Source organism: Cydia amplana, chromosome 17, assembly GCF_948474715.1.
Source record: "Cydia amplana chromosome 17, ilCydAmpl1.1, whole genome shotgun sequence".
NCBI classification, from domain to species: Eukaryota; Metazoa; Arthropoda; class Insecta; order Lepidoptera; family Tortricidae; genus Cydia; species Cydia amplana.
Genome location: NC_086085.1, coordinates 11,148,484 through 11,292,662, shown reverse-complemented (window position 1 = coordinate 11,292,662; position 144,179 = coordinate 11,148,484). Strand labels below are relative to the sequence as shown.

General features: G+C 39.5%; 6 protein-coding genes across 7 annotated transcripts; 3 read left to right on the top strand and 3 right to left on the bottom strand.

Moving 5' to 3' along the window:
- The first annotated feature begins 24,498 nt into the window (after positions 1 to 24,498).
- On the top strand, positions 24,499 to 36,214 carry LOC134656142 (senecionine N-oxygenase-like). The gene is made up of 8 exons (XM_063511663.1): positions 24,499 to 24,636; positions 26,943 to 27,145; positions 31,665 to 31,803; positions 33,337 to 33,508; positions 33,903 to 34,181; positions 34,638 to 34,801; positions 35,334 to 35,477; positions 35,975 to 36,214. Exons 1-8 carry the CDS (start codon positions 24,571 to 24,573, stop codon positions 36,176 to 36,178), a joined length of 1,371 nt encoding a protein of 456 aa, XP_063367733.1. The 5' UTR covers positions 24,499 to 24,570; the 3' UTR covers positions 36,179 to 36,214.
- Positions 36,215 to 44,195: 7,981 nt separating this feature from the next.
- Positions 44,196 to 61,388, bottom strand: LOC134655969 (senecionine N-oxygenase-like). Its single transcript, XM_063511484.1, is given in 8 exon segments — positions 44,196 to 44,450; positions 45,037 to 45,180; positions 45,365 to 45,525; positions 46,063 to 46,335; positions 47,169 to 47,340; positions 48,557 to 48,695; positions 52,209 to 52,396; positions 61,253 to 61,388. Coding segments are annotated over 8 exon segments (1,356 nt in total). The 5' UTR covers positions 61,331 to 61,388; the 3' UTR covers positions 44,196 to 44,249.
- A 2,327-nt stretch (positions 61,389 to 63,715) lies between these two features.
- LOC134655964 (superkiller complex protein 2) lies at positions 63,716 to 86,150 on the top strand. The gene is made up of 22 exons (XM_063511478.1): positions 63,716 to 63,829; positions 63,909 to 64,082; positions 64,180 to 64,435; positions 64,983 to 65,162; positions 65,880 to 66,172; positions 67,315 to 67,427; positions 68,227 to 68,458; positions 73,644 to 73,827; positions 74,533 to 74,670; positions 75,575 to 75,689; positions 76,621 to 76,747; positions 77,894 to 77,998; positions 78,716 to 78,872; positions 79,549 to 79,693; positions 80,178 to 80,500; positions 80,740 to 80,868; positions 81,383 to 81,515; positions 82,264 to 82,438; positions 83,073 to 83,289; positions 84,430 to 84,656; positions 85,370 to 85,522; positions 85,961 to 86,150. Exons 1-22 carry the CDS (start codon positions 63,791 to 63,793, stop codon positions 86,099 to 86,101), a joined length of 3,756 nt encoding a protein of 1,251 aa, XP_063367548.1. The 5' UTR covers positions 63,716 to 63,790; the 3' UTR covers positions 86,102 to 86,150.
- A 4,620-nt stretch (positions 86,151 to 90,770) lies between these two features.
- LOC134655655 (proteasome activator complex subunit 4B-like) lies at positions 90,771 to 129,182 on the top strand. The gene is made up of 30 exons (XM_063511093.1): positions 90,771 to 91,232; positions 93,342 to 93,482; positions 94,361 to 94,477; positions 96,124 to 96,243; positions 97,496 to 97,540; positions 98,105 to 98,315; positions 99,467 to 99,620; positions 100,406 to 100,583; positions 100,768 to 102,039; positions 102,512 to 102,664; positions 103,634 to 103,808; positions 104,526 to 104,668; positions 105,290 to 105,422; positions 105,715 to 105,850; positions 106,994 to 107,120; positions 107,404 to 107,649; positions 108,806 to 109,050; positions 110,294 to 110,424; positions 111,093 to 111,281; positions 113,782 to 113,977; positions 114,484 to 114,680; positions 118,619 to 118,737; positions 119,717 to 119,838; positions 120,847 to 120,989; positions 121,337 to 121,505; positions 122,123 to 122,351; positions 123,343 to 123,484; positions 125,819 to 125,988; positions 127,290 to 127,440; positions 129,019 to 129,182. The coding sequence occupies exons 1-30, from the start codon at positions 91,003 to 91,005 to the stop codon at positions 129,070 to 129,072; spliced, it is 5,838 nt and encodes a 1,945-aa protein (XP_063367163.1). The 5' UTR covers positions 90,771 to 91,002; the 3' UTR covers positions 129,073 to 129,182.
- Positions 129,183 to 132,011: 2,829 nt separating this feature from the next.
- On the bottom strand, positions 132,012 to 133,587 carry LOC134655679 (transcription initiation factor IIA subunit 2-like). The gene is made up of 4 exons (XM_063511120.1): positions 133,448 to 133,587; positions 133,239 to 133,366; positions 133,013 to 133,119; positions 132,012 to 132,200 (listed from the first exon to the last, which is right to left on the bottom strand). The coding sequence occupies exons 1-4, from the start codon at positions 133,517 to 133,519 to the stop codon at positions 132,181 to 132,183; spliced, it is 327 nt and encodes a 108-aa protein (XP_063367190.1). The 5' UTR covers positions 133,520 to 133,587; the 3' UTR covers positions 132,012 to 132,180.
- A 1,391-nt stretch (positions 133,588 to 134,978) lies between these two features.
- On the bottom strand, positions 134,979 to 136,320 carry LOC134655676 (transcription initiation factor IIA subunit 2). 2 transcript variants are annotated; one of them, XM_063511117.1, is made up of 4 exons: positions 136,175 to 136,320; positions 135,951 to 136,078; positions 135,693 to 135,799; positions 134,979 to 135,055 (listed from the first exon to the last, which is right to left on the bottom strand). In XM_063511117.1, exons 1-4 carry the CDS (start codon positions 136,244 to 136,246, stop codon positions 135,036 to 135,038), a joined length of 327 nt encoding a protein of 108 aa, XP_063367187.1. In that variant the 5' UTR covers positions 136,247 to 136,320; the 3' UTR covers positions 134,979 to 135,035. The 2 variants fall into 2 exon arrangements, with proteins under 2 accessions (XP_063367187.1, XP_063367188.1); XM_063511118.1 differs by having other exon boundaries at positions 134,996 to 135,042; positions 135,677 to 135,799.
- Positions 136,321 to 144,179: the final 7,859 nt, after the last annotated feature.

The window sequence follows — 144,179 nt, the reverse complement described above, 5'->3', positions numbered from 1 at the left end:
ACGCGAGTCCAACTCGTACTTGGCCGTTATCTTACACCCCTGCAGGGAAATTTGATGGTAGAGGATCACTTTTCTCTGCAAACTGTACACGGATATTTTTAAGTAGCGCATGCAGTGCAGGGTCGCAATTATCGTACTTATTATTTAACAAAGTTTTCTGACGTCAAAATAGAGAGACCTGTTCATCGTATTTTCCTATTCCGTTAGCTCTAACTACAATGATTTTAATTTTAGTTGTGAATTGCCAATTATTTACTAGTTGTGAATTGGCTTAGATTTCTGTATGATACTAACATTACTAACAGCAACATTTACTAATATTTATCTCACATTTCCCTGTACTACCTACATAAATGATGATATTCCTATACGTCGTCGGTAGGTATTTATTTTGTTTTTTGACAAAAATAAAATAATACAATAATATGATAACACCAAATACCACTTAGTTCGCTGTCGAAAACCTTAACAATACGATTTATACTTACCTATTTTTTTCATATTATGTTATACTCAAAACATAACATTGACCTTCCACTGCAAAATCCATTAGGTTCCTATTCACCGGTCAAACGATTCTACCAAATCAAATTCAATAAGTACCTACAGTCAGCAGCAATAGTTGCTAAGCGGGCGAGGTGTTCAAAATATCTTGACGCAACTTTATTGATAAGAGAATAAGAGCGCGTCAAGGTAATTTTGAACACCTCACCCGCTTAGCAACTTCTGCTGCTGGCTGTACCTACGTCTACGCCCACACAAAAAATGCATGTCCGAAACTCGCCTGCACTCACGATCAAAGGTCCCATTCTTTAAATAAAGATCATCAAAGCACTAAGATAAAACGACATGTCAACAGCAACAAATGGATTTTAAGCTTTGCAAATTTAAGAAAGCCTTTTTTTCAGTGCAAAACATTGCTTAATCCTCAGTCATAAGAGATATATGAAATGTAGAAATTGTTGTAAATCTGAGAGGCGGGATGACCGGCCAAGGAAACTATTAAAGTATAGAGTCCCTTGAGGATTCGATGGTGACTAAGATTTATTTTCAAGAACACTGTTTCTGCTCGCTTATGAAAACTTAAAACGGTTCTTACCAACACGGCTCAGACGCAGGTACGATTGAGGTAATTGCAGTAAAAGAGGTTTATAACTCGGTTGCTTATAGAGTACGTACCTATAGAGAATTACCTAAAAAATTCTGTTTATTGCAGGCATTCTTATTAGGTGTTTTTATTATATTACCATATTCGTATTACTAAACTGTTATTGAAAAAGACTTCTTCTTCTTATAAATCATAAACTATATCTAAATGTCTAACATTGAGGCTCATTAAAATATAAGAATCATTTTTAAACGTTATTAGAAAAAGAAAAGCGAGGTACTCGTATAAATCAGAGTCACGAGTAACACAATTTCAGAATTTCTAGGTTATTATTAATTAAATATTGAGAATGGTTTTGTTAAAATGTCAAAAGCTATCTCACAGTTTTGTCACGTTCCGCTAATAAATAAAACCTTTCCCACCTCCAATCAGCGAGTTGCATGTCTACAATGTGTTCCTTGCACTTAACTGTATCATTAACAACATTATGGTTACCCTACAGCGGAAGTATGAATGCATCCGGTGTCCACTCGTGCTGACGTGTTGTCATCGCTTGCTAGAGCCCGGGCGTGTTGAGTTCCTTTTTTTTTTTTTTTGTTAAGGAGGGGAAAAATGCAATTGCGCATACCACTCGGGTGCGGGGACGGACCCGAGTGGTTATGTGGGACTCCTTGGGGCTGATGAGACCCTGAGTCTACCCACTAAACAACCCCCCCGTCTGCCGCCATTGTGTTTTAGCGGAGGGCTGTAGGAACGCTCGTGCTTTACTTCTACAGCCCACCAGCACCAGTCCGTGTTGGCGGACCACCGCCTCCGGAGGCCCTAAGTGGCCTCTCTACTTTGGACCGTATCAATACGGTAACCCTCTCAGGGACCTCGTATGTGACGGATGGCAGGCGTCCCCGTGCCTGTCATCCTGAGGTCAACCTACGGAGGCAGGCGGCGGTCTTGTGCGACCCGTCTGCGTCGAGGACGCTTACGGCGCCGTTGGTCGGCCATTGGGTCGACTTCTCTTGCGCGTTCCGCCATTTCTTTCTGCTGCAGGACGTCTTCGCAGAAGGCTTTTACTGCTTGCCACGATCTGTCACTGTCGACCATGGACTTGACCACGGCTGGCAGCGACAGATCCTGCCCAACTATGGCTATCATGTCAGCGCGCTCCGGCCCCCACACTGGGCACTCCTCTAGGGTGTGTTGTGCGGTATCGACTGCTGCACCGCATTCGTGGCACTCCTCAGTTGGCTCTCTGCCGGCAATTTTGTGCAGATATCTCCCGAAGCAGCCGTGCCCCGAGAGGATCTGCACGAGCCGGTAGGTGAGAGCGCCGTGTGGTCGTTCCAGCCACTCAAGCATGACGGGACGAATCGCCGCAATTGTCCGGACGCCCGCGCTTGGTCGCTCGAGCCGGTTGACCCACTCTTCAATTGCCTCGCGAAAGAGCTCTTCGCGCTTGGCCTCTATCTCGCGCGGTGCTGGCCAGAAATCCTGGGTCCGCGCCTCCTCGCGCCAGAAGAAAACTGACGCAAGGGCTCTCGCCTCCAACGTGTTGAGTTCCTGAGCCAACTAGAGTAGCTCTTAACCTCGAGAATCTCGAGATCCTTCAAGGGGCCCACTGATTACCAGTCCGCCGGACCGTATCGGCCTGTCAGTTGTTCGGAGCTGTCAACTTTTTGTTCTAACTGACAGGCCGATATGGTCCGGCGGACTGGTAATCAGTGAGCCCCTTTAGAGAGAACGTAAAGCCAGGAAATTAGAAGGAAACAAAATATGGCGTAACGCGCGAAACTTGCGACGAAAGATATGGCCCTGGCATGGGTTTTTACCTTTTATGTCAATAACTGAAAATATACTTCTGTTTAACATTTTGCTTGTCAGATCCCTCGGTTATATCACTAGCTATGTTATACTAAAAGACCTAAAAGTATACTGCTGTGGTATGCAGAGTAACGATATCCAACTGAATATTAGATATTTTTTCGTATTTTTTTAATCCAGCCATCTTTACCCTTCTAAGGTTTTGGTTGGAATCTGCCCTTGCAAATATAGGTACTTAGTCGAGTTTCCGTGAGATTTTTTTCACGGCATTTGTCTCCGATTTTAAACGCGTAAAAATTCAATATAAAAACTACAATTTTGCGGTATTACGGTACGGTAGCTTCATTTAAAAGTCAAGGGGAACCTAATCTGTGACTTAGTTTTTTACTAGTTGGATCAAGCAATCAATATCCTGTCCTCGGCAAGTGACTAGAATGATACTCCCTTACGGGGCTTATGACAACACCACGAAGTGTACTTGAACGCGGATATTGACTCGAATGAAAAAGACAGATACTCAAGAGGTACGTTAGTAAAGAGGCTAAATTGAATTTGAGGGGCATTTTCCGGAAAAGTTGTACACTTTCTAGTAGTTGAAAAGCTGGTAACTTGACTTTGACTGCGATACTCAAGTTAAAAATGATAAACTACCAAATGGGCTAGTTTTATCAGTTATTGGGCCAGGGTTTTCAAGATAGTAGCGCAAATTGCGGTTACTTCCATGACAGTAAGTTACGTAGTCGATTTTGATTCTGTTATAAAACGCGGTCTATAACAAAAAAGAAACTTTCAAAAGCCTGACAATTTAAATATAAACTCATAGACTGTAAGCGCCACTTGCACCATCCCAGGAACCCGGGATTAACCGGTTAAACAGTTAACCCAGTGTCAAATTGTACTGGTAACTATGGTAACTTCAGGTTTAACCGGTTAAGCGCGGGTTAGTGGAATGGTGCATGTGTCGCGTGAATTAACCGCCGTACTGACGGCATTCTACCAATGATTGGCACCACACCACCAATGTAACGTTGACATCGCAGCGAACATCACACATTACCACCACCCAATACCTGGGAACCCTCAGGTGCCATAACGGACCGTTAATTTCCCTACAAACAAGTAAACACGCAAGGTGACAGTTCACACACTCCCGGAAGAGCAAGCTGCAAACCTATAATGTACCATAATGTACCATCCGCTGCCGTAACATTAATTTAAACAAGCCATTTTAACCCTTATATTAAATACATTAAGGATCAGGGAAAGTGTAAAATGGGTTGTACTGGTTTTGTCTACTGTAACGTCATCTGAAACAACTTTTTTCAACCCCTATGTGAAAGAATTAAGGGTTAGGGAGAGTGTAAAATGGGTTGGTCTGGTTTCGTCTAGGGTGTCAGGGTGATGTCAGCGTTTTGGGAGTTCCGTTTGGTTACAATGTCTCGGAAATGTTTGACTGTTTACATTGTTTTATGTGAGGAATATGTATGATGTTGCCAACCCTATGGCTACTAAGTCCATAAATACGAGTACAATAAAAGAATATAGTTAGATAGTCATATACATCTTGTGATTACGAACACGTAATTTCTACATACAAAGCGCTTTCCTTTCAATTTTGGCGTTAGAAGCCTGCACAATCTTTAAAACTGTAGGTAAAACTAGGCTTAACAGACGCTACGACATTGCGCTACGAGGCTACGACATGAGTTCAAGAAGGGTATTCAGACCCTATCATGGTCGTATTTTTATCACCTGTCATGCCATGCTTTCGCACTTACATATTTGTTAGAACGTGACAGCCATGGTGACAAATGACAAAGAGCCGGCCATCTTAACCCTACAGGATTCTCCAGAGTCGGCAACGCATAGCTCCTTCGATGTTGCCTATGTCCATGGGTCATGGTAACCGCTTCTTTTCAAGCGGCACGTCGGCTTGTTTGCTGGTACAAAACCGTTTCTCACGTGTAAACCGATACACGTGTTTTACGGCTTTCAATCTAATTGGAAACCGTTGCATTGGGGTGCCAGGGGTACTTTCCCAGCTCCGCTAAAGGCCGTAAGGGTATATTGAATGCTATGGCACTTACGTCCTTTTACAACAGAGTGAGTAACGGATTTATCGATCATGCGCGCGAGCATCTGCCGACGCCCACGTAATGAAGCCGTACATACCGTGTAAGTGCTTTTGAAATTATTCGTTTTCATGTTTTTATGGTCTAGGGTTCGATATAGGATTTGAGTAGGGTTTTTTATAACTCATCAAACTGCCTATGCTTAGATTTTACAAGGATTTACACATTTACCGGTCGTACCATGAGTCACTGACAGTATCAAAACTGACACGCTATCGAGAACGTAATTTACTTTCTATACATCTCGTTTGCACAAATATGCGAGTACGAGCGAGATGTATAGAAAATAAATTACGTTCTCGGCGGCGTTTATGTCAGTGCCAAACTACTGATGGTAGCCGTACCTACTGGTGCTTCTGTAAAATGATCAACAAATCACAGAATTACCCTTTAAAGTCTCACTAATCCTATACCATAAGGTTCACAAAATTATGTAAACCATTCTAACCCAATAAGTGCAAGGGAGCCCCAGGCCTGCATTATAGTGTCGAGTTTCATGCATATAGATGCACCCGCCGCCGGCTCTCGCTTCCCCATATTCTACGGCAAATATATTACCTTATTTAGTTAGTTGTTTTGGTCTGGATTTCATTACGATTCTATGTTTTTTACGTAAATTCGTAATGCTACGTCATCTGTATGATAAATGGACTCGACTTTTTTGTTCCCAAATATGTGTAGTAATTTATATTTCCAAATACATTCTTTTATGTATATTTTCAGGATAGGCATTCAAATTTATATTTAGTTACAAAGCCCTTAAGCTACGTTAATATAACTGATCGGGATTCGCTCTTAAAAAATCTCCTTACATTTTACAAGCTTGATTGTTTTTCCATTACCTACATGAAATGTATTTTAATGTAAGATAATCACTTTAAGTTTAGATTTTTAATTACTTTTTGAGGTTAGCTGGAAGAGATCCCTCATAGAGATAAGTTCATCTTTGTACTGTCAAATATTATATCTGCTGTAACCAGGATAGGCGTTTCGTACAATAATAAAATGTAAGAAAATGCGACTAAGAGCTAACGTCAAATACCATACCCACACATTTGGTATGAACCGTTCCGAAGCTTCGTAGGTAAAAATTTTCAATTTTGATCCTTACTTGTATTTTTTTTTAAACATTATTATAGATTTCATTTTTTAACAAGCAGAAACGTCTGCGAACGATGCTATTAAGCTTAGAATAAATTTAAAAGTGGAAAAATTACTGTCTTGGGTGAGACTTGAACTCACGGCCTCTGGATCGATACTCCAGCGCTCTGCCATCTGAGCCACCAAGACCTCATCCATAGCCAGCAAATCTTTCCACCATATTATGGGTCAAGGGGACCGTAGCGACATCTACCGTAAGAGTGTTACACTTCTTAAACGGCTACCGGAGTTCCAAGTCATATTGGAAATTCACCAGTTACGATGTGCTACCCATACTAATTTCATTTTTTAACAAGCAGAAACGTCTGCGAACGATGCTATTAAGCTTAGAATAAATTTAAAAGTGGAAAAATTACTGTCTTGGGTGAGACTTGAACTCACGGCCTCTGGATCGATACTCCAGCGCTCTGCCATCTGAGCCACCAAGACCTCATCCATAGCCAGCAAATCTATGCTCTATCTATTTGCTGGCTATGGATGAGGTCTTGGTGGCTCAGATGGCAGAGCGCTGGAGTATCGATCCAGAGGCCGTGAGTTCAAGTCTCACCCAAGACAGTAATTTTTCCACTTTTAAATAAATTTATTATTATAGATATTTTTAACGTTGACGTCAGCAACCATAAAATGTATCGGTTCAGATGTTACTTCAGTTGTTTTTAATATATAGGTATATGAAACGAAGAGTATTAATTCATCATTATGCCTTTATTGTATTTTTTCAATCTTGTTTTACTGTATACGTAAAATTCGTGTACCTTCCCATAAAATTAACAAAAATACCAGTCTTCGGCGCCAATCTTCAACGTGCCAACAATTGAAGGGGAGGGCGACGAATTCACTTAATATGCTGTTTTCTTTTTTATTTTCTATTTTATTAAAAGCGCTGGTGGCCTAGCGGTAAGAGCGTGCGACTTGCAATCCGGAGGTCGCGGGTTCGAACCCCGGCTCGTACCAATGAGTTTTTCGGAACTTATGTACGAAATATCATTTGATATTTACCAGTCGCTTTTCGGTGAAGGAAAACATCGTGAGGAAACCGGACTAATCCCAATACGGGCCTAGTTTACCCTCTGGGTTGGAAGGTCAGATGGCAGTCGCTTTCGTAAAAACTAGTGCCCACGCCAATTACTGGGATTAGTTGCCAAGCGGACCCCAGGCTCCCATGAGCCGTGGCCAAAAATGCCGGGACAACGCGAGGAAGATGATGATGATTTTCTATTTTATTAAGTTAAGCAGATATGTAATTTGTATAATACATGTTTACTTATCAATTTCATTCAAATACTTTAGTTCGGACTAAGATATATAGACATTGCGTGTGCAGTGTAAATGTATATGTTTCTAATGGGCTTCGAAGTAAAAAAGTATAAGTTACGTGAATCCGCTATATGATCTGTTAAATTTACAGAAAAGAAAACTGTAAGTTTCAGGGTTTAATTTCAGTTTTCAAAAATCGAGCACATTAAGGAATTTACAAGGACAGCAACGATAACATGAATTGAGTAATTAATAAAGTAATATAAGTTTTCTTAAGTTAAACCAATGCCTATTAAAATATTTTAGAGGCATAGATACAGATACGCTAAAGAAAGATTAGAAACATTGCTCAAAAGATTATCTTCAAGTACACTTGTAAAAGATTCGCCATCAATAAACCTCTTAAACTCTCCGAAACAACTTAAGGCTGCTGAAGCGGTTTCAGGCACAGTGTGAAAAATGCTCGAGTTAATTGCTCGAGTTTATTGGTTCCGCGTAATTGGCTCGATTATGCTCGGGCTCGGGCCGGCTCGTGCTCGTAATTATGACCGGCAAACTTCGACATTATCACCTTGGAGGAAAAATAGGGAGGGGCGGGGGTAGCGTCGATGTCGATAATAAGGGGTTTTATGGATTCAGCCAGCCTATTATGGATAGCTTTATCCATCTTTATCCACGTGATAAAATAACTGTCACTGTTTAACACCGTGGGAAAGAAAGTGACGGACACCGTTTTATCATGCTGTCACGTAGACAAGAACGACCATCATATCCGTACTGGTGAGTTCGTTTTTTGTCGAGGTAAAAACCTATGAAAGTATGTTTAGTACTTAGGTACAAAAGTTACATTACGTAAATAATACGTACTTATACGTTGAACTGGCGCGATATTTGTACTGAAATGTCAAATTTTCATACAAAATACGCGCCAGCTCTCGTGAATCGACCTATATACCGGTCATAAATACTTACAGCTTTATTTTAATGTTTAATTTTAATGATATTATCTGAATCTGATGAACGGGAATTTATTAAAAAAAAACTATGTTGGAAACAGAAATCCGAGCTGCATGTCCTTGAGGTACTGTGAATTAAGATATACAGTTAAATAGTATGTTTAAGTAATAATTGCATGCTTAGGTAGATATTGAAGAAGATAAACATAATCTAACTAGAATACTAATTTTCTTAAGAAATAACACATCGATCTTCCGCGCGTGGAAACTCGCGCGCACGTGTTACTTAATATGTTTTTATCAAAATATTTTCAATCGTAATCATGAACCTTGTTAAATATTTTTATCGACATCATGCTTACCCCATCCCTAAACAAAGTTTAATAAAAATATTAGCAGAGAGAGCATCAAAGAAACAAGTTAATTTAATTACTTCGCCTTTAATATACCGGCCGAGATAGTCCAAATCAGCGTGTTTGTTACTTTATTACGACATTCTTTCGTTTTTAATTGAAGTATCAATTAATTTTGTTTCGTATTTGCAAGCGTGAACTTGCTAAGTTTGCGTGTCGTCGGTTTATTAATTATTTTATTATTAATTTAAGTGGATATGTGAGTAATGAAATTTATGTTCTTTGACTCGATATTGCAATTGTTTTAGGTAGGTAAGGGTTTTTGTTTAAAAATAGTACATTGCAAAATAAAGTAGTTAACGAAATGATTGAATTTCACTTTGGTTGTAAACTAGATACTATAAAATATTGGTCGGTATGTGGTAAAAAAAAAACATGAATGAAACATGATGTGGTAAGAAAAGTAAAGACTTTCACTTTAATAGTAGGTTCAGGTATGAACCTACTATTAAAGTGAAAGTCTTTACTTTTCTTTTTAATGAAATCGACAATATCAGACAGTGTTAAAAAAGCATATTCTTTATTTATACTTATATATAAGTATTTAAATTGTGACTAGAAAAATTGCTTAAACAAATGTAATTGGCACCTATCAATTACTACATATTTATAACCGACCGTTTATATAGAATATGGGCGTAACTCGAACTTTTGTCCCAAAATTGCAGATATGTACATATTATTAATACGAATTTCGTTGCAAAGTTTCCTTACCAAGTACCCTTACAAATAAACGCTCATATCAATAACGTTGCGGCAAAAACTAGCGTGTAAATCTAAATAACTAGGTCTTATAATGCGGTGAGTAATTATAAGTAGCACGAAAGTTTTCCATGTGGCGGCACTCACGCCATCTGTCGCAATCTGCCGGAAACACTGCTGTGTCGCCATCTATGAGTAACTACTGTAATTAATGGTAATTTACTCAACAACGTACGCGCATGCAGGTAGTTGCTGCAGTCGGTTTATTATGTTACAGTTATTAAATTCAGTTTTACGTAATAATCTCACTATGTAAAATAAATAAAATAGCTCCTATACATATATACTTTCTCCTAGCATTAAAAAAACAAAGTGACTTCGAGATGAGTCGAGGCAAAACACGGCCGCCAAATTGGAAGTTAAATGTGTGAATAAAGCTATTTGCCATGAATGCCTCCGGGCACAAATTTCAATTATTGACGCATCCGAATAGTTCTGTAGGGGCTGCAGTACGCTTCTGCGTGAAAACGAATGCCGTCTATTTTTTACCAGACTACACTCCAGAGCTATTAAAAGAGTAGCTTTGTAAGAAATTTGCGTATTTTAAAGTGACAGCTGTACAACTACATAGACAACACTGAAATGTCTTAGATAGGGCCACTTAAAGATGAAAAGTTACATGCAGATTGCAGCCTACTTTGTTAGTAGAAAAAGGCAAGAAATTTTAAATTTGTATGGGAGGCCTATCCTTTACGCCTACATATTTTAAATGTGCCACTTTTTTTATTCTAACAAAGGTGGTTTGCCAAAGAAAAAAGATTGACAGAAAAGTTACATGTCAGCAGATGCCCTTTTCTATTTTAAAAACTTTCAGGTGAGTCTCGTACACAGCAGATTTAAAGATATGTATCATATACAATTTCAAGATTGTTCACATTTTAGTCAAAATCTGTTTTTATGATGACGATTTAGTAAATGTAAATCTATATATCTAATTACATGTTATCCAGAGTTACACTATACGTAAAAGTACTTTTCCTTTTTTCTTCTATTCTAAAACTCACTTTACCCACCAATGACTTCGCCTGTACCTTAAAGTGGGCGTGTTAAAGTCATAAAGGGGTCATAATATTTTATTAGCCTTGCGATTTTAACTCCATAGCACCCCCGAAACGAGATTATAGCCCGAGGCGGCTGCGACAAATCACGTCTAGCGTTTAAACAGTCTCGCACTTGGCCGTTTTACTGGGGGCTGTTATGTGAGAAGTACCATATTTAACGTGGAAAAAATGTGATTTGTTGAACTAAATTACGATACTAACTTATTATACATAGGTATGTAAACTGTCATCTGAGGGGCTACCGCGAAAACCGCAAATTGGACGGGGATCTTTCTGTTTTACTCCAATGAAGGCGTAATTAGAGTGACAGAGAAAAATGCCCGCAATTTGAAGTTTATTTCAATGTCGTTAACTATGCCTACTTTGCTCCCTACTATGGTCCAACAGTTTTTATATATGTTGCTGCCGCCGCTGATTCTGTCAATTTCCTCCTCCAAAGCACAAGTCTTTTGATGTAACATTACAATATTACAATTTAATGAACGATACATCTATGCATGACATTTTTTTACATTTACTAAATGCCTATCACCCCGCATTGTCCCTAAAAATATCAAATTCTAAAATATTGTAAACCGAATGTCGAGTACGAATCAATAATTACAGAGAGGTACAATCACGTCGCGAACACTCGCTCTAATGACTACGGCTGCCTGCTCCGCACAATGCTGCCACGAACAGCTTTTGCTAATGACTGTACTTAACCGGGATTCTATTTTATTTTATAAACAGCGATTTTTGAACTCGGGTGGTTTGGTTAAATAATTTTAACTTTTTAAATAAGACTGAAGCAAACAAGCTATGGATGAATGACATAAGCGTTGCTGAATTTTTAGAAACTTTGTACCTAAATAAGTACACTCCCCTACAAGTAATAACGATTGTAGAATTGAACTAAAAATATGCCTTATGTTGCATATATACAGCTGTGCTTACTCAGGGCACGAATACTAATTGATGTCTATTGACGTTTTATGCATTTGGTTATGGGAACTCCTGTATTAGGTATTATAAACCGGTTCAATATCATATTTTATATGGAGCCTCTTAGGTAAAAAACTTTAAGACTTACCATCGTTTTAGTGTTCGTGCCCCGAGTTAGCATAGGTATGCTTAAATGCTGTTATGTGCTTTTAGGAGTTTTAAGTTTCGTCACAAGTTTGGTACGGACTAAATAAAATAGCATGGACGATTTCATGGTAACACCTACCTACTACGTTATTATAGCCATCATTTCGAAATTTGTGCAGCTAATATTAAAATCGAACTTTACTTACAGGTAAGTTCGTTTAATTTCCAATAACAAAACAAAAAAGACTGGTAGTATATCAAATGTTAGTGTTTTGAAGTGTCTTTCGCAGGCCCACATAGTTTTGTAGTCAGTAAAATAATCTCTAGCGTACTTTTAAAGGATACCAGGGGAGGCTGAAATATTAGCGGCCTAAGCTAGAAACAAAATAAAATTAAAAAAGTAACATGCTACCCTTTTCCCGCCTCTTTGGCAGTTTACGTTAACAATTATTAACGATTAATAATTAACTTTAATACTCTTTCATTTTTTTCTAACATCGCGAACTTTTCAGCCGCCCTCGTCCCTCGTATGTACGAGTAAGCGATGGCTACGCCTGTACCTATAGAATGTTCGAATGGTATCGAATAAGCTCGACATCGAAGAGGATTGCGCTGAGAGTATCAGCGGGCGCTCCGACGCACCTTGGGGACTCCACGTGATTCCGCCACACTGCGCATAGCCAACAGTAGGCAGTTTAGTTTTAATAGTAGATTGTACAACAAGGGCACAAAGTGACCCATTTTTACCCAAGGCAATTTTTTAAATAAAAAATAGTAGACGAGGGTAAAAATGGACATTTATGCCCTTGTTGTACACTCTGCTTTTCACTTCGATTGCGAGGAAAATATACATACAAAAATATCCAATATTTTAGGTTATTTTCCCGTATTTATTCAAGACTAAACAAAATTTTATTCGGGCCGGTCGGGGGCGCGAGGCACGCCGGGCGGGAGCGCGCCAGTCGGGCGCGGGCGCGCCGGCAAGGCTGGCAGTTTGTATGGCAGATTTTGGACTTTATTGCTAGGTCAATAAGGGTCGCAATAGATGATTTTACTTTATGCTCTAGAACATAATAAGCAACTTTATGTCGTCTACGCACGACATAAAGGTGCACTTTTTGAGCATGAGAAGTGAAAAACATGTTTTTGCCGTAGGTGTACTTTTATGTCAACTAGGTACTATGCATTGGATTTTAGAGTTGATTCTAATAAGTCCAAAAACTGTAGATTCCACGTGATTCCGCCACACTGCTCATAGACTTAGAGAGTAGGCGGACTGAAAGTTTAACGTTTTTTTTTTTGACTACTTTACTTTACATTGATTAGTTGAGTTGATTTTAAACCCAAAATCAAAGATTCACTGTGATTCCGTCACACTGCGCATAGCCAACAATAGGCGAACTGAAACTTCATTCATTTTTTTTAAGGAATTACTTAAGCTCTTATCGTCGGTTTTTTATAATTTTATAATAATATCTGAGGGCCCGAGCTTCGCTTGGAAAACATATGAAAACTCAAAAATGCGCGTTTGTGTTCAGATATAAGATCTACCTAGATCGATTTTTCGCCCCCGAAAACCCCCATATAGCAAATTTCATCGAAATCGTTAGAGCCGTTTCCGAGATCGCCGAAATATATATATAAATAAATAAACAAGAATTGCTCGTTTAAAGGTATTAGATTAGATTAAGACTCAACTATATTTCTGAACTACTACATTCCAGTCGATTCAAATGAATCCAACTATATTTATAATTTAATTCGCCTTGCTTTTTCCGATCTTTCGTTACTCTGCTCTCTAGCTAGGGTAGTTGCACGCAGCCAAAACACGGCAAATATGAAATCAACATACTATGTTGTTTCCACTACGATCGAATCTCATACTTGAAAAATCCAATGTGCCCAAAAGGCGGGACATTGAAATGACTGAGCGTATTATGGCAGGAGATGTGTGAGAAGAACGACACAGTGTTATACTGTCTGCAGATACTGTAATGGTTCTTCAGGCCTATCAATGTATATCGACTACAGCAACCAATAATCAACCTTTTTGTCAACGTGGTAAAGTCTTTAATGTGTCGCAGATGAAATGGCGGCTCAGTAAATCAGGAGGAGTTGACAAATGAGTTAAGACATTGCCGCCACACAAGAATCCAATGATACACATACCATGAGCATTTTTGTTTGGGAAGGCCTCGTAAGCACTCAGGCCAATATTTGTGTTTTTGAATTTGGAACTTTCTTTATTTATAGAAGAGTTCAAAATTAAATTTGTACTTGTACAAGGTACGCCGGGGCTTACGCAGATAATTATGAAACATTCTAACGATATATGTGTATATATAGAGTAGGTATATTAATTACAAAAAAGCAAAAAGGTTTCAGCTCAGGCTCAGCAGGCAGGCTACAAGAAGCTGAAATTGATGGTGGTATGTGGTACATCTGTACAAAAAATGCTTCCATAATACGTATATGTAAATCCCCTTTTTCAGCAGTCGGTTAAAAAATAAAGCAGCTAATAAAACCTATTACCCGCGCATATAAGAAAAACAATGGGGACATGCACAGAAGGGGCAATCTCTCCACGCAACCACATTTGCATAATACGCCAGAAAACAGCTTTTGAAAAACCTATAATGGCTTTATAAATACATTTCGCAAAGTATTTTTCTATTAAATAAACTTCCGTTTCACGCGGAGCGTTTGTATGAATAAATCAGATCAAATAACTATCAGGGGATGATTCCCCTGACGTCACAAGGGTTGCATTACCCGGCTTTTTGGATTATGATTTCTTAATAGTTGTGTATGAATTTGTTATGAGCTGGACGAAAAATCGGCTAACATACATGGGGTATATTCTGATAACCAACGACGAGGATTCTAAAAAAAATTTTTGGACGTCAAGGTTTGGACCATCCTATATACAGGATGGCTAAAAAATAACTGCATTTCCGTTGCCAGGGAGGTTTTGGGATTATACTGAGCAATTTTTACTATGAGTACAACCCCTAAGTCGCGAAAAAAAAATTTGACTGTTTCCTACATTTTGGCTGGTCCATTTTCTATGGGAGGTCTTTTGCCCATTTTGGCGCCCCCCCTTGGACGGCGCCCGGGGCACGTGCCCCCCCCAGCCTCCCCCTAGTTACGCCACTGAACATATATATTTAAAACAAAGCGACAGCACACCTTCATAACTTTTGACAGAATTGAGTATTCAATTATACATAGTACATTCAATTCGTGAGGTGATGAAAGGTTATTCTTTCAGCTTTGGCATAGCTGTCATAGCGAAAACCTGCAATATAGGTACGAGAAAGCGCGCTAAAAATATTTCATGCTTACGTAAGCTTTTTGTAACTTAAAAGTTGGGTCAGATTTTTATGTGTAAGATATTAAGTATTACAGGTAGTTGTGCATACCTAAGTATTTCATGTGGGTAGTCCTGTGTACATTAAAATAATACCTAAAGGCTTTTAATCCTCGCGGGAGTAAAGGTCTGAACAAAGGACATTGATCAAGTATTCACAGACCGCCCAGTAATCTGTGAGTGGAGGATCGCCGCCCCGCCCACCACCGCAAGCCGATTTGCTTCCATTCGGGGGTAATTATATATTTACCAGCCTTTTTGGCTTTACACGCTGCGGAATGGGTTTGTGGTGCGTATATTTAAAATTCAGAGATGGGTGTTAATGTCATAGCTTAACTCATACGGTTGTTCCGCTTTGATTTATCGTAGGTTAAAAATTCATTTGGGATTAAAATAGATAAATATAAGAAGTCATGTTTTACTTACTCAATACAAATCATGCATACCTTCATAGCCTCCGTGGTCAACCTTGATGACTGATAAGCAGAGGTCGGCGGGGGTGAACTATTTTCCTTATAATATGACGTAAGACTTGTCAAATTATAAGGTAAATAGCTCACCCCCGCCGACCTCTGCTGATAAGCAAATATTTGAGTTATTAGATGGTAGACAAAAACCTAGGCCATTTTTAGACCAGAGCTTAAAGGCGTTCCTATGTTTACTTAAAATCTGGGAATTTCATAAAGCTACGTGTCATTTATGTGTAAACATAGCCCAACTTAGATCTAATATAACTAGTAAAAAAACTTTTTTTGGGATTCTAAGTTAACCTTTTCTACGACAAATAATAAATCCGGTCCGCCAACATTTCTAAGGAAGCCAACCAGAACTACCAACCTATTTCACTAGCCTACGCGACTAGTGAAATAATCGTAGAAAACATATGTACTAACAACCACTATTAGTCAAATTTTAGTACGACCACAGAATAAATAATAGTACTAAGTACAGAAGACTCACTCTCTAACAAAACGCGTCTGTTACGATCAGCACAGATATGGCCGCTAGGTGGCGACAGCGCCATGCGCGGCTTATGGCTTTCCCCAAATTTGGGGCAGAACGGATGTACTTTTTGCTACCTGTAGCAAAGCAACGAAATCGCGGAGTGAGACACGCCTGGTACGACACGACATCTATTTAGATGCTCTGACATTTCATATTAAATAATGTAAAATAAATGGCAACACATGTAAGCATAGCGTCAGCCACGGCAAACAACCGACAAAGGCAGTGGCACCATTTAGTGGCATAGACAATCCGCTTACCGCTCCGAGCATTAAGCAAACATGAATTATGTAGCGCACTCAGCCTCCGCATTCCCTTTACAAACCCTGGGTAAAACCAATCTAACTTCGTCTTTGGATCCTTATAATCTTGGTTCGATTCGAGAGCATGCTTCTACTGGTTGGCGGTAAAATTCAATTTGCATACGCTCGGTAGGCTAACAGAAGAACACCAGCATACGCTCCTCCCTGCAACCTCATGTACCAAACGACAACATTAAATATCAACTCCGAAAACACACCCAGCACTCTAACAGAAACAAATAAGAGTGAAATTGGACTGTTTTCTTGTTATGAAACGTAATTCTAACGTTGTGTAAACATAAGTTGACAGTATTCAGACTGAAAATTATTATTTCAGGTATGAGCATAGCGGTGGACGGTATTTTAGAATTTGTATATTTCATATCTAAATTCTGTTTGATCTTTCACTAAGTGCATGCTGGTAACATCCGTTTCAGCATTATTCTAAATGGTAGCAGAGAGTCTCCAGAAAACCTCCAACTACATTTTCTCCAGTTTTCAAGTGTGTTAAAATATATTTAACGTTTTTGTTTTCACATCACGCTAAATAAAAACGTAGTAAGAATCAACTTTCCGTTATTTTAATCCTAAATAGATTTCAAGGTAAAAACAATAATTACTAATAAAATTTAATCGATAACGCGTTATAAATACCCACGCGTAATTTTACATTCAATTTTCACGCCAGCGTTATTAGACCCTAAATAAAAGACAGCTCCATGGCCTCCATGACATCAGACGTATTTTCCCATAAATAATAATTTCTAGGAAATTGGCCGATACCTCCAAAGAATGCTCGTCTTTATTAGATTCCATAAGCTCCATTCACCGCTCCCCTGCATTAGGGAAACGCGATCGATTCGATCTCTGATAGGTATTAGCGTAATGTGCCCACTTATAATAGGCATCGAGTATTAGCGATTATGCTCAATGCGATAGTCAAAGTTTTTGCGAATCATACTCGTAAAGTCCCATGGAATACTTATTTTAAAACGTTTTATTATTTCATTTTTTTATTTTTTAAACATGCAGATTACGTCTGCGAGCGATATTCCAAATTTTATATTAAAGGAAAAAATGGAAAAATTACGCTTCCGGCAGGACTTGAACCCGCAACCTCCGCAATCCGTGCGTTAGCTCTGCCAATTGAGCTACGGAAGCCTACCAGAATCTTGCGAATCTTTCTATTCCTTCCCTCATGCATACACACCTTTTTGGGGTGGCGTATAGCGACATCTACCGTAAGACGACTACATCTTTTCCTTTAATATAAAATTTGTTTTATTATTTATCGTCAATCGTCATCAAGTCAAGAACAGTTAACACGTTCACTGTCCCGTGCCCCACATATGGGTCACGGCAAGCCTCTATTAAAAGGCTGTACGGTTGACAGTTAACAGTTGGGACAGTGAACGTGTTAAACAATCCCTTTTTGGTGAAAAGAGTTTTGCATTTTGGAACTTGAGCTGATTTTCTTCAGCTTGTTGAACACTTTCTCTAGACCACCTAGGTGCTGTTTGAACGTTTTTGATAGCACAAGGATGTCGTTAAGGTATGCCAATACCCTTATTCCCTTAGTCTCACTTTGACTCTATCAATAAGCCTCTGAAAAGTGGCTGGTGCACTAGTCTACTAGTCCAAGTGGCATCTTCTTGAGTTAAAACATCCCAAAATTCCGAAAAGCGGTACCTAATGGAGTAGTTTGCTCTTTAATCATTTAATCCGTATTACTGTGTCATATGTTAGTTCTAGGGATACACTATTTTAGAACTATCTTATAATATTTTTGCACACAGTATCGTTGCAAGTTTGAGAACATCGTATATCAAAAAAATGTTTGCGCGCTCACCTGAATGATTCCATTAAGAATTACGCAGGATTACAGCTCAGTAATACCTCAAATTCTGTTATACTAGTTTGCCGAAAATCCGTTATTATCAATACAACCGCTAGCTACAGGAATATGTCCTTTATGGCAACTGGCACTTGTGTCATTATTCGTATTTTACATGTAGAAATAGTTCAAAATTCAATGTAAGCGCCTGTTAATTTAAAGCTTATTTTTGCATGGCTACTTTTGTAACGTAAGCCATGTTTCTGAAGTACCTACATAAAAATACGGAGTAACCTTTTATGGCTAATCTCTAGGAAACCTCAAAGGGTGTATTACTCTAAATATAAGAAGGTTGAAGTTTCAGAATGCAACAAATGAAGGGTAACGTGCCTCCGGGTGCCTCCAGTAAATCTGTATTTAATTTTATTTTATTTAGAGATCAGAATTTATACTTATTTTAACTATTACTTAAACTGTGTTGTATTGTGTTGTTAAATAGCAAGGCACACATCTACATAAAAAATCGTACGTAATGTATAGCTTGTTGCACAGTTAGATCATGCGTGTACAAAATGAGGTAATAAGATATAAATTATTAGACTTGCCTAGGTTTTTATATAACATATTTAACATCAAATAACAAATACCAAGTCGATTTATAAAAGCTGATTTTAGTACACACACAAGTACCTGTGTAAAACTACATAATATTAATGATTATTTATTTGCCTTTTGAAAATTTAAAGATATGTAGTTGAATATTGTTAAGCGTTTGGTCTTTTTCTGTAGTTAAAATGAAAGGGTGCATTTTTTTTAAAGCTGCCGACGACGTGACGATGTACAGACGATACAAAAATGATGATATTTCCGAAAGCTCCTAATCAATGATGTGATCTCTGACGCAACTGTGACGGTTACACAAAAAACAGTACGACGCAACTACCCGCTAGCTTCACTCCGTGAGGAAGTGTCATGGCGTGCGGGTGGCTGGCGGAGTGCACTAACAATAACAGTTGTTTCATTTGGTCACCCAGTACACAACGGCGCCTGGACGTCATAGCAACCAGACCAAAACCTAATCAATGATGTGATCTCTGACGCAACCAGACCAAAAAAAACATCAAACGCAACTTGTCAATCCTCCCTTAAATAATTAGTCCCCTACTCCGAAGTCGTGGCGCAAAGTTAAGCCCTAAATATTGTAGTTCCGCCTAAGCCAGCCTTTGTGTCCGTAATCTTATAAGGAGGGGCTCATTCTGTCCTGACCACGACAGATTCGGTTTAGAGGGCTTTGTATGGGCATCTGTAATACCTCCATTGTCGGGAAAGTCGCGGAAATGTCGGATTTTTATTTATTTCCAGGTATTTTTAGTGCGCTGTCTGTTCTCGTACAAAGAAGAAGCAATAGTCTTGCTTTCCCGTAGTTAAGGATTTCGAAGGCTTTTCGCTTTGTCAGGGAAGTTATTTAGTTTTTGAGAGACAATTAAAACTTTATTATTTTCAAAATATCAGCATATCACTACATCAAATAAATTTCACCACACCAGCCCAAATAAAAGAAAATATTAACTAAAATATCAAACAAAATCAAACCAAATCAAATCGAAATGAATGTTATTAAATATTTAATCATTCAAAATCATCATTTAAAAGTCAATTCTACCAGCAAACATAAGAAAGCAAAATTAGCATTTTGATTACTTTGCCTCACATGTGAATAAAATGCAACTTTGCTATCAGTATTTGAACAATCAAGAGAGCCTTTACCAGTTGGTGTGGTGAAAAATAAAATACCAATTTAGTTTCAATATCGGTCCTTTGGTCTTGCACTCACAAACATAAATCATTTTCAGAGACACCGTCAATAGAAGGTAAGTATAAAGTATGCAAGCGCCTTAAACAGAAGCCAATGTTTTCTCTCTAAGCTAAAACTTCTCCAATATTAGTTTGTAAATATCATGAACGGCGGCAGGGCCGACCGATTTCCATGGAATTTTTCCATTAGCTCTACAAATTGCTCCCGCCGACGCTCTCCAGCACTCTAAAGCACGAGATATAAATAAATAAATAAACAAGAATTGCTCGTTTAAAGGTATTTGATAGATAGATAGTCATATCTATCGATTTCGTTTGAGGTATGTGTCAACATGTCATTACTAATTTAAAAAAACGCGGCCGTTAAAATATAATATGGAACTTACGCAAACAAATCAAACAAGTTTTCAGTAAAACCTCAAACGAAATCATTTTGATATGCACTGCAATATTGCGCCCTTTTACCAAAAACTTATTCGACCTGCAAATACAACTGTTTCAAAAGGCAATCTCATTCACACGTGAACAATTCCCATGTTTACACAAAGACCTGCATGTCTAGGAGACTCATAGTAACTTGAGCCCTTGTCTCACTAAAGAAGGAAGTTCTTCAATAAACTGGGCAGTCCTTTGTAGTCGTCCGTGTGGTCAGCCGAAGCAGTAACGAGGTGGTTTCCTTGCTCGCTCACGCTTGACTGTCATCATTTTAATGGTTTATTTTTGAGTGAAATTCTCGAGGTGTTATTCTGAAAATGTATTGACTACAAATGACGACAAATGTTCATTAAAAAAACTACAGTCCTGTAGACCTGAGTATGGTTTTAATTACAACTCGATACCTCCACGCGTTCCCGATATAAAGGGTCTTGACAGACAGACGGACGGACGGACGGCGGGACAGGCGTATGGAAGGACGGACAGACAGACAACAAAGTGATTCCATAAAAGTTCCGTTTTTTCCTTCTGAGGTACAGAACCCTAACTAAAAACAAGACGCGATTTGATACATTTTAAGTTATTGTTTTGGATACAAGTCTAAAGTCTAAACCGGCAACACTGATCATAAGACATTATTATCATGGCCAAGCAATGATGCCATTGTCAATCTCTAGTTGTAAAATTGCAACTTGTAGCTTTATAAAATCGGGAACTGATATCAAGCCATCAACTTCATAAGTATAAACTTTACGAGCGTTTTACATATTCTATTAACATTTTTAAGATGACATACCTATATGTAATTAATCAAATCTCCATTATCTTTATCGTCTGCTACAATTGCCTATGTTTACTTATCTATTGTAAGAATGTCATCCCATCAGTGTGGTTAACTGATAACGTTTTTGCAGTGTCATATACTACTCTAAGATACGTATAACACGAACGAGTAAGTACCTCCTGATAGAGCAGGTCAGAAGCTATCAATTTAACTCAATGTATGTTTAATATAAATATAGGATATTTATAACTCGGCTTACTATAACTTACATAAAAATACACATAAATATATAGCTCATGAACCACGATTTTCTCTTCGATCCGGTTTGCTTTCGGTTTATGAAACTCGAGTTTATATTTAGCAATGTTCCCTTAACCACCTCATTAACTTCGGAAGATTCAAACAGTAAAATAATATTACGATAAACGCCTTACAAGTAAACCTACAATGGCTACACCATTAATTAAATTCTTTACCACATATGTAATTTATTTAACATAAGTTTATGACAAACTAAGCAGCTCGTTTTTCGCAAATGATACTTATCCTTGTCTCATTCACTCACAATTTATTGTTATTGTGCAATACAACTGATGTAAACTTGGTTAAATAACTAACTTGTTTGTTCATATTTAAGTAGCAGAAAAGTTCCCTACGCTAAAATAACTTACACAAATAACCTATAAAATGTATTATAAAACCACTGGCATGTCCAAAGCCTGAACAATTCATATCTTCAGACCAAATTAGCGTTTCCCCACGCCTGAACTAACGCGTGAAGCCAGTATGAACATTCAATTACACACGCCACTGGTCAAGTATTTATCAATTAATGAAAATTTAATACAGGGACACACTACCATGTCTGACGAACCTTTTGCCTCAGGAAAACCAGTGTAATATGACCTCCATAATCCTAACAACTACACGTAACCGAAGATCTAATGTTTTCTGAGAAGCGAAGGCTCGGGGAGTAATTTAAACACGCTAGCGTGGACCCTGTATTTAATATGGGCATTCCGTACAAAGTAGGGCGTGAGTGGCCGACTAGGTACCTAGTACAGCCTGAAGGACGTAAGTCCTTGCATTTCAATGTTACGGACGTCGTTTTTATGAGTCTTTGATTGTAGCTACGGTGAGAAATTTATGTATTTCGTAGAAATAGGTACATGGGTCTGATGGTTCATTCTTGGTCTAAATAGCAATATCTGCGAATATTATTTTTATGTGTGTTATGTTTGTGTAAGTATAAGTATATTTCATTAGTCTCTTATTTAAATAATAAGTAGATATTTATAAAAATGTAAACGAATACGAATAACAGTGCTTTACTGTTATTTTCTTATTTTCCCGGCAAATTGTATTTTTCGAAATTTCCAAGATAAAAAAAAGTAGTGTAAATTCATCAATCACAATAATACAATTGCAATGAGATTAATACAGAAAGTTAATTTAAATAAATATTTTTACTATACATTACAAATACCTAGCTAAAAAACACAAGTAGGTAACTCAACTCTTTCTCTCTCATGTTAGGTTTAATCCCGGTTGCATCCTCCGCTTGAGTTGAGTAACCAGTTACATACAACCTAAGTAACTCAACTGCGCATGGAATAAAATGATTAAAAAACTAAACGTTGCTAGCATGAAGTTCCAATCTGGATGATTGAATAGGCGGTGATTCGTGTGACCCTTTAAATTCGTCGGGCTAATCTACTCTGAGGAGGGTAGTCATCTGCAGAGCACGCGCAAGACGCAGATAAATCTAGATTATTCGGACCAAGCTAGCTCACTTTTTCCTGTTCAAGACGATACTAAGTTAGCTCTAGGACTCTAGATTTTATTGAAAATCACTTTTTTTTACTATTTCGTAAATACAATGTTTTGACCCCAGTATCGTTAGTGTTAAATCCTGACATTCCTGACAGTTAAATTACCAGGACTTAATATAGAAAAAAAATATACTAGCTAAATATTTCACGATGTACACATCATTAGGTACACATCATAAGAATCCGAGTGCACTTGTGTGGCGACGCAATAACATTAATACCATATTACTATCATACTCGTATTTAACGTATCTAAATACGCCGTTTTATAACGTAAGATGTATCTCAATACCTTCCTGGTCCTGACGACCGGTCTGGCCTAGTGGGTAGTGACCCTGCCTGTGAAGCCGCGGTCCTGGGTTCGAATCTCAGTAAGGGCATTTATTTGTGTGATGAGCACAGATATTTGTTCCTGAGTCATGGTTGTTTTCTATGTATTTAAGTATTTGTATATTATATATATCGTTGTCTGAGTACCCACAACACAAGCTTTCTTGAGCTTACCGTGGGGCTTAGTCAATTTGTGTAATAATGTCCTATAATATTTATTTATTTATTTATTATAATAAAATCATACTATTTTGAGTGATATACTGTATCGGAGGACCGCGTCCTCTCACAAATTCTTTTCATGGTCAATTTAAAATATAATACAGTTGTCGGCGAATGGGCTCTGGCGAATCTAATTTTCGCCCGGAGGGTTTGCGCCCTGCGGCTTTGCCGATGCACAATGCAAGGAATTGCCGTGAAATTACACATTTTTGCATAAGTGCTGTGAAACCCTTAACTTTGACAAGTGGGAAATGTTAATAAACACTTGTAAGCTGATTCTAAATACACATAATTCACGCAGTAGGTAGACGATTTCTCATTTTCATTTAAGTATGCATACCTACGTGTTAGCTACATTTTGATTCAATTCGAACGTACGCAATTTTTTTAAATGCATTAATATTTTATGAAATGAGGAACCTATACTCTTTATTACGTAAGTAATTGGTTGTAAGATTATTGCCTGCGGAAACAGAAAAAACACTAAAAAGTATTATAAATAGGTAGTTGTTTATTTGAATAATACTAATATAGAAAAGTAAAACCTACCCCATATTTATTTTAATCCGTATTTTTTTACTGACAGTATAGCTACAGTTCAAGATAAGCGTTACAGTAAGGAGTTTCCTCCAAAGAATACTGAGCCGGTCGCGCTCGGGTTAATGGCGCGTAACTGTTGCCGAGCTTTTAGGTTTGCTAAAACCTTAAATGAAGGAATACTGTTTATATAATATTGTTTTATTACAGTAGCGGCAAGCAAGTTAACCGTCACTCGTTTAATATTCGATTAATTTGTTTGATGACTAGATAAATCATTATCAGCAAAGGTCAAAGTTACGTATAAGTGACACAGAACAAGTGCCGCTTTAGTATTCCTCTGGCAATTCAATAAGAATAGCGTGAAGATGTATAAACGTTTAGTGTTTTGTGGCTTGTGTGTAGTTAACTATATCACGTGTCAGAATATTCAGGTAAGATGGAAACTGCAATTAATATTACGTTTGAAACGTATATAGGTACTTAAACATGACACAAAGTGCGGTTATCTTGACAGCAGATAGGTACACATGTAGTTTTATTTATGCTTAAAATTCGCGAAAATAAGGCAAAGCAACGTGCTCGTTTACGTCATTAGGTTATAAATTGCGTCAAATAAATTAAACATTTATTTTTCACCTCAGCAGCTCGAACAAGGGTACTTTGCTACTTAAAAACAGTGAGCAAAATCGCATTTTGCTCACTGAGTGAGACAAAATGAGCAAAATGCGATTTTGCTCACTCAGTGAATACTCACTCACTCAAAATAAATAACCAACATTACCAACAATTATAAAATTCCCTTTCTAATATCTAAGCACGTGGGTATTCATTACCTAATAAATAAATACTTCGAAGCCTCAATCGAGTGTCAATTTATTCAATTATAGGTATTTCAATGTGAATTAAAAAAATTTTTAAACTCATTCTGCGAAACTCAATTATATAATTCAGTCTGAGTACGTTTAAATTTAACCTTAATATGAAGGTCCTATTTTAACAATAAATGGTGATTTGATTTATACCTCTAGATATAGCCGATATAGGTAGTTATACGAAATTTGCCTTTACTGAAATTAAAAGAAAATAAAGAAAAAAAGTGAAAAATAAATATAACTACGTAGGTACAGACGCGATATAAATTTACTGGAATAGGCCACCCCGCGCACGACGCAACCCACAGTGCAAAGGGGCCGCGTTGAATTGTGATGGACAACCTGTATTTTTATACATAAACAGTTTTTTGCAGAAAATTTAATCACCTACATGCTTCGTATCTTGCTTGCCCACAACCTTTTATCGTAAGAATAATTCCAGTACCAAAAATATGTACCTTTTTATCGTAACAATAATTCACCGAAATCATTATAACGGTTTTCGTTTCGAGCCCGCGACTACAAATATAGCCAAGGTATATTTGTCATGTCATATATGTTACACCTATACCATGCCTATACCTATACCTATCTCGAGTTTGGTACAACACTGTTTATTTGTTGACATACCTAATCTTGTCCCTGATTCATGACATGACTACTTCAAAACATTTAGTCACTGACTCTCACTCGGCAGTGGTGGTGTACGCAAGCGCGAACGTTGTATAGGATTTTTATCAGTCATGCATTGTGTGGTGATAACAAGATAACAAATTCATTAATTTAAATACATTTACCTGCAGTCGACATATTGCATTACGTCACAAGGTCAAGTCATGGTGAGTTACCTAGTATATAAATATTTTTAAGTACATATATGTTTGACTGTTCGTGTGTATTAACGTATCATATAGAACTAATAAATATAAAATAACTCATAATTTAAAATTATTTTTTCACACACATGTTTGTGTTATAAAAATGAGAAATGCCTTTATCGGCACATTTACGAAGTGCGGTATAAGGTATAGGTAATGTTTTATGATTTATAAACTCATAATCCATAGGCTTTGTGCATAGTGATAAAAGTTGCATGGAAACATTCATAATTCAAAAATTACTTTTTCCGTTAATTGTTGAAAAAAATACGATCATAAATTAGGCATCGGAGTTTTTATCGCACGGTAAGACGTGCCAACGTAAAGCTAAAGCGAGCTATGGAGTCGACATTAGCAATAAAAATAAACTTATATTCAGACTTATACTCATTTATTTATTTAATTATAATATAATATATATATATATATATATACATACATACACATATACATCACATATATATATAATATTATATTAATATGATTTATTTAGTTATTTTAATTTTATATTCAAGGACAAGAATATTGACGAGTTTATAAACGATCCTTTAATTTTGTCTTCCATGACATAAATATTACAAATAAGAATAATGACTATTTCTTTCGTATTGATTAATTTATTTTAATACATATAATTTGTACCTCTTTTGATATACATATTATAATATTGTTTTTTTAGAAAATTCATAATTATAGACCTCTATGGGATTAAATACCACGCGTGAGATCCGAAACATCAGAAAAAAATCCGATCCGCTTGACCCCCCCCTCTCCCCCCTTTCGCCGGGCCTCACTGCCAAAAATTATATTTTTTAAGAAGTTTCCAGAAAATTCTGGAAAAATTACATTAAAATAAGAAATTATTCATTCGTTCTCCAGGATTTTTTTTAATGTCGTAACCTTTTTCACGTAGAAAAATCTCAACCGGAAAATTAGTAGCGGCGTCAATCAATCTCCCGCATGTAAACTTGCATTTGTCTTTTTCAGGGGAAAATAAGCAATCCACGAGTCTGCGTAATCGGAGCAGGTGTGGCCGGGCTATCCTCAGCCAGATATTTGAAGGAGGAAGGCATTAATTTCACAGTCCTAGAATGTACGAGATACGTCGGTGGTACATGGCGATTCGACCCTAGAGTGGGGAAAGACGAGAATGGACTGCCTCTGCATACGAGCATGTATATGCATTTAAGGTAAAAATCTCCCTGGATTGATTAGGCGTATTATAGTCGTGCAGACAGGGTTGGGCAAAATACTGGCTTCCACGTATTTGAAATACAAATTACAAAATACATTTTTAAAAGTATTTGAAATACAAAATACAAACTACTTTGGTGACGGGTATTTGAAATACAAAATACAAATTACAGTGTTTAAAATAATGTATTTCAATTACAAAATATACCTTTATTTATTTTTTTGTTTAGCATTTAGTTTTAGCGTTAACGAATATCCTTTCATATAAACTTATAGGGTCATTGCGCTAGTTTTCGTCCAGCTCTAGTTTACGTCCACTTGACGAAATTTGAATATACACCTACATTCCTGCACAAATTTGGACTGATTTCAATCCTTATGTCTAAGGCGTCTAAGCAATATATCTGTCTACATATAACAATGATATTTCGCAAAAAGGAAGCGCTGGTGGCCTAGCGGTAAGAGCGTGCGACTTGCAATCCGGAGGTCGCGAGTTCGAACCCCGGCTCGAACCAATGAGTTTTTCGGAACTATGTACGAAATATCATTTGATATTTACCAGTCGCTTTTCGGTGAAGGAAAACATCGTGAGGAAACCGGACTAATTCCAATTACGGCCCTAGTTTACCCTCTGGGTTGGAAGGTCAGATGGCAGTCACTATCGTAAAAACTAGTGCCAACGCCAATTACTGGGATTAGTTTCCAACCGGACCCCAGGCTCCCATGAGCCGTGGCAAAATGCCGGGACAACGCGAGGAAGATGAAGATTTCGCAAAAAGGAGTAAATTTAAAATGAAATATATATTTGATAATCCGTCAAGTCGTCGAAAACTAGTGCATGGACGGAAACTACTGCAATGACCCTATCCCCTAGATTTAAACGAAAAGTTCCACGCAGAAGTTGACCTAATATAGATCCAGTATCCAGCCAATGAAAATTGTATCTCGGCTGGATCGGAGGTTCGCGGTCGGCTCACAGCTTGTGCGAGAGATTAGACATTTTAGGATTATAGAATTTAATAAAATGTATTTATAGAAATGTATTTTGAAGTTTGAAGTATTTGAAATACAAAATACTAAATACATGTGAGTGCAGTATTTGAAATACCAAATACAAAATACTTTTGAGGTAGTATTTGAAATACAAATACAAAATACTAATTTGTATTTCAAATACGTATTTCAAATTAGATATGAGCGCCGCGCCGGCGCGCCGCCGCCGCCGACAAAATTTTCGCGCCGCCGCCGCCGACGCTGCTCTACCGGCGTGGCATCGGCGTGACCTTGGTAGTTACTACTACTTTCAGAATCAGATAATATATTTTCAATCGAGTTTAGATCATTAACGGCGCCACTTCGAATAGTTTATAGGTATTCAAAAGGTATTTTAGGCCCATATAATTCAAAAATATCGAAAGCAAATGCAAACTTATCTGTTTAGTTCTTTGAGTATATAGCCTAAGGAGATGTGATAACGTAAACTCTTCGAACAAATTTTTTCGCCACTTTCAGCGGGGGGCGAGGTAAACACCTACAGCACACCACCAAAAGATAAGTAACTCAACAGACACAGATTTTGCTGTTGCGACAAACGCACACTACAAAAAAGTTCAACACATCAAAAATTACACGCACACAAACAGAGTTTTCACATAACTATGCAGCATACATACGAACATGATAGTGATGGGACACATCTGAAGAATGAGTCAAATCAGTTTGATGAATGAACTGAATTGTCTTATACTACTACTATTTATTATAAAATTGTAAAAGTGAAAATTCTGTACATTGAAGATATTAGGTAGCCAATAAAATGATTTTTTGTATGTATGGCTGTCTGTATTTATGTGTCTTTGTGTCTTAGCCAGCACGCACAGCTAAACTGTGGAATGAACTGTCGCCCGCAGGTTTTCCGGGCTGATACATAGGTAAAGATATCGTCCCATAGAAAATTTGAATTTCGCGTCTTTTTTTACTGACATTATTTGCTTGATCAGCTATATTAAACAAACTGCAGTGATTGAATGAATGAATGATTCATTCAATCATTCAAATGTTGAGTCGCTTTTTTGACTTTGTCACATCCCTTAAGACCGATTCGTCCCCGTACCACTGTATTCATGTTTACATTTTTCTGTCGTTTATGTATCGCAACGGTTTTTTCTTTAAATGGAGATTGTACTTCAATATACATTTAATAGTTATTATAAATACTTATATATGATAGGAAACGCGATCTTGTTGCGAATTTGAGCTATCAGATCGCCTTTTACACGATAATACTGCACAAGTCATCATTTTTTAAGAGAAACGTCTCGCGACACGGAACGATGTAAAATGGCGGTGAAGCGACTTCAAGTAGTTTTATATAACGTGTTTGAACAGTTGACCAATGTACTTTGCCGGAGGGGGTCGCCCGTGTATCACATCTCCTTAGGCTATATACTCAAAGGTTTAGTTTAGAGTGTTTAGTAACCGCGCTACTAGTCTTGGGGAAACGAAATTATTAATATCAATTTTAACATCAATACGCTTGTAATAAACATACTGATTGTGATTTCCTTCCATTTTTATTGTGGAACGTTCCACATTACAATTTATATATTGTATATACACTAGACATATGGCAATCACAATGAAAAAATTAACTGTGTCAACTCTGGCTAACGTGAGACTCTAACCCACATCTTTGGATTACCGATCCAATGCATAACTAATTTTGCCAGCTAACCATCCGTCATTTACCGCGAAGTTAACCATTGCAAGCACGGTTAAACGTCTTTAAAAGGTATAAAATGGGGTTAATTTTGAGATATTAAGCGTTTCCACATCTAAATGTCCGGCCGTTGTTGGCTTCGCACGGAAGGGCGTCGGAATCAGGTCTCGTTTAAACTTGGCCACTGTTCAAATTTCAAGCTTTGCTCTCTCGCAGCTCAATCTTTGGCCTTGCATCGCTCGCATGGAATTATACCGCTATCTGAACCTGCAAGTTTTTGGCCCTGTTTGGAGCTCAACTTTCGGCCTGTTTTAAAACGCTTGAGTATTGGTCCTTATCCGATCTTAGCTCCATTGCAGCTCGGCCTTTGATGTCGCACGAATGCGCCCGCAGGAAAGCTTTTTTTTTTTTTTATGATATAGGAGGCAAACGAGCAGACGGATCACCTGATGGTAAGCGATTACCGCCGCCCATGGACACCCGCAACACCAGAAGGGTTACAAGCACGTTGCCGGCCTTTAAGATGAGAGTACGCTCTTTTCTTGAAGGTTTGAAGGTTTGGTTCCAGATCTTTAACACTATGGCTTCAGTCTTTATCGGCCTGCGCCCTCGCTCTGCTCTCTTGCAGCTCGGCCTCGCACAGAAGCGCGCCGCAATCGGCGCTCCAGGCGTTCGGCCGTCAGCCAAGCTTACACTTGGCGTTCGATTCTTAGCCGTATGCTTACCTGCAGCTCATCCTCTGGCCTCGCATTGGGTGGCGTCGAAATCATGTCTTCGGTGTTCGGTGGTATCATGTGTTCGGTGTGGAGCTCGGCCTTGGGCCTCACTTTTTGACATAAATCGGTTTTGTTGGGTCGATATTGGTTAATGATGGAGCTCAATTTTCTTTGGACTGTTGACAAGACGTTTCCCTGATACAGTCAATCCGCAATTTTTAACTTAGCACAAAAGATAAGGGCCTCGCTAAGATCTTCCGGCCAGAGCCTCGCCAAGATTAAGACCGCCTCTGATGCCGCGCGATACCGCTTGTCCATAGTTTATACGATATAATTTTTTTTTTCGTACCATTATTCAATAAATTATTCTTGAGAATAAAAAATGCATTTGTTTCATAACTTTCTTACAGCAAAAACATGGCTTTTTGGTAAAATTTTGGTTTGAATTCTTTTTTTATGAATCGAAGGTGTTTCAAGGCCACGCCGCCGATTCGCCGCCGCCGCCGACCAATTTTGACCGGCGCGCCGCCGCCGGCTAAATGCCTATCGGCGCTCATATCTATTTCAAATACATGTAATTGAAATACTGCCCAACCCTGCGTGCAGATCCCGAAAAACATGGTGTAATCTATATGTATCTGTATATAAATACAGAATACGTCTCATTCTGATGCACTTTGTTAGTTTAAATTTCTGCAATATTTCGTAGTTGTTTTCATTTTGCCTACAATTAAAAAAAATGAACAAAGAGTTATCCAGAAAGAGTAAAAATGACGAAATAAGCATCATTTCTTTTTAGAATTAATTTTACTCTCAGCAGTGCGATTTTTGGACCTTTACGAAATTCGAGACAATCAAACTGATATTTTATTTAACTAAAACTTTGTTACTAAATATAAAAACGATCTGACCACTGGCAACGATTTATGTGCATGAGATATATATCTAGGTCTTCTACGAACAATGGGACATTACGTATTACAAAGAGATTTCATTTTATCATGAAAATAAATCATAGTAGGTACTGTGTACAAAGTAGGTCACTACACTCAATATAAAACAAATAACACATATTTCCAGGACAAATCTGCCAAAGCCCACGATGGAACTAAACGGGTACCGGTTACCTGATGACGCGCCTTCCTATCCCGGTTGGGAGCGCTACTACAAGTACCTGAAAGACATTGCCAAACATTTTGATATAGAGAAGCATATACAAGTAAGAACCAATATCGCGTTTCAATGAAATTATAATTGATATTTTTAGTTTTTAGTTGCCCATAGATGAATAGCTTAAAACTAGCACGCTGTTCTATGGAGCCAGCCGCGGAACCGCCGGAACTTCGGCTAAAACTCCTCCTTGGTGAAGGTTGCAAGACATTCAGTCGGAACGCTCACCACAAAACAATAAAAAATCACAGTGTGTCGAGATTCCGACTTCGCGACCCTCAAGACGAATCCGGACTTCACTCCTGCATAATACCTATATGTAGGATGACGTACCAAACTAGATACGTATGAAGCATGTCTCCTGCTCGCATTGTAGACCCCAGCGTGTATTTACACGTCAATTGTAATATGAGTAGGTACATGTAGTGCATAATAATTTTTCATCGTATTTCCACGGAAACGTACAAACGTGTCTTGCTATTTCAGTCAGTCTCGGTTAGGGCTTCCAATACCGGACTTCTCACAATACCGGTATTAATACCGAAACTGTCTTCATCAATACCGGGATCCCGGGATCCCGGTATTGGATATGAATCGCTTAAAAATATATAGTTTTATTAAAAAGGGGAATTAGAAAGGCTCACTGGAATACCAGATATGTCCTAAAAGCTATTACAACAATAAACAATCAATGCCGCCATCTGCAATAATTTTATTTCGCACTCCAGGTTGGCAATAATTTAATACAATTTGTTGACTTCACCTCACCAGTCACATTTGTAGTCCAACTTAACCAACCAGACAACAATTTTCAAATTTCCGTCAAAATTGGTTTGCCATTATTACAGTTATCCTTGCTCTTTCGTTTTATTTTTTGATAAAATTATAAGAACTAATTATGTTAATGTTAATGTCACTATCATCATATTCATCACTCACATAACTTCAGGATTCATCCACCACCAACCACCAAATATTTATCTGACGAATAGGCAACGATCTTGTTTCAATAATAAAATGAGGGTTAGAGACCAGTTAGACCAAGTAAAGTCTGCAACGATTTTGATAGCATACACAGTACGCAGTGCAAGTGTTATTTGTACGTCATTTCATAGAATTTTGACGTTATAACACTTGCACTGCGCGTGCTATCAAAATCGTTGCAGACTTTTCTTGGTCTAACTCTAGATGCGTCTGACGTTTAGTAAGCTTTTTGAATTTTTTGATATTGGATTTTAAGGGTTTATACTGCGCATTTCCCTCATTTTTTTAAATACCGGAATCCCGGTATTGCCTTTAAAAATACCGGTATTGAAAAATGCGTCTAAACAGACGGGATCCCGGGATCCCGAAATACCGGGATCCCGGTATTGGAAGCCCTAGTCTCGGTACAAAAAGTACTGAGGTTGACTGAAGTAGCATGACAAATACCAACGTTTTCGAGAAAATACGACGGAAAACAATTATAAACTACATCTGTATTACACGGAATTCAATGCGGTGTTGATTTAAGTACCTATATGATAGCAAATATGACACAGGTAGGTACATTCGTAAATTATATAAGTTCTTCTGATTGCAGTTCCTACATCTAGTGGAATCAGTAAAAAGGACAGATAATGTGTGGAAAGTAAAACACAAACATGTCATCACTGGACAAGAGTTTGTAGAAGATTATGATTACGTGATAGTGGGAACAGGACATCACAGTAAACCCAACAGACCTGTTATAACAGGAGAAGGGATTTTCAAAGGTAGATTTACAAAATGTATCATGATTATCATCTCTTGGATTAACATGTAATAACGGTCGTTGAATCTAATCATTCTATAAATAAGTTGTATAAGTTTCACTGCAAAGTGTGTTTACCATACCCATGTCGTTTACCTGAACTGGGCCGATTTTTATTTTGTTATCGTATAAGTATTCTCATATTCTCAGAAAAATCATAACAGTGGCGTTTGTACAGTCGCCATCAGATATATCGGAGCGACCAAGGTGCTCACAAATAAGTATCTAGACAAGCACTCTAACGCCTTGACAATAGAGGCGTGTTCAGATATTTGTGAGCACCTTGGCCGCTCCGATATATCTGATGGCGACTGTAGATGCATGATGTTCATCCCTCTATTATTCGCTATTTTCAGGCACCATAATCCATAGTCACGACTACAAAACGCCGGAACCTTACGCCCATCGCCGAGTCCTCATCGTCGGCGCCGGGCCCTCGGGCATGGAGATAAGTTTGGTGGTCGCCGAAGTCGCCAGTCGACTGGTTCACAGCCACCACTCGCCTGCCAAATTCGATACCACCCACTTCCCAAGCCATTATGTGAAGAGACCTGATGTGAAGGAATTGAATGAGACAGGAGTGGTTTTTGTTGATGGTACTTTTGAAGAAGTTGATGATGTCATTTTGTGCACAGGTAATATGAACCAATGATGAAATAGACGACTTTCTTGCGTATTCTTTAAGGGGCTCATTCTCGTCATCGGATAATATACGTCTGTCTGTGCCTAGGTATGCACAAATTTCAGCTCAATCACAGACACCGGGAAGTGATTTAAATTTAAGTTAGGTACTAGATTTGAATGCAAACTAAATAAAAGTGTGTAAAAATGCTATCCAGTCTGGTAATAAATAGTTATCTATAAATAAAACCTCGAGCACACTATTAAGCTCTAGAAGAGCGTAGCCAGTTAATTAATTTATTTCAGTATATTTGGCTCCATATGATGAGTAAGATCTCCAGATTTTTTTAGCCTGCAATATGCCTGTAGAAGATCGACCTTTGTTACGATTACCAGTAATCAGTACCAACATCCATTTGCTGCAATTGTACTATTTCAAAAATCTACTTAAAACGCGTCACATTTTCCAGGTTACGAATACGACTACCCCTTCCTCGATAGCAGCAGCGGCCTGACGTTGTCGCCGAGGAGCGTGGTCCCTCTCTACAAGTACATGGTCAACATACATGAGCCCTCCATGGTGTTCATGGGGCTAGTGGTCCGCGCGTGTCTTGTTGTTGCTATTGACGCTCAAGTAAGTGTAACTGCCGTGTTATGATGATTTTTATTTGCATTTAGAACGGAATAAAACACGCCGCGTGAAATTTGCGACGGAAGATAACGGCCATTGCGCGGGTTTTAACGTTTTAACTCAAAAGGTATCTCTGAAAACGTACTTACTTCTGTTTAAAATTTTGCTCGTTATATACGTCCCTCTAAAATAACTGCTGTGGTATGCAGGGCGACGATATACGATTGCAATTGAATATAAATTAGACATGTTTTCCTGATATTTTTTCTATGGAGCTAACTTTAACCTAGTAATGTTGCAAATTTAATCTAGTTTACGTGTGAATTATTTTATGCCATTTACCTTTTTGTAGAAACGTGTAACAATTAAATTTAAAAAGATACGAACCGTGTACCATTACTTGAACAAAATAGATCATTAAGGACTGATCTTCATCTTATCTACAAGACATCTCCACGTAAGGTACTTATAAGTATAGGTACCTATTTTTAATTATATTTGTAGTGAAAACGTTTCTTTTTTGTTTCATCTTCAGGCACGTTACGCTACAGCTCTAATAATGGGAAACTTCACTCTACCGTCCAAGGAAGCAATGATGGCGGAATGGCAAGCACGTGCAGATCCACTTCTCGCCAAGGGTCGCCCGCTAAGCGACATACATCTGTTAGCAGATAAAGAGGTATTCAGTTAATCGACATGAAATTAAGCTCACTTATTTTAGCTTCTCTCATTGACCTCAATACATGGCGCTGTATTTTCATTCAGTTCACTCGTTGAGCCGAGTGACAACGTTGTCAGTCGGCTCTCCATGCCTTGAGCGAGGCATTCGATTCTTCGGGCATTTTATGCGGTCTCCAATGCATGGTGTGGAGAGATATATGATTTAGGCCGAATTTATGGCGAACGTGCTCGGGGTTGGGTTAGATGAGATGGTCGAACGCTGTGAAGAGGTCGGCTGGCGGCAGTTTGCACCGTTCAGTCGACATGGCTTATGACCACATGAAATAGAGACATATATGGTCGCAATCCTCAGCAACGAGAGAACGAGGAAAAATAAGACTTTCATTTCGCCTATTTACGACAGGTCCTATTTTAAACCCTAGTGCTTTCTTAGCTTCTATTATCATTCTTTCATTCTCTTTCTTATTTTTTAATTAGTTTCATATATGTATTTAGGACGCCTACTACGAAGGGCTGTCAAGAGAAGCCGGTATCGCCCGAGTACCACCAGTCCTGTCCAAGATCCGTGACATGGACACTAAGGCCAAACTACAAAACTTGTACACATACCGGAATTACGTGTACACTGTGCTTGACAGTGAAACGTTCACGCGACGCCTGGAAGACGAGTCTACCACATCAAACAACACTGTCATGTAAACTCGAACTAAACATTAAAATAAATGTAAATTATTGTTAATAAAAATAATCTTAAATATAATGGTGTACTGTACCTATAGAAAATAAAAACATCCAAAATTGCGTGCTTTACTTATACCTTTAAACGAGAGATTTTTGTATATATTGAGGATCTCGGAAACGGCTCTAAAGATTTCTATGAATGATATCTACATGGGGGGTTTCGGGGGTTCATCGTTCTAGCTAGGTGTTATGCAAAGAGTAGTATAATATATAGGACATTATGTCTGGGAAAACGCGCATTTATGAGTTGTCTATGTAATAATTTAGCGAATTGATGAGAATGATGAGTTATGTTTGGTAGGTATATTGTCAGGAATCTTAAAACGTGTTTTAATTTGGTCGCATTGCGTATTTTGTACCTCACGGGCGCACGCGAACGGCAAGTCTAGGTCTATGCCGTCTATGATCCCAACTTTTTTCATTAATAGCCATAACACACCACCGCACCGCACTGCGACCTTGGTGCGGTGCGGTAGTTTGTTACGGCTTTCAATATCATCGTAGAGTTGCAAGCATAAAAAATCGATATCAGGTCGTTACCGGTTTTAGTCCATCCTTAACCCAGAGTGATTTCTGAACGAACGATTCGCCATCGCGGCACTTGTAGCGCAGTCTATGGCACGGCAATGTGTTGAATGTGTGCGTGAACAAGACATTTTGTTTTCCTCTATTCCATTTCCATTAGTCACTTTAGTCAGCCGGTGAGCCGGAGGTAACCGGGTAACTTTAGCGGTTCCTCGATTACTTCCTATTTTAATACGAGTTAAGCAGTCATATTCTGTAAGTAGGTAGTTTCTAGATACATACTCTTTGGTATTTAATAATATAAAAACACTATTTATATTTTAACAAGTATGTAGGTAAGCAAGCCGTGTAAAGTAAAATGTACGTACTCGGGATGACTAACAAATAATTTATACTAATGGTGTAAGAATTTGCCGTCGGTGACTGAGATGACCATACACACAGGTATGCCTGCGCAGTTTTGCCTGTGTACAGTTCAACTGCACAGGGAAAGCTAGTTAGGAAACTGTACAGTGGAATGCCGCATAAGCTCGTTTTTACCTTGTGTTGGACCCTTAGTAACTAATTGACACAAACATTTGAAAAAAAATTAGCGTGTTTCAAAAACAGTAGTTTAACCCTTCGTATGTCTAAGCATTGATCATGCATAGCTATATGATGCGTATGAATTAAAACAGTCTATGTTTAATTTAATATTGTACTTATTTAGGTAACTTATTATCCATGATGCTCGCAGCATTTCCACGCTGGATTAGGTACCAAGAACAGCCTTTGCACCAGGAACGACTCGAAGCGGGGGCCTTCCCCCTTCTGTCTAAGACGACAGCCTAGCTCGCGTGTAAATGTGTTTATGTTTAATCTATTAGGAATCAACCTATTGTATAAATTATACATATAGATGGTCAAGCAGATCTTGTCAGTAGAAAAAGACGGCAAATTTGAAAAATGTAGGCGCGAAGGGATATCGTCCCATAGAAAATTTTAATTTCGCGCTTTTTTTTTACTGACAAGATTACTTGACCTATAGGCAGGTACCTAGGTACCTACAATGTATGTCAGTGAGTATCTTACCTTAATAAAATTATGAAGGCATTCATAAAAAGTGTAGCTTAGGTTGGTTCCACCTATCCAATGTGTATTTGCATCTCACGTTTCGCTTAGTGAAAGAATGAGAGGCGTATTAGACCTATTGTATGTTTCTGATTTTGTTTTCTCTAAGGCGAAAGTCAAGAAAAGTGGTTTCGAATTACCAACCGTATTGTGATCTTAAAAAATCGCTACGCTTTTTTAAAAACTGCTGCCTGAACGTACTGCACCTTAAAGATTTTTACAGTACAATATGGTCCTATTTTCCCGCACTAGTAAAATAGCACTTTTCGTGCGATGTCAAAAGTTTAAAGGGCCATATGTACTGTAAAACGTTGTACGATACACGTACGAATAGGTAATTCGCAACTCGTGTCGATTTAAAAACTCCCTTCGGTTGTGTTTTAATTTATCGCCACTCGTTTTGAATTTCCTCTTTTCCGCACTTTTATCGTAAATAACTAATATTTTCAATGTTATTTTAATACCACGATGACAAGGACAATAACAATGCTTCAAGTATTTTGTTTTCTAGGACTTAAATTCTACTTACACCTCAATAATGGTACCTATGATTCTGATAAGATAAAATAACAAAGTAGGCTTTTATAGATATATCAATTAATTGGATAAATATCTGGGTGACCGAGCTTCGCTCAGAAAACATATAAAAACTCGAAAATGCGCGTTTTCCCAGAGATAAGACCTAGCTAGATCGATTTTTCGCCCCCGAAAACCCCCATATAGCAAATTTCATCGAAATCGTTAGAGCCGTTTCCGAGATCCCCGAAATATATATATAAATAAACAAGAATTGCTCGTTTAAAGGTATTAGATTAATAAGTTACAATCCATACCTTGTTCTTCTATATTTGCCTGTTATATTTTACTACTTTCTATTTTGTTGTGATAATTTTTTTGCTCTTGATTATACCAAAAACAGTTTAACGAATGTAGGAAACATTGTTGAGTGCGGGGGCGTAAACACATGAGCTCATCATTGACGTGGGTGAATCGTATCGTATGATATCGTGCCTTGGCAAAATATTAACGACAGATTATAACAGCTTCCACCTCATGCATTAGCACAGATAGATAGTTTCAATCTAGTTTAGTTTAACTCTAATATGATATCAATTGTTTTCAATTAATGAATTATTTCAATTGTTATATAACAATTGTTTTTTTTTAAGCTGCATCTTTTACTGAGGTGTTTTAATAAAGAGTGTTCTATTCCATTTTCAAAAACTTTGTTACGAGACGAGTATTTTAATAAACCATAGTTGTTAAGGTTACCTACCTACCTTGACAAAATTTGACCAAATGCAGTGTAACTGTAAAATACAGGGTGACTGATCAGCTGCTCACACCTCAATAACGTTTTATAATAAATACGAGTTTATTATAATCAGAAATCTTTTATCATTTACAGAATCCACCATGGCGCCGTTAGTGCTTGAAGGCGCCACATTGGGTAAGCGACATCAGCATTACAATCAACTTTTAAAAGATGTCGCTACCACTAATGCTAAACCAGCTAAAATCGACTACAACAAGACTGACATCGAAAATCTGTTCAACATCGATCTTGCCAGCAACAACCGGGATTTGGAGTACATCCTCGACGTCCTGAAAGGTGAAGACTTGTTGTACGTGTCGAGAGCCATTAAACAGTCGACCTGGTTATTTAATGATGCTCAATATGCACATATAATCGATCCTGTGTACCTGTATTCCGAACTGTTCCCTCAGATGATGCCGAAAGCAAGTAGTAAATTCCTACTTCACACTAGGCTTACCTTGAAAAATGAAGCGATGGCGGAAAAGTTTTACCAATATTTCAAAGAAAAAAATCTCAAAACAGCCATCAAATGGTTACCAAACTGTCCAATGAATGCAGTAGAAGAAGCTGTAAAAAAACACAACGTGGAAATATCGCCTGATATATTTGGACGACTGTGCAGAAGGTCGCCTACAATACTTGAAATATTTCTCAAGTCTACAGATAGCCAACAGTACAGAACTGAGCATCTAAAAGCTGCGATGTTTCTTTTGACTACCCATACAGATCTATATCTAGATGCTTTAGAAAAACATGAGAGATATAATATGCTCACTATGACAAAAAGGTATACCGAAATCGTTATGAAAAAATGTTATCAAAGGATTATTGATAATTTTGAAAAGTACATTTTCTGTATCAACATCGACACTTTTGCTAGAAGTCTGAAGAAAGAAGATATAAAACCGTTCTTACGTATTCAACTTCAAAACAAAGAATTAAAGCGTTGGTTTGACCAAGATAGACTAGGCAACTTCATCAAATACATGCCGAAAGAGGATAAGTCTGAATTTATGAAGCAATGCATTGACAGGACAGTGACGGACACCAGTGCTGATGATTATATAATGCAAGAATGCTCTGTGGCAATGAGTTGCCGTGGCGGTGGTGGTGGTATTGGCAGCGCCAGCACGTATCGCTGGTACAAATATGCTCCATTTGATGTCGCATTCCTCGAATTGAAAAAGCTAATACGCGCTGAATCTAACCCTGATGAGAGAAACGCCATGTTGATGATATTGGTAGAAAATGCTAGGAAAAATTTAACACACATTCAAAATGTAATACAGTACTATCGGGAAAGGCACATCAACGAGCCTTTCCGATTCAAAGTCCAGTTCATTAATGATTTGCTGCATAAAACAGATCCTCACCTTTATAGTGAGAACATTTGGAGCATCCTGGATGAACTTTTCCGCAGTATGGAAGTATATATTGAGTCTGAAAATAATGTCCAAACGTGCATTAAAGCCATAATAGTATACAAAGTCACTAATGGCCAGGCCGTACCTGCCATTATAGAACAAAAATTTACCTTCGACTTCTTAAGAAGGTATGAAAAGAAATTAAAAGGCGATCTAAGAGAGAAAGTCTTCAACTACCTGTTTAATTTGTTGATAACTAAATTAGATAAACATGTGATCTCTCATCAAACAGAGTTCGGAGAGTATGTCAACTTATTAAAACAAGGTCTTGATCTATTGAATGTATGGAAAAAAGATCTCAGTGATTACCCCTTACTGATAAACAAAATTAAAGATTGTGTTAAGATTAAGAAAGAAAAAGGGTGGTCTACATCCTTGATCCCTTTGTACGAAATTAAGAAGTCTTGGAAGAGATACATATTTGAGGACTCCCTTGCTTTATCTCCATCTGAAGTAGTGTGCATGAACGCATTAAAACACGATCCCGAAATGCTAATAAGATACAAGGACGAACTAGATACCCTGCGTTACAACGACTCCACGCCTATAGAAAAAGTGTTACGGAAATTACGGATCTACTGGCCATACATAGCCAGTGAATGGACGTCTGCTTACCGCGAGCGACTTGACAGATCTGGGGGGCACAAAGCGCTTGTTCGTGGCCTCTATTGTTTGCTTAATCAGCAACAAGTATTGGAATTCCTGAAAAAATATGAACCTCAGGAAACTAAAATAAATTGGGCTGATGCAGACGAGCTCCAGTTGAGTTTACGCAAGAACATCGCACAAAACATGCATACCGCTCGGCCTCAGGTCTCACATGATGCGGTATTAATGTATGCGAAAGGTGATTATGTGCAATTCACTCAGCCTGCTTTAAGTTCTATCTTGTACAACTTGCGATCCAGTCACAGCCGCGATGTCGTGCTAAAGCTCCTAAATGGTATAGTAACATTACAGAAACATGGTATACGTCTGGCGTTTACTAAACTATCAACATCTGATATGAAAAAAATATTTGGAGACGTTTGGAAAACAACAAAAAATTCTTCTGTTCGTGCAGTCCTCTTCCAAACTACAAATGAGATGTTATGTAAGGAACATGACGTAGCATTGGTTGGAGAGGTATGGGAACTGATGCAAACCTTTATCGATAGCTTGTCAGCAGAGGAAGACAAAGCTATATATAATACTTTTGGCAAAGTAGCTAAAGTACATAGTAGCGTTAAAGCTGCCTATTGCACGAAAAGTTACAAATTCCTGAAATCTCTTCCATCTAAAGTTGATTGTCAAAGCACGTTGCAAAAAATAAAAGAAGAGATAAATAATATTATCGAAGAACTTGATTCCGAATTCGTAGCGATTATAATAGAAGAATTTGCAAAAGATGTTCTACTTAAGAGAAGTTATGGATATCAACACAGGCATGACATGAACATATTAACCACATATTTATTATGTGCTGTTGATGAAAGCGATCAAACTGCGAGATTTAATAAGGTGATTGTTCCTTTAATGGAAAAGTCAGTAGCATCATGGAATAAAGTTGACGATCGTCAATTAATTGTAAAACAAAACTTTGAGCAAATAGTTGAACATCTACATCGATCGACAGACTATCCATTCTTGAAGAACAAAGCAAAACCAAGTCCGTTGTATCGTAATATACTGAAAAAACTAGAGAGCGCACTGCCAGCTACCCAGAACATAGTCTTATTCCTGCAATTGAAATTATCTGCTGCATTTGTAGATATATTATACAAAAACCAGCCTGATTCAATCACTGAGAAATCCCAACTGTATGATCTATATTCAGCAAGCATAGATGATATAACAAAAATAATAATTCAGTATCTAAAGGAAGATGTTGCTGAGTATGATACATTGATCTACCGCCCATTCGCTAAAGCCTTATATTATGTGCTCGACTTTTTCGAAGTAAATGGATTGACAAGGCTAAAATTAATAATACACATGATGGCTGAAAAGGATTTTGTTCCTATTTATTTGGTAGCAATTAAGATGCTTCCCACTTACTTCGACGATGACCAGAAACCGTGTATAAAAGAAATTCGGGACTTAATCGAATCGCATCCATCTCCAGGTGTACAAATAAATTACCGCATGAAATTCGGCAATTACCCGTTGCGAGTGCCTGAGGATAAATAATTTTTCGACTTTTGGAGATAAACAGAGCATTTGACAGTATTTCTTTATTACTTTTTATAGAGCAAGTGCCTAATTTGTCTTTAGCATCAAAACTCTATATCAAATGTAACCTACATTTTTACATACATTGCATTTAGTACTCACTATACTTACGTTGCTCTTTGGTACTCACGGCTTGTTATACGCATAGACAAGGTTAAACCTTTTGTCAATATCACAAATATAAATTACTTTAATCTTAAGCATTATCAACGTGCCATTTAAGCTGCGCATTACAGTATTTTTTCTACTTAATTTATAACTATGTAATTGCTTTTTACTTTAAGCTTGAAGCTTGCAAATAAAGTTTTTATTTACTTAAATTTTGTTTTTGTAAGCACTACCATTACTTACCTTAACTAAGTACTTAGTTATACTTACGAATTTGTTATTCAACTTTACGGACACGAAAATTAAACACAGTAATTGTTATATCCTATATATTTGTACTTATACTAAACTATCTACAATAATAGGTAACTATCGTTATAATTCTTATTAAACCATAGAAATCAAAATTTGAATTCAATAGACAGGTACATTGTACCTATATACATACACACATTTTTCTTAGTTCGTAATTTTTGTTATTTCTTGTACCTAATATGAATAATTATGATTACCGCCGATCGATGCAGGGTAGGTAGGTACTGGAAGTATGTAAAAAAATCTCATTTAGTTATTGATGGCCACTACATAGTAATTGGCCGCTCTTAACAATATAGTTTCAATTGTCTTGTTTCTTTCTGTTTTATCTAGTACTATAGTAGAAGAGTTGCGTCACATCCCCTACTATTGATCTTGACTGCACCATTTCGGGATTTCACAATGTGATTTTAGAGGCGGTCTGCATCCTCAGATCACAATTGGGCGTTTTTTTTGTTGTCCCCTACACTTTTTTTTCAAATTTGGAATTTTTTATGTTATTTCTACTCAGAATCACGAGCTCTTTCTATCCTAATAGGAGAAAAAAAGTGTCCTAAGGTTTTTATTTCCATTCAGTCACCATTTTTCATAGACTTTGTATGGCGGTCGCGAAATGGAAAGATCGAAAAATGTATGGAAATTTTGGGACACTTTTTTTCTTCTATTAGGATAGATAGAGCTCGTGATTCTGAGTAGAAATAACATAAATAATCCCAAATCTGAAAATAAAGTGTAGGGACAACAAAAAAAAACGCTCAATTACGCTCGTTAAATTTATTAATTTACATAGTTTAATTTTTCGTTAACTTTATTAATAAAGTTATTAACTGTCTGACATAAGTATTAATACTTACATAAGTCAGACAGTTAATAACCTACAGCAAAGGACAGCAGATTTGTTAGGATAAGACTGTACTTCCTGTGTGTACTTCCAATCCTCAGGCAGGCAAGTGACTACAAGGCTTCAGAGAGCTGATCTATTCCTACTCGAATTTAACCTACTTTACAAAACTACCAATTAGGCTAAAATATCACAGGTCTCATTCCTCGGGTTGTAGAACCTGTCGTAGTTGTGGTCATCGACTACTTTGTAGTCGTAGTCCCTGTAGTTGAGTAAGTCTTCGAGGCGGTTTTTCGCGTTGAAGTCCCTTATTGTGGTTAGTACAGGTGCCACTCGCGTTATGCCGGCTTCGGCGGTGAGGTTGGCGAAATACTGGTCCTAGAAAATTAAATGAAATCGGATGTAGGCATGTAGTTTGATAGAGTCGAATCATCTGTTTTCAGAAGAAAGAATTGGGGTTTTGATAAAAAGTTCAGATAAAATACGCTAGGTACGGATAAAGGTGTCAGTGAACACTACAGGATGGCCGAATCTGAAATGAATTCTGTGGAAGTATGATGCTGCCGGTGCTGACTACTTATTCATTTTGCTGCTCTCTCCTCTAGAAATCATAAATGCGAACTTATGATTTGGTGTGTAAGCTGCACCATTTCGTTTTATTATTTGTTGCCGGAAACCGGAGAAAGATTCTTTCAATCGGGCGCAAACCAAGGACTCTACATGAGAAGGCTCCTAAAAGAAGTCTATCTGACAATTTGGTCAAGATCACTGGGATCCGTGGCATGAGTGCGCATGTTCGGTATTTCTGAACATTAGTAGAGGAAACTTCGCTGGTGGAAAGAGTTATTGATTGTAATAGAGAGGTAAAGTCTAAGAAATAAACATGCCCATTGCCCGCATGTCTTTGTCTAAGGGTATCTCGCAATTTCTAAGTAAGTTTGAATGCAATCAGAAGCTGTCTTACCTGCTGGTCGGCCAAGAAGTTGACATCTACAATCTTTTTGCCTCTGGTCTGTAGGGAATACACGTGTTGCAGCCAGGACTTGAGCATTGTCTCTTGTGAGGGCAGCTCGAATTTACCCGCTGCCAACGACGCTGCGTAATCCGCCTGCAATTAGAAATAATTCAATGTCAGTTGGCGTAAGCGTGAGGAACAGGTTATACTAATACTTGACAGGAATTATGTATTTGCATGAAATAGGTCCAAGTTTGGTACTATGTTGCATATTTTGTTCTAATTTTACTAAATTGAACTGAAAATTTAACAAGCTAGGGAATCAAAGAAGTGTGACCTGAACATCAATAGCCCGGGTGATGATCGGCTTAGGCAGCGCCAGCAGCACCATGCTGGGTCTCCGGATGTTCACCATGTGCTGGTAGACCGGCAGCACGAACTTGCTGGACACTGTCAGCCCACAGCTCTCGTGTAAAAAGCTCAAGTCGAACTCGTATCCTGGAATTGACGTGGATTTATTTAACCAAAAAATCATTTTAACGACAAGATATCAACGAACGATTTTCACAAAATTTTCAACCTTACTCTTGAGATCTGAAGTCCAAATACTTAAGGCCTAGTTGAAAGTCATAATGAGGTTAATATGGGTGGAAGGTCAGATAGCAGCAGCTTTCGTAAACCTTTGGGATTTGCTAACCAGACCTCACTAAGTGAGCCATGGTAAAATTCCGGGATAACGGTGGAACGATGATGATGACTCTTTAAACCTAGTATTCTCAGTGCTGTTGATAGTCCAGGGAGATATTAAAGTTATCCGCTAGAATGCCAGAGCAATATCTACGTCTACAACTTTCTCGGCCTGGCATACAAAGTCTCGTGCACGGCTGCAATCAGGACCATATACTACCTAGGAGTCTCTCTCGTAAGCTGAACTTGAATTCTCAAATAATTTGATTATTTTTGAGCAAGGAGCCATTAGGGAATCAGAAGGGAAGAAGGAAAATAATCTTATTAATGAAAAAAGAGATGTATTACCTGTGCAAAGTATCACATCGTCAATCTCTTCAAAGCTGTCATCCTCAAACATCACACCATTACTTGTGAACATCTTCACATCAGGTTTCTTTACATAATTGGCACCGAAATACGGCTGGTTGTACTTCAAATGGTGGCTGTGGACCAATCAGGCGCTCTGATTGGTCAAATGCGTAGCTAAGTCCAGGCCTGAAGGACCAGCGCCAATCAGGAGGATCCGACGGTTTCTGAATGGCTCGGGGTCTTTGTACTTTTGAACGTGGATTATTTTGCCTGTAAAGAAAAATGTTAAGAGTAAACAATTGAAAGTTTGGCATAATCTAGTATATTTTTAGGGATACCGTAAACCGGGGTGACTTTCAAATGCAGGGGCGACTTCGATATTTCAGTTTTTCAGCCGTTACATATTTTTATTCGGATTTTTTAGTAGTAGGTAAACAAGTATGTATAATAATCTAACTTGTTACACGAACAGTTCGAGAAAATAATGAATAATGATAATTTAGTGGCAGTTTTAAAACTATCAAAGTATCCCCAAAATTTCCTAAAGTCACCTCGTTTTACGGTATATTGTCTAATTTATTTTTAGTGATCACTAATTTAGCCTTATCATTAGCGACAACGACATTTATACCACAATGCAAAATCCCTTATGTATGTGTCACTCACAACATGTATAGAAGATAGATGAAACACCAGAACAGGGGACCTAGCCAAAACGACAATCGTTGATAGAAAAAGCCAATCAAAACTTAAGTAATGTATGGAAATAGCCATTAGCCACGCAACGTGTATGGAAGTAGCATCTGTCTCCCGGGTAAATTTTGACTTTTCATTTAGCAAAATGTAATCTAGGTATCTGATATCTCTATTGACAACACTATTTCATTATTTTTACTACCCCAATTTCGTGTTAGACGAGCCGCAAAAAGTGCAAAGACGTCTTACTGGCGGGCGATGTTTGGGTAAGTGCTGAGGAAGCTGCGAAGGAAAGAAAGGAAATGATGTCAAGGTGGATGTGCCTCTAACCCTGACGCTTTAGGTACCTACACATATGCTTCCAGTAAGCACAGTTGGTAACATTGCATCAATACCCCAAATCTCACCTTTAAAACTATCCTGGCCCTCGAACTTAGGTATCTTCGGCTTGCCCAGATGTCCGGTCGCGAGGATCACGAAGTCGCATGTCGCCGTTGCGTTTTCTTTGGTGTCTGTCTTCGTGTACGAGATCTCCCATTGGGTACCCGCCCATTTCACTGACGTCACTAAAGAGCGGAACTGGAAATAGGGTTATATAATTGTTACTATAAGTAGGTTTAGTGCATCATCCATCATATTTAGATTTTAATTGGATGTAGTTAGGTAGTGTTTTGTAAAAATTATATTGTATTGAAAATTAAAAATAAATTTGATGAGTAAAATATCTTCAAATGAAGTGACCCATATAATTTCGATCGAACTTCACTTCAAGAAGTTCGTTTGATCATCAATTATTATACATATGTATATGATATGAGTTATGTAGATTCCAAGATTATTATTATGACTTTACTGCAGCTTTACTGTAGTTTAGAATGTCATAATGTTTCTGTAGGGAACTTTTGTAAAAATAAAAGGAAGTTGCTTGTTTTTTGTTTGTGTACACAAAAACACAATAGGTACGACTGTATAAAAACCTACCCACAATATTTGTACAAAAAAAATCCTATTCAAAAGAACCAGCGTTGGTATAGGTTTTTTTGTAGCAGGAAACATGTCATACCTAACATAAGTAAAACAATGCTTAGCAATAAACAAGTTTCCTTTACGAACACGATAATGAGATTAACTAGAATCATAGCAATTGCGTCTTTGTATCGATCATTAGATCGATTTTATGGCATAAACAGGATCTATTGTGAGATGATGACTACACGTCTCACATTGAGACACAAGAAAAGATAGATGGTATTATGTACAAAAATACCTACGTATAGGTACTCGTACCTGTCGTTACGCTTGTTAAAATAATAATTAATGAATGTATGAATAACCAGATTCTAGAGAATATAATTAGCTTCACTCACAAAAAAAGATAAGGAAAACTTAGATGATTTGATGCTAATTTCACTTCGTCGGGAATCCCACCTAACGTCATATGATGAGTGATGACTAATCCTTAGACGTTTAGACTGGGTATTAGTTACCTACTGGCTACTAGTAAACTACAAATTAAAAAAATATATACACAGTACAGTTACTCAGTTAGCAGCAGAAGTTGCTAAGCGGGCGAGGAGTTCAAAATTACCTTGACACGCTGCTGACTGCACAATCCCATCTAAATTATCTAAATATTTTGACACCTCGCTTTGGGCCTGGATAACGTTTTCTTTCAAAAGTATATATGTATTATATAACACTTATTTACGGTTATAATTTGTAATTATATAGAAGTGTTTCTACTTTTTTGAACCATTCAAATACTTACTTTTTTATTGGTTTTAATTTAACGTACCTCTATATGTTTCTCGAGGTCGAACTCTTTGGTGAAGTTCTTCAGGTACTTGTAGAAGCAGGGACCGCTGGGATACGTCGGCGTGGAGTCGGGGAAGTACCAGTGGGCGAACTCCATGGTCTGCCGCGGTGTATTTGTCCTGGAACAACGTATTTGACATTAATAACTTCGCTTAAGCACAGAACAAGTAATAGTACTACCGTACAGATTGGACACTTCCTACAAAACCGAATCGAATTCAGGGTCGAATCATGATATCCCTTTCTATCTTATGACACTATTTCTTTCGGCTATTTAGGGTTGTCAAAATTCAAGTCATTATCTTAACTGTGGTCGTGCACGCAAAGGGACGTCAAGTTGTGTCAACCCTAATAATTGCTCGGAGCAATGCTGAGCCGAACGGAGCCGAGTTTGCCTGAAGTCAGGAGTGTCTCCCCACTGACTTAAGCACATGTGTAAAATGTCTGGTTATGTTAAATCACTGAAAACTTGATGGACTCGGCGAGTAGTTGGAACTTAAACCCACAACGATAGATACGCCTAATCTGGACTACGATCGACCTAGGTGACCTAGGTACATATTTAAATTATAAAAAAACCGGCCAAATGCGAGTCGGACTTGCGCACGAAGGGTTCCGTACCATTGCGCAAAAAATGGCAAAAAAAACACGTTTGTTGTATGGAAGCTAAACTTAAATATTTATTTATTTTATTTTTATTAGTTATACTTACCGGCAACAGAAATACATCATCTGTGAAAATTTCAACTGTCTGAGTTACAGCCTGATGACAGACAGACAGACGGACAGCGGAGTCTTATGGTCCCGTTTTTACCCTTTGGGTACGGAACTCTAAAAAATATATAGAAAACCACGATGGAATTAAATTGACATCAAAGTCTCCCATGTACATAAAAGAGAAAATCAAGTACCTATAACCTCTATTACCTAGGGTGCATTGGGGTAAATCCGAAGACGGGGTAATTTTGAAAATGGCAAATATCTACTAAACTAGAAAAGCTTTCTACTGTGTAGCAACAGTACGCAAGATGCCATGTAAGCGTTGCAGTGGTAGAAGTGTTGCTAAAGTATGAAGTGTTTCTAGTTTAGTAGATATTTGCCATTTTCAAAATTACCCCGTCTTCGGAATTACCCCAATGCACCCTATAACCTATTACCTAACTTGTTACACTAGCTGTAAGTTTTTCTAACAAATAAAATAAATAAATAAATAACTTGCATCAGAGTTCGTCTCAGCAATAATAATAAAAAATTACCTTTATGCATTGAAGTTTAAAATAAATATAACTAGAATTCCATGTAGGTATTTATTCTCAAACATGAATGGAAGTAGGTATTTATAATTAATTCAAAAATATATTGACCGTAAGCAGGTTAGATTAAACCAACTGGACTAGTCCTCGTGTTCTCGTTCCAACCGGTTGAATTACCTAACATCCGTGGTTTCTCCAGTAATGTACTTTACATTTGTTATTGTTAATGCGAGCTCATTTCTTGCTCAATGGACAGATACGAGGAAAACCGGCGAGAAGTTTAATCTTAAAACAGAGATATTTAAGTAGATCACCCAAACGTACTCGTAGGTCTTCTCCCGATCGCTATTTGTTGAACCAAATAAAAACACACACAGTACTGCGCCTGGCTGCACTTGCCAAATATTTTGATGCGGCTTTTACCTTCCAGTTCCACACGATGAAGAAACGATGCGATGGTTGAATCAACACGGTCTTGTCTGCTTCTATGTTTAACTGTTTAAAATTTTTAGGGTTTCGTAACTCAAAAAGAAAAAACGAAACCCTTATAGAATCACTCGTGCATCCGTTTGTCTGTCTGACCATTCCCCCCGTTTATCTCCGAAACTACTGGGTCTAAAATTTTGAAAAAAATACACAAAATTGTTCTTTACCTATAGATGATAGGAAAACCTATTAGAAATGTGCGTGAGCCAGACTTAATGTACGGAACCCTTGGAACGCGAGTCCGACTCGCACTTGGCCAGTTTTTTTTTGTAAAAGCATACTACCTACATGCCCCCTCTAGATATGTTGTAAATATATGTCTGTTACCTTAAGCCGTTGAGCAACAAGCGGTTTGGGTCTCTGACGTAATTGATTATCGGTGACAAAACAAATACACGTTCTGCAGGTACTGCGCCTGGCTGCACTCGCCAAATGTGGCTTTCCATATGCTTCATGTGCAATAAGGACCATTCTATCAGAATTTCTGTTGAAATTTTAGATAAAAGGCCCTTATTGCACTTGAAGCATAAGGACCCTTTTGTAATGGAAAGCCACAAATATTTGTAATGTGAAATATGTGTCATGCGGCTCTTTTCTTCGAAGTTCAAACCGTGATATGTACTCGTAGGTAGAAACGATAGATGAATCGTAAGATTATTGTCTATAGGTACCTAATAGTCTGCTTCAATGTTTAATTGGGTTTGCAATTAACCTACTCTATTATGAGACCAGGCACTTGCCATGGTACGGGATGCTCTATTTATTGTAATTTACTTAAAAGCCGTACGAGGTAAATACCGTAGATATACCCATTGTCAGTATATACCATACGTCATACTGAAACAACTTTTATTTTAAGATGAACTTCGATATTTCGTAAAATCAGCATACATCGAGGTTTTCGGTGCGGGAATGATTTCGTGTATTTATAACTTTGTTTATTGTAAAATAATTACCAAACTATGAATTAAACGTAGGTAGTAAGGTCCAAATGTGCTTAGAAATGTTACATTAGTATCGTTTTTTACAGTTTTTACCTGATATTTGGCTAGTGTAAAACATTCCCGCACCGAAAACCCCGATGTATAAAAATCAGTCACATAGCCAATAGTCAGTATGACCCTCTGCCCATGTGGTCACCTGCATTGTGATGCAACTGACCTTATTTTCGCCGGTTTGCAAGGTGCATCTCGTGAACAAACTGGAAATTGCAAGGTCACGACCCAGTGAAACCTCAAAATGCACCTTACGACTTAACGAGAAATGTTAATTTAACATAAATACAATTACTAAACAGCTAAGGCAAACAAACACTGTTGCGCTTGATGCGTTTTATCAGATTTTGTAACCGGTTTTCATTGGATCATTCAATTTTGGTTAAATATCAAGGCGAAAACACACTTATCCCACGTACGCAACGTATGCAATGCATTATGACAATCTGAACCCTGAAAGTTGTATGCTTATAGAACCATACCTACTTGTCATGCGTCGCGTTGCGTATGACAAGTATGTTTCTAAGCATACAAATTTCAGGGTTCAGATGTCATAATGCATTGCATACGTTGCGTACCTACGTGGGATAAGTGTGTTTTCGCCTTAAATCTTACGTTTTGTTAAATGACATGATAAATTCAAACAGCCGCCACGAAAGCAACCTGGAATTCCCGGAAACAAATAGTCGGAAGCCGAGGATCGGAAGTAACACTGCACACTAGCTACCTAGAGGGTGATTATCCTTAATTGCTTGTTAGATTCCCGTCCCGTGAACTCTAGAAGGCCATCCTCCACCAAATTAGTCCGGAACCCCCAGTGGCCCCCTAGGTTCCTCTGCGCTCGAACACTGTATCTAAAGTTTACGCCATTATGCCCATTATACTACAGCAAACTTACCTTAGTTGCTTATAGATCCCCGTGAACTCTGGCAGACCATCCTCCTCTAAATCAGTCTGGAATCTCCAGTTCCCGCCAAGGCTCCGTTGCGCCTCGAACACGGTGAAGTCGACGCCATACTGTTTGAGAAACCGCGCAGACGCAAGCCCACCGTAGCCGGCGCCAATCACGCACGTTCTTCGTGATGGCTGAAAAAATATTAACGGAAATATTTTAGGCTAGACGTTGGGTTAAGTTAAAAACATTATTTACCCAAAACCTCTTGTTTTAAATTTTATACCTAATCCTATACGGGACATCTACATCGGCAAAAGTCAGAGGCGTGCCATCGACGCGCAAATAGGTACCTACATTAATTGCAACCAAGATTTGACTTCAGCACTATCCACAGATGCACACAATACCTCCTATGGGTTTGGATCCTGTGTTTTCGAACAATTTTTTTGTAGATTGAAAATGAAATCATATTTTTCCTGCATCCTTTCCGAACGGAGGTAACTAGATAATAAATGAAACGAAACGAACTATCTGCTATAAATATTACATCCCCGCTTCTAAGCAACAAAAAGAGGTAACCTTGCATTGTGATTCTATATATCTTAGTGAATGTGAATATTCCCCCATTTGCATTGCATAGGTACCTAATGTGAATATTTCCAGGGATTGCCAGCCATAACTCCCGTAGATGATCATCGGGCGCCGGACAACATAAATAGTCAAACACTTTGTATTCTATTGATACGAGTGGTTGATGATAAATATTTATTAGCTAAGCTTTGCTAACACCGAGCACGTGCTTTGGCAACCGCATCACACCTAACTTAGTGAGGTAATTTATTTATACGAAAGTGTAAGTTTATCCCTCATTTGTCAATCAGTGAAAGGGATTCAGGTAGGTTCAAGTTGACCAATGACTTATAGATTAAATTAAAGCAAGAGGATATTGGTTTTGGCTTAATAATCCTTATATGTATTTATATTATTAGTAAAGTGAGTAATGAATGATTTCCAAAGAAATGCTAAAAACTTAAACTTATCTAAACATTATTAAATTATACAACGGGACTTAATCGCGTATCTAAGTTTTAAGATTTACCTCCGACGTTTCGAGGACGGCGTTGTCCCCGTGGTCTCGGAGAAGACTGGCTTAAGTTGATGTCAACTTAAGACAGTCTTCTCCGAGACCACGCGCGATTAAGTCCCGTTGTATAATTATACGACGATTTTTACACATTATTAAATTTAATAATGTGTAAAAATCGTGAAAGTTTAAATCAGTGTTATCTAAACATTCATTGTCAAATTCATAATGAAATAATTCGGTGCTTAGTTTTCAGAAACAGCTCTAGCTTTATTTATATATTGTCGAAATTAGGGAAACGACTTACAAAACAATTAGGTATATACAGGTTGATTCATGAGACGTGAGCAGGACTAAGCCTACACAATCAGTAAATGTAAAAGAATCGTTCACCACAATATTGAAGTAAAACAATCACGCTTTTTTCTGTTTTTATACTTTTTGGTAAGGACAAATTTAATTATCTACAATCATGGATACCCTACAACATTTAAATAAGTAATAAAGATAAAACCTTTTTAACCGATATGACAGCAATTTGAGTATGAAGAAAATAAAATGTCACACTTGAGATACGATTTTTCAAAAGTAACCAGACCCCGATGACATTCAATTTGGCACTTGTTATGAATAAAACAAAGAGGGTGACCATTAATGTCGTAAATAAATTAAAACTTCTTTTTTAAACAGGTTAAAATAAATTTAAGTTAATGTCACAAATACTGGTACGAAACAGTTGTTTATAACTTACTGTATGCGTAGGCTTGATCCTGCTCACGTCTCTTGAATCACCCTGTATATACACTTAAATGGAATTAATTCTCGGTAAAGTTGCTTTTTCGATTTAGATATTTTATATAAAATATCTGTTTCTATTGAGCATTTTTTTATCTCTGAAACGATTTATTTAATTGCAATAGAATAGAAATCCGGTTAAGTACGAGTATACACAACTTAAACAAGTTATTAAACTTGGTATGTATTAATTGCTTAAACAATTATGTTTAAGCAATTAATACATACCTAATAGACATCGTAAATCAATTAATCAAATAAGGTCAAGGGGCCTATTTATTCATTTCATACAGCTACAGATACCTAGTATTAATTATTTCACAAATAGTTCACAACATTAATCGTCACTGAGTTAAAATGAATTCACAGAATCTATCAATAATAATGATATATTGATGGTTCTATGATTATATAATAAAAAAATCTCAGAAATCCTTCTAGGTACCTAAAAGTATTAATTCGCAGTGATGAAACAATTAAAATTGCGACACAAAATACCAAAAGATGACATTTAATTTAACAACCCATCCGCCGTAAAACAACATGTTTCTTCACACTCATTAATTCCCGCTCAAGTGCGGTACTTTAATGCCTTAATCGTTTAATTTACTTTTTAACAATGCACGCTGGCCATTAACTGGCCGTGTCATGGACAAGTAATTATGTGGTGTGGACATTTTGGGGACCTGCAAAAACGATGTGTCGGGTTGTTATTTATAAAAAAGATAAAAGTTAAGATACCGTAATTTTCCTCAACATAGCACAACAACGGCTTAAAATATCGGTAATTCTTTTACAAAAACAAAACAGCTATCAATATCTTCTAATAATTACTAATAATAGGAGAATCGCGACCATATATCGATCGTAAGTTACTTAACTACATATAAACAAAGTCGCTTCCCGCTGTCCGTCTCTCCCTATGTATGCTTAGATCTTTAAAACTACGCAACGTATTATGATGCGGTTTTTGGAGTGAAAACTTCTTTAGCGGCGCTGGGCACTTTTTGAGGTGGGGAAAAAATGATAAACTCGAGACTGCGTAAGGCGATCACGTGACCGTAAGGCGATCACGTGACCGTAAGGCGATCACGTGACCGTACGGCGATCACGTGACCGTAAGGTTTAGATGGCCACTCATTTAGATGGCATTTAAATCAATAAAGAAAAACTCAATGACATTACATGAAAAAGGTTCTAATCTTGTACGGGCTGAAATACGAGAATCTCACAGTTACATTCTAACTTTATATCACTCAAATATAATTCAATAAAGCTACATCTTGATGAAATCGCTAATAAAAGTGAACTCTAGTACTGGTGAATGAAACTCAAAATATCATGACCAAATATATTTAGATGCGAGGTCTGCAAGGTAACTTTACAATTTCTATTCGAATTTTAAACAACGCTACAAATTTAAGCTCACTGGCCAGCAATTTCGTAACTAAAGTTTTTCAATAGAAAGGAGGATGGGTCAATTATACATAGTGCTGCAGACATTTTGGACTAGTCATTGAGTTTTCACTTCTGTCGGCACTCCCGGAGTGCAACCCGTTGTTTTTTTTTTGTAATAGATAGAGTGATTCAAGATGAAGGTTTATGTATAATTTGTTAACCCGTGCGAAGCCGGGTCGCTAGTAAGTGACACAGGTTACACAACATTATTAAAATACAGTTCGTCAAAAAATCCCTGTTTCTGCTGAACCCGTTTCGTGGATGCGTTTTGGCCTCGTAAAATGGTAATTAAGGTCACATGTCGCGCATCAGGTCATACGCTACCCTTGACTGCATGTGTCGTCTATAGAGGAAATGTCCGCTGGCTACGCTAAATAACCATTTGCGACAAAAGTAGACCTAAAACATAGGAACGACGACTATAATAAATAATAAATAAATATTTGGCGACAATCGGATCCTACATAGATCAACCTAAGATCCTAGAGGGCACCTAGGCCCAAACAAACAAAAGCTTGTACTATGGGTACTTATTACTAGGCGACGATACACATATGTACTTTTATACTCAACTCAGGCACAACCATTCGTGATGAACACAAATAAATGCCTTTACCGGGATTTCCAGGCGAGAGGATGACTATGTAGTCAAAAAGGTCCTGAACATACCCAACCGATCCAGAGGACGAGGAAGACCCCCCGCTACTTGGTGGACCAAAGTACAAAAAGAGATGAACCAGGACAGCCTAGATACGCAGACAACCCAGAACAGAGCTCTCTGGCGCAAACGTACAAGGAGACCCGACCCCAGATGAGCTGGGAAGATGGTTGGCCAAAAAAGAAGAAGAAGACCGGGAATCGAACCCGGAACTTCCTGCTACGTAGGCACTAAGCAGGGTCACTATGTCACTAATGACTAGGCTAGGAGGTCGTCAAGTACTTTAGAAGTCTTTGGTATTTAATGCAGTGGACTCCCATGAGCCTTGCAATCAGCCCGCAGGATGCAATGCGGCACGCGAAATGTGCCATATATCTGCTAAAAGGACGCGGGGGTCTTCATCTGTCCTGGCCCTCAGGTATATCTATAAATAGTACCTACACTCGTATTACCTACCAAACTACTTTGCTGTAGGTATGTACCTTGTCGTTCCTACTTGTCACGATTGATGCTACAAAAAAACAGGCATATAATAATAGGCATAAGTCATCAATAAAGATACATGAATTAATTCCAACCAAGTATGTACATATTACCTAGTTTAGTCGTGAAATGCAAATATCTCGGAAACAAGAAACAAATCACTGCAGCCCGCAAGGCTAACAACTCTGCAAAATGCAGAACTTAGATTTGAATAATATGTAGGTATAGGCCTAGTCTCGGATGCATTATAAATACCTACCAACATTATATTTTAAACTTATTGACGGACATTAATGACATTATGCATATTGACCAATTTATGAATACTGCTCTGGGTTTTACTTAAAACTGCACTGTAGGTATCTACACATCCTAATAAAGTATAGTTAACGAAATCTGTACGTCGCATGAATGATTTAGGCTGCCTTTCCACACTAAGGAGATGACCGGAGACGAGAGGACCAATAGCATTGCTTGTATATAATACGCTCAGCTGGATTATACAGCCTTCGTGGAAGGCAGCCTTAACAAATACGTAGGTATTGTATTGTAAGAACACTGCTTCATTAGATCACTGGTACATTATATGAGCACGCGAATGCGTTTCGAATTATAAATTACGATTTAATAACACGTAATAATAAGTACCTAAAAGTCTAAAAACTCAATATGTACCGGTAAAATGACCTACTGTATTCATTTATTAAATATGTTTCTTATTCCAAGCGTGTAACAAATAATATCGTGTAACAGTTTGAGTATATCATTAACACTCATGAAGTTCAATTTTCGAGATTTCCAATACTTGATCGTCAATAAATTAGCTGTATAATTCACCCTACATGTAACTTTTTATGCCTCATAACATAATCGAATCGTCCGTGACACACTGCATATGATTACCTAGTAGCTACATACGAAAAATTACAGCACCGATTATCTAATGTTACGTGATACGGTAATCATCCGAGCGGATTTGAATTATTTATGCTGTTTCTGGCATATTGTGCACGATGATGATATAGTAAAATTTTCAATGAATAGGATTACCAGGAAGTATTGTAAAAAATAAATGAATGCTCGTATTGCCGAGTTACACATTAAGCCTACGAGGTTGTCTTTAGTTTTTAAATCCATGCGTAGGTATTTGTTACTTATCTTAACACAGGTATTTATTAATTTTATTACTTAAAAAGAGGCGCCAACACTTACAACTGTAAAAACTATGTAATTCCTAAACCGAATAAACATTTTTTTCTTTTTTTTTTTTCTTTTTTCAGGTATCCTACCCCTATAATCTGAGGAAAAAGCCGAAGAGATCTACTCTACATCTCTTATTTTCTATCTCAAATCTATCTGGATATACAGTGTATATGTAGTGTTACCCACGCATCGGAACTATAATGAGAATAGAAGAATGGAAAAGACAATATTACAACCTTACCTGATAAATGAGGATAAAAGCGAGGTATAGACTATTTCTAGACTTTAAAAAGTCACTAGCTACCTAAAAGTTTACCACTCTTATCTTAATACTTAACTGAAGAAATTTCATAGAAAAGAGTTGCTGTTTCAATATTAAAAATAGAGCACTCTGAACTTAGCAGGTTATTACACTGATTTAAATTTTCACGATTTTTACACATTATTAAATTGTACACCGGGACTTAATCGCGTATCTAAGTTTTAAGATTTACCTCCGACGTTTCGAGGACGGCGTTGTCCCCGTGGTCTCGGAGAAGACCCGAGTCCGAGAACAATTTAATAGAGTCTGGCTAATGAAAGTTGAGCCTGAGATTTATTTAAAACTTTTTATATGGCAACTTTTTTTCCTATCAAATAAGCTGTCAGTTTCAAGCTGTCATTTAATTTCATAGTAATTTTATTGCCAGGTGCGGTTTTTATTGAAATTCCCGCGTTATCTCAGGCTCAACTTTCATTTGCCAGACTCTAATTAGCAGGTTATTCATAATAAATACTATATAGGAATTTAAATATTTACGACACGTAAACAACTTTAGTAATTAACTATCAATCTTGCCTGGTACCAACACAGACTACACCAAAAATATCAGATATCATGTCAGCTAAGGTCGAGGACCTATTTTACATGAATTTGCCTTAAAAATAAACTACGTCCGTAAAAAACCGGATACCTTGTGTCCAAAATACTCGATGTACAGGGTGGCCAACTTAGAGGTATACAACTTTTTTTTTGCCGCCATTTTATTTTGGCGGTAAATATGACAGTTATTGCATGAAAATTAGTTTGTGTAGATACGGCAAATTTATTATGGAGCGTTTTACGACGGAACAACGTGTTTTAATCATTAAAAACAATAGAAACATTAAAAATAACGTTTCCCGGTCGATTAATTTCGAGAAACGGTGACATTGACTGGCCCCCAAGATCGCCTGATTTAACAGCTCCTGACTTTTTTTTCTAAAGGGACGTGTCTAAGTCTATGCTAATAGGCCAACGAACCTTCAGTAATTAAAACAAAATATTCGAAACACTGTCGCTAAGATAACGCCAGAAATGTGTGAAAAAGTGATGAAAAACGCGATGAAAAGGGTTCGCATCTGCCATGCTGCTAGAGGTGGACATTTGTCTGACATTATTTTCCATGTGTAATTGCTGACCCTACATATTATATTTAACAAGGAATACTTAATATTTTTTATGTTTTATAGAATAAAATTTCAAAAATAAAGTGTATACCTCTTATTTGGCCACCCTGTATTAAAAAACAATGGTTAGATTACATATATGTAGGTACCTATACTTATTGTGCTTTAACAGTTTTTGTAAAGTCAAAGTTTTCGTGTAGGTATATTAGGTATAATGTACCTCTACCTACTATAAACAGATGAATGGCTCTACAAACCTTACAGATATCTGATGCGATTTTGATCCATTGTGGCATTTAATCGATCAATTGAATTATTTGCACCACAGTATCAAAATCGCATACAATTATCAGTGACGTCTGGAGAGTATGAATGTAGAGAGCAGGTTGCAAAATACTTCCCGTTTTACGTAGGTACATTTTCTGACTAAAGTGCGAGTACTTAATGTAACCTATTCAACATTCACCGTTCTCAGCCTATCAACGCGTCCTTGGACTTATTGTGAAGCTTGTTTACGTTAACTTAATCCTAGATAACATGTTTAAACTGAGGTTGTACAGAATTGCAGACTTTCAGTAAACAAGAAAAACGAGGTCACAGGGGTAGCACTATGGTGAATAGAATACGCATACGTACCTACGGAATTTCCCACAGACGGATTTGGCCGCATTAATCTTACCTATCCTCTCGTAAATACTTGAATCGATCTAAATGTTGGAAAAGTAAACAGTCTTACTATGCAGTTTCCGCAGTATTGTACACTAGCAGCGACTCTACCGAAATGGGGAAAGTTAACAAAAACAAAAGACGATTGTTTTGTGTTAACATTAAACGCTGCATGTCTATCCGTATGTCACGACCAATTACCTATTGTTTAACGACGAAAGCGCATGTAATTAGTTATTTACTTAACTTCTTGCCCACGTGTGCGTGTTTGTGTAGTTAATTAGTTACATTTTATAATTTAAAGTGTTATAAAGAGACAGGTAGGTACCTTGTTCTACCAACCTACCTTGTTCTGTTAAGGCCTTTACTCACCTTATATTATAACAAATCGCATCAGATTTTAATTTTACACACACTGCCGGCTTAGTAGGTTCAACGAATTCAATTAATCGAATCAAAAGCTGCAATGTATCAAACATTAGGTACATTTGATTATCGGTGCGGTGAGTAGAGGCCCTTAACTAAAACTTTAGAATTTAAAAACGTTTTTGCAGAGACACCAACAGTCAAATATGAATGTTGATGTTTAGCTAGGTAGGTAGGTAGGTACCTACCTACCTACCTAGCTAACTTGTTCTTTCGTATTCTTTTTGGGCACCTTGAGTGAAATTGCTATCCAGCCTAAGACTCTAGGTATAATATTTCCGTAAAAAATAATAAACTCGCATATCTTAATGATGAATATGTTTAACTTGCATCTCTAAACAATGAAGTCTTATAACTTGTCAGGACTATGCTTGCAAATTATTTTAATGTTTTATTTCAATAAAATTTGATAAGTACCTAGTTTAGTAGAAAATATGACCACCATAGGTTGAAATACCTATTCGTAAATAAATAAATAAAATGTAAGCCATACAAATTCGCATATAACAAATAGGTAAGCATAATATATCTATCTAATACCTTTAAACGAGCAATTCTTGTTTATTTATATATTTATTTAATTATTTATACATATATTTCGGGGATCTCGGAAACGGCTCTAACGATTTCGATGAAATTTGCTATATGGGGGTTTTCGGGGGCGAAAAATCGATCTAGCTAGGTCTTATCTCTGGGAAAACGCGCATTTTCGAGTTTTTTTATATGTTTTCCGAGCGAAGCTCGGTCACCCAGATATTCATCTTTAAAGTTAGCAATTATTTTTTGCCATGACAAATGAAATATCCCCTGAAATCGGTCGTTAAATTTAAAAATTCGAGCACGTACCACCGCAAGCCCATCCGTTGCTTCCAAAATCAAATTAACAAAACACAAAACAGTCACATGCGGCATCAAACTAGCCATTTTTCACTAATTATTTATTTAAACACTTTTTAATTTATAACGTTTAACTCGCGCATGCGTCGGTCAGGTGGCGCGCGAGTCACAAACAAAAGACTGGTGTAGGTTGACTGACTACTTGGTGGTGGGATCTCAGGCCTTGACCGTCAAGCCATACATTCTATAATAATAAAATCGATTAGTGACTTGATAATGTTGTCGTAAAAAGCTGATCTGCGCGACTTGTTGTCGCCCTATTAGGTAGCCCAAAAATGTTACATTCTAGATCTAGAAACATTCGAAACATCGTGTGTTATACTAAGCGGTTAGCTTTTTACTTACAAGCTTTTATTTACTTTTTCTTGTTTGAGTCTAACTATTGTCTGTAATCAAATCAAATATAAATAGGTAGGTATGTATATATGTTAGTGCACTTTGTCCCATTTCCAAAGCGAAAACTTTGGCAACGTTAACGTTGGTCTAAAATATGTTAAAGAAAAAAACCGGCCAAGTGCGAGTCGGACTCGCGCACGGAGGGTTCCGCACCATCAACAAAAAATAGAGCAAAACAAGCAAAAAAACGGTCACCCATCCAAGTACTGACCCCGCCCGACGTTGCTTAACTTCGGTCAAAAATCACGTTTGTTGTATGGCAGCCCCACTTAAATCTTTATTTTATTCTGTTTATTTGTTGTTATAGCGGCAACAGAAATACATCATCTGTGAAAATTTCAACTGTCTAGCTATCACGGTTCGTGAGATACAGCCTGGTGACAGACGGACGGACGGACGGACGGACAGCGGAGTCTTAGTAATAGGGTCCCGTTTTTACCCTTTGGGTACGGAACCCTAAAAATAAGGCTTAATTCACGAATATTGTTATGGACATGATTGGTTGAGCATTCCTTCTCAATAAAGTTACTTAAGCGCAATATAAAGCACGGATTTTGTTTGTTGTTTTTCTTGTGTCGTATATAGGTATATATATACATATATATATATGAAGTCACGGAACCCTCTAATAACTACTGGCCAAACACACACTGGTTTAGTTCATTATGCTCTTTTGAAGTCACGGCGCGTGCAAGAAATATGGAATTACCGAAGTCTTGTGAACATAATACAATTAGCACTTTTTGTGCACAACCTAATAAACATAAACATAATTTATTTAAGAACACGTTTTGCATAGTTTACTTATATGAATGTAACAAAGACTTTAAAAAAATTACCTAGAGACGGTTTACATGGCTGTGCCTGAACTAGGATTCCCTATGTTTCAGTTGAGAATTTCTGAATGCTTCAGGTTTTAAAGACTCATTATTCCGGTTATATTTTTAGCTTTGGAACTAATTGAGTTGCACGGAGTTGTATTTACAAACAAAAGGTCCCAAGGATTTTCAAAACGACCTATGTTGCCCTGCTCTTGTTCGAAGATCCACCTTGTTGGGAACCTTCCCACGTCGAACCTTACGATGCCCAGTAATCACTGTAATCAGTAGGTTAATGAAAAGTATAGTTATATTTATCTACTCACAGGTCCAAGCCGCTCACAGAGTCACAGACCTCACAGGGCTTTTCGCAGGAACGGGTCCTACTGTCCTAGACATGAAAGTAAAAAAAAAACGATGGTAAATGGTCGTCATAAAGTAGGTATATATGTGTGGTGTGTGGTAGCATCTTCAGCAGTTCAGTACTAGATCAACTCAGCTTCATAACGTTTAATACATTTGCAGATTGATTAACTACCGTGTATATTCTTTTTCGTCGTAGAATGTCTGTGCCACCAAAATATTATTTATTTTTTTGTAATTTCCAATTTAATGAACTCAAGTCTACATATTCAAGTCCTTTGATTTTTGTCACTCCCGCCATTTTTTTTCTTTGATTTTCGTTTAGTACCTTTTGGTTTGGTATGCTTCATGACAACTTCATGGTAAAGAACTGTCTCATTTCAAACATAGATTGAGAGCGAGAAACAGATATCTCTTTCTCGCTCTCACTTATGGGTGCGACGCTCCAAGGTCGCGGTCCGGTGCGATAGTGTGTTACCATTATCATAATTATATTGCAAAAAAACGTTTATTACTGGTTACGTACAACACTAAACGTCACTAATGTCACTATGACATTCAATTGACAGTATGTCGTTTGCATGACAGATGTAAAAACGTTCAGATAGCGAAACATTCTACCTTCTACCTAAAGAGGTAGAATAATTAGTTTATTACTTATCAATTGTGAGAGTTAAAAAGTAAAAAAACATGATATTTTAATAATTATAGTAAAGTTTTATAGGCCATGAATATATTTATATATTTTAAAACAGGTATCGAATTGATACCAAACTCCTTCAATTCTGTAATAAGAGAGTATTTTAATGTTACCCAATTCGTCTCCACCGTGTGGACGAAAATATTTTTATGCCGAAAATCTCATTTTGAAACTTTGTTTTTCACTGTGATTATTCCACATTCAAAGAAAATGCCGTCAGATACGGAAGAGGAGTTTTCAGACCTCAAGGTATAATATTTTTTTCTTTTTCCTACATATAAAATTTTATAATTTAAAACTATCCTACCTTACTTTCAATATGTTTCAGCCTCCGCCGATTTTTGAAGATCTGAACGAACGTGTTAAAGACTATTTATTGAAACCGGAAAGATTGTCAATCCATCGATGGGAGAAGTCACAGACTCACTGGCACCGAGCAACAGATATAGACTCATTATTTAAAATAGATGATGAGGAGATAGATCCTTACACCACATTAGAGGTAATTCAATACACGCGCTACTCATTCGCATCGCACACAGTGTATCTATTTGTTAAAGTTGTGTTATTTCCAATAATTGCAAATGTAATTCATTCAGGTAGTCAGAGACCCTATAACTGGTGAAATAACAGGCATCGAAGAAGTAAGTCTACCAATTGAGGATGATGAAGAACTTCAGTCAATGTCCCGGGCACCGCTGCCTCCGAGCCTGTCTACCCGCGGAGCCACAACCCAAAGCCCGTTTTTGCCCGCTGGCTTTGAGGAAGAACTGGCCAAAATGCTGGAGGCAGCACAACATGGGGAAGTTAATATAGATTTAGAGAATGAAGAAGTGGGGAAGTTTTTGGGGGAAGGTAAATTAGTAATCAAATTTATACCTACATTTAGGGCTGACTATTCAGTTACCATTTAATTCGTCCGATAACTATTCCGACGAGTTATGAGAATCGTGTTATCAATGGAATAAATCCTATCTGTTCAACTGAGGACTGAAAAATTGGCTCTTAGTATATGTACATAGTTGGATACCTTAATGTAAACCAAAGACTAAAGAACTATAATAGACTAGCGACCCACCCTGGCTTTGCAAGGGTAGTTCAACCAATTTTCACAAAACCTTAACAAATTATACACATAAACCTTCCTCAAGAATCACTCTATTAATAGGTAAAAACCACGTGAAAATCCATTTAGTAGTTTTGAGTTTATCGTGAACAAAGATAGAACAGCTTAGAATAAATTTATTTCAATTTGTTCTAAGCTTAATAGCATTGGTCGCAAACGTTTCTGTTTGTTAAAAATTAAAAGATAGAATAGATTAGAATTTATAGTTAGCCATGCAGCAACATCTGCTTCAGCTATCAAAATATCTATATGTTAAGGTATAATCTCTACTTTCAGAACTCTTAACCATACCGCCCGGGTGCAAGGAAGGAGTACTATTTGCTGAAGATGGCTTCACCATGCTAAATGGTCCGGAACAGGTTAAGACAGAAGGTGAAAAGGTGGATAAGGATGATATTGATATTAAGGCTAATATTGATTTGGAAGAAGTTATTGATAGCAATACACATTTAGTGGGTAAGTCTATTATGATAACTGTCATAAGATATGCAAAAAATATATTTGTTTCTAAATGGAAATATGTTAACTGATTTTTAATCTCATTTTGAGACCTAGGAAAAGTATCGGACCACATTATTAACATATTTTTTAACTCAGGAGCTATCTAAATAAAAGGAAATTTTTATCATAAAAAACCGGCCAAGTGCGAGTCGGACTCGCGCACTGAGGGTTCCGCACCATCAACAAAAAATAGAGCAAAACAAGCAAAAAAACGGTCACCCATCCAAGTACTGACCCCGCCTGACGTTGCTTAACTTCGGTCAAAAATCACGTTTGTTGTATGGGAGCCCCACTTAAATCTGTTTTATTCTGTTTTTAGTATTTGTTGTTATAGCGGCAACTGTGAAAATAACTGTCTAGCTATCACGGTTCGTGAGATACAGCCTAGTGACAGACGGACGGATGGATGGACGGACGGACGGACGGACGGACAGCGGAGTCTTAGTAATAGGGTCACGTTTTTACCCTTTGGGTACGGGACCCTAAAAATTATAAGATTATATACCATAATGTTATAATCTCATGAAATACCTGCTCTGAAATGTCAGTTACTCTTTCTAATTATGGATTTTATTGCTTAACTATTCACGTTTGGGCTAAAATCACACTCCCAATCTTAACCTGACTCAAAATAGATATCTCATTCAAATTCAACTATTAACATTATTTCAGGTCTTTGGAAAGACGAGGATGAACCTCGACCCAAAACAAAACAGAATCAACCACAACCAGAATCAGACCCAACGGACAATGACAACTTCTTAGAAAGCACCATCATACAACCGCCGGTAGAACTACCAGAGATACCAATATTGCACATCACTAGTTCCTCAGTAAGGGCTGGCGTGACTAGTACAGAATGGGCAGAGATGATAGATGTGTCTTTACCAGTGCCAGATTTTAGAGAGAAAATAAAAGACATGGCACACTCTTATCCGTTTGAGTTGGATAACTTTCAGAAACAGGTAAGTAACTTAACACGTTCACTGTCCCAAGTTTAACTGTCAACCAACTGACGCTCGAGTTGGGCGTGCAGCGGGGCGGGGCGTGCGGCGTGCATGTTAAACATATGCAAACGTATAGGAGCGGCCTTAGTGCACGCTGCTCAAATTACTCCTGACCCCGACGCCACGCTGCACGCCCCGCCGAACGCTCCGCTTCGAGCGTCCACTCAGGCCTTTCACTTACGGCCTTTTAATACAGGCTTGCCGTGACCCATATGTGGGGCACGGGACAGTGAACGTGTTCGGAAGCAAACATTACGCATTAGCAGTCTGTAGTGTGCACCATATATGACACGCACACTCTCTCACATGTACCCTATATATACCCTAGCATAAGTATCATACATCAGAATAAACCTATACTCCAGAGATAGTGTTTGTCTTTACGTCCCACACCACAAGTCATTTCGTCTGGCAAGATGTATTGGACAATTGTACCATGAAGTCTGATGAACGTCAGCTGCAACTTACTTTCCATAGAATCTATGGCATAGATCAGCCATACTCTTAAGTGTGTACCGCGGAACCCTAGGGTTCCGCGACACCCCTGCAGGGGTTCCGCAAGAATTTAGGACACTATGCTTTAGTCGCCTCGAAAAATTTTACTATGCCGCCACCGTATTGTAGGGTTCCATCAAGTATTTCGCTTTCCAAAAGGGTTCCGTCAAAAAACCGGCCAAGTGCGAGTCGGACTCGCGCACGGAGGGTTCCGCACCATCAACAAAAAATAAGGCAAAACAAGCAAAAAAACGGTCACCCATCCAAGTACTGACCCTACCCGACGTTGCTTAACTTCGGTCAAAAATCACGTTTGTTGTATGGGAGCCCCGCTTAAATCTTTATTTTATTCTGTTTTTAGTATTTGTTGTTATAGCGGCAACAGAAATACATCATCTGTGAAAATTTCAACTGTCTAGCTATCACGGTTCGTGAGATACAGCCTGGTGACAGACGGACGGACGGACGGACAGCGGAGTCTTAGTAATAGGGTCCCGTTTTTACCCTTTGGGTACGGAACCCTAAAAAAAGATTGAGAACCGCTGGCATAGATAATCTCAAAGTTTAATACAGTGCGCCTATACATATGTTGTATTTGATTGCAGGCTATTTTAAAATTAGAAGAGGGCCACCACGTGTTCGTCGCTGCGCACACGTCAGCCGGCAAGACCGTTGTCGCCGAATACGCCATTGCTATGTCTAGGAGAAATTGTACTAGGTAACTTGACTTAATTGCATCCTAGAGCCCTAAGTTCGCTTTTTGGCAGCCTCTGGGCCTTTGCAGAAGCACAACAATATCAAAGGATATTTCGTAAGAGTGATTTTGTACTACCCGTATACAACTTAAAATACATTTCTAGAAACTTATTGGTGAAAGCCAGAGGCCGAAAGGAGGAGTTAAGAGGAAGGTTTATGTATAATTTATGTAACCCGTGCGAAGCCGGGGTGGGTCGCTAATATAGAATGTATTTGATTGAAACACCCACATAGAAAAAATACAATACAATACAATACAAATACAATACAAAATACAAATACTCTTTATTGCACACCTCATTACAGAAAACAATACGGATAATACAGGAAGAAGAGGTTAAACAACAGGTGGTCTTATCGCTAAAAAGCGATCTCTTCCAGACAACCTTTAGGTAGCGGAAATTAATAAATTTATGTCATGTCAGTAGGTGTTTCATATTCAATATAAGAATTTTAGCACAGAAAAACACAATACAAAACAGTATAACACAAATAAAAATAAAATAAGATAAGATACATATACATACACAAATACATACATACATATATATATATATATATAAATATGCCAGCTATAGGGAAAAGGAAACAGGTAAAAGTATTACGGAGCAGATAAAAATTGAAGTTTAACGAGTCTCTTGGAACAATCTTTTTCTTAAGACAAATTATTTTTATCATCACTACACCTTATAAAACAAAGTCCCCCGCCGCGTTTATCTGTTTGTGTGTATGTATGTTATAAATTCAATTCATATTTTCAGAGCAATATACACATCACCAATCAAAGCTTTGTCCAACCAGAAGTATAACGACTTCAACAAGATGTTTGGTGAAGTGGGTCTTCTTACCGGAGACCTTCAGATAAACGCCACAGCATCCTGCCTGGTGATGACCACGGAGATTCTAAGGTCCATGCTGTATTGTGGGTCTGATGTTACCAGGGACTTGGAGTTTGTGATATTTGATGAAGTGCATTATATCAATAATGCTGAGGTATGTATTCTAACCCTCATTATATTTCGTCACTTCATTTTTCAGATATAATTATATATTAACCATGTAGTTCCCCTATTGTACAGGTAGCATCGCACACATTTAAGAGTAACTATTTTGATTAAAACTGTCAAAGCAACTTCCGCCCACATCCGGTTACCGCTCACCGGCATGCCGCTCTTCATTCTTTATTTGTGCGTGGTAGCGTTCACACGTCGTCGGTCTAGTTGCCGAAATATTCGACACAAGACCACATTGCTTTTTTAATAACAATCCTTCAACTTGAAGGACATACATAAATCCTGGGGGTTAGTCGAGAACTAACACGAAGGAATAAATCATCCTGGGGGTTGGTCGTGAACCAACACGAAGGAAAGTCTGTTCGTATTTCGAACACCAATTTCGCCTGGGGGTTGGTCGTGAACCAACACAAAGGAAAGTCTGTTCATATTTCGAACACCGATTTCGCCTGGGGGTTGGTCGTGAACCAACACGAAGGCATAAGATCGCACAACGAAACAGAGGGCCTAGATATTCATATTGGCGCATTTTTCATAGTAGGTACCCATGGTACCATGGTTGCAATAAAGAATTACGAATTATGTTATGTGAAAAATGTATTGTCTTTAAAATGGTAAATATGCTTTATTATAGAGCCGAGGGAGGCTTTCTTTTTACTTGGTTTTAGATGATCTAACATATAAAAATATATTTGAATTTCTAATATCCAATTATGTTTCACATAATAAATTTTACTCACACCTAACCCATAGAACGGTATTTAAAAAATAGTATGAACCCTCAAAGTATAATAAACAGAAACCCTAATGCGCAGACTATCTCACATATTTTATAATTAACACAGTAGTACATTGCTTACATGTACCCACATAAATAATATTAATACAGGAGGTAGTTATAACTTGTCTCTAAAAGTGGGAATTGCTAGATGTACCTACATCACGTCACATTATTACTTTATAGTAATAAACAAATGAAGTGGTGCGCTGACAGTGGTGCATACATTTTGGTGACGATGAAACTTTAACAACTTCGGTTTACTCTTACATTAAACTGCATAAAAAAGAGTCAACCAAATGAGTACATAAAAATATATTTATAATGTCAAGATCGCTTATAGGCGAAGTCAGTAAATAAGTATTACTTATTGTCTGATTGAGATATTGTTTTAAAGTGAAATAAAATGATTTATTCATTTGAGTCATCCAACTATAAGGAGTACACCTAATTCAATTGAATTAGAGGAACATGAGTTTATTCATCATAATTTATCTAATAAACCCACTTGAACAATTTGTGAGTATACTGAATACGAAACACTTTTTACGCCTTTTTCATCATTAATACATCAGTTCATGTCGAAGCTGACAAAGTGTCAAGCGTCATTTAGAGTAGGTACCATGACCATCCATCTGAGAATAATAATAAAAACTAACTAGGTACCTAACTAGGTAACCTATTCATATTATAATATTCCATTTTTCAAAACGATTATCCTTTAAAGGATTACCCTCAGAGTATGCCCTTAAAAATATAAATAATTAAATAGGTAATAGAAACCGTAAAACATAAACAAATGAATGTATGGTATGGTTCAATAAGTTTCATGTGTCGGTCACGGTACCCCTCCAGCCATTGTCAATACAATGCTGACAATACGATGGTACCTACTATGCAATACGCTTTTGCCAAGTTTAAAATATATGTAGGTACCTACCTTCATATCATAAATGTATTATCCGTAGTTGGTGGGACCCACCACTTATACTTCTTTTGCTATCTAACCATATCACTATGTCATTAATACAGCATATGTTATTAATATAGCACATTCATAATATATGTCATGGCGTCAAGATGAAATCACTAAACATATTTGTTTTCTAAACTCACAATACAACCACAGTAGCAATACAGCAAATACAATATTTTTATTATGCCAACAATATTTTATTTCCGACAGAGCGAATATTTGGATAAAAATAGAAGGCATAAGTTTGAGTTTTGTTGCTTATTACTTACCTCAAATTCTGCGGATTGCTCTCGTAGTTGATTGCTGTAAATAGGTACCTGTTTAGTTCGCGCTGCGGGAATAGAAGCTGCAACAGTTGCAACACCGATATCTATGCAAATATGGCCATTCATTCCTTGTTGTCAATAATATTATAAAATGATAAACAGAGGTTCATCCTCTATAATATATCTTTATTCAAATGTAAAGACTCGTCACATGGAGTTATGTACAAATGTACAGTAAGCTAATTACAAATGATGTTTGTTGAGTAGGTACGCTGACTTTACCTACTCGGGTTTTAACTGGTTATTAGGTAAGTACTATGCACAATTGCACATTCAGTAACTCGAACAGTATACATTAAGTTTATAAAATTGGATCATACATATACTTATTCTGGTGCCATTAATGGACCTTGGCCCTTAGATCATCTTTTATATGTATGTAATATGAGCGCAATAATAACCATTCGAGTTTGAGCAAATTATTTGAAAGATTACTACGAAAGTTGAGTAGCAGTATAGTCTTATAAATGATTTTTGTTTAATATACCTTTTGGTAATGCTACACATGTGATAGCGCATGATTGAACCGAAAGCATAATTATGCACGTTCATATCGGTATTTGTTATAGATCGCAAACATGATGGATTTTGAAATTTGGTTAAAATAAAATTTATATTTTTTTTTCTTGGATAGATCCAGAGGACCTAACGATATTAGACACGTTATATATGTAGAAAAAAAAAAAAAAAAAAACTTTGAAGTTGACAGTCTTGAAACGCGCTAGGCCGCGTGAGTCTTTAGAATGTCCGTTGTGTCACAATTTGTTCAGCAGGAGCTGCTATAAGTTGACATGCGTGTGCATAACTAAATTTTCTCAGTGTCGCTGTCTGCTCAAACGTCACACGGCCGACGCGTCAAGACGCGGGGAACGATATCACAGCCACAGCGTATCCCGTCCTGCATGGAGGTAACGCTGGGTTGTATGGTTGTATCGTTAGCCTAAATTACGTTATGACTCTTAGACGAGCCTGTTTTTGATATCAAGTAGTACCGCTCGGAGCCTCTAATTCCACATCGCGGACAAGGACCGCTAGCGAACTTTAAAACCTTTTTTCACAAAAGGACATTTTAAGAGTTTATAACACCTTTTCAAATCAAATTAAATGTAAAGTTGACCACAAATTATTAGTAGAATTCTTATCAATTACCTACGTTTTATCAACAAATTGAAACGGGATTATTAGGATTTGTTCTAACATCGTAATGTGTTCAAAAAATTTAACCTAGCTATACCTAATATGGACCTTTGTTGAATCTGCATCACTAAACTTCCTTTGTGCTTTTTAACAATGCTTTATGACTCAATTTGCACAGTAAACTTGTGTATAATGTACACATATTATGTCCTGAACTTGGTGTGCAGTACACGGCGTTCGATATTATAGTAATAGATAAATATTTAGATAATAAAATAACTTGGGTACTTGATTGCCTAAAAAGTTAAAAACACAACCCGTTAATACAGTTGTTTGCTAATTTTGGTTCAGTTTAGTTTCTCGTGCTTCTGGATTCCTTTAGGATAGCAGTAAATAAATCAGAAAAGGTAGTATCATGGCTTCATGAAAAAGGATCATCAGATCGTATTATTTTAACTTAAAGTTAAACGACTACTAAAATACGGTTTTAAATCATATAACTTACTTGGTGACATATGTGGTATATTTGGGACACTAATTGTAAGTTAAAAACGTAACATCCAAAATGGGTACAACATAATAAAATAAATCCCAAGAATAAAGAATAAAATAAAAAAAAAATAAAAAAAAAAAGTCAATATTCTACACGCACGGCGATTTTTATTTATTTTTTATTTATTTTAGTTATTTATTACACAAAAGTTACAACTTTTTTGTTAAGGACAAAGCTCCACAAAACTACATTTGTTTGACTGTGGAGTCGCATTATTAATTTTAAACTAATTAATTAACGATTATTTTACAAACGAATGTTTTGAAATATTGAACTTTAATAGGCATAAATTATCTCATACCAATGACACTATTTATGAGTACCTAGCAGCCTAATATATTCAGTACACTTGGGCCAAATAAGAATTAGCGTTCCGGTTTAGCACCACGGTTAACAAACACATTCCACCTGAATTACTCGTTTTAATAAATAATAAATAAATAACCTTTGTTATAAATAAAATAAACCTTGGACCTGTTTTTAAATGTTTTTTACTATACTTTTAATAATATATTTCTAATGCCAGTGCGTTGTGTACGTAACGAACAGTATTTAAAAATACTGCGTTCAGTGGAATATAAACTGAAGAAAAATAAATTCATTCGGGACGCCCCGGCGCCCATGCGATAGTCAGGAGGAATCTCCTAACTTAGACAAAAAAATAAAAAATAAAGATAAAAGAAAAAGACAACCAACACATTTATCTTTTTTCAACCAAAACTTATATCTCTAAACATCTACATGGTTAATATATAATTATATCTGAAAAATGAAGTGACGAAATATAATTGATGATCAAACGAACTTCTTGAAGTGAAGTTCGATCGAAATTATATGAGTCACTTCATTTGAAGATATAATATAAGGTCCCTCCCGCCCTAGAACCCTGATATAAGTTTTGGTTTCTGCCTTCTCTAAAAATAATGAAGAGCGGCATGCCGGTGAGCGGTAACCGGATGTGGGCGGAAGTTGCTTTGACAGTTTTAATCAAAATAGTTGCTCTTAAATGTGTGCGATGCTACCTGTACAATAGGGGAACTACATGGTTAATATATAATTATATCTTCAAATGAAGTGACTCATATAATTTCGATCGAACTTCACTTCAAGAAGTTCGTTTGATCATCAATTATCTAGGTGATAAGGTTCAGAGTTTTATATTAGAAATAGAAATAGATTTGGCAGCTATAAATTTCGTTATTGTAAGTTGATACTGAATAGCTACGCTTAGGATTCTATTCTGCAATCCTTGACAACGGCAAGCTGATGTATGATTGTGATTTTAACCACGGACATTCACACAAAATAACATTGACAGACCTCCATAAGTCACCTCACCAACTACGTCTTAATTTTTAGTCTAAAAATGCATGCAAATTTTGTTATTATTTTCAGCGAGGTCACGTATGGGAGGAGGTGCTAATATTGCTCCCAGCTCACGTCAGCATAGTAATGTTGAGTGCAACTGTACCGAACACACTACAGTTCGCCGATTGGGTCGGACGGACCAAGAAACGGCGGGTCTACGTCGTGTCTACAGCCAAGAGACCTGTACCGCTCTGCCACTATCTGTACACAGGTACTTAAAGTATGATTGACCATTATTTTAGATAGAAAAGTGAACTAGATTCTGGCACCAATAAAAATATTTAATAAATGCTCGTATAAACTTGTAATACAAGCGAATAAAAGAAGTATCTTTCTAATAGAAAACGTTTCCTAAAAAAAATCGCCTTAACTTTGCAAATGTGCGCGTAAGTACTCTTCACACCTTCCACAAGGCGTAACTAGGTCAAATTTTTAATGTTTATTTCGATAAATATTCTTCAAAATAAGTATATGTACTTATTTATTATTAACACGTTCAAATTCAACCTTACGGCCTTTTAATAGAGGCTTACCGTGACCCATATGTGGGGCACGCGACAGTAAAGGTGTTATGGTCTAAGAGCTGGCACTACTTTTCCCCCAAATAAAACGCCTGGCATTGTTATATTTGAATTAAATACATAATTAGCTATTATATCACACCAAACACAGAGCTCTATAAATTGCACACCTTCAATTGATTTTACAACCACTTTGTTGCCCATCCACTCCCACACCCACCGCTAAACAGCTGCCAGGCGCCCGGATTAATTAATAATGATAGTATGGCATACTAACTAGAGGGATTTCGTTGCTCTATAAATTGCATACCTATTGCCGTGGCTAGCTCTCCGGCTATTAAGACAAGAAATATACCTCAACAGTTAAATATTTTACTACATGTATGTTATTCTAGGTTCTGGTGGCAAATCGAAGAACGAAAGGTTCATGGTACTAGACCAGGAGGGCAACTTCAGGCTTCGAGGGTACAATGACGCCGTCGCCGCTAAAAAGGCCAGGGAGAACGACTTTAAGAAAAACTTTGGTCCTAAAGGTAATGCCATTTTTGTAGTGAAAACTTCTTTAGCGACGCTGGGCACTTTGAGGTGGGGAAAAAATGATAAACTCGACAGCGTAAGGCGATCACGTGACCGTAAGGGGCGTTAGGCGATCACGTGACCGTAAGCCCCGTAAGGTGGCCACTCATAATTTAAATGGCATTTAAATCAATAAAGAAAAACTCATTTTGACATTTATGTTGCGGACTTCTTTTCAAGACTCTTTACCTATGTTCAAATAATTTGACGTTGTCATGGCAGTATGTAAATAAACATGTCAATGAAAAAGTGTCATCTTATTTGAGAATGATAATAATATATAAATAGAATACCTCCGCTAAACGTATGTATCGTGTTACCGGGCGTCGGTATCATAGTGAGGTGAGTTTTCACTTCGATCGGCACTCCCGGAGTGCAACCGTTGTTGCTTGTTTTACTGATTTAGGGCTCATTTAGACGGTGCGAGAACTCGTAGGCGAGTTTCATTACATTGCGTCGTTTGATCGGTCGGCCGAATTGTTGTAACCTCAATGGTCCCCAATATAACTAAAATCGTATACGAGTTCGCGCGCCGTCTAAATGAGCCCTTATTGTAGGTAAATACTACTTAGTAGTAAATTATCGTTTCTTACATTTATGTATGTATAATGTATGTCACTTTATTGCACATAAACAGGTTTACATAAAACGGACAAAAAACAAAAATATAAATGTTAATGGTGTTTCATCAAACATACGTTTTCTTAAAACCTAGTACCTAGTGGTATCATTTATCAAGGTTGTAGTAAGATGATGGCATGTGCGTGAAATTTTAGCATATAAATACGACAAATGACAATCAAAACTTTTTTTGCAAGAAGTGGAATCCGATAAATAAATGATTGATTACGTTATGTTCAGGTGGAAAACAATTTATGAATCCTAAAGCGGAACAGACCATGTGGGTGGCGTTCATTGACCATTTGAGACAGAACGACAAGCTACCGGTAGTCGCTTTCACTTTGTCTCGAAACAGGTTAGTATTTTTTTTATTTTTGTCATATTAGCAGGCGTGTCTCACTCCGCGATTTCGTCGCTTTGCTACAGGTAGCTAAAAGTACATCCGTTCGGCCCCAATTTTGGGGAAAGCCATAAGCCGCGCGTGGCGCTGTCGCCACCTAGCGGCCATATGTGTGCTGATCGTAACAGACGCGTTTTGTTAGAGAGTGAGTCTTCTGTACTTAGTACTATTATTTATTCTGTGATATTAGTACCGTGTGCGTTGGTGAATCTATTTGACTCTTCAGGCTAGGGTGCGTAGCCAACATGCCTATCGTTAACGCTAGGCACGAAACGCAACTGTCACTGTCGCACTAATATGGAAGAGTGATAGAAAGACATAAAGCGTTTCGTTATCGTATCGTAGCACAGGCGATTGTCACCTTGGCTAGGCACCCAGCAAACATGGGGTCCTATGCTGCCTCCCACAGGGTCCCTTACACGTTAGACTATCTGCCACCTTGGAGCCTAGATCCGAATGAATAAACCCTGACATTGATACTTCACAGTTTACATCAATAAATCTTGTTTTCTGTACCCCTTTACAGTTTAAGCAAATACATTGCTCGTACGAATATCTTTTGCACTCTAAATCCATACTAATAATATTAATATTAATGCGAAGGTGTGTCTGTCTGTCTGTCTGTTACCTCTTCACGCTTAAACCGCTGAACCGATTTAGATGAAATTTGGTATGGAGATAGTTTGAGTCTCGGGGACGGACATAGGGTAGTTATTATCCCAGAAATCACCCTTTAAGGGGGTGAAAAGGGGGGTAGAAGTTTGTATGGTGAATCGATAAAAATCAGATCGGATATAAAAAAACCTACCCAAATTACTAATTCCACGCAAACGAAGTCGCGGGCAAAAGCTAGTAGGTATTTAATTAAAATATTTTTATATCTCAGATGCGACCAGAACGCGGACAATCTGCTGTCAGTAGATTTAACGACGGCTCATGAGAAGGGACACATACGGAACTTCTTCCAAAGGTGTCTGCAGAGACTTAAGGAACCTGATAGAAGGCTGCCTCAGGTTTGTGTTGTCAATTGAAAAAAAGCTCTTTCTGATTGAGATTTCACAAATAAACAGAGTATAGCACAACGTATCAGCATTGCGATACAGCGAGGAAATGTCGCCAGCATCCTTGGTACAATGCCTCAGGGGCCTATTTTAGATTAAAGCTAGTTTTTAATTTCTTTTAGTAATACCACTGTATATATTTTGTTTGTAAATAAATGATTAAAAAAACAGAGTTGGCGTGTAGTTGTTATAGATATTCATGTAGAAGAGGCCAGGGGCCCGTTTCTCAAAAGCTTGTAACTTGTAATACAAGTACAAGTCCCTTTCTCAAAAGCTGTCAAAAAGTGACATCCGCTTGTATTACAAGTTACAAGCTTTTGAGAAACGGGCCCCAGATATAGAACAATAATTTGTTGACCAACTTACATACACAATTCTTTACAATTCATTCATACCAGCCCTAGTAGCACGGTCGCATTTTTATCGTTTGTCACCATGCCTATCACGTTCTAACAAGTATGTAAGTGCGAAAGTGACGGGCATAGTGATAGTCGATAAAAATGAAACCGTGCTGAGCCCGCTGTATGAATCTGTCAGCCCCATTTTATCAGTAATTCGCCGATATCGGGTGATACGTAGCAGAGTTGTAGCCTGTGTCCTAGAGATGAGTCTAGCTCATGAGCAAAAGCGGTGTATTTTTCTATTTTTATATTATAAAAAATAACATTAACTTAACAGTTTTGAATGATTCACAATTAGTTTCACTAGACTTATATAGACCGGGATATGAACCGTAATTACCTTTAGTATTGTTTTCGAGCTCCCGATATTTCGACGCAGTTACCGCGATACGGGTAACCAGTGAACAAGATACATGTAACTGCTCACATCCCGGTATATATAAGTCTACATTACGAGTAACTTACTTTCTTCTGACAACAATAAGTGCGTTACTTACTTTTAATTTTTGAAGTGAAAACTTCTTTAGCGGCGCTGTACACTTTTTGTGATGGGGAAAAAATGTTAAACTCGCGAGAGCGTAAGACGTAAGATGTCATTAAGTTTTCACTTCTGTCGGCACTCCCGGAGTGCAACCCGTTGTTTTTTTATTATTAGTGTTACATATACCCATATTTCTATACGTACGTCAATTTACAGGTTTTACGTTTACAAAGGGTACTAGTTAATGGCATTGGGGTGCATCACAGCGGCATACTGCCGCTTCTCAAAGAAATCGTTGAAATGCTGTTCCAGTCTGGGCATGTAAGTATTTTCGTGTTTTATTTTATTTTACAAGCTTTTATTTACTTTCACCTGTCCCGTTGTCTGTCTGTCTGTAATCACATCTTGCAAGTTAAATTTGATCCAGTTCCCGGTTTCCGATCGAGCTGAAATTTTGCATACACATGTAAGTCGGGTGACAATGCAATATTATGGTACCATCGAGCTGATCTGATGATGGAGACAGGAGGTGGCCGTAGGAACTCTGTGATGAAACAACGCAACCTAATTGTGTTAGGGGTTTTTAGAATTGTCTCGATGAGTATTAGTTATCTGTCGTAAGAAAAGTACAGTCAGCGATAAAAGCTTGTACCAAAAATGAAATTTTTTCCAAAAACTTATTTATAATGAGTTTATCCCACCCAATACAGATGTGAAGGAAATATTTTGACGAATATTGTCACATCCCCTAAGTCAGGGTGGTATTCCACCTGTCCAATTTCTTTGTGCAATGTGCATTGCGTCTCACTCTCTCATTAAGCAAAATGTGAGACGTAAATACACATTGGATCAAGAAATTGGACAGGTTGGAATACCAACCTAAGATACTAAAAAAAGGACAGTTCTCTTCTTCTCTTATTTTCATCCTGTTTATTACCCTCTGCTGGGGTGTTAGCCCTTAGATATAAAAACTGAGTTTAGAATCGAGCTCCTACTGTAAATAATATATTCTATATTTCATTACCTACTTGTAAACAGGTTAAGATCCTATTCGCGACGGAGACATTTGCCATGGGAGTAAACATGCCCGCGCGCACGGTAGTGTTCGACGAAATCACAAAATTCGACGGATTGGAACGCAGGATCTTGGCGCCCGCCGAATATATACAGATGGCTGGTCGCGCTGGCAGGCGAGGTTAGTGCGAGACATTAAAAGTACACTAAGGGCCACTTGCACCATTCACTAACCCGCGGTTAACCGGTTAAACCTGGAGTTACCATGGTTGGTTACCAGTACCAAGGTTAACCCCGGGTTAGTGGGATGGTGCAAGTGGTGCTTATAAGCAGCCGGTTTTCGTTGCTCGTGAGTGCATCTGTAGGTATATTCTTGCCAATTTAGGACCCCCATATGAAAATTCATCTAGCTAGCGTTATATGTGCTTTGCAAATGGCTCGCTACTGCAATGCCATCGCATCCGGTTGGCGACACTTGCTTGATTTTTGATTTGAACTCTATTGCCTAGGCAATAGATTGACGGCTGGTAACTACAGCTACTAAGTGAGTGGTCCGGTTTCGCTGTCGTGATTTCTTCATCGAAAAGCGTCTCTTATTGTAAACAGCCAAGTTTCGGATTTACGACCATTATGCGCCAACGTTAACACATTCAGTGCCGAAAACCCGACTATCGGGTATTTTATGATTTCGTTCCCAGGCCGGACGACCCGATAGTCGGGATCGTGGTACTACATCTGTATATGACGAAATTTTTGTGGCCTAGTGTGGATGCCTTGTTTGGCTGGGTGGCAATGAATGTGTTAATGCATATTACCTTTAGCGATGATCCTCTAACTTAACCGCATTGGTTAACCAGGCCTCGATGACACCGGGACAGTCATCATCCTCTGCAAGGACGGGGTTCCCGACCAGGTCAAGCTGAAGGGTATGATGATGGGGATACCTCAGAAGCTGTCTTCACAGTTCAGATTGACATACGCTATGATACTGAGTCTTTTGAGGTAAATATGATGGCGAATGACATTCTCATTTAAAAGTAACGGGTGACCTACCTAATCACTATTATAGAACTCACATTTCGTCTTAAAACTGATAGGTAGAACAACGTTAGCCATTTGCAGCAAGTTCTTTTCGCCGTTTGTCACAACCGGACTCTAAGAAATCAAAAACCAGGTACAAAAATATATTTTCCTGGGCATTGGTGTGAAATTTGTGTGTCTGACAAGGTATTAATGTTTTAACACATTCACTGCCCCCGAGTAGTTTAAGTATGTTTGTTCCTAGGCCACGCCCCCTGGCAGTGAATGCGTTAAGATGCTCGAAAAATTTACTATTTTATCTCGTATCTAAATAGTAACTAACTTATTTTCCGTGAAAGTACCTTCACTACTAGCAGCGCAGGCAATTTTTTTATCTAAATGTTAACTAGAACCTTAATAATCATGTCAAACTGTGCGTCATTCTAAAAAAGCCCTATAATTTCAGAGTAGCAACAGTCTCCGTCGAAGGCATGATGCAACGTTCCTTCCGCGAATTCGACCAAATCCTCCAATCAGACAACTATAAGAAACAACTGCAAATCGCCGAAAAGGAATATTCAGAGAAATGCAGTACACCGCTGCCTCCCCATCTAGCCCCGTTGGCTACCTTCTATGATACAGCGGCAATGTATATCGATGTGTTGAATGATATCATGCCGATTTTGTTGAACCAGCCTAAGGTGTTGAAGGAATTTGTGCCGGGGAAGATTTTGATATTTTCAGCGGGGCCTTATATTAATCAGCTTGGCATTTATTTGAATTCGACAGGTAATTTTGGGGGTTCATTTAATAATCAATTATACGATTGTTTGTTCTCATCTTGGCAACGTTCCCACATATTTAAAAAGCGGATGAACTAGTATATGTAAATATTGTAAATAATATTTATTTTTAATAAATCGGCTACATAATGAAGAAAAAAAAAAGCGGATTCGAAAGTTGAGTAAAATGTCGATAATTCATATGGGAAATACTAATACTAAACACTATACTCTTAATATTTTCAGGACCTCGGCAAACCCCGTACAAGATTCTAGCACTGAACACGGCAGTCCAAGACACCGCTAGATATAACTTCGATATCGATGAAAGTTGGTACAGAATGCTGAGCTTCACTGCTCTCTACAATGGAATAGGTAATTAAATTTTACCTACTTTATATAATTTAAAAGATATATAACCCTTGAATAATTTTACTGTGCCTATATCAAATTTCTACGCTATACACGGCCGTCGTGAACGCTGCTCGCACTGTTAGTGCTTGAGAAAGGAGACCTAGGCTCTCCGAAACATGTCGCGCGAGTGACTTAAAACAAGTGAGTCTAAACCGTAACATTATTCAATGTCAGTATGTCTCACAACAGTTTAAATTGGATATATAACCCTTTATACGTATAAGACAACTCGCGGTCACCTCAGATAGCCCCTACCGTACGAATATAAAATATGGTTGCAAGACCGCTTATTGTGTATGCTCCGGCGCTTATGACTATAAATAAATAAATAAACTCCTTAGACGTCGTCAACCCTACGAGAACTACTAAAAGAAACGAAGGAGAGATATATACAAAACAAATTACAAGATTTCGATAATGTATTTTTTTCCACTTGTTCATTTTCTATTACATATTTATGATTTATGACTACCAGGTACCGAGGAAAGTACGATGGATCACACGATACTCTGCATAGCACCCAAGAACATTATGGCCGTGACTAAGATGACCCTGAAAATAGATGCCTCCATCATTATACAAGATTGGGAGAAACGGCAAATGCCTAGGTCAGTTGGGACACCTACAATTTTATATTGTTCATCAATCATCATTGATTAATTTACAAATTGGGAACCCGTAAGCGGGATTTACATTACGAAATTAGTGGTGTGAAAATAATTTCGTGACATTAGTTTTACGTACAGTTTCACGTGTAATTTAGTATTTTTCGTAGTGCATGCTTTTATTTCACGAAAGCAAATCAATTTCGTGTCCTGCGCGTGGTTATGGTGCCATCGTTCAAAAATATTGCACCATACCTTTGGCCTATGCTCGGCTAGATGGCGTTAATTTCAATATTTACAAATTAACACATTTCAGTGAAAGAATAAGGATCAAAGTTAAATAGCGTTCTAACAGTTTTAATTTTCTGTCAAAAGATGGTGGTAAATTTACTGTGGCTACATAATTTAGTTAGAGTGCTCACTCCATACATCAGTTTTAGAACGAAAAAGACTATTAGCATCTAGCATCGAGTAGCGCAACTATCAGTACTGCTACTTGACAATAGATGGTAGCACCGACCGGAAAGTCTTATGCTGTTGAGATAATACTGATAGGATATAGTACTCATAGTTCCGCTACTCGATGCTAGATGTAGACACTGAAATTAATAGTCTGAACTGATGTATGGAGTGAGCACTCTTGTCTTACTATATTTCTCTATGCCATGACAGTAACTCTCTATAAAATCTATTCTCTTTGCCAATATGAAAGTAAACTTTACTGTCTAAAACATAAAACACAATATTGCAGATTCAAAGACGCCCCAGTAGGCTCAAGCTGTGCCACAGCGATACAGGAGCTATCTCGTATATCACACGCAGTCAAGACAGGGGCGACCAAACTAGAACAAGTCAGCCTCACTCAGTCGCTGGCTGTGTCGACGGGGGTGATATTAAGTCTGCTCGATGACATGACTACATTACAGGTATGACATTTTCATTTTGACATACCGTCAAACGGGGTGAATAGGGACAAAAATGTAATTTACCTGACTATTTCTTAAAATATATGTACACAAATTATACAATACTATTGAAAATAGAAGTAGATTTTGTGTAATAAAAATTGTGCGGTTATTTTGTAAGAAATTATCAAGTAAAGCAAAAGTTTGTAAAAGGCAGCCGCGCACATAATCTCATACTAGAGATTTTGCACACAAATGTATGTAGATTTAAGTACTTTTTTAGCGAAATAAATAGATTTAATTTTTTTTTTTTAAGTTGCGATCTCACATAGAAATTTTGAATTGAGAGCAGCGCGTTTTGGCAGTATTTAGTATTATTCTGACGATCAGACATCGAATGAACGCAAAACTGTGTTAATTATAAACTAGCGACACGCCCTGGCTTCGCACGGGTCAACAAATTATACATAAACCTTCCTCTTGAATCACTCTATTTAAAAAAACCGCATCAAAATCCGTTGCTTAGTTTTAAAGATCTAAGCATACATAGGGACAGACAGCGGGAAGCGACTTCGTTTTATACTATGTAGTGAAGTGACCATGCCACGTTACATACCTCTTCTTGATGGCTAACCAAAATGCAACCTTATTTCAGAAAAAACTAGAAGACCTAGAAAAGTCCACGGACATAGCGAACTTCAAGACCGAATTCGCGATAGTTTACGAGCGTAAGCAAACGGAACGTAAACGCGACAAATACAGGCGGTTGCTATCATTCGAAAACCTGGCGTTATATCCGGACTACCAGCGGAGACTCATGGTGTTGAGAGAGCTCAATTATATAGATGAACACGATAGTGTTATTCTAAAAGGTACCTAATGTAAATGTACAGTCAGCAGCAATAGTTGCTAAGCGGGCGAGGTGTTCAAAATGATCTTGACGCGACTTTATTGTTAAGATAATAAGAGCGCGTCAAGGTAATTTTGAACACCTCGCCCGTTTAGCAACTTCTGCTGCTGACTGTACTAATAATTTATAGTCTGACAAGATTCTATTTGGAACGAATTTATTTTACTAGCAATGAGTTTTTTGACAACAGACATTGAAAGTCATCGAATGTCACCAATGTACCTAAACAAGAAGAAAGTATTTCTCAATTATAATAGTAGTTTATGTGACTGCTACATAATGAATGGCATTAAAACTCGAGTGTGGGTTTATGAAACGGACGCAGTGAGTGGTCAACGGGTGACAGGAAAAAATACACTGTGCAAAACTACCCACTTACAAAATAATGAACCATCATCATCTTCATCTTCCTCGCGTTGTCCCGGCATTTTGCCACGGCTCATGGGAGCCTGGGGTCCGCTTGGCAACTAATCCCAGTAATTGGCGTGGGCACTAGTTTTTACGAAAGCGACTGCCATCTGACCTTCCAACCCAGAGGGTAAACTAGGCCCGTATTGGGATTAGTCCGGTTTCCTCACGATGTTTTCCTTCACCGAAAAGCGACTGGTAAATATCAAATGATATTACTCTATTCTAGTACACTATTTTCAACATGAATCTAGTAGGTATTTTAACTGGATAAGGCATGATGGGTGGGGGAAATGAGCGAACGGAATAGTCTTATGTATCTTTCAGTAGGAGTAGCAGCGAAAGCACTATTATTGTTTGTCCTTGTCACAGTCTCACATTTTTTTTTATTCCCCACCATAAATTAGTATGCGTTATGGTCGGCAACAAATAAATTCGACCAATCATAGTGTCGCATTGCCTATGTTTTGTGCCTCACGGAGGCACGCGTATACCACTTCTATAGGATCCTAGCTTCTATGATTTTCAAGATGATACGCCGGCTCTAACCCTACAACACTTCTGACCCGAGAAATTTGAATTCCCTCCTAAATTGTAGGAGGGTATCCCAATATGGGATATGGTAGTTTTATTTCATGACTATCGCGGTAACGGAAGACAATATTTTTCTCACAAATGTCTATTTGGTTCACAGGCCGCGTCGCTTGCGGAATGGGCACCAACGAACTTATAATAGCGGAACTAGTATTCCGCAACGTGTTCACGGATAAAACGCCGGCAGAGATCGCGGCGTTACTCAGCTGTTTCGTGTTCCAAGCGCGAACCGCCATCGAGCCAGTTCTGACGGACAGGCTGGCGGAGGCCGTGAAAGTTATCGATCAGATTGACCAGGAGTTGTCTTCCGTTGAGTCTAAGTACTTGGTAAGTAGGTTTTTTCTTACCATTTATCTATCACGTTTTGAAAAAATCGAGTCACAGGCCCAGTTGAAGGCCCGGCGAAGATGGCGGCAAGCTTTTCACCGCTCGTCGCCCCGTTAAGTAGGTACGTGTTTCGAGTCAGGATAGCCGAGTCAAACATGTAGTAATTCATAAATAACCCGTCAGAGGGCGTGAATACTTGGTGAGTATTTCTAATTTCGACTCAGGATGGCCGTATCGAAAATGTAATAAAATAATAAATAAATAAATATTATAGGACATTATTACACAAATTGACTAAGCCCCACGGTAAGCTCAAGAAAGCTTGTGTTGTGGGTACTCAGACAACGATATATATACTATACAAATACTTAAATACATAGAAAACAACCATGACTCAGGAACAAATATCTGTGCTCATCACACAAATAAATGCCCTTACTGGGATTCGAACCCAGGACCGCGGCTTCACAGGCAGGGTCACTACCCACTAGGCCAGACCGGTCGTCAAATAAATAAGGCGTGAAGTCATGAGATCAGTCTCCTATTCCTATTGTCTCCTGGGTGAATCTAGTAGTATAAAGGCATGTGTTGGTAAGAAAAACATAGTTTTTTTTTTGCAAGATAAACAGTATGAGGAATCCCTACAAGTGATTATCTTACCCCATCTTACCTCAATGATTTTTAAATGAATGTTTAACGTTTCATTTTCGTAGGTGGGTCAATTCGAAGGCCAACAAGAGAGGCTGAACTTCGGCCTAGTCAAGGTGGTGTACGAGTGGGCCCTGGAGAAGCCCTTCGCCGAGATCATGGACCTCACGGATGTACAGGAAGGCATCATTGTTAGGTGTATCCAGCAACTGCATGAGGTATTATATCGGAATCATGTATTTGTTGTTTAAATGTTCTCTTTTCCTATACACCTTTATAGCACCTTTCGGGACGCGTTCATTTCGACATGGACGTAGAAAACCTCAGTGTGTAAAGGCTCTTACTAAAAACCGGCCAAGTGCGAGTCGGACTCGTGTTCCAAGGGTTTCGTACATTAAGTCCGACTCACGCTTGACTGCACATTTCTAATAGGTTTTTCTGTCGTCTATTGGTATAGAACTATTTTGTGTATTTTTTTTTTCAACATTTTAGACCCAATAGTTTAAAGGGGGGGGGGGGGGGGGGATTATCGGACAGACAGACAGACAGACGCACGAGTGATCCTATAAGGGTTCCGTTCCAATTCTCAAGGTGTAAGTAGTAAACATCAAAAAAGCTATCAGTACATGTGTTTCAATATTCCTTTATATTTACAGCTCCTAATAGACGTGAAAGATGCGGCGGTAGTCATCGGAGACCCCAAGCTGCAAGCCAAGATGGTGGAGGCTTCTTCGGCAATCAAACGAGACATCGTATTCGCGGCCAGTCTCTACACCACGCAGAAGGATACTGTCTAGATAGTTGTTCTAATTGTAAACCTCATTATATTTTATACGAGAAAAATTATAAAAATATTGAAAATATGTTTCACTATTATTTTAACCATTAGCAACAATCTACTACGTTTACATAGAATTACGGCATAGAATGATGCTTTCCTCAAAAAATATAGGTGTTATGTTTTTCCCTGGGACTCAAATTTCATATAAAACTGTGTAGTTTAAAGCGTGAAGAGGTAACAGACAGATAAAGCTACTTTAGCATTTATTAATATTATAGCAGGGAACAAGTTTTTTCAAAATTAATAATATATTGTGGTCTAATGCTCTCGTTAGCGGCTACGCCCGCGATTCACGCACATAGTCTGGAGGGGGCTTTATACTCAAAGTAGGTAAAGTACTCAAGGACGTAGTTGTATTGCGATAGGATTGTATATTCTATCAAATCTAATTAATTTTTCAACAATCCAAAATTTCAATTTCATTGTTCAAAACTTATTCCGTGAAAACTTCGAAAAGTCGACCGACCAACAGGGGGGGGACAGTCACATATAAAGCCCTTTATTCAAAAAAATAGCACCACCTTTATCATTGAACACTAAACTTTTTTTTTAAATATGGCTACATTTTATTTCCTCAGAACGTCTTAAAAGTCTCGTATCTAGGACATGCAACAAACAAAAAACATTTAATAGAACAGAGTATTTTATGGCCATCGTTGCCATGGAGACGATTGTCACAATAAAAAACATTTTTGTCAAATAAAACTCAAAATATAATATTTTCGTATTTATTGTACTACAACATAATTCAGATAAATAAAAAATACTTTCGGTTATACAATGTTAAAAGAAACAAAGTTTTCATACGCCATCACAGTCGCTGAGAACTTTACAAGATAATTCAGAAAAAACCATGGCGGGTAGATTCCCGACCTGCTGCGTGTAATTGTGTTTCGTGGTCAATTGTGTGTTATTTCAGCCGTGTATGTTACGAGAGCAGAGAGGTCTCCACGAAGTCCACAATCAACTTATTTCAGATGCGGTGATGCACGTCTGTCCAAATCCAGACAAATACCCTGAGCGTTTTAAAGTTTGGGTTAAGCTTATTGGGGGCAAGTTGGATACCCCGTCAGATTATGAATTTTATAAGAAGAAGAGGGTCAAGAGGATTTGTGATCTTCATTTTACAGATGAACATAAAAATCGCTTTAAGCGACTGAATGCAATAGCAGTACCGACGCTATGTCTACTTGGTAAATCAATAATAACACTATAACCACACAGCTACACAGCCACACAGCTAGTATGCCTGGATGACGGTTTTGAAGCCTAAATCACTATACTAAGTATGCTAAACTTTTACTCATAATTATCAAAAAATTGCATGTAAATAAATAAAATACCTATGTAATAATAAATAAACATTATTACAATATTACAGAACATTATTACACAAATAGTCGCACAGTAAGCTCAATAATAAGGCTTGTGTTGTGGGTACTTAGACAATGACATGTATAAACTTTTATATACCTATAAATACTTAAAAATACATAGAAAACATCCATGACTCAGCAACAAATGTCCGAGCTCATCACACAAATAAATGCCCTGACCGGTTTTGAAGCCGGGACCATTGGCTTCATACGCAGGGTCACTACGTACTAGGCCAGACAGGTCGTCAAAAGCTGTCCACGATTGTAATTTACAATGCACCTACATGTGGAACTGAAATTATGCAACAATTTTGGATATGATATACCTTTTGTACAGTCAGCAATAGTATGTACTTATTCGCTTAGCACCTTTGCATACTAACTTCTATGCAGGGAGATTACCTTTCTTTGCAGATGACTCTGCCAGCGCGAGCTACGCGTTACGAGCGCAGGCGTAGCCAACAGCATGAGAAAGATTGTAGGTCTATGTAGTCAAATTGACTACACACAGAAAACCCGCCTAGCGGGTCACGGAATTGAACGCGTATGCAAAGTTTTTTGTTGGTGCAATAAAATTTAAACAATCATAATTTTAATACACTTTCAGGCACAACCACCTTTCAAGATTCTGCTCCTATCTGACATTCAAGCCACCTTTCATTCTGCTGCTTCTACGTCAGGTAAATCACAAACCATCCATATTCATAACTAGATTGTTAATTAAACTCTACTTTTCATTTCGATAACGAGGAAAGTAAAATGCATGTGATTTAAAAAAAACATGACTGAGTACTGTATACATTTTTATACTGTTTCTAGAGGGTACTTTGAATTAACAATTTAGGTTAAAGATTCGTTATTTATGGAATGGAGGGTTAAAAATCAGAACGGAAATTGCAAATCTATTTAAAACGAAATTTCAATTATTTATATAAAAAAATGAAAAAATATCGTCCTTGGAAAGTTAACGCATTCACTGCCAGGGGGAGTGGCCTAGGAACAAACTTGTATGACGCCGGTCGACGCACATGTGCGTCAGTGGCAGTGAATGTGTTGTTGCCCCCTTGTAAAACAAATAACTATAAATGTATAGTGACAAACCAAAGCCAAAAGTTATTAAAAATTAAAGGTACTTAATATTATAATTTTGTTTTCTTTCAGGTTCGAAGAAAATTGAGGTGCAGCTTAAGGTAAAACAATTTCAAATGGTAGTTAACCGTTTGCGCAAAAGGGAACTTTCATACAAGCAACGATTGGAACAAGCTCACCAAATGTACCAGACAGTAGTGCGGCACATGACGAAACCAGCTCTGCTTTTAGTGAATATGCAAAAACAATCTACGAAGCAACCTAAAGGACGACGCTATTCATTAGAAAAAAAATACTGACAATGTCGCTTTACAAAAAGAGTCCAAAGTGCTACTGGCTGATGTGTGAATATTTTTCACTGCCATCTGGCAAAGCCATTAAACGCCAAATTAAACTGACCAGTGGCATAAATACAATTATATCCGAAGAAATTAAAAAAAACAATGGCTTCAAAAGAACCTGCTGACAGACTGTGTAGCCTAATATTTGATGAAATGTCTATTACGCCTCAAATTCTGATGAGTTTTTCAATTCAGCTGGTATCAATGAGATTTTCGAAACTTATTTGCGAAATAGCATTTGATATTTGTCAGTCGTCTTTCGGTGAAGGTACCTACCGATATAGTTTACCCTTTGGGTTGGAAGGTCAGATTGCAGTCACTTTCTTAAAAACGAATGCCTACGCCGATTCATGGGATTACTTAACAAGCGGATCACAGGCTCCCATTGAGCCGTGGCAAAAAGCCCGGATTACGCGCGGAAGATGATGAGGCAGTACCTTTCACGTCTCCAAACTAAGGGCTCATGTGTGAACTCGTATGAGATTTTAGTTACATTGCGGACCATTAATGTAACATCAATTCAGCCGACCGATCAAATAACGCAATGTAAGGAAACTCGCATGCGAGTTCTCGCACCGTCTAAATGAGCCCTTAACACTTTCGGTGCCAGCCCTTGCTACGCGCTACGAGCGTAGCCGATAACATGGGAAAAACCGTATGTAGCGAAAATCGACTACGGATAGTGCACCCACCTGGCGGGTTGCTGACAGTGAATGCGTTAATTTTAAACAACCGATTGCCAATAATTCAGTTTTCTAGGTCAAACGGTTTGGGCTGAGCTTTGATATTAGTCAGTCAGGACTTTATAGCATACAATAACGTTATGTTTACCCAGGTATTGGCTCCTGTACTTGTATCTGTTGCGATGTTTTCTTTTACGTTTGTATAATATAGTTTATTACAGCATACAATAACGTTATGTTTACCCAGGTATTGGCTCCTGTACATGTATCAGTTGCGAAGTTTTCTTTTACGTTTGTATAATATAGTTTATTACAGCATACAATAACGTTATGTTTACCCAGGTATTGGCTCCTGTACATGTATCAGTTGCGAAGTTTTCTTTTACGTTTGTATAATATAGTTTATTACAGCATACAATAACGTTATGTTTACCCAGGTATTGGCTCCTGTAGGTATTTGTATCTGTTGCCATGTTATCATCATGTAAATGTTATATCACTATGTGTAGTAGATAAACTTCTGTATAGGTAAATGTGACTTGTGTAATAAACTTTTGAATTTTAAATTATGAAATATCAACTATCTTTTCTTTCCCATTTATACTTACCTTGTTATTTTATTTTATCCGGTATTTAATAAGCTACTTTATTATAATTTTCTTGTTAAAATCATTCTTGGATATCATTGTATTGTACTTACGTTTCCTGTTGGACTTTAAAATATCTGCTTGCCAATATATACCTATAGCAAGCAAATATTATAATAAAGTTGTTGATTAATGGGTAAGAAGAGCAAAACTCTTGATATAACAAATTATATATGACCCTGTTTACACATTGATTAATGTTTAGTGTGAGTTTATACATTTGTAGCAAATGTATGAACTCATATTAAACATTAATCAATGTGTAAACAGGCCCTGTAGGTATGAATATTGACGTTAATATTGTGTGTTCAGATTTACAGATGGCGCTTCATAATGGATACAAAAAAGTTCCACGAGAGGGCTCTCTTTCTCATATATATATTATACTACTCTTTGCCGACCAACCAACATTAATTTGCAGACTCAATTTGAAATTTCTGAACGATTGGTTTTACTTGCGTGGAACGAAACGTAATAAAAACGTCATCAATATGATTGTCAAATTTTAGTGAAAAGGAACGTCGCATTGGACTGGTTTTCTCATAAATATCTTTCTTCAATGACTTGTGTAAATTCATTGTTGTTGAATTTTTAATGACGGAACTACGGTGGTGATTGCGCGGAAACGTAGTGCATAAACGTGTGCGTGATAGCTCGTGTCGGTCGGAGTAGAAGGACATACGCTGATGACACGCTAACTTTAAAGTGATTATAAATCAAAATGATTCAAGACGAAGAGTATGAGCTTCTGGTGACGACCCCAGAGCGTATAGCGGCTCTGGGGTTCAAGCCGCAGAAGGAGGTTCTGACTAACCATGTGCTGCCTTATGCCGGGGAGCTGGATGAGGAGTCTACGCTGTTTCTGCAGCAGGTGAAAACGAATCTGGCGAAGGCTGTGATGCTGCGTGAGATGAAACCGGCCTGCGGGGTCTGGTCTTCCAGGCTAATGAAGTAAGCTTACTATCATAAACAATTTTTACATTTTCAGTAGAACAAAATTATAAATCATCTCAATTTACTATTTACTACTAACTTTAATTTTCATTTTGTATTGTTAACGTGTAAAATTGTTTTAATTTTAATGGTATTATTTCAACAATAACTAAACACTATATTGAGCATATCAAACAATAAATTTCCAATAAACAGGGAAGACCAAATATCAAACTTGTAGAAGGTATAAACTTGTTGTGTCACTTTTTTGAATACCACCACTTATCAAATCTGTTTTGCAACCATAATAATAAAGTACCTATGGACAGTATGGAATGGGGAATTACACGAAATTCCCCAATGGAAAATTCGTAATAAAAATATTAGTTATCATCAGATCCTTATCTCAATGGGAAAAAGGTTGTAAACCCCTGATAATTTTTTTTTAATTTAATTAAACTGTCATTGAAAACTATTCTTCCTACTACTAAAATAATTTGTAGTTATTCATTATTTAATTCAACCTTTGGCAGTGTCTATGTCTGAAATGTTCTGGCGGGTGCCCAAGCTTCCTGAACTGAACAATACACCTGTTTACATCATAGACTCAATAAAATAGTAATGCTGTAATCATGTATTATGCGGTTATCCTGAGAGGATCTGTAACTTTTATTATGACACATCTGTGTCACAGTGACCTGATGCATGATGGTTGCAATCAGACTTCGAAAATAAGATCTTGAATTGTCATGGTTTTGCATGCATGTAAAAGTATACAATGAGAGTAATTAAAAATGAATATCATATTCTGATCCGATATTTAAAGTTTGGATGCTGCTCCTGGATCCATGTGTAAATAGCTATCCAAAAAGTCATTCCCTCAGAGGTGAGGAGGAGGAAGATATGGGATGTAAATTTCAAATTTGTGTGGGAATAAGGTTTAAAAATCCTTGCAGAAAAAGCCACAGGCAGAAGCTATTATCTACATGCACATATTTACATTAGAATGACTGTTATTTTAAGTGTTTTTGAACCATCATAAATTAAACACATCACATTTATGGCACCAAATTCTCATAACTTCTTGTTATGATATTTTTTGGTACATTGCAACACCCACACATCTGTTTTCCTTATACAGCTCTTGAACACTTTATATCCCACAATGTGTGAGTTTGTTTTTGTGTGCAAATCTGGAATCTATAAATATGATTTTAATGAACAAAGACTCGCATGTGTGCGGTTTGGCAACACATCCTTTTGTTTCACAAGCATCTTTGTTACAAATACCTTGTTTGAGTGGAAATTTGAAACTTTCAAAACATACGCAATATGATAGTAACTTTATTTATTTATATGTGACGTTATTTATGAAAAGGGACCTTATTGTCGATGGCGCTTACGCCATTATTAACGATGCTCCAATATAAATACAATGCCGCGCTGTGCGGCGTAAGCGCCATCGACAATAAGATCCCTTTTCATAGATAATGCCGCATATTCTCACTTGATGCTCTAAGCTAAGTAATCTGAAGTACAGCGCTGGAAATCTCCAGCAATATACTGAGATGAGGCCATTTCATGACACTTTATTTCTTTCTACGTTTTTCTTATATGCTAATTGTCTTGTTTGTGTGTTTACAAATAAAAATATTTCTATTTTAAACATTAATGCGCTTAACAAAGAGTAATATAAAGCCCCATCTCCATATCGCGCGGCAAACCATCGAACATTGGCTCGCGCGGCAGCCGCGCGCAATGGATACCGGGCTACCGCGCGAGCCAACTCGATGCGCCCGGTATCCATTGCGAGCCAATGTTCGATGGTTTGCCGCGCGATATGGAGACAGGGCTTAATGTCTAGGCATTCTCAACTACTTACACTATACTACAATTCTTGATATCCTATTTTCTAGGCATCTTTGCTGTAGGGGTCTAATTTATGACTTAAGAGAAAATACCTATCAATAGGTGGGTACACATAATTATAATTAGAGCTGCCTTGCAAGGAAAATGCCCCGCTAAGCAGCCTGGTCTGTGTCTGTCTGCTCAGGCGAGGCGGAATGCACTAACCACTGCTTTTATTAGTAAACAGTCACATGAAACCATATTGTTTTCTACTTTCAGATACCTCAGGATATATGGGCTCAAGTTCGGGAAAGAAGACCACATTGATCTCATAAAATTGGCATATGAGTTGGTGCTCATACCTGACTTGGAGCCCTGCAAGATACACAAGTTTGCCACCCTGTTTGTCATGCTAACAAAGTAAGGATATACCTATTATGATCGTTAATTATGTTTTTTCTATTACTACAGCAAGGTTTCTTTATTCTCCTGAGTCCCTGCTTACTTATAAATAAAATACAAGTTCAACTTTTGAACTATTACAGAAATATAAAAGTTCAATAACGCAAAACTCGCCCTTGGTCTTTCGAGGTTATATCAAGTTGGTGGCAAACAAGATTTTTAAGCCTGCCTGACGGAAAGTAACATAGCTAATGGGCGGACGACGGATGCAATATACGTCAAAATCATGTCAAACGATATACGTAATTAAAATTGGTTTAAATAAGACAACATGATTTTGACGTATATTGCATCCGTCGTCCGCCCATTAAACATAGCCTATGGCACTTGCTAATGTAGTGTTTTTTTAGTGTTTCATACTTAACTTCATTGACGGAACACCTACAATTTTGATGTCCTGTCACAGGCGTTTTTAAAACCTTGCTACCGCCATCTTTATATCAATGTTAATATTCCCCTTAGGGCTCTTACAGACGGCGATCGGCGACCGTCGACGACTGTCGCGGGCGTTCGCCAGCCGCAGCTGGCGACGGTCGCTGACGGTCGCCGATGATCTAATTAAAATAGAGCATGGATACGCCGCGGCGTATCGGCGATTGCTGTCGTGGGCGGTCGCTGGCGTGCCTTCGCTCGTCTGTTAGAGCCCTTAGGGCCAGTTGCGCGTTCCAGGGTTAGCCAACTAAGTCGGAGTTACCCGTTTATACAGTACAGTATAACCCTGTGTAAACAGTTAACTCCGAGTTAGTTGGCTAACCCTGGATCGCGCCATTGGCCCTTAATCTACATAATATTACACAAAGCACACAGTTTATTTACTTAAATCGGTCTAATTTTAGGAAGAAGCACTTGGTGTCTCCCGAGGAACTGACCCTCCCATGGCGCCCCCTCTACGACGTGGGGAAGAAGATTTTCGCCAAGAACGCAACAAGCATTGGCCTCTACCATTACCTCACGTAAGTATATGCTTATAAACCTAACAGTATCTTTTTACTTGCGAGACTGATCTAGAATGTTCATACTTTACCCCCTTGATGAATAAAAATGTTCACTACCCCTTATAAATGTTGATTAAAAACAATAAAAACCAAGAAAATACGAATTATCTTTTTTATAAACTTTTCCGCGCCTTTATACATATATTCTTGTCGTTTCACTATGCCCCTTCACCAGCCTGCCATTTATTATGTAATAGAAAGAGTACCTACTGATGCTAATTTCATTCAAAACTGGACATTTTAATAATGGAAATTGTTTCATCAATTAAGCCATTTTATCAAATGGGGCATTATCGATGAAAAGGGACCTTACTGTCGATGGCGCTTACGCCGCACAGCATCGCGCGGTATTGTATTTATATCGGAGCATCGTTAATAATGGCGTAAGCGCCATCGACAATAAGGTCTCTTTTCATAGATAACGTCACAAATTAGCTATATCATGACATGACATAAATACCTACCGATTATGTATGACTAATAGTGTAACATAATTGAGAAATCAATTTATTCGTGACTCCATTGTTGCCTACGCAAGATGCAGTGATTATTCAAAATTTGTAACGCTTTTAATTTTTAATTTTTCTTAGGTTGGTATGGGGCTGTTCATAAATTACGTCATCTATTTTTGACGATTTTTGACCCCCCCTCCCCTAAAATCATCCAAAAATCATGCTTCAATGACCCCGTTTCCTCCTACGTCATGCTACCATCATCCTATTTCCATACCCCCCCCTAATTTGAAATGACGTAATTTATGAATAGCCCCTATTCGGAATTACACCTGTCCAGTCTTAGTCCAACGTGCATTCTGCATTGCGTCTCACTCTCTCACTAAGCAAAATTTGAGACGTAAATACACATTAGACAAAGAAATTGGACAGGTGGAAATGTTGGAATGCCACACTTACTAGGACGCGATTTTGTTCGTGCCCTATAAAATCTTTGCTTGCGTATTTATTTCCAGGATAAACTTATAATTTGGCCTTCTCAGTGACTTAAATTGATCCTTACCAATTCAACGGATTACAAGACAGATTGACGATACACTTTCACATTTATAAAACGAAGTATGGGGTTAAGGGTTACGTATTTTACGAATAATTTTGCTCAGAGGTGAAGTGAAGTCTTTAATGGACATTATTATCGTAAATACTACCCTCTGTTATAAAATGTACCTGTTTAGATATTAACCTCTTACAATTATAGCATATAAGAAAATATTGTATCGCTTAAATGCGGCCCATAACCTCAATTAGAGATCTCGTAGCAAAACCGTTTCGGATAGGTACTTGAACATCTGCCTAAAGGTGTCGTCCAGATCTGTCAGAATGCGCCGCTAGCGAGCCATTCGCGTAACATTCACATATCGCACGCGCGCTGTGTATGGTGGAGTAAACGTATACTAATGTCGGTTCATTCCAATGATTGGCCACTTCAAGTTTATTTTAAAGCAGCAGTGGCCTTTAAAAGATTAACCATTGGATAGTTTACTACAAAATGCACGCTAGGAGTTAGCGCTCCTTTCTTAAATAGCTCGCGAACAGCGCTACTGGCGCATTCGTCAGTTCTGGACGCATCTTGATGTCTTCATCTGTGTCTAGGCCTAACCGTGGCACTGGCGGCGGTATGCTCGATATGATACGCAAATTCATATCAGGCAACGGGCTGGACGACGCCCTAAACATGTTCGGAATGGCCCGCCCCGGAGATGAGCTGCCGACGTAATAATCACATTGATTCGCTTTTGTCATTCTTGGTGGCAGCAGGGCATCATTCATTTGGTCGGCAGTCATTGGTTTACATTATCGTCTACACTGAGGTGTACTTAGATTACTATTCGTTTGGAACTGACAGATTGATATACGCGATATGCATAATAATCATAATGTCTTTAATAAAAGCTTTATAACATAATTACTTATAGGTAAACCTTTTTTTCTATGTGTTTTATAGTTGTGTTCAGGTCAAAAATCAAGAGTATTAATTCCATCTGTCAATCTCAAATTAAAAGTTTTCTATGTATGTATTCCATGATCTTTGTCGCCGAACTTGGATTCTGTCCTCATCGAATCAGGTTTTCTTTTGCCGAGTTTTATGATACAGAGAGATGAACCTCGAGTGCTAAGAAAAGTATACATACAGATGCGTCCAGCTTTGACGACTGCGCTTGTACGGGCTTGGCTAAGGGCTCATTTAGGCGATACGAGAACTCGCATGCGAGTTTCATTACATTGCGGGTTTTGATCGGTCGGTTGAATTGGACGTAACCAACAGTCCGCAATGTAACTAAAATCGCATGCGAGTTCGCGCGCCTTCTAAATCAGCCCTAACGATCCACAGCGCTCGTGCAGTGCAAAATCGAAGCATGTATGAATCGTGATGGGTGGACGCACCTTTAGGTAGACGTGAATTTTGAAGCGAGCTATGCCAAGAAAAAAGTGAATATGACATGAATGGAATGGAAGTGAATGGTAAGATATATATGTAAGTAAGGCAAAGAAAACCAAATGAATGTTTGAATGGATACCGTTATGGAATCCAGTATAAGCAAAGCAATCTAACGACAATGTATGGAAATCTTCTGTCGCGAGGAGGATTTGCAATGCAGTTGTTACGTTGTTAAGCTCACAAAGATCTTTAGTGTTGACGATATCCGATATCTATGGCATAAAATACCTGTGCATATATCCCATCAAAAATGTATCCAATTTCTACCCTGGCAAGCCAACTTTGTTAGTAAATTGTGTTTGTTTGTAGGCAGCAAATTAGACAAGTGTAGCCGCGAAAGATCGATATTCCATACAAGTATTGAATTTCGCGCCTTTTTCTACTGACAAAGCTGGCTTGCCAGAGTATATCATCATTTCTTCAAGACGATGTGGTGGCAGTGGTAACTGGTACCAGTGGTGGTAGAATGCATGTGCGTGTTTATTATTAATACAAATTAAATGTAATAATACGGTTTTATTTCAGATCTTTGGAAGGATCTTACATGTCCATGGTGAAATGCGCAAGACCGTAAGTACAATCTACGTAAATTGAAATGTTTTAGTCCTTGACACCCTATAGTTGCCATCCGTGAACCTAGTTCCTAGAAAAATGGAGGAAGAATGGATGTCTACTATTAGAATGTTCCGGTGAAACAATTACGACGATAATAATGAACACGATTACCTTATATTATAATGCTATATTGGTCTAATATTGTTAAGTTTCAAAACGTTCCCGTACACCAATGCCTACACCGAATACCGCGTAAACACCCGAAAGAACGTCAACAAAAACGAATCACTTTTTATTAGGTAGTCGGTCGAAATTAAAAGCATTTTGAAAAAAGATTAAACTAAAAAAAAACTCACTCGCTTATCGGTATTGAACAAATCAAATCACTTTCCTTTTTCTTATTTTCCTAGCCTTAATTCCATCATTTGGGGTCAGCTCTCCTAGTAATTCTAATTCCTAGTAAATCAAATCACTTGATATTTATTAAAATTAACGGAATATATTTATGAGCCAAGAAGAAGCCATTTATGGTTAAAAAAAATACATACTGTCATAATTATAACGAACCAAACATTCCAGGTACTTCGAACTAAGCGCCACCAAAGAAATGCTTGAAGAGTTCCTACCTCAAATCCACCCATGGTCCACGGACACCCACATGATGGGCCAAATGACTGGGTTCCTACCGGTGGGACTGTACCCTAAAGATGTGGCGCATGGGCACGAGCTATGGTTCGATAATCTCATGGCGTTGTGGGATACTTGCTACAACTCGCCGTGTGGGATTTTTGTGAGTAAACTAGTACCATACATGGATAATCACATAATACTTACACAATGGTCCAAATGACTGGGTTCCTACCGGTGGGATTGTACCCTAAAGATGAGGCGCATGGGCACGAGCTATGGTTCGATAATCTCATGGCGTTATGGGATACTTGCTACAACTCGCCGTGTGGGATTTCGGTGAGTAAACTAATACCAAACATGAACAACCACATAATACTTACACAATGGTCCAAATGACTGGGTTCCTGCCGGTGGGACTGTACCCTAAAGATGCGACGCATGGGCATGATCTGTAGTTCGACAATCTCATGGCGTTATGGGATACTTGCTACAACTCGTCGTGTGGGATTTCCGTGAGTAAACTAGTACCAAACATGGACAACCACATAATACCCACATGATGGGCCAAATGACTGGGTTCCTACCGGTGGAATTATACCCTAATGCTTCGGCGCATTGGCATGAACTGTAGTTAGAATCATGGCGTTGTGGGATACTAGCTATAACTCGCCGTGTGGTATTTCGATGAGTAAAGTTGTATCAAACATGGCCAACCTACAGTTCGCGACCGTACTATGGATCGACTAATTTTCTGTTTTTTTTTTGACAATAGCTTGTTATGTTGACAAGGAACTAATTAAAATAAAACATTCCTATATTTAGCGAACGGTATTGTGTTCACATCTGCCAAAACGTAACTTGTGGCTCAAATCCAATAAGCAATATGATACCCGCGTATTGTATTGAAAGGCCACTGACTGATATACCTGTCTATACAACTTTGCATCTTCTCAGTCTTGTCCGGACTAATTAATAGTTATGCAAGCAAAGTTGTAAACATGTCAACCTACTGTGCTGGTATTTAATCTTGAGCGTAGTGAGGGTTTTCTAGGTGACATAATAAAAACTCCTGTAATGCTATGCAATATCAGGATGAATCTTTTGGAATCACGTATTTTCTGGGCTATTTTTTTAATGAAAAATAAGTGTAAAAATTCACACATACAAAATACCTATATTGCAAAACAAACATATACATGTTTGCAATTTTAGATATCGCGTCCGTGGATGAGCGTGGAATATTAAGGGAGGGATCCTTAGAGGAATTAATAAGATGTCTTATACCGACAATAAACAAAACATTTGTTACAGGACCTAATGACCCTATTCTCCGGGCTAGCCAAAAAGAACCCCGGCACAGTTGACTGGAGCCCCTACGTGCCCAAGATGTTTACCAGGTTCCTCCACGCGCTCAACCTGCCCGTCAACTATAAGGACATGCAGTATTCCAAGAACCATTCTCTCGGTGAGTTGGTTAAGAACGCAGATGGAGTGAATAGTGTTAATCAGTAATTTCTCAGTAGTATTAAATTAAACTTCATTAGTTAAAGAAATTTCCATAGGCCCTTCAACCGTTGCTTATCCATTACTAAATACATGTAACCTCATTGCTGGGTATATATGCACTATGGTGAAAATACTAATAAGATGTATCCAAACTAGGGTTTGCAATCCGGATCCGAAATGTATGAAATTATCCGGATCTGGATCCGGATCCGCGGATCTTCCCATACATTTCAGATCCGTCGTGCAAACCCTAATCCAAACCAAGCTTTTCCAGTCGATTTCTGAAGTAGACAGTCCACCGTGGATAATGATATAATTTAACACATTCATAGCCACCCAGCCAAACAAGACATCCGCGCCAGGCCACAAAAATTTCGTGATATAAAGCTGTAGTACCACGATCCCGACTATCGGGTCATCCGGCCTGGGAACGAAATCATAAAATACCCGATAGTCGGGTTTTCGGCACTGAATGTGTTAATCGTGGACTGACAGGCTATGTATAGTGTCAACTTAGCGAGGCTGACAAGTTGCTTCGTCTAAGTCAGCAATAAAACTTTTACTGCAATTATCGTTCGTTAGTTAACTTTCGTATTAATGTTTGTTTCATCAAATCCTGTAAAGTAAACGATCCATGAGTACAGAATATAAGTCTCACCGAATCATATATTTCTTCAGAAATCGACAAGCACTCTGCCTAAATCCCTTAATGTTGTCACATCTCAAGCCTTAACCTCCTTTCAGACACCAAAGACATGGCGACCTGGATCGTATGGACCATCAACCCTGATGGGCTGACGCTGAAGCACCTGCGTTGCTTCGTGGGCGCAGTCGAGAGTTATTTGCACAGCGCCAATGCGGGTCGTTGGTCGTACCGCCTTAGAGATCTGCTTAGGAAGCTCGCTAGGGAGTTTTTGAACAGGTAATTTTGGATTTGGAGAAAAAATTAATACTCTAACGAAAAGGTAACCTTTGAGGAACATTTCAACAAGATTACTTCTTGTACTGAATGTATTATAAATTAATACTATTCGACATTTCTAATCCTAATGATATGTTGCGTAAAGCTACGTCTCCTGTTATATTTTGTCTAAATTCTTTACCAGGGTGCGTCGTGAACGCGAAAAGCGCTACAGAAACAGCTGGGAGAACAAAACGCCAGAAGCGTACAAACTCCGCGACGAAGACATCACAGAGTTCGTCAACATCACCCTAGACCCGACCCTCCAAGCCGTCTACAGCCGCGCCGGCTCTTTAGACATCTCCATCGCTTTACAAAACCTCGCTACGCTGAGACCGGATATCGTAGTACCACCTTTACTTGAAAGATTAAGGACATCTCTAACTTCCCTGACAGAACCTCATAGGGTCACCGCTGCCATGTCAGCGGTGGCGGCCGTCGCAAGACCCATGCTCCAAGGCGCTAATGGGGACTATCCTGAAGGACCTACACATGTTGTACCTTTTTTACTAGCCGTTCTTCCTGGCTTAGATCCTAATGATATCAAAAAGACATTAGTGACTTTACACTTTATACTGATCTTCAGTTGGATGGTCCCGTATATCGACTGCAGCTCTGCCCATGAGCATTGGCCAGATTTGACAGAAGAAGAATTATTAACCTGTCAATCGACAGCCCAATTCGAGGATTTCGTACTAGTGTTCCTTGATAGATTGTTCACGATCATAGAATCCAGTGTCATGGAGCATGTGCGTTTGGATACGAAGGAATCCGACTGCGTTCGCAGTAAAACTGATGCGGTTATGGAAACTGCTATTTCGTCAGCTGCTACTTCTGTATTGATGCAATGCTCGCCTAAAATATTCAAGGAAGCATTGAAGAAGTTTAAAGCATTCGCTAATGAGTCTACATATGAAACAAACGTTTCGGGCAGTATGATTGGAGTGTTACTAAAAGTTTTCGCTCGCATCGACTCCGAATCGACTTTAGCTGCGTTCGTACCCGATCTATGCGAAAAGCTAAACGAATTATTATCGACAGAAGAAGCTATTCGCGATGAGAACCCTCAAAGAGACTTGTCATACAGTTTGGTCTTGCTCATGAACGTAGTAGAATGTGATGGAGTGGTACTACTGAAATACATTCCGCAGATAAATCCAGTATTGGATAAAGCGCTCAAACTCCACGCTAAATACACTCTGATTCGTGCGTGTGAGATCTTAAGTCACATGTTTACTTCGTTATGCTTTGTGGATTTGAAAGAGTGGAGGAGTTCCCCTAAGGACTATGGGTCGGCGCCGCAGACTTGGTTGCCTATTAGGGAGTGGGGCAGGGGGTGTCTGTTGAAGGAGGCGGACTTTAAGTGGCACGTGCCGTGTGAGGAGGAGGCTGCGTGTGCGCAGATGCTGGTTGACAGGTATGATAAAGATATAGATTGTTACCTTTTACTACCGATTAGACTATCACCACATTTATTCCAGATCAAACAAAGATCTATCCATGTAACAAAAGCGATAAAATGTCAGTCGTTTAGCATCAGCTCTGATTATTTCACCCGAGATTATCTGGAAATATTTTATACTTTTGATGTACATATAAAATGTCATCTGTTCAAGTCAATTCATCGTCTATATATACTAATGACAATTCCATTTAGATCAATATTGATACAAAACCAAAAGTGGATTGGATATTAGATTGGACGGTCGAACTATCATTTCAGTATCTGGAATATAAAAACAAGATGTACTCACTCAATTACCTACTGTCCATATGGAACCGTCTCACAATTTTTTTTAACGCCTTTTAAATATTAGGCATTGAAAATTCTAAAGGGGTTTTAGAAAAACGTAACAATGTAATGATATAAACAAATATCTTTCCACCAGATACCTCAAACCAGAGCTAGCAAGGCTGCGACAGTGGCTATCAAACGAAAGAGACATGTGCCGCGAGAGAAGGCTGCGTTGTTTCTACGTGATCAACGCCGTGCTATCGTGCAGTACCTTCCTACCGCCGCCCAATGAAGAGCCTGTGACCCTGTGAGTTATTAATTACTAGCGATCCGCCCCGGCTTCACACGGCTTAATAAATTATATACCTAAACCTTCCTCAAAAATCACTCTATTGATAGGTGATCGCATGAAAATCCGTTCAGTAGTTTTTGAGTTTATCGCGAACATACAAACACACAAACAGACAGACGCGGCGGGGTACTTTGTTTTATAAAGTGTAAACAGTGATTAATTTTAAGTGCAGGCAGGCGTGGCTCACTCCGCGATTTCGTCGCGTCGCTACAAGTACATGCGGCCCACACCAATTTTGGTGTCTAACAGTAGTAATTGTCGCGCACCGGTAATGAACGGACGGACGCCTGCTCGAGCTTGCGCTCATATCTCTCGTAATAGACGCGTTTTGTTAAAGAGTGGACCTTCTGTAAAGAAACGTCGGAGGAAACGACGGAGGTAAAAGTTAAATACGCGATTAAGTCCCGTTGTACAATTTAATAATGTGTAAAAATCGTGAATGTTTAAATCAGTATTCTTCTGTACCTACCTAGTATGTACTATTATTTATTCTGTGGTGCAGCCTACATTTGAAGCGTTCCATGGAATTAAATTTAACCGATCAGTCAAACAACTAAACCTATAATATTGCATTGCGTGCGAGTCTGATGACAGTTTTATAGTTCAAATTCTACAGACTCCTCTACCCTTTGTCTCACATAATTCAATGAAGAGACTTTATAGTCAGCCTAATGCATTTCCTTCGTCACTACTTTGGAAAAAGTCGTATCATTATTATGTCAACCAAAAGGAAAATGTGTTAACTATATATGAGATGCCTTCAGAGTTCAGAGTGCGGAGTTACTGCGGTTTAACTTTGAATATCAGTATGAGATATGAGATTTTCACAAGGTCCATATGTAACCTGAAGTAAAAGCGCCTATGTAGTCTATTTCCCGTTTGATTTTTGAAGAGAAAGATTGTACCAATACCCCATTATTTCAGCATGGAATCCCTTGTGCCAGCCACCAGTCTCCCATTCACGAACGGCGTGAAGCACACAGTCACACTAGACGGCGAAAATTTGCGCGTAGCTCTAACAAGACTACTGTTGGAGGTTCAAGCGCGCATGCTGGCTGACAAGACCGATGATACGCGCGGCCTGGAGATGCTTATACAGGTAGGCGTAAAAATATGCTAGTTCTAAGCGGTTTAGAAGCTTGAATTTTGACCTATTCGCTAGGTGCACGACTGGTGCTGCCCTCATTTTGTCGGACTTTCTACGTTAAATCTTATGGGAGTAAAATTAGTTCAAGCGGCTGCCGCTAGTACTAATGTCGGACATTCCATAAGATAACCTGTGTTTGTGACATAGAAGGTAGCATCCTATAGAAGTGGTATACGCGTGCCGCCGTGAGGGATAAAACATACGCAATGCGACAATATTAAAAACACGTTTTAACATTCCTGACAACATACCAAAAACAATCTTCGTAATTCGGTCGGGTTATTTGTTGCCCACCATAAACCGTACTAAATTTATGGTGGGGAACAAACAAAAAGTGAGACTGACAAGGACAAGCAATAATACGGCTTTCTCTGCTACTCCTACTGAAAGTTCCATAAGTGCATCTCGTTCGGTCGTTTGGCCCCTCCCCCGTTTCATCTCTATATTATTGTACCTCTATGGTTTGTGACGATCAGCGCCACTTCCCCCTCCACCGACTTTGCACCTTGCCAATATCTATGCCAAAAAATCGAAAACTGTTAGTAGGTATTTCTGGTTTAAATTTTGTTTCTAAGTAGTTTGAAATTTGTAATAAAAATAATCCCGTTGGAATCGAGCATATTTGACTGCAACCACATGAATCAAGAATACAATTCGGATTTTTATCAGGTTTGGGAGCGAGCGGTGGTGATGAAGGGGCTGCGCTCAGGCTCGGGGCTTGAGGCTCGGCTTCGTTCATACGCGGCGTTGGAACGCGCGCTGGACGGCCGCGGCGGCGTGGCTGGCGATGCCCATGGTGCCGCCAAATTAAGGTATGTACTTTATAATAAATTAAATTATATAAAAAACCGGCCAAGTGCGAGTCGGACTCGCGCACGGATGGTTCCGCACCATCAACAAAAAATAGAGCAAAACAAGCTAAAAACGGTCACCCATCCAAGTACTGACCCCGCCCGACGTTGCTTAACTTCGGTCAAAAATCATGTTTGTTGTATGGGAGCCCCACTTAAATCTTTATTTTATTCTGTTTTTAGTATTTGTTGTTATAGCGGCAACAGAAATACATCATCTGTGAAAATTTCAACTGTCTAGCTATCACAGTTCGTGAGATACAGCCTGGTGACAGACGGACGGACGGACGGACGGACAGCGGAGTCTTAGTAATAGGGTCCCGTTTTTACCCTTTGGGTACGGAACCCTAAAAAACAGTTTCATAATTTTTCACCATCACCATACCCTATATAAGCACTTTTCTGGATAGACCACTTCGCCAGTGCAACCCAGAGCCCGCATTGGCAGGGTCGCCATGTGAAGTGTTAATTATAAAGTTGGTCTAAGTAAGCTGTTTTCTGGTAACGCGCATGTTTGTACTACGATTATGCTATATTTAGCGGGTGAGGCGTTTCACTCACTGACTACAACCATTTCCACAGAACACTGGTAGCAGATGGAGCTAGACTTCAAGACGAAGCTCGACTGGACCTTGTATGTGACGCGGGCATCACTCCATCTGCACTGCAAGCGCTCAACGCGCTTTATGAACTGTCCATCAATACTTACAGCTCAGTAAGTAACATTGTAACATTAAGTTTCCGATCTAGACCACAAGGTGGCAAATCCTCCAACGCCGTGTGCGTCGCTTCGCTCTTACCAATATGTCCAAAGTAAATGATATTACTTTTTAAACATTGTCAATTTAGGCACATCAACTGTTTAAACATCTTTTCATTTAACTAGAAACTGCACTGTCGTTACCTGTACACTGACATCCTGTCTCTTCGTCTTCACATACAAATCAAAAATATGTGATAAAGAGAGATTTTTCTCAGCACAAATTTTATACAGATGTTAATTTCAGGTGCGAATGCTGGCTCAACTCCGTTTGTCATGGATGTTATCCCACTATCCGTACTCGTACCGCGCTTTGGTACCAAAATTGGCTGAACTTCTTTACCAAGGCGGCGAGGGCGATGAGTGGCATGCGAGGCACAAAGGTATTTATAACATATTATATCTCTGTTTATACCATTTATAATTCTATAGTATTATTATTGGGGTTTTGTAGGCCTTTGAGTGCCGCTTCGACCAAGCTGTGATCTATTGTCACGGCCCTTTAAAGTTCACTACTAATGCCCGTTGAATCCAGGAAATTCCAGATTCTTTGGGCCGTAATGCTCTGTACCTCATAGGAGTCATAGGGTTCCAGTATGTGTCGCCCTAGGTAGGTACTTCTTTTGGACATTAGTGGTCCGCAGGAACAGAGAATGTGCATAGCAGCAAGGCTCGGAACCGGTTTTTTCTTCATACAAAAAATACCGGTATTATTACGTTATTTTTCGTTCTTTGGTTTATTATTTCATTTTTAATGAGACAATCTAATAATAAGAAGTTGTAATGTAACCTAAATACATGATTCAGTCCTACGTAAAGAGCATACAATAATTAAAAATATTGGGCTATTTTGGGTTTTACAAAAAACCGGTTCCGAGCCCTGCATAGCAGTCTCCTCTGACTCCTGGCAGGACCTGCATGTCGCGTCTTGTTATTTCCCTATTTGGAACATGTGTTTGTTCAACTTGCAGTGTCCAGTCAAAATTCTAGTCACCGCGCAAGTTTTGTGTCTTTTGAGCCCTAGAAGCTCCTTAGCAGTTTTGCTGTTGAACCCTTTGATTAGAGCTTTCGAGTGTAACCTGGCCAGACAGACAGGTTGCAAACAGATCGATAGATTCTGACAAATCGAAAAATTTGTTGAAAACGAAATATGTGACGTCACACCAGGGGGGGAGGGGTAGCCCAAATGTGACCGGGTGTGACAAGGAGGGGGGGGAGGGGTTCCAATACTGTCAATAAATAATGTGACGCTGATGCGTAGCTTTACGAAGTAATTCCCATACAAATGGTAATGGACCTTCCAAATGTCATTTTTCTCCAAGCCCGTTCCGAGTTGATTTCTAATATGAACTCTAGGTTTCAGGGACAGGGAGGGGTGGGAGTCACCTCACGGATTAAGACATGTAACTAACTCTTTTTCTGCAAATAAAGATGAATCTGAATCTCCTGCCCACTCGCTGTATTCCTAATAGGGGCAAATATATTTTGCCAAAAAAAAACCAATTTATTTGTTTATCTGTCCCCAGGCGCTCTGTTCATAATGCTGGGGCCGCGCACTGGTCCACTAACGGCCAAACAAGACTGGGAGGTGGTCAAGACGCTTTGGCCGGCCATACTCAAAGCGCCGCTCAGTGAAAAACCTAGCATACTACGGTAAGACTAGACTTAATTTAAACTTAAGGAAACTCGTCTCTCTCGTGAATTATTTTAGTTTGAAAAACCGGAAAATCTGTTGCACAAGATGTAAAAATGATGAATTTAATGACATTCTCTACGATTCAAATGGACCTAAGCAAAAAATTTTTTGAACATTTAAGAAACTATTTGAAAAATGTACCTACACAAATAAAATACTGTATCTTGTGGGTTCTATATCTTAGTGGATTAAAAAAAGGATTTACGGTATGGTATAATTATCAAACTTTTCCTTTTTCAGATTGGAGCAAGCGTTTAGCGAGACCCTCCACCGCCACTTCCCCACAGTCAATACCCGTCTGGTCATATCCCAATCCGCCATAGAAGCTGCCAAGCGTTTTTTCACCGAAGCTGAACTCTCTGAAACAAAGCTGGCGGAATTATTGGCCAATGCCGAAGCTAGGGAGCTCGCGCATTCGGATAAGATCGAGAAAATCTACACGGAGTTGGTAGATGAGTTGGTTGACGTTGCTGAGACTCCTAATGTGTAAGTACATTTGTTGTCCAACTGTAGGAGCGACGTTTTCGACGTATCCTAATAAAACGCTGATGTTCCGATTATGTGCTTGTATAAGAAGAAGAAGCGCTGGTGGCCTAGCGGTAAGAGCGTGCGACTTGCAATCCGGAGGTCGCGGGTTCAATCCCCGGCTCGTACCAACGAGTTTTTCGGACCTTATGTACGAAATATCATTTGATATTTACCAGTCGCTTTTCGGTGAAGGAAAACATCGTGAGGAAACCGGACTAATCCCAATAAGGCCTCGTTTACCCTCTGGGTTGGAAGGTCAGATGGCACTCGCTTTCGTAAAAACTAGCGCCTACGCCAATTCCTGGGATTAGTCGCCAAGCGGACCCCAGGCTCCCATGAGCCGTGGCCAAAATGCCGGGACAACGCGAGGAAGAAGAGTATCCAGAGTGGATTCATTATTATCAGCTAGAAGTAAATTAAGAATGTACAACGAGCTGCAAAAGTAAATGAATTCCAATCATAAAGTGGGTATGCACTTTTGCAGCTCGGTGTGCAATACGGCTTACACACCCGAAGAACAACTAGAGTTTTTTTTCCGAAAGTAAGATTTCTGGTTGTATTTTTTTTTTACCTATTAACTTATTTTTCTTAAGTACGTAAGTAAGTACGCGTGACTTGCACGCAACGCAGCTCCGACGAGACAAACCGGCTGCGTACTGCGTGCACGCGTCCACGCAGCGGAGAGGCAACGTCGCTTCGTTGCGTGCAGTGATGACGTTGTGTTTAACTGCGATCCCTATGAGAGGGCGAACCGGGCAGGTTCGGACACGCACAGCTCGGTGCTGCCATAGAGAAAAAAATACATAGAGTGCTCACTCCATACATCAGTTTTAGTACCAAAAAGACTATTAGCATCTAGCATCGAGTAGCGGAACTATCAGTACTGCTGCTTGACAATAGATGTAGCACCGACCGGAAAGTCTTATGCTGTTGAGATAAGACTTTCCGGTCGGTGCTACATCTATTGTCAAGCAGCAGTACTGATAGTTCCACTACTCGATGCTAGATGTAAACACTGAAATTAATAGTCTGAACTGATGTATGGAGTGAGCACTCTTGTCCTACTATATTCCTCTATGGTATAGCTAAGTTAATATTGCCATTTTTTTCTCAGCCAATGGCGTCGTCTCGAGCTAGCCATGCAAATGCTGACCTACTGTCCGTCAGTCCAAACCCCGTACACGCCCCGCGCCGTACACCTCGCGTTACACTCTTTACTACACGACGATATAGCAGTTCGCAGAACAGCACAGAGGTTCACGCACTTCGCGCTGCAGCAGAGAAAAAGGGAGCTTAAGAAGATTAAGGTGGATCCATATGAGGTCTCCGGGGTGAAGAAACCAGAAAAGTTTCAGCCAGGTACTACTAGGAAACAATAACATTTTATGGAATATTTGCAAAGAATAAGTAGGTACAATGGTGTCTTAGGTGGTAAGTGACAATAGGCTAGATGACAAATTTTCATTTATGGTATCAATAAATCAGGTTTGTTTTTAGGATCAAATGTCTATATGGGAGCCATTGCATTAAAGCAATACAAAAGTCAGAAACGATAGTCAAAGTCCGACAGTCATATTTCACTCGCGAAACGCCCCTAAAAAATCGCTATGTGAACGTGACGTCAAGGTCACTGAGATCGCATCTTGAAGTATGAACAAAACAAGAAAATTGCATTTTTGTCGGTGAAATATTGCGTTTATGTATTTAGTTGCTATACAATCTTTTTTTGATAAAATGTAAGGAATCCAATGGTATCTTTACTTTTTCGTTTTTGAAAGTTAAAAAAGACCTTAAATTTTGAAACTTTCAGGTGCTGTATTTTTGAATTATTTCCTTTTTTTTAATATCCACAATATTGTGATAAATTTAACTAGATTTTGTTATAAAATTTAACATGTGTCATCATCCCTATTGGTTGCTTGTTCTGCTATTTGTACTATACAGGTTGTATAGTTTGTAGCTTTCTAATAGAGCCCGAAGGCTAATCCTATTGTCTATTGTTAAGTAAAACCGCTCGTGCCACGTGCCACAACCACCTGCATAAAAAATCGGTACTTCGGTTACTGAGTGCCGGCGAGTCGAACGCTACAGAACCAGTCTAAAATGTGTCATCGAGATGCGTAACAAAGGCGCGTTATCGGAGAGCGCACCTACACTGGTTTTTTGAACGTTGGACTAGCCCGCGCTTAGGTGCCAAATAGAATAATTAGGACCCTTTTTTGCAGGTAAGTAGCACGTGCGGTTTTACTGAACAATAGACAATAGGATAAGCCTTCGGGCTCTACTAGAAAGCTAGAAACTATACTAGCATGCAAAAATCTTAAAACCACTACAAATCTGACTGTATATCTTCAGAGAGCAAATATTTTACACTGTAATAGCTTTTATCAGACAATATCTTCATGAATTTATTTCTAAATCTATGTACTATCTTATAGATTTTGGTAGTTTGTAAAAAAGTTTTTTCCAAGCATCAGCTAGAGATAGCCATGCAAATGCCACCCATCAGAGTGTTTTCACATTGTCCAAAAGTAAAATTATAAATTATAAAAGTCTTACTAATACCAACTCTAAATAAATGTGTGATTTTTAATTGTTTCAGGTTACAGAAAGGACTTGGAATGGGCCATGTGGTCCGAGGACAAGAAAGTGCCTGCTACGGATGAGGAGTGGGACCGGCCGTGGCTGAGGAACCCCAATTATGGGTTCTACTGCTGGCCCCAAGAACTTGAGGTACAAATAGTTTCATTAAAATAATTTAGCAACCGACATTCTTCATCCTGTATTTAATTGGGCCCAAACGCTTTTCTACTTATGTTAATTTTACGACGTCTAAATATAAATAATTTTATATATTTATTACTCAAATAAGTGACACAGCATAACAGTAAAAACCAAGGCACTGTTAAACTACAAAACAAGAATACAAATGACCCCGGTTGCCTCGAAACCTGCCGAACACACACACTACAAGTCGGTGCAGAGTTAGCTTAGACGGACTATAAAAAATTGGAAAAATTCCCTCAGTCCTGAATACTCGTAGGCCTAATTTGACGTTAAGATTTTTAGTCAAACATTTCTCTCTCTCTCTCTCTTTAGCCCTTTTCTACCTTTCGGGTGTAGGCCTCCTTCATTTTACGCCACTCGTCACGGTTCTGTGCAACCTGGAGCCACTTCTTCCCCGTAGTCTTTTTGATGTAGTCGTCCCAACGCATATTGGGTCTTCTTTGAGGACGCTCTTACCCCCATGGTCGCCATTCGAGCGATAGAGTCTGTGCGGAAAGAGAAGAGTCGTGGAATGTATAAGGCCCAATACATTCCATGACTCTTCTCTTTCCGCACAGCCTCTACCTACCTGTCCTAACAGAATTATTCAAACTAACCCCTCTATGTATCCTCAGGTAGCCGCTCCATCATCAGAACAAGTGTTTTCCAGCGACGTTCCCCCCGCAGACATGGAGGCAGGCGAGCGTCACATCCACGAGTTCTTCTCAAACGACGCCAACGTGGACAAGCTGGTGTCCTTCCTGACGGTGGAGGAGAAAAAGGGGAAGGACAAGTTCAACGGAGTGCGGTTCTCCATGTTCAAGGTCAGTTCATATATTGCAATAGTTTTAAAAACTAGAGCCTACGTCAATTCTTGGAATTAGTTTTCAAGCGGACCCCAGGTCCCATGAGCCGTGGCAAAAATGCCGGAATAACGCGAGGAAGAAGAAAATGTTACTAATAGATATCTCGGTGATATTCCTTGAGAAAGATGGACGGTGAGAGTTCGCGAGTTGTTCTCAAATGACGCCAACGTGGACAAGCTGGTGTCCTTCCTGACGGTGGAAGAGAAGGGGAAGGACAAGTTCAACGGAGTGCGGTTCTCCATGTTCAAGGTTAGTTCATATATTGTCACAGAATAAGTAATAGTATTATCATACAGAACGGACACGCACCGCCCCGCCCCGACTCGGATTACCTCGCCCGCGACTGGCCGCGACATGAATGTGTGCGTAAGTTCGCTCTACTGAGATTCCGTCAGAAACTCAATGACGCGTGTACAGACATGCCGCGCACACATATAAACTAAAATCATTTTTGATGTATGTTTTCCATTAAAATCCACTGAGAATAGATATCTCGGTGATATTCCTTGAGAAAGATGGACGGTGAGAGTTATATACACGAGTTATTCTCAAACGACGCCAACGTGGACAAGCTGGTGTCCTTCCTGACGGTGGAAGAGAAGAAGGGGAAGGACAAGTTCAACGGAGTGCGGTTCTCCATGTTCAAGGTTAGTTCATATATTGCAATAGTTTTCCATTAAAATGTTGCTGTTGATTTAAAAAACTAGAGCCTACGTCAATTCTTGGGATTAGTTGTCAAGCGGACCCCAGGCTCCCATGAGCCGTGGCAAAAATGCCGGGATAACGCGAGGAAGAAGAAAATGTTACTAATAGATATCTCGGTGATATTCCTTGAGAAAGATGGACGGTGAGAGTTATATACACGAGTTGTTCTCAAATGACGCCAACGTGGACAAGCTAGTGTCCTTCCTGACGGTGGAGGAGAAAAAGGGGAAGGACAAGTTCAACGGAGTGCGGTTCTCCATGTTCAAGGTTAGTTCATATATTGTCACAGAATAAATAATAGTATTATCATACAGAACGGACACGCACCGCCCCGCCCCGACTCGGATTACCTCGCCCGCGACTGGCCGCGACATGAATGTGTGCGTAAGTCGCTCTACTGAGATTCCGTCAGGATTCCGTCAGAAACTCAATGACGCGTGTACAGACGTGCCGCGCACACATATAAACGCAAATCATTTTTGATGTATGGCGTGTCCGCCCTGTGATATTGTTTTCCATTAAAATCCACTGAGAAAAGATATCTCGGTGATATTCCTTGAGAAAGATGAAGGGTGAGAGTTGTATCCACGAGTTGTTCTCAAACAACGCCAACGTGGACAAGCTGGTGTCCTTCCTGACGGTGGAAGAGAAAAAGGGGAAGGACAAGTTCAACGGAGTGCGGTTCTCCATGTTCAAGGTCAGTTCATATATTGCAATAGTTTTCCATTAAAATGTTGCTGTCGATTTAAAAAACTAGAGCCTACGTCAATTCTTGGGATTAGTTGTCAAGCGGACCCCAGGCTCCCATGAGCCGTGGCAAAAATGCCGGGATAACGCGAGGGAGAAGAAAATGTTACTAATAGATATCTCGGTGATATTCCTTGAGATAGATGGACGGTGATAGTTATATACACGAGTTGTTCTCAAATGACGCCAACGTGGACAAGCTGGTGTCCTTCCTGACGGTGGAGGAGAAAAAGGGGAAGGACAAGTTCAACGGAGTGCGGTTCTCCATGTTCAAGGTCAGTTCATATATTGCAATTGTTTTCCATTAAGGGCTTGTGCACAAATCACGTGAGGTTTGTTAGGGGAGGGGGGTCACGAAAAAGTCGCTAAAGATCACGTTGGGGGTGGGGGGGTATAAGAAGACCTCACGTGTATTTTTCTACAGTGAACGAAACTAAGAAAAAATACCTACCACATCATTATTAGATACTTTTTCTTGGTCTCGTTAAACGCAAATCTCACTCCGCACTTCAGAGAGCACCAAGGTCCAAGCTCACCAAGGGGGAGGGGGGGTCAAAGTAGTCGAAAACACCTCGCGTGATTTGTGCACAACCCCTAACATTTCACTGAGGGTAGATATCTCGGAGATTTTTTTTTTATTTTTTTTTATAGCCTATATTGTGTCCCACTGCTGGGCAAAGGCCTCCCCTGTCTTTCGCCACTCGTCACGGCTTTGTGCATGCTCCCGCCAGTCGCCACAGAATGAGTCCAGGTCATTTCGCCATCTCATTTTTGGTCTGCCTCTGCCTCGGGTGATCTGTGATGCCCATTCGGTCGCTATTTTGGCCCATCTGTCCGGGTGCATCCGACAGATGTGTCCCGCCCAATCCCACTTGATCTCGGTGATATTACTTGAAAAAGATGGATCTTTAGCTACGAAAGCACGCATCAAGCACTGTTAGCGTCCATCAAATTCAGTCTCAGCATTTTTTCGTGGTCTTTTAGTAATAGTTCTTTATCTTCACAGTCCTTGTTCGCCCAATTCGGTCGTGTCATCACGGAGAAGTTCCTCGTGCACGCGCGGCGCTGCGCCGCCGATCCCCAGGAAGCGCTGCAACGTTTCGCGTCCGAGGTGGCCGCGTCTGCGTTAAGGGCGCCGCGGTACTGGCGCCGGCAAGATGCGTTGAGCATTTATGATAGTGTGCTTGAAGTTTACAGTGCCGGTATGTACAATTTTTGTAGGATATGTACGGAAATATTTGTCTTAGGGTACAAACCTAAGTGGCGAGCGTCTAACAGACGGGTTGGCCAGACGGGCAGCGGGGCGTCAAGCTTCAAAATCAATAATCAAACTACTATTTAAAAATTCATCACGCTTTTTTTATTTTAAGGACTAAAAATTCTTTATTTACTAATTAAAAACATCAATATTAGTCCCGTATCGGATTTATTTTGTTCAAATCTTGAGTAAACTTGCGCGTTAAATGCCTCTTCGGGTCTGTCTCAAGACAACATGTGATTAAAAAAATATAAAATCAATTTAGGTCGATAGACTTAGGACCAGTTGCACCAAACTGTTCGTATCGTTAAATCACCTCAGCTCAGCAGAGTTCGCTAAATTTTATTGTATGGAAAGTTTCATAGTAAACCGCAGCGGCGCGCCGGGTGACGTTGATCAGTCTGTCAAGTGCGGATGGTGCAACTGGCACTTACTGTCTTCACTTTTCAGGCCTAACCTCCGTGATTCCGGAGACGATGGAGGACTGGGGCACGTCGCTGGCCTCGGGCGTGGTGAAGCTGGAGCCGACGCGCGGCAGCGGCTTGCTGCGCGCGCTGCTGCGGCTGTGCGCGCCGCCCGCCAGCAGCGCGCAGGACCCCGACCAGCACACCTCCTTCGTGGTGTGCGCCCGCCTGTACGCGCTGCAGGTACGTCTGTCTGTATATAGAGGACTGCGGCACGTCGCTGGCCTCGGGCGTGGTGAAGCTGGAGCCGACGCGCGGCAGCGGCTTGCTGCGCGCGCTGCTGCGGCTGTGCGCGCCGCCCGCCAGCAGCGCGCAGGACCCCGACCAGCACACCTCCTTCGTGGTGTGCGCCCGCCTGTACGCGCTGCAGGTACGTCTGTCTGTATATAGAGGACTGCGGCACGTCGCTGGCCTCGGGCGTGGTGAAGCTGGAGCCGACGCGCGGCAGCGGCTTGCTGCGCGCGCTGCTGCGGCTGTGCGCGCCGCCCGCCAGCAGCGCGCAGGACCCCGACCAGCACACCTCCTTCGTGGTGTGCGCCCGCCTGTACGCGCTGCAGGTACGTCTGTCTGTATATAGAGGACTGCGGCACGTCGCTGGCCTCGGGCGTGGTGAAGCTGGAGCCGACGCGCGGCAGCGGCTTGCTGCGCGCGCTGCTGCGGCTGTGCGCGCCGCCCGCCAGCAGCGCGCAGGACCCCGACCAGCACACCTCCTTCGTGGTGTGCGCCCGCCTGTACGCGCTGCAGGTACGTCTGTCTGTATATAGAGGACTGCGGCACGTCGCTGGCCTCGGGCGTGGTGAAGCTGGAGCCGACGCGCGGCAGCGGCTTGCTGCGCGCGCTGCTGCGGCTGTGCGCGCCGCCCGCCAGCAGCGCGCAGGACCCCGACCAGCACACCTCCTTCGTGGTGTGCGCCCGCCTGTACGCGCTGCAGGTACGTCTGTCTGTATATAGAGGACTGCGGCACGTCGCTGGCCTCGGGCGTGGTGAAGCTGGAGCCGACGCGCGGCAGCGGCTTGCTGCGCGCGCTGCTGCGGCTGTGCGCGCCGCCCGCCAGCAGCGCGCAGGACCCCGACCAGCACACCTCCTTCGTGGTGTGCGCCCGCCTGTACGCGCTGCAGGTACGTCTGTCTGTATATAGAGGACTGCGGCACGTCGCTGGCCTCGGGCGTGGTGAAGCTGGAGCCGACGCGCGGCAGCGGCTTGCTGCGCGCGCTGCTGCGGCTGTGCGCGCCGCCCGCCAGCAGCGCGCAGGACCCCGACCAGCACACCTCCTTCGTGGTGTGCGCCCGCCTGTACGCGCTGCAGGTACGTCTGTCTGTATATAGAGGACTGCGGCACGTCGCTGGCCTCGGGCGTGGTGAAGCTGGAGCCGACGCGCGGCAGCGGCTTGCTGCGCGCGCTGCTGCGGCTGTGCGCGCCGCCCGCCAGCAGCGCGCAGGACCCCGACCAGCACACCTCCTTCGTGGTGTGCGCCCGCCTGTACGCGCTGCAGGTACGTCTGTCTGTATATAGAGGACTGCGGCACGTCGCTGGCCTCGGGCGTGGTGAAGCTGGAGCCGACGCGCGGCAGCGGCTTGCTGCGCGCGCTGCTGCGGCTGTGCGCGCCGCCCGCCAGCAGCGCGCAGGACCCCGACCAGCACACCTCCTTCGTGGTGTGCGCCCGCCTGTACGCGCTGCAGGTACGTCTGTCTGTATATAGAGGACTGCGGCACGTCGCTGGCCTCGGGCGTGGTGAAGCTGGAGCCGACGCGCGGCAGCGGCTTGCTGCGCGCGCTGCTGCGGCTGTGCGCGCCGCCCGCCAGCAGCGCGCAGGACCCCGACCAGCACACCTCCTTCGTGGTGTGCGCCCGCCTGTACGCGCTGCAGGTACGTCTGTCTGTATATAGAGGACTGCGGCACGTCGCTGGCCTCGGGCGTGGTGAAGCTGGAGCCGACGCGCGGCAGCGGCTTGCTGCGCGCGCTGCTGCGGCTGTGCGCGCCGCCCGCCAGCAGCGCGCAGGACCCCGACCAGCACACCTCCTTCGTGGTGTGCGCCCGCCTGTACGCGCTGCAGGTACGTCTGTCTGTATATAGAGGACTGCGGCACGTCGCTGGCCTCGGGCGTGGTGAAGCTGGAGCCGACGCGCGGCAGCGGCTTGCTGCGCGCGCTGCTGCGGCTGTGCGCGCCGCCCGCCAGCAGCGCGCAGGACCCCGACCAGCACACCTCCTTCGTGGTGTGCGCCCGCCTGTACGCGCTGCAGGTACGTCTGTCTGTATATAGAGGACTGCGGCACGTCGCTGGCCTCGGGCGTGGTGAAGCTGGAGCCGACGCGCGGCAGCGGCTTGCTGCGCGCGCTGCTGCGGCTGTGCGCGCCGCCCGCCAGCAGCGCGCAGGACCCCGACCAGCACACCTCCTTCGTGGTGTGCGCCCGCCTGTACGCGCTGCAGGTACGTCTGTCTGTATATAGAGGACTGCGGCACGTCGCTGGCCTCGGGCGTGGTGAAGCTGGAGCCGACGCGCGGCAGCGGCTTGCTGCGCGCGCTGCTGCGGCTGTGCGCGCCGCCCGCCAGCAGCGCGCAGGACCCCGACCAGCACACCTCCTTCGTGGTGTGCGCCCGCCTGTACGCGCTGCAGGTACGTCTGTCTGTATATAGAGGACTGCGGCACGTCGCTGGCCTCGGGCGTGGTGAAGCTGGAGCCGACGCGCGGCAGCGGCTTGCTGCGCGCGCTGCTGCGGCTGTGCGCGCCGCCCGCCAGCAGCGCGCAGGACCCCGACCAGCACACCTCCTTCGTGGTGTGCGCCCGCCTGTACGCGCTGCAGGTACGTCTGTCTGTATATAGAGGACTGCGGCACGTCGCTGGCCTCGGGCGTGGTGAAGCTGGAGCCGACGCGCGGCAGCGGCTTGCTGCGCGCGCTGCTGCGGCTGTGCGCGCCGCCCGCCAGCAGCGCGCAGGACCCCGACCAGCACACCTCCTTCGTGGTGTGCGCCCGCCTGTACGCGCTGCAGGTACGTCTGTCTGTATATAGAGGACTGCGGCACGTCGCTGGCCTCGGGCGTGGTGAAGCTGGAGCCGACGCGCGGCAGCGGCTTGCTGCGCGCGCTGCTGCGGCTGTGCGCGCCGCCCGCCAGCAGCGCGCAGGACCCCGACCAGCACACCTCCTTCGTGGTGTGCGCCCGCCTGTACGCGCTGCAGGTACGTCTGTCTGTATATAGAGGACTGCGGCACGTCGCTGGCCTCGGGCGTGGTGAAGCTGGAGCCGACGCGCGGCAGCGGCTTGCTGCGCGCGCTGCTGCGGCTGTGCGCGCCGCCCGCCAGCAGCGCGCAGGACCCCGACCAGCACACCTCCTTCGTGGTGTGCGCCCGCCTGTACGCGCTGCAGGTACGTCTGTCTGTATATAGAGGACTGCGGCACGTCGCTGGCCTCGGGCGTGGTGAAGCTGGAGCCGACGCGCGGCAGCGGCTTGCTGCGCGCGCTGCTGCGGCTGTGCGCGCCGCCCGCCAGCAGCGCGCAGGACCCCGACCAGCACACCTCCTTCGTGGTGTGCGCCCGCCTGTACGCGCTGCAGGTACGTCTGTCTGTATATAGAGGACTGCGGCACGTCGCTGGCCTCGGGCGTGGTGAAGCTGGAGCCGACGCGCGGCAGCGGCTTGCTGCGCGCGCTGCTGCGGCTGTGCGCGCCGCCCGCCAGCAGCGCGCAGGACCCCGACCAGCACACCTCCTTCGTGGTGTGCGCCCGCCTGTACGCGCTGCAGGTGGGTCTATCAGCCACATGACTCCACTGCTTAACATTGGGGTTCGATTGCTACATTGTACGTTCCTGTATAGCTCAAAAAAGGCAGCGTCTATATAAAACCGCTTAGAGTCCCTGAGTTATAGGTATTTATTTTATTTTATTTTATTTTATTTTAGTACATGGAAAACCAACAGCGCTACATATATCCAGAAATTACAATAGAATCACAGAGCCAATTATAGGTTCTCACTTTTTAGCTTAATATTGTCTGTATAGACTTGTAAAATTGAAATAATAACTATATTTGGCTCTTTCATCAATTGGGAATTACTTATGAACGCTCAGAATGTGTAATATCATGCGAAAAAAGAAAACTATTAGGGTTTTTTTATAATTTTTCACAGGGTGCCCTCGGCTCTCTTCGGTGGCAGACGGCCCTTCTCGGCTTCGAGCTCCTAGCCAGGCTGGAAGCGGCCAACTTCATGCAACACCCGTACCAGAACGTGCGAGAGACAGTTGGCAGGTGTGTTGTGCTCCTTTATTTAATTAAAGCCGGGTACTCATTAGCAAGCCGTAACCGTAACATGCGTGATACAGTAACGAGATTCTAGTGTGTACGCGTGCGAGTACGTTGTAAACTTCGGCTCGATGCAAGCCACTCGCGTACCGCTCGCAGCAGGTTTGCGAACCACGTACACTATGTTTTTTGGTTACAGTACATGCAACGGTTACGGTTACAGCTCGCTAATGAGTACCCGGCTTAAGAAGATGTATAGTATTTGCTTTCACGGTTAATTTGCACGCCATAATCACTACATAGTATAAAACAAAGTCCCTTCCCGCTGTCTGTCTCTATGTATGTTTAGATTACTACGCACTACTTTAAAACTACGCAACGTATTTTGATGCGGTTTTTTTAAAATAGATAGAGTGATTCAAAAGGAAGGTTTGTGTATAATTTGTTAACCCGCGCGAAGCCGGGGCGGGTCGCTAGTATTACTTAAGAGCCAACAGGAGTGGTCATTTCTCCATACAAACGTACTCGACTGTTTCCTCCGTGGGTTTTGAAGCTAGAGCAATGATTTTTTCAACACAGATTAATATTGTCAATATCTGTGTCGGACCGTTTTGCTTTTTTTGATATTTTTGTTTTTTAAGGCGCTAGAGCCCTTCAAAAATGGCCAAAATGGCCTAATTGACTATGCCGCAATGAGAGGCGTGCTATTCAAAACTGACATCACTTAGTCAAAAAAGCAAAACGGTCCGACACAAACAATGTCATAATCATTTAGATTTCCAAATTTGGTTACGATTGGTTAAGTTTTGGAGGAGGAAACAATCGAGTACGAAACCTCGATTTTTGATATTTTTACGCAGGATTTTTCGCCTTGTCCTTATCGCACTAGTTTTAGGAGCCGCTTCCGTTAGCGAGACGGGTATATTTACCTAAAATATTTTAATCTTAGCTCCTGTTGGCTCTTAAACAACTCTATTATATCTAGCTTGCTGATGACGATATTCGACACGGAGCTGGTGTTCACCGGCGGCGCACCGCGCTTCGCCGCCTTCCTCGCCTCCGTGCGTCCGCGACTCGAGCCCCTATATGACGAGAATGGGGACATTGGTGAGCCTTGCCTCCTTTATTCATAACACTTAACACATTCAGTGCCGAAAACCCGACGGGTATTTTATCTCGACCGATATATTATATCGGGTATTTTATGATTTCGTTCCCAGGCCGGACGACCCGATAGTCGGGATCGTGGTAGAGTCGGCCAAAAATGTGATCTACCACCCTACGGTTGAGGTTCGTTTGAACGTCAAGAGGCAACAAGGTCGATTTAATATTGTCAGTGACAATTGTCAATTTTAGCGATCGTTAGAATTCGCAGAAACTTTTGTCAAAACTGGTAGACCACTTTCTTGGCTCACTGTACTACAGTTTTATATGACGAAATGTTTGTGGCCTGGCGCGGATGTCTTGTTTGGCTGGGTGGCTATGAATGTGTTAAAATGTCTCTGCGATTTTGTGTTTTTCTAGCAAACAAATATCAAAGTAACAAACTATGTAATTTTAACGGCATTTTAAATTAACAGGCGTTTACGAATAACACCAATCTACAACATTATCTACACTATCTAAGGTCGTCATTTTCAAACTTACGTATTTACTTAGTTTTGTTTTTATTTATTTTTCTTAGGCGCTGGGATAACCGAGGCGACAAGTGATTTTTTAGGGATCCGTACCCAAAGGGTTAAATACGGGACCCTATTACTAAGACTTCCGCTGTCCGTCCGTCCGCCTGTCACCAGGCTGTATCTCATGAACCGCGATAGCTAGACAGTTGAATTTTTTACAAATGATGTATCTCTGTTGCCGCTATAACTACAAATACTAAAAATAAAATAAATATTTAAGGGAGGCTCCCATACAACAAACACGATTTTTTTACTCTATTTTTTGTTGATGGTTGATGTAGTGCGGAACCCTCCGTGCGCGAGTCCGACTCGTACTTGGCCGGGTTTTTTAACTACATGATCAAATAACTGGTCTAATTTAAGCAAACGATTGCAGCCCCATTTGATCTTAGTTTTGCGCGTTCATCCATTGATTTATTTTGTCGTGTTCTAGTGATAAAGACCGCAGCGTCCATGGCACAGATGGCGGGCGTGAGCCACGAGCCGCGCGCGCGCTCGCCCGCGCCCGAGCGGCGCGCGCCCCGTGTGGACGTGCCGGTCGCCAGCGCCAGGCTCGACCCTGTCGATGATACTCAGGTAGTACAATCTAATTTGAATTCTACCCTCATCTACTCGAAGGTTAGCTGGAAGAGATTCCTTATAGGGATAAGTTCGCCTTTGTACCTTTATTTCTGTAAATCTATGTTGTGTAAAATAAAGTGATTACTTACTAATACAGGGTGTAGTGTATATCATGGGATTCTTTAATTATAGTTTTTTATTTTCATATTTCTACTCTTCTTCATAATTATTTTATACGAGGAAATTATTAATGTTGAACTGATTGTGAAAAACATATTGTCATTTGTAATTTTGAATACCTCTTATGAAACCACGAATAAGTAATTAATAACGCACTTATTTAATATCTTTTTTTTTATTAGCAGGAACATGACAACGCTAACGAACCAGGCGAATCGTCAGAGAGCGCCAGAGGCGAGCGACTGGACAAGAACCTGTCGACACACCTAGACACGGCGCTGCGACTCGGCGGCGACAGTGTGGCGACGGATCTGCGCGACCACGCACGGGCTATCAACTTGCTTACCACAGGTAACGTTACTTCGATCTTATGTAATTCTTCTATGTTATTACTTATTAGCAGGTAAATAAAAACGCTAACAAGCTAGGATAATCATAAAGGGGGCCACTGATTAACAGTCCGCCGGACGATATCAGCCTGTAAGTTAGAATAAAAATTTAGCGCTAGAGGCAAGCGACTGGACAAGAACCTGTCGACACACCTCGACACGGCGCTGCGACTCGGCGGCGACAGTGTGGCGACGGGTCTTCGCGACCACGCACGGGCTATCAACTTGCTTACCACAGGACAGGTAATGTTACTTCGATCTTACGTAATTCTTCTATATTACGCCTATACCTATATTCTTCTACGGTGTATTATTCTATATTATTTTCAGTACAGGTTTTGGTTGGGAATGCCATCCAAAGCATGTATGCACATCATGAAAACATATTGGAGCGAAAACTACAACTATGCTAAGGCTACAGCTAACTAACTTAATTACACAGTAAAGCAATTTTTGACACAAAACATAATAATTCACATTAAGAAAAGAGGGAAAATATGACGATTTTTTAGTGGTCTGGCGCGGATGTCTTGTTTGATTGGGTGGCAATGTACCTATTAACAGCTATGTTTGTGTCAGTGCTCCGCGGCTGCATGGGCATGATAGTCCGCGGCGTGCACGGCGCCATCAGCACGCAGTACACGCTGGTGGGCACGGCGTGCGCGCTGGCGGCGCGCGGGCCCTCCGTGCCGCACGACGAGCTGGCGCGCGCCGCCGGGGGCTTCCTGGCCTCCGTGGCGCTCGCCGCTAACGACGATGTGGCCTTCGAGCAGGCGCTGACCACTATGGAGACTGTGGCTGCTGGCAGGTAACTATACACACGCAGTACACGCTGGTGGGCACGGCGTGCGCGCTGGCGGCGCGCGGGCCCTCCGTGCCGCACGACGAGCTGGCGCGCGCTCCAAGCCAATAGATAGATTGTAGCCACTGATAGATTATTAGCGTCTGTCGCACTTGCTTCCAATGACATTGTGACGTTTGAACAGGTGCTGCATACTATAGAGAGACACCAGGGATGTTGCGAATATCCGCATCCGCAACCGCGGAACTTCCGCATCATTTTCAACATCCGCATCCGCATCCGCATAAAATCGATGCGGATTTAATGCGGATGCGGATGTGGAACAGGTCGGTACAGGAACGTCTTAGCATCGGCGTCAGTGCTAGACTGCTAGGTAATTTAGTCATTAGCTTAAAAAACCTATTAGAAATTAACAGTCAAGCGTGAGTGGGACTTAATGTTCGAAACCCTTGGAACGCGAGTCCGACTCGCACTTGGCCGGTTTTTTGAAATAAAAATTACTAAAATGTAATATTTGACGTTTTTTATGTACCTATCTTGACATCCGCATCCGCGGATGTAAGCCTTTAAAAATCCGCATCCGCATCCGCGTCCGCGTATGTCAAAAAATCGGCATCTGCAACATCCCTGCTAGACACACCCAGTACATGCTAGTTACTGCGTGCTAGCGTATAACTATACACACCCAGTACACGCTAGTTACTGCGTGCTAGCGTGTAACGTGATAGGTCGTGCCGCCAACGGCTCGCTCTCGTAAGCAAAAGCAAAATCGTGTCTTTGGAATGTTTTTAAACAGATCTCAAACAATCTCGGCTTGTGGTGTCATTATCACAACTTACAACGAGGTTAAGGAAAGAATAAAAGTCATTAGAATCTGTAACGTATTAACACCATATGTGGGAGGCTCATTATTTTGTGCATTATTGGTATATTTCTGCGTATTATTTACGTTTGTTCCTTAATAAAAACATGACACAAATTTGATATTTCCCACCAGATCGTGGTGGGCGCGCCTAGCCTGTCTGGACTTCGCGCAACCGCTACTGTTTTACGGTCTGCCTCTACTGTGCGACCAGCCAGAGTTAGCCGTCCGCGCCGAGAACTTCACGCTCAAACTCATGAGGGATCCGCGGCTTGAGGTAATACATCAAACACCACCCGCTGCTGTTCTACCTCTACTGTAGGGTCTGCCTCTACTGTGCGACCAGCCGGAGTTAGCTGTGAGAGCCGAGAACTTCACGCTCAAACTCATGAGGGACCCGCGGCTTGAGGTAATACATCAAACACCACCCGCTGCTGTTCTACCTCTACTGTAGGGTCTGCCTCTACTGTGCGACCAGCCGGAGTTAGCTGTGAGAGCCGAGAACTTCACGCTCAAACTCATGAGGGACCCGCGGCTTGAGGTAATACATCAAACATCACCCGCTGCTGTTCTACCTCTACTGTAGGGTCTGCCTCTACTGTGCGACCAGCCGGAGTTAGCTGTGAGAGCCGAGAACTTCACGCTCAAACTCATGAGGGACCCGCGGCTTGAGGTAATACATCAAACACCACCCGCTGCTGTTCTACCTCTACTGTAGGGTCTGCCTCTACTGTGCGACCAGCCGGAGTTAGCTGTGAGAGCCGAGAACTTCACGCTCAAACTCATGAGGGACCCGCGGCTTGAGGTAATACATCAAACATCACCCGCTGCTGTTCTGCCTCTACTGTAGGGTCTGCCTCTACTGTGCGACCAGCCGGAGTTAGCTGTGAGAGCCGAGAACTTCACGCTCAAACTCATGAGGGATCCGCGGCTTGAGGTAATACATCAAACATCACCCGCTGCTGTTCTGCCTCTACTGTAGGGTCTGCCTCTACTGTGCGACCAGCCGGAGTTAGCTGTGAGAGCCGAGAACTTCACGCTCAAACTCATGAGGGACCCTCGGCTTGAGGTAATCTATTGAATCCGCCATTAAACGTTAGGTAACTCCTCAAGTCAAAACACCTGGAACAAATACTGGCAGCTAAAAGAAGTATTTAAGAGTAACATGCCGGTCAGCTTGAAGACTAAAGTCATGAATACATGCTTATTACCTTGTCTGACATACGGCTGTCAGACGTGGAGGTTTACTCAAAAAGCTATGGAAAAATTAAGGACTTGCCAGCGCGGAATGGAGCGCAGTATGCTAAACATCAAAAAAATACAAAAGATTAACCATACAAAAATAAGACAACACACAAAGAGCATAGATGCTCTCAGCTATGCCAAAAAACTTAAATGGAGGTGGGCAGGCCATGTAGCACGTACCCAAGACAGGCGCTGGACACTAAGGGTAACGTCATGGAAGGGACCTTTAGGGAAAAGAGGGAAAGGAAGACCCACTATGAGATGGCAAGATGATGTTACCAAAATTGCCGGGCCTAATTGGATACAAGTGGCCAAGGATCGAGATACATGGAGGGCTTTGGAGGAGGCCTTCACCTGTGAACACGGGGTTCTTGAATAACTATTTAAAACATAAATCAAATAGGTATGTAAACAATTTTTAAATATTCATGAAATAAAAGGCTTTTTATTTTTATTTTATTTATTTTATAACTCCTCAAATTGTCGAAACTTTCATGCGCCGTCGTCAAAATAAAACGAAGGCACAATTTTATTGCTATTTCTAAGGGCCGGTTCCACAAAATCTGCCTGTTCTCATCACTATATCATCGTACTTGAAATAAATTATGCTTGTATGAAATGGTTAACATTTATCTGCGGGATGACAGCTCCCGCCGCCATTTTTTAGCAGAGATCAGTTTGTTAATTAAGATAATATAAGATAAGATAATATATATTCATTTAAAACTTATGCTAATTTGATTGATACAATGGTAATTATCCAATTTATGCTTAAATACTCGTACATTCATAGATTCAACTTAAAATAAGTAAAGGTCATGTTAAGAACTATAAATACCGGACAAATGTGTATTTTCTGTCGCTAATGGAAATTTGATAACAATACTTAAACTAAGTAAACATTTACTTGTGTCTTGCTTATCACCAGTGATCGGGGATTTCTATGCCACTTGGGGTGAATGACCTCAATCATTATGCTAGTATGGATATGCCGCGGGATTCCGGGATTCGTGTGCGATATAGGAGAGTGTTTTGGCATGTTACTGTTAATCAATTAATCATGCATTGCATATATTATTAATATTAATAATTGAAAATTTGAAATTGAAAAATTGAAAACTTAATAATTTTTTGAATAATATTTTTTCTTTGAATCATAACCAACACTGTTTTTTTACAGTCCTTTATTTTATAAACGAATTACCAACACCGAAATAGCATTTACTTTTCGAACAGTTTTGTTCCTATCGCGGGCCAAGTGGCGTATCCATATTACCATTTCGACTTGATATCCCGCGGTGTGGCATAGAAATCCCCGATCACTGCTTATCACAATAAGATTGTAACAAGAGTTTTACGTGTTCAGGTGCGGCAAGCGGCCGGCAAGCTGCTGACGGGGCTGATGCACTGCGGAGCCCTGCCGGACGAGGCGCGCACGCTGCGCGCGCTGACGCGCTCGTGCCGCAGCGCGGCGCCACTGGAGCGCCACGCCGGCGTGCTAGGCCTGTGCGCCTACCTCGCCTCCCGCCCCTACAGGTACAGTCATTGTAAAATTTAAAACTAGTGGCTCTGTGAGCTGTAGACCTCGCGAGCATAGCTTATTGGGACCGTGCACGATGACAGCGCCACACAGCGGTTTGATCAATCATCAATACAAAGATTTTAATTTATTAAAAAAAATACGAAGTTTAAGTGAAAAAAAAAATACAAAAAGTTATGTCTTACTGGGGATCGAACCCAGACTTTCTGTGTGCAAACAAAAAAAGCGATTGTTTACAAAATGCGCCATGATAGTTCTTAGCTAAGCTGACGAAATTCGGCTACTCATTCTCGAGTACAAACTAAATATCTAAATACCGCCTAAACCAGCAATACAATTTTTCTGCATTTTTTGCCATTTACTATGTAAATATGTCTCAAAAAGAAAATACTCTTATGATATCGATACGACTATTTGTTTAAGCGCGAGGTATCACAACTCCTCCATTTTTGAAAATTTCCAAAAACGGGGTCGACAAAAAAAAATTATTTACTCATAGAATCTGGTCACAAAATTTCACAAGAATCGGTTGAGAATTGTGACCTGTAGAGGAGAACATCCGGACATACAAAAGCAAAATGCCCGAGTCAAAACGTAGACCTTCGCTATGCTTCGGTCAATTAAAAAAAAATACAGAATGTAAATATTTTCAAAATTGCTTGGGTTATATATGAGGACATTAAGTATAATTTGAGGTATATTTTACAAAAAAATGTTGAACGGTATTGTATCTGGAGAAGTCCAAACTTGGTATGTTTTAAAAAATATTTTTATTATAATTTTAAAATAAATTACTTTGTAATGATGTGATATATTTTTAGAATCGGCTCGGAAAACCCTTTCGTTTAACACCACACACGATAAGTTTCTAAAAACAAGATCTATTCCATAAAAAAAAAGATGACACCTCTCCTTTTTTTTTTGTTGGGGCTTCGGGTCAAATTGATTGAAATGTCGTAAAGATCAATCATACCGATGTTCATACCTTTAACACCATTTGCAGCATGTTTACATTGTTTACATATTCGCTAGGTGCACGACTGGTGCTGCCCTCATTTTGGCAGACTTTCTATGTTAAATCTTATGGAGTAAATACAATTAGTTCAAGCGGCTGCCGCTAGTACTAATGTCAGACATTCCATAAGATTACCTGTGTTTGTGACGATCAGCGCCACTTCCCCCTCCACCGACTGCGCACCTTGCCAATAGGTGTCCTATTGTGTGTCCCGACATGCTGTTGGCGGGTTTCTCTTTTTATTTATAAGGCCTACTTGTAACTGAGAATGTATATGCCCAGCCTGGGTCCCTCGCTGGGCGCGGTGCTGGCGGAGCTGGCGCGGCACACGTCGGCGCCGGACCCCGTGCCGGCCGCCATCCGCGCCGCGCTGGCCGACTTCCGCCGCACGCACCAGGACGACTGGCCAAGACACCGCGACCAACTCACACAGGTATAGTTTGTAGCTTTCTAATAGACCCCGAAGGCTAATCCTATTGTCTATTGTTAAGAAAAACCGCTCGTGCCACGTGCCACAACCACCTGCATAAAAAATCGGTACTTCGGTTACTGAGTGCCGGCGAGTCGAACGCTACAGAACCAGTCTAAAATGTGTCATCGAGATGCGTAACAAAGGCGCGTTATCGGAGAGCGTACCTACACTGGTTTTTTGAGCGTTGGACTAGCCCGCGCTCAGGTGCCAAATAGAATAATTAGGACCCTTTTTTGCAGGTAAGTAGCACGTGCGGTTTTACTGAACAATAGACAATAGGATAAGCCTTCGGGGTCTACTAGAAAGCTACAAACTATAACGCCTCTTTCCCATTGACCTCCAGTTTTTTGCCGGTACGGTTTTCTGCAGGATCCCGTTTAAGTAATCTTCCTCGCGTTATCCCGGCATTTTGCAACGGCTCATGGGAGCCTGGGGTCCGCTTTGACAACTAATCCCAAGAATAGACGTGGGCACTAGTTTTTACGAAAGCGACTGCCATCTGCCCTTCAACCCAGAGGGGAAACTAGGCCTTATTGGGACTCGTCCGGTTTCCTCTCGACTGGTTAGAATCGCAAATATCCAGTCCCAACAGTATTCAAAAGATTTTACCAGAATTCCTTAACCCTTTGAACACTTCTAACGCAGTAACCGTATAAAGAAAAACGTCACTGACACGCCTAGTCCCGGGCGCAAGTCACTGACACGCCAAGGTCCCGGGCGCAAGTCACTGACACGCCAAGGTCGCAGGCGCAAGCAGCTAATGTAACCCTTACCAGACGTGGCTCACTCCGCGATTTCGTCGCTTTGCTACAGGTAGCTAAAAGTACATCCGTTCCACACCAATTTTGCGCTGTCGCCACCTAGCAGCCATATCTGTGCTGATCGTAACAGACGCGTTTTGTTAGAGAGTGAGTCTTCTGTACCTAGTACTATTATTTATTCTGTGCCCTTACTTGAAAATGTGAAGTTTACTTTGACAGCGTACGTCATAACACTATACAGGGTGGCCCATTTAGATCGGTCAGTATGGGAATATCTGAAACTATAAGACATACGACGATCTCTTCTTAGGAACCATGTCATCGATTTTAGTAACAAGAAAAACTGCATTCATACATTAAAAAAAATGTGTACTCAGCTCGGGAATCGAACCCGGACGTTTTGAAAAAAATATCTAAAATTATTTCTATTTAGATATCGATTGTGTAGGTCTTAAGCAGTAAATGTTACTATGAAACATGATGTCTGAAATGAATAAAATGCATTGTATTCATATCCTTTAATTTATTTTAGTATGTTTTCGAAATGGCCACCATTTTTTTTTCAATACATTTTACATAAAAAAAATTTAAATGTATGAATGCAGTTTTTCTTGTTACTAAAATCGATGGACATGGTTCCTAAGAAGAGATCGTCGTATGTCTTATAGTTTCAGATTTTCCCATACTGACCGATCTAAATGGGCCACCCTGTATAGGTTGTCCGGGCACGACTAGTGTTCTTGGTGTTCAAAAGGTCAGGTTATTTGTCATCTTACAGGAGGAACTGGACCTGCTAGCCGACCTCACGTCCCCGCCATCATACTGCGCCTAGCATTCAGACTTGTGGCGCGATGAGTCCAGCGACTCGTCGAACATTTACGGAGTCGACGGAGGGTGAAAACTTCGCACGACTCCGCTATTCATATCGAAAGAACACCAACGTCACGTATAACGTGTGTGCGTCAATGATATTATAACTAAAGGTAGGTTATAGGCGTTCCAAAATCGAAGCGCTTAAGCTTTGGTTTCCTCCGAAAGCGGTGCCGTCATATAGCGGCCGTCTCCATACAAATACTACGACATCCATATTTAGCCGTATTATTTAGTATGGAGTCGGCCGCTATATGACGGTGCCGCTATCCTAGGAAAACCGATCTTTACCTTGTACAAACTGTACAAGTTGCCTTTAGCCGCGCCTAGGCGAGAGATGTGCACGTGCTAACGAGCTCCCGCACACCGAAAGAGAAAGAGACAAACTTATGTTTAACAATGAGAATGACAAAGATGAATGCCATGCAAAAATTAATCAAAAATAACAGATTACTTCGTAATAATCGTAAAAGTATGGGAGTATTTTTTGTGCTCCTTATGTATAAGTATAACCTATCTATAGTAATATGATTGATGTATGTACGTTATGCTCGGAACTTTGATAAAGATCGGTTTTCCTAGGATAGCGGTGCCGTCATATAGCGGCCGTCTCCATACTAAATAATACGGCTAAATATGGATGTCGTAGTATTTGTATGGAGACGGCCGCTATATGACGGCACCGCTTTCGGAGGAAACCAAAGCTTAAGTGGCTAGGTGATTCTTACAAAAACAGCGTTTTACATCCTATTATGTATCTCTTCTCCTATATCTAAGTTGTAAGGCAAATCTTGGAATATATATACTTTTATTTCTTGCAATTGACACTAAGACAATTTCATTTAAAGTTCGAACTATCCTTCTTCCGTAATAAAAATGGCGTGCGTGTCCTACCCTACAATATGAAAATGTAAGTAAGGTAGATTAGGAAATAAATATTTGTTAAAAATTAACTGATTTTGTAACATTTTTGGGTTCATTTTTTATTCGCCTAAACTAGATAAGTTTATATGCTATGTATTAGCATTTCGAAAATTAATATATGCAAGATGTATATCTGATTGATTTCCTACAAATTAAATAAAAAATAATAATCCTTGGTAATAAAATTATGACTATGTTATCAATGCATTAAAAATAACTCCATTGGAAGTCATTATTTAGTGACATGTGTGTACAATAGACATACTCTCTTACTCTGCGTAAGTCAAAAATAACATTACGTAAATGAATAATTTTAATCGTACAAGTTTGGTTAAGTTTACTTCTTAAAATTAATAAGTGCCCGTGCCCTAGATCTTTGTAGAACTTCAAAATATTCAAATATTTCTCCAACAAGCTACGAAAGAAATATACTATCTTAAATTAAAAGTAAAAAAAACCTCAATAACTGAAATACCAAAAGCTGAACGTAATACAAAGACCATGGACACTATATTTTTTTAGCTTTAACACGTCTTGTCTGCTGTGATGGTGTTGGTTTTGTAAGTTGGGTGGTGGATTCATTCCTTCAAGCTCAAGAGACCGCATTCTGCTATTAACATTTCATATGTTATCATAATAATTAATTATAATAAGGTTAGGCTATTCAAATTATTTTTGTAACAATGACAGACAAGTATATTTTTCGTTTTTTTTTGTTAGTGATAAAATATACGTGAATATTTTTTGTGTTACCAATAATTATAATCAGAAGTTTTGTTACCCAATTTTTAATCGGGTGTTTCTTGAAGATCTGCTGAGAAGTTAGGAGATTTGTAAATAATATGTATAAATATTGCATAAATGTTTATTTAGATAATAAATAAAATATATTTTGAATGGTTACATTGTTTTATTTTATTATTTCCAATCCGTTTGCAGAATCAAATGTCCCAGAGTTGTGGGTTATTGTTAGATATAAGTAGAGCATATTAGACTGTTGAATGAACTTTCTCATATAAAAATGCATGCTGGGGTACTACGCTAGTAGTTCTGCTGACTATAGGCACATGTTGGGCACATGTACATGTAAGCGATTAACACACCTACATAAATCCTCACAACTTACAGAGACATGCCTAAAATATCATTTGATATTTTACCAGTCACTTTTGATTAAGGAAAAACTCGAATAAAGCCTATTTTTCCTCTGGGCTGAAAGTTCAGGTGGCAGGCGTTTTCATTACAACATGTGCCTTCGCCCAGATCCCAGCCTCATGTAGGATTACCTTCATCATCATCATCATCCTGGCGTCAATCCCAGCTGTGCCGGGGCGCGGGGCGCGAGGACCCGGGGTCCGCCTTCCGACTCCTTCATGTCCACTTTGCCCGATCTTCGGCGTCCCTGGTGGTGAGTCCGTTGGCACGCATGTCCTCCTTAACGACATCAAGCCATCGCTTCCTGGGCCGGCCTTGTAAGCCGGTCATGTAGGATTACCTTGTAATATCATATCAGGTACAGACTTGCAATGAGCAAGATCAAAAATGCCCTGCCAGTTTTTACTAATTTATCAAATTGGTCCAAACTGTAGTATATAAATTCCAAAAATGATAAATGAATTTTTGGAACTACATTAGAAACTATTCTTTGAGGGACTGTTTGAGGAAAAAAAATTATACACCAGTATACCATTTATTTCATTTAAGCATAATACATAATATGATAAGAATTAAATTAAATCAGAATCTTTTAATGAAATATTTCAATGTATTCCGTACAATCAAAAACAAAACTGATATTTGGATCTAAAAATTGAATATAAGCTTATGTACCAAAAAAACCTAATAAAGTATTTGTCTTGATATCTTGATGGATGAAATGAAGCAGTGGAAATTTATGTCCCTTGTTTTGGTATTGACACTACCCACTGTACACAACCGTGTCACAAGTCCAAGACTGATATCCATTGATATGAACAGACCAAACTAAAACATTAATAAAAGGTCCTCAATCCAATTAGACCCCGAGTATTTTATACTGATGCATACATGCTCGATAAGCAGCGACTTGAATTCATTACCAAAACTACAGCCTTATAAAAATATACTGAGATAATTATTGGAACTGACACTACCAGCACCACTAATGTTATTTCCTTTCCTCGACATCTGGAAGGAAAAATACAATTAATTAGAATAATTTGTGTACTTTTTTATTAGTTGTGAGAACTGGCTTCAAACACATGAGCCATAATGTGTACCATTACTTTTGTATCTGACACCGTAAGATTGTGAACCCATTAGTTTATAATCTAACGTAGGTTAGGTTAGATTAGACTATAATCTCCCTACCGTCAGTTTATAATGTAACTAGCGAGATTATAATATGACGAGTGTTTACAATTTTACGGTGACATATCTACTTTGATAGATATTAAAGTTAAAAATAAATTAATTTGAAATGGGTTTAGCACGTTTTACACTCTTAACCAACAATATCTAAAATATGAGAATAGTTTGGGACATGATTATAGGAAGTAAAAATTGATCCTCTAACTAATGTAATGATATTAAAAGTCATATTATAACCCTGCCGCCAAAAAGCTACTCCCATACAATAAACACACACACTTTCATTACACCTCATTTTAATGCTTAAGTTACATCACTAATTCACTACATGAAAGGTGTCATGAACATTTACGTAACATAACAATAGAGCAAGTAGAAGTTTTAAATGAAGTCTTCCCGCCCAGTGCCGCAGTGAGTGTGTTACAGAAACATTGTAATAGATGTATCATGACAATTTTGTAGTATAATACACATATCTGATAAAATATGTTATGTTGTTCTCTATTCTGCATATCTCCTTTAATTTTCTACCTACAAGGTGTAGGTTCCCTAAATTCATTTTTTTAGTAAATAAAGAAAGTTGCTGCCTAAGATGAAAATGAGGATGTATAATAAGAAAAGAAACTTACTTTTACCATCACAAGCTACAATTTTGATTTTGTCTACTTTAGCAACTTCTTGCACTTCTCGGAACTCCACATCATTCAACATAAAGGTCCACACATTGTCACAAAACCTGGAAATATAAATAAATCATTCAAATAATATAAAACAAGCAGCAAGTTGATGAGTTACATTATACCTGTTGTAATATACCTACATAATTTATTTGAAATAGTATAACAATGTTCATACCTGTAAGTATTTAGTTTTCCAGCTTTAAAGGTTAATCTAGATTTCACCTTGTTGGATAAAGCTGTATTTATAGATTTGTCAAATTGCAATAGCACTCTTACTGCTAAAGCCGGTGTTATCTGCCCGTACTGAAATAAAATTCATTTTAGCAACTAGAATGTTAGGAAACGAAATTTCAAAACAGGAAAGGTATACAAATGAACATGTACCTGGATCAGTTCGTCAAGGCTTTCTTGTAATGTGTTTCCGATCGTAGTATTTCTGTACAGTTGATACGACATTATAAATTGTGTAATTTAAATTTTAATACACAAAACAGGCAGTTCTATACAATGCTTTATGATTTCTTACTGCGAGTTAACAACACACAAGTATGAAGTAAAGTAACACAAAAACACAACAACAGACTCTAGACATAGACAGATTATAGAACGAGGACGAGGTAAAACAAGCGAAAGACATAGTGACGCAAAAGTCAATAATCAAAATGTACTCTATTAACATTGAATTAAAGATTAATTTCACTTGGTAAGGACGAAAACTTGCCGAACAAGAGCCATGACGGAGACCTCTGTCTGTCCCTTTCTAAATGTTGCCATTCGAAAAAAAATTTGACTTCTCATCTTCCCATAAAAGTCCTAACACACTATCGCACCGCACCGAGACCTTGGTTGATTCTATTATAACATTAATATCTGGGAGACCGAGCTTTGCTCGGAAAACACATAAAATCTCAAAAATTTGCGTTTTCCCAGAGATAAGACCTAGCTAGATCGATTTTTCGCCCCCGAAAACCCCCATATACCAATTTTCGTCGAAATCGTTAGACCCGTTTCCGAAATCCCCGAAATATATATATATATATATAAATAAATAAATATGCAAGAATTGCTCGTTTAAAGGTATTAGATAGATAGATTATAAGCTGGTCAAGCAAATCTTGTCAGTAAAAAAGGCGCGAAATTCAAATTTTCTATGGGACGACATCCCTTCGCGCCTACATTTTTCAAATTAGCCGCCTTTTTCTACTGACAAGATCTGCTTGACCAAGTATAAATAGGATTTATTTTGACTAGCCCAACATTAAAGCATGCTGCTGAAGTGAAGAAGAAACCGCCTAGTCACAGAACTTCGAAACAAATCTAAAATTTCTGATGCAAACCACTCACATTTCAGGACAGATATCCAAACTGACTCCCGTTGCACTTATTGCAGTATGCAACTAGGAAAGTTCTAATCACCAGCATTTCATTAAAACCACAAATACACCAATAGTATATAATTTATTTAATATAAAGATAATACATAACATGATATGAATTAAATACTTACAATCATAATTTTAAATGAAACATTTCAATTAATTAATACAATCACAAATTAAACTATTGGATATAAATAATTAATATGCTGGATTACCTATCAATAAACCTACTTAATAGGTAATGTCTTAAATTTTAAAGCAATGGAAATTCATGTCCCTTGTTTTGTTAGTAACACTACAGAACACAACACCAGTGTCAAAAAGTCCTATTTAACCTCATAATCATAGATCACAACAAACCAAACTGAAATATTGACCAAAGGCTCTCAATCCAATTGGGCCTTGAATACCTATTAAAGGCTTCGGCACACAGGCGCGTTTTCCGGGCGGGGCGTGAGCGTTTTGTGTGTAAAAGCAGCGCGCCCCGCTCACGCCGCGCCCGGAAAACGCGCTGTGTGACGAAGCCTTTATACTGATGCAAAAATATTATGAGATAATTATTGGAATAAGACACTACACCAGAACCACAAATATTATCTCCTTTCCTCAACATCTGAAACAAAAAATATACCTGATTAGTGTTTTGCAATAACAAAATGTAAGAATTGACTCAGTGAACACATATGTAAAGGCCCCTGTACACAATGAGCCAGCATGGGCTAGTCTGGGGGACGCATTTATGCGTTAGAGAGAGCAAGTGATATTGCTATCTCATTCTACCGCATGGCTGCGTCCCTTGGAATGGCTGGTGCTGGCCCATTGTGTACAGGGGCCTTAAAATTGTGCTAGACCTGAAAATTGTGCAGCTAATTTAACACATTCAGTGCCGTAAACCCGACTATCGGGTATTTTATGATTACGTTCCCAGGCCAGACAACCCGATAATCGGGATCGCAGTACTACAGCTTCATATGACGAAATTTTTGTGGCCTGGCGTGGCATGTCTTGTTTGGCGGGGTGGCAATGAATGCGTTGTAGATAATAAAGAGACATAGTAATAGATGTATCATGGCATATTATAGCATCGTAAACATGTTGTACAGTATTGGGTATATTGAGGCCAGAAATAATACTTGCACAAATATGGTTATTTATTCGGCATTGGTTTTACTCTGCATCTTGGTTTGCTGCTAAAGTGGTGCAGGCTAAACCAATTATTTTTAGGAAATACAACTAAGTGAGCTACTTACTTTTACCATCACAAGCTACAATTTTGATTTTGTCTACTTTAGCAACTTCTTGCACTTCTCGGAACTCCACATCAGTCAACATAAAGGTCCACACATTGTCACAAAACCTGGAAATATAAATAAATCATTTAAATAATATAAAAGCAACAAGTTGATGGGTGGCTGGTTGGTGGGATGGGTTCTGTTATGGGTTTAGTTACATTACAACATTATTCCTGTTACATGTTACATAATTTAATCGAATATAAATTTACATACCTGTAAGTATTTAATTTTCCGGCTTTAAAGGTTAATCTAGATTTCATCTTGTTGGATAAAGCTGTATTTATAGATTTGTCAAATTGCAATAGAACTTTCACTGCTAAAGCCGGTGTTATCTGCCCGTACTGAAATAAAACGCATTCTCTAGAAAATCATTCTAAAATTCATTCTATGAAGAAATGAAATTTCGAAACAGGAAAAGTATGAAAATAAACATCTACCTGGATCAGTTCGTCAAGGCTTTCTTGTAATGTGTTTCCAATCGTAGTATTTCTGTACAGTTGATATGACATTATAGATCGTCTAATTTAAACTTAAATACACAAAACAAACGCAGTTTTTCTAACAATTTTCAACGGGATAATCTGAATTTAACGCCACAATACTAATATTATGGATAGAATACGAACGATTGCATTAAAATAAAATGAAAGATGAAGAAAGAAGGAAAAAAACAGCAGCAGCTCATTGAAACTAGTTTCATGCAGCAATGATGCAGTGTAGTAGGCAGCAGCTGGACCAGGGGGGGGGGACACTAGAAATGTAGTTAACGTCAGTAAAGATGCAAGCGATTTCTATATTTTGCCCCCGACAACATACTATTACGTAAAGTTGACTTCCGATTACACAAACTACGTCACCAGATGTCACTATAAAATTCATATAATTTTAGTGGCATTAAAATAAAAATAAGTACGAATTAATATTTTTAATTATTATAATTTTCAATGCGAAAAAATAAAAATTTTGTTAAAATGTGATTTAATTATGCTGTTTGTTTATGCTGGCAACACTTGCATAACCGCCAAGACCATAGAGGTACAATTATACAGGATGTCCCAAGAAGTAGTGATATACTGAAGCTGGGAGGCAGAGGACCTAGAGGGCTATCTGAATCACCCCCCATGTATGTTCCGCGCTTTTTCGTATTTTCGGAGTTATGATTTTTTTTAATTTTTCACCTATCGCCGAGTACGATGAGATTTTTATTTATGGTGACGTGAATTATTGCGGTAGATGCTTGATTTTTTTTGTGTGCTACGCTGATAGATAGGCCAATTCAGTATGGTAACATTTACTATCGTTAGATCTTTGAATGGAATTAAAAAAAAATTAATGCCAAGAAAGATAAAATTACCCAGTATGTTCACAACTTCAAGGGCGCTTAGAAAAATAAAACATACTGGGTAATTTTATCTTTCTTGGCATAATTTTTTTTTTTAATTCTATTCAGAGATCTAACGATAGTAAATGTTACCATACTGAATTGGCCTATCTATCAGCTTAGCACACAAAAAAAATCAAGCATCTACCGCAATAATTCACGTCACCATAAATAAAAACCTCATCGTACTCGGCGATAGGTGAAAAATTAAAAAAAAAAACATAACTCCGAAAATACGAAAAATCGCGGAACATACATGGGGGTGATTTAGATAGCCCTCTAGGTCTTCTACCTCCCAGCTTCAGTATATCACTACTTCTTGGGACATCCTGTATAGATGAAATGGACGAGGAGTCAGTTGACTGAACGAGATGCACTTATGGAACTTTTAGTATGAGTAGCAGAGAAAGCGCTTTTGAAATAACCCGACCAAATTACGTAGGTTGTGTTTGGTAGGTTGTCAGGAACGTCAAAACGTGTTTTTAATTTGGTCGCATTGCGTATGTTCTGTCCCTCACGGGCGCACGCGTATAGCTCATCTAAGTATATAGTACTAGGTATATGGTCAAGACATGCAATTTTTTAGCTGTCACTGGAAGAACGTAAATTAAAAATATTTTAGTGATGGTTGAGCCATTTTCTTCGTTATGGTTTTGTTATGGTGCTGGAGGAAATTAGATTATAGCCCGAATGAAAACACATGCCTGCCCTGCCCTGCCATGCTCTGTTGTGAAAATCTCCAGAAAGTGCGTTGAGTTCTGTGTTATTTTGTGCGATATGGACGCTATGTTAGAGTAAATTTATTTCGTGGTAGGTATCTAATAAGTACTTACTTTTGATAAGGCACGCCAATATCGATAAATCTGCTACAATGCCTAGACTATGTGCTTGTATTGTACGTAGTAAATTATTAAAATTTTCTTATTAACATGTATTTTCTTGTGTGTGAATGCTTTTTCACCACACTCGCTTTCTTTTCTATTGTTTACCTAAAATTGTACTTTCCTAGCGAAAATGTGATGTAAAACATGTATGCAATAAACATATTTAATTTAATATTCTGTTTTTTTATTTATTCCATTATTGATAACATTAACCTTTTCCAGATAATGTTAGGTCTACTTGGGCGGTTTACAAGTACATTTTTTGTTTGATTTCTTGTAAACAATTAAAGTTTTTTGTTACAAGAAACCAAACAAAAAATGGACTTGTAAACCGCCCAAGTAGACCTAATATTATGTGGGACGAAAGTACACGTATGGATGCATATGTAGTTGTGCACGCACACAAACATACTTAGTTTCGGCGGAGAATCAGAGATGGCGCTTTCAAATGAGTTTCCATAAAATGCTCCAAGAGGGCTCTCTTTACCTATATACTTACTTTATACTTACTTTACTCTTTGAGCTGGACGCAGCGGCTATTTTTTTAATTTCGAGGGTGGGGTACGTTCATATACCACAAAATATTACCCCAGCTAATGGCCTCTCAAAACGTCACGATAATCACATGCGATTTATACTTGGTCAACCAAATCTTGACAGTAGAAAAAGGCGGCAAATTTGAAAAATGTAGGCGTGAGTGATATCGTCCCATAGAAAATTTGAATTTCGCGCCTTTTTTACTGACAAGATTTGGTTGACCAGCTTTACCCATTTTACATTTCGGCCATAGATCTAGTATTATATAGATAAGCTATACGCGTGCGCCCATGAGGGACAGAACATACGCAATGCGACAAAATTAAAAATACGTTTTAACATTTCTGATAACATACCAAAAACAACCTGCGGAATTTTGTCGGGTTATTTGCTACCCACCATAAGTCCATAAACCATAACACACTACTACCGTACCGCACCAAGGTGTGTTACGGCTATAAATTTACGGGAGGGGGGGGGGGGAATAAAAAAAATGAGAGACTGGACAAGGACAAACAATAATAGCGCTTTCTCTGCTACCCCTACTGAAAGTAGTGAAGTGCATCTCGTTCGGCCTTCTGGCCCCTCATATTTACAATGAAAGGTTTGTTCATTCCATTCGTGCTCAGGGCTATAACCGCGAAAATCGAATTTCGGAAATTGCGAGGATTCTCTTTTACTCCATCGAAGGCGTAATTAAAGTAACAGAGAAAAATGGTCGTTTGCGAAATTCGGTTTTCGCGGTAGCCCCTCTGAATTCGTAAAGGCTCCAGTACACAGTGGTCAAGGATGGTCCATGCCAAGCGCCAAGCCATGCTTTGCAATGCGCAACTAACTGTAGGCACCCCCTTTCTACCCTACCTATGTATCATCTACCCCTTTGTATATGTAATACCCATACATTTTTCGCAATAAATTATTTTGTAGATGCAGAATGTGTAACTTGTAAGGCCATTTATAGCCTGACCAGTAATATATGATAATTGTCAAGAGGGCGCTGTTATTCTCATGTATAGGGTGACAATTCAGTGTAGTATGAAAAAATTAGTTCCAGTGAAATTCCGCAACATGGCGCACCCTCAATAGATCCTGGTTCACCATAATAACTTTTTTTCTTTTTAAGTAGGTAATTAATAGAAAATACTAGTAACCTGATAAATTAACTTTACTTAATTATTATTGAATCTTTACAATCGTATACAAGTGAGTCTTCGTCTTTCAATTGGTAGGGGTCGGTCGTCTTCATGAACTGGTAGGGAGGGGTCGTGTTCACGTACTCCTCGATAGAACCACTGCTTACATGTAGCTCTGTGAAAGAGAAAAAAAAAACCGATTAATTTTGATGATTGTTCTTAAATAAATGCTATTTCTTTAGATTAGGCCCTACACTCAGAGCTAGGGAAACAGAATAAATCTCGAGTTACTTCACAATTTGGGGAGATTATGCTCCCCATATTCTTATGAAATGGTAAGTAAATCGAATAAGGTGGCCTTTATTCTTTGGAAAATTCGAATTGCCAGGTTAAGGTAGCTGAATTATCAATTAAAAAGATACTATTAAATTCAATTCTGATGCGAGAGTTCCACATCCATTATTCACGAGTTTTGGTCCCAAAGTGACACTTTCAATTCAACAAAAAATTATAATAACGATTTCATTACTGACCTTGAATTTGTATATTTGTCTGTCGGTGAATATCCCATCATTCTAGACTTTTCTTTCTTTCTCGTCCTGGAAGCTTTCTTTGTTTTCTCTCGGCATTTGGTCTTATTCGATTACGACTCGTTGAACCTTTTGCTTCTGCTTATTAGTTATGGTAACTTCATCATGCTCTGTCGAATTTCTTTCGCCATACTCTTTGGATACTCTATTATCTATTTTCTTGTCCCAATAAGTTAGTTTCTTTCTTATCTACTTTCCTCCCTCAAGTTTACTTTCTTGCCTTGCTCTCGAGTCTTCTTTCTTCTTGCTCTTATGGGTTTTCGATGTTCTTGCCCTTTTGAGTCTTCCTTCTTGTTGCCTTCTAGTGTTAGTGTTTCTGGATGCTCTCTTGCTTGAGTCTTCGTTCTTGCCCTTTTGAGTCTTCCTACTTGTTGCTTTCCGTTCTTGCCCTTTTGAGTCTTCCTTCTTGTTGCCTTCTAGTGTTAGTGTTCATTCTGGATGCCGTCTTGAGTCTTTGTTCTTGCCCTTTTGAGTCTTCCTTCTTGTTGTCTTCTAGTGTTAATGTTCATTCTGGATGCCGTCTTGCTCGAGTCGTTGTTCTTGCCCTTTTGAGTCTTCCTACTTGTTGCCTTCTAGTGTTAGTGTTCATTCTGGATGCCGTCTTGAGTCTTTATTCATGCCCTTTTTAGTCTTCCTTTTTGTTGCCTTCTAGTGTTAATGTTCATTCTGGATGCCGTCTTGAGTCTTTGTTCTTGCCCTTTTGAATCTTCCTTCTTGTTGCCTTCTAGTGTTAGTGTTCATTCTGGATGCCGTCTTGAGTCTTTATTCATGCCCTTTTTAGTCTTCCTTTTTGTTGCCTTCTAGTGTTAATGTTCATTCTGGATGCCGTCTTGAGTCTTTATTCATGCCCTTTTTAGTCTTCCTTTTTGTTGCCTTCTAGTGTTAATGTTCATTCTGGATGCCGTCTTGAGTCTTTATTCATGCCCTTTTTAGTCTTCCTACTTGTTGCCTTCTAGTGTTAGTGTTCATTCTGGATGCCGTCTTGAGTCTTTGTTCTTGCCCTTTTGAATCTTCCTTCTTGTTACCTTCTAGGATTAGTGTTCATTCTGGATGCCGTCTTGCTTGAGTCTTCGTTCTTGCCCTTTTGAGTCTTCGTCCTTCCAGTCTTAGAGTTTTAGTTCTTGCGCTTTTGAGTCTTCCTTCTTCAGGCCCCTGTGTTAGTGTTCGTTCGAGTCTCTTGAGTATTCGTTATTGGCCTCTGGAATCTTCTTTCTTGCCCTCTGAAGTCTTCTTTCTTGCCCCTTTTGAGTCTTCTTTCTTGCCCTCTGGAGTCTTCTTTCTTGCCCCTTTTTAGTCTTCTTTCTTGCCCCTTTTGAGTCTTCGTTCTTGCCCTCTTGAGTCTTGTCTTCTTTCTTGCCCTCTTGAGTCTTCTTTCTTGTTCTCTTGAGTCTTCGTTCTTGCAATCTTGAGTCTTCTTTCTTGCCCCTTTTCAGTCTTCGTTCTTGCAGTCTTGAGTCTTCTTTCTTGCCCTCTTGAGTCTTCTTTCTTGCCCTCTTGAGTCTTCGTTCTTGCTATCTTGAGTCTTCTTTCTTGCCCTTTTCAGTCTTCGTTCTTGCAATCTTGAGTCTTCTTTCTTGCCCTCTTGAGTCTTCTTTCTTGAAATCTTGTGTCTTCTTTCTCGTCCTCTTGAATATTCTTTCTTGTCCTCTTGAGTATTATATTTCTTGCCCTCTTGAGTCTTCGTTCTTGCAGTCTTGAGTCTTCGTTCTTATAGTTTTTAGTATTAGTTTTTGGTTTGTTTGGTCTTTATTCTTCGTTCTTGCAGTTAGTTACATAAGTTCATCTTGTCATTTTATGTCTTCTTCATTCATACAGTGTTACGAGTCTTTGGTCTTAATTTTTTGCGCTTTTACAGTTTTTTTTAAATCGTAAATATATAATTCCAGTTATACGGCTAGCCGTCTTTCTACATGTTTTGTTTTGGTTCTCGGATCTTCATGCGTTCTCAAGTAAACGATCTTCACGTCCTCTTCAGTTTTCTTTCTTCAAGCCTTCTTCAGATTTTGTTTTCTTTTCCTTTCAGTCTTCTTTCTTCATCCCCTGTTGAATCTTCTTTTCTTCGTGCCCTCTTGAATCTTCTTTCTTCATGCCCTCTTGAATCTTCTTTCTTCACGCCCTCTTGAATCTTCTTTCTTCACGCCCTCTTGAATCTTCTTTCTTCACGCCCTCTTGTGTCTTCTTTCTTGTCCTCTTGAGTCTTCGTTCTTGCAATCTTGAGTCTTCTTTCTTGCCCCTTTTCAGTCTTCGTTCTTGCAGTCATGAGTCTTCTTTCTTGCCCTCTTGTGTCTTCTTGAGTCTTCGTTCTTGCAATCTTGAGTCTTCTTTCTTGCCCTCTTGAGTCTTCTTTCTTGCCCTCTTGAGTCTTCTATCTTGCCCTCTTGAGTCTTCTATCTTGCCCTCTTGAGTCTTCTATCTTGCCCTCTTGAATATTCTTTCTTGTCCTCTTGAGTCTTCTTTCTTGAAATCTTGAGTCTTCTTTCTAGTCCTCTTGAATATTCTTTCTTGTCCTCTTGAATATTATATTTCTTGCCCTCTTGAGTCTTCGTTCTTGCAGTCTTGAGTCTTCGTTCTTATAGTTTTTAGTATTCGTTTTTGGTTTCTTTGGTCTTTATTCTTCGTTCTTGCAGTTAGTTACATAAGTTCATCTTGTCATTTTTTGTCTTCTTCATTCATACAGTGTCAAGAGTCTTTGGTCTTAATTTTTTGCGCTTTTACATAGTTTATTTTAATCGTAAATATATAATCCCGGTAGTACGGCTAGCCGTCTTTCTACATATTTTGTTTTGGGTTCTCGGATCTTCATGCGTTCTCAAGTAAACGATCTTCACGTCCTCTTCAGTTTTCTTTCTTCAAGCCTTCTTCATATTTTGTTTTCTTTTCCTTTCAGTCTTCTTTCTTCATCCCCTCTTGAATCTTCTTTTCTTCGTGCCCTCTTGAATCTTCTTTCTTCATGCCCTCTTGAATCTTCTTTCTTCACGCCCTGTTGAATCTTCTTTCTTCACGCCCTCTTGAATCTTCTTTCTTCACGCCCTCTTGAATCTTCTTTCTTCACGCCCTCTTCAGTCTTCTTTCTTTACGTTGTCCATTATATTTTTAGTATAGTTTTGCATAAGTGGTGAATAATCATTTCACGTCTTTTCTGGTCTCCCCATGATGAAGTTTTTTTTCTTTTAGTTATTTTAATTTTTTTTCTTTTAGTTATTTTCATACTTCGCAAATTATTTTGCTTTACGACGACGATAGATCGATTTTTCTGTTTACTTACATTTTATTAGCATGTCATCATTTTCCTTGCTTTTACCAGAAATTGAAAGCTTAATAAGTGACCTTTTTTTATTACTTTTTGTTGTTACTTTACGACCGTTTTCAATCGGTATTTGGAGGATATTATTGGAGAAAAGTCTTACTTCTTATCTTGATATTCTTATTTCAACTTGTCACGGATCATACAATTTATTGTTCGGTTGCTTGCAATCTTATTTATACATATTTCAATATATTTTATCTTGCTTATGTTGATAACCTTAATTTGAGATCTGAAACAAGCTTTATTAAGGAACTTACCAATACCTTCGTGTGTTCGAATTTTGCCAAAAACATTTGTTCATTTCAACGATTTGTAGAGTCGATAGACGACGTAACTTATGTTGTTTATACCAATAGATGTAGTGTATGTTGTTTTCATCAATAGATGTTTATATCTCTAATTTATGGTTTAGCAAATAGACTAGAAATTCATTCTCATTCAAGATTTCATTGTGGTCCTTGTCTTCGTGTCTGTTAATAGCGTCTGTAAATAAATCGTCATTTATTCGTACTTACCTACTCTAACTTCGGATGGCTATTTGCTTCTTTAGTTTTCAAATTTGTAATATTTTCGCTTAAGTAGTCTTACAGAGCGTCTTATCAGCTGTTAG

Bases quoted from the DNA above. Each gene is read 5' to 3' on its own strand.
- LOC134656142 (XM_063511663.1), top strand. From the start codon at position 24,571: ATGTATAAACGTTTAGTGTTTTGTGGCTTGTGTGTAGTTAACTATATC. The intron at 27,146-31,664 runs GTAAAAATCTCC...ACATATTTCCAG, and splicing joins AGCATGTATATGCATTTAAG to GACAAATCTGCCAAAGCCCA. The intron at 33,509-33,902 runs GTAGATTTACAA...CGCTATTTTCAG, and splicing joins AGGAGAAGGGATTTTCAAAG to GCACCATAATCCATAGTCAC.
- LOC134655964 (XM_063511478.1), top strand. From the start codon at position 63,791: ATGCCGTCAGATACGGAAGAGGAGTTTTCAGACCTCAAG. The intron at 68,459-73,643 runs GTATGTATTCTA...TATTATTTTCAG, and splicing joins ATTATATCAATAATGCTGAG to CGAGGTCACGTATGGGAGGA. The intron at 84,657-85,369 runs GTAAGTAGGTTT...TCATTTTCGTAG, and splicing joins CCGTTGAGTCTAAGTACTTG to GTGGGTCAATTCGAAGGCCA.
- LOC134655655 (XM_063511093.1), top strand. From the start codon at position 91,003: ATGATTCAAGACGAAGAGTATGAGCTTCTGGTGACGACCCCAGAGCGT. The intron at 91,233-93,341 runs GTAAGCTTACTA...TTCTACTTTCAG, and splicing joins TGGTCTTCCAGGCTAATGAA to ATACCTCAGGATATATGGGC. The intron at 97,541-98,104 runs GTAAGTACAATC...CAAACATTCCAG, and splicing joins ATGGTGAAATGCGCAAGACC to GTACTTCGAACTAAGCGCCA.
- LOC134655679 (XM_063511120.1), bottom strand. From the start codon at position 133,519: ATGTCGTATCAACTGTACAGAAATACTACGATCGGAAACACATTACAA. The intron at 133,120-133,238 runs GTATGAACATTG...TTATATTTCCAG, and splicing joins GGAAAACTAAATACTTACAG to GTTTTGTGACAATGTGTGGA. The intron at 132,201-133,012 runs GTAAGTTTCTTT...TTTTCCTTCCAG, and splicing joins TGTAGCTTGTGATGGTAAAA to ATGTCGAGGAAAGGAAATAA.
- LOC134655676 (XM_063511117.1), bottom strand. From the start codon at position 136,246: ATGTCATATCAACTGTACAGAAATACTACGATTGGAAACACATTACAA. The intron at 135,800-135,950 runs GTATGTAAATTT...TTATATTTCCAG, and splicing joins GGAAAATTAAATACTTACAG to GTTTTGTGACAATGTGTGGA. The intron at 135,056-135,692 runs GTAAGTAGCTCA...TTTTTGTTTCAG, and splicing joins TGTAGCTTGTGATGGTAAAA to ATGTTGAGGAAAGGAGATAA.